The sequence below is a fragment of the Eurosta solidaginis genome, chromosome 3 (genome assembly GCF_040869045.1).
Source record: "Eurosta solidaginis isolate ZX-2024a chromosome 3, ASM4086904v1, whole genome shotgun sequence".
NCBI lineage: Eukaryota > Metazoa > Arthropoda > Insecta > Diptera > Tephritidae > Eurosta > Eurosta solidaginis.
In genome coordinates, this window is record NC_090321.1 from 233,196,654 (window position 1) to 233,320,772 (window position 124,119).

Sequence of the window (124,119 nt, forward strand, 5' to 3'; positions counted from 1 at the left end):
CTTAATATTTTCAATTTCAACTCACATGAGCCAACTCGTTAGGTAGGATTCTAACCAAGGTCAGAACACAGAGTGGAAGCCAATACACTCCAGCTTATATAAGAGGATATGGTGGGAGACTTTATCAAAAGCCTTCGAGAAGTCAGTGTATATAGCATTGAGATCTGTCCTTGAATGCGGAGATACAAAAATCAGAAAAGGAGGCCAAGTTAGTGACGGTAGAGTGTCCAGCAACAAAACCATTTTGATTTGATTCAACGATGATCTTAATTTTAAATATTGTAACGAATTTATTTGCGAATCCTCTTATTTGCAATCCTCTGCTAAGTTCGAATCACTAAACTGTTGAATAAATAACTCCAATATTGAATAATGGAAAAATGGCCTTTAATAAAATACTTCACAATAACACTCAAACTGTGCAACGAATAGCTTAATAACCAAACTGATATCTTAAAGGAAACTGACTTTCAAAATAATAGTGCTATTGCTCGCTAGATATCGTCTTACTCGTAACTGCTTGACAATTCAAATCAAACTGAATTACTTCTTACTCGCCTGCCCCGCTTTTATAGTTTACGCTGCATAATTCTAGGCTCTTCGATTTCCAAAAGTTACTAGTTAGTTCGGCTACAAAATTGCCAGCCACAACTACGTGCACAAATTATTGCTCTCTCTTGTGACAACTCAAATAAGATATATGCATGTGTTTGTGCATTGCCGCTCCGCTGCTCGTATACGTACATATGTGTAGACGCAATTATTTATTCGTTTATGTAGATACATAAAGATTGAATTATTGATGTGAATGTTTGTAGTTTGCAGTCTCTCGCGCGCACATAGGCATATAAGTAAATGCATCTGTGTGTGACTTCTCTCTGGCTTGCCTTATATATGTGTATACTTGATTTAATTATTAACGTAAATACTGCTTGGTATGGCCTTAGCATCGCCTTAGTGATGGGATAATTTAGTGATGCTAATATCCGTGACACTGCCCTCCACCTAAGTCTGATCGTCCCGATCAGACAAATTTCTCGATCTAAACTTTGCTAGCCTTTCCAAATGGACCACTTTCATTTTGGTTCGTTGTTGTTGTTGTTGTTGTTGTAGCAGTGCTTCGCCCCACCTAACAGACGCGACCGATCACAAACTGTCATCAATATCCTCTAACGGGAGTCCAAGGAAACTTGCTGTTTCAACAGGGGTGGACCATAGGGAAAGGGGTGTTAGAGGCGTTGGTTCCACATTACAATTAAAGAGATGGTTGGTGTCATGTGGGGACACATTGCAAGCGGGGCATACATTTTGTATGTCGGGGTTGATTCTGGATAGGTAAGAGTTTAACCTGTTACAGTATCCAGAACGAAGTTGAGCCAGAGTGACACGCGTTTCCCTGGGGAGTATGCGTTCCTCTTCCGCAAGTTTTGGATACTTTACTTTGAGTACTGGGTTCACCGGGCAATTCCCGGCATAAAGGTCCGACGCCTGTTTGTGGAGTTCACCAAGGACCTGCTTATGTTTTTTCGCTTCATACGGCTGTGTTCTCAGATGCCGTATTTCCTCAAAATGCTTACGGAGATGACTCCTTAAGCCCCTAGGCGGTGCTGGCTCGTCAATCAGATGTCTGTTGGGATGCCCAGGTTTCTGGGTATTCAACAGGAACTGTTTGGTCAGCATCTCGTTTCTTTCCCTGATGGGGAGTATTCTCGCCTCATTATGTAGATGGTGTTCTGGGGACATAAGAAGACAGCCCGTGGCAATTCTGAGAGCAGTATTTTGGCAGGCCTGTAGCTTCTTCCAGTGGGTAATTTTTAGGCTTGGCGACCATATGGGTGACGCGTAGCACGTAATCGGCTGGCTAATTGCTTTGTATGTAGTCATGAGCGTTTCTTTATCTTTTCCCCAGGTACTGCCAGCAAGCGATTTGAGGATTTTGTTACGGCTCTGAATTCTCGGAACAATTGCGGCTGCGTGCTCACCAAAATGTAGATCCTGATCAAACGTCACACCCAAGATTTTGGGGTGTAGGACAGTCGGTAGCGTAGAGCCATCGACGTGGATGTTCAAAATGGTCGACATTTGGGACGTCCATGTTGTAAATAAGGTCGCGGAAGATTTAGTCGGTGATAATGCCAGGTTTCGCGAGGCGAAAAAACTGGAGAGATCAGGGAGGTAGCCGTTTATTTTATTGCATAGCTCATCGATCTGTGGGCCTGGGCCTGTGACCATTACTGTGCAGTCATCTGCGTAGGAAACGATTGTGACTCCTTCCGGTGGTGAAGGTAGCTTAGATATGTAGAAATTAAACAAAAGTGGGGATAGGACACCACCCTGTGGCACCCCTTGTTTAATTCTCCTTGGCTTTGATGTTTCGTTTCTAAATAGCACCGATGCCTGCCGACCACCCAGATAATTTGCGGTCCACCTTTTAAGACATGGGGGAAGGGTAGACCCTTCCAGGTCTTGCAGTAACGAGCCATGGTTGACCGTATCAAAAGCTTTTGATAGGTCTAGCGCTACGAGTACTGTTCTATGGTGGGGGTTTTGATTTAAACCGCAATTTATCTGGGTGCTGATGGCATTTAGCGCGGAGGTAGTGCTATGGAGTTTTCTGAAGCCATGCTGATGGGAGGCTAGTTGCAAATTTGCTTGGAAATAAGGGAGCAAAATGGCTTCGAACGTCTTTGCTACTGGCGATAGGAGAGATATCGGAGGATACGACTCTCCTATGTTAGCTGGTTTACCAGGCTTTAGTAGCGGGACCACCTTGGCCATTCTCCATTTCTCGGGTATGACAAAGGTGGAAAGAGACAGGTTGAAGACCTGCGCTAAATATTTGAAATCCTCTTTCCCTAGGCTTTTAAGCATCGGCATGGCTATGCCGTCTGGGCCCACTGCTTTGGATGGTTTAGCGCGACCAATGGCGTCCTCAACCTCTTTAGCGGTGATGGTGATTGGTGACGCGCTGAATTTGTGTTTATGTGCGTGTCTGTTGGCCCTCCGTCTAACTTTGTCGACCGTAGAATGCATTATATATTGTCGGCAGAAAGCGCTCGCGCATTTTTTCGCGTCCGACAGCACTTTGTCGCCAAAGGCGATGGAAACTTTGTCTTTGTGCTTAGTCGGATTCGATAGGGACTTTACGGTGGACCAAAGTTTACCCACACCGGTAGAGAGGTTACAACCTCTTAGGTGCTCCTCCCATTTCGCCCGCTTGTGTTCATCCACAAGCAATCTGATGCGTTGGTTTATATCCCTTATTTGGGGGTCGCCTGGATCAAGCTGCCTTATAAGGTCACGTTCTCTCGCTAAGTTTGCGGCCTCCGCCGGGAAGTGGGGCCGGATTTCGGGAATTCTCCCGGCGGGAATGAAACGTGCCGAGGCGGATTCAATGACCTTGCGGAAGGCACGCTCCCCTTGGCGGGCATCAGTCGGGATAGGGAGGGCAGCAAAGAGATTGTCTGTAAAGGATTTATATTCTTCCCACTTTCCTTTTTTAAAGTTTATGAAAGTGCGTTTTTCGGTGACGATGAAGTCGGCGGTACGCTCGAGCGAAACAAGTATAGGCAGGTGGTCGGATGCCAATGATACCATCGGCTGCCAGTTGACGCAGTTTACGAGTTCTGCGCTCACGATTGAGATATCTGGCGAACTGTGACAGCTTCCTACCATACGTGTGGGGGCGTCTCCGTTTATTGTGCAGAACGTCGTTTCTTCTATTTGATCCGCCAACATCTCGCCCCTACTGTCCGCCCGCAAATTTGAATGCCATAGATCATGATGGGCATTGAAGTCGCCTAAAATAATGCGATTGTTTCCAGTGAGTAAGGCTCTGATATTAGGGCGGTATCCACCGGGGCAACAGGTGGCAGGGGGGATGTAGATGTTGATGATTTCTAGGTTTGCATCGCCTGACCGGACAGATAGGCCTTGACGTTCTAAGACGTTGTCCCTGCGGTCGATGCCAGGATCAAATATGTGATACTGCACAGAGTGGTGTATTATAAACGCGAGGCCGCCTCCATTTCCGCTCTCGCGATCTTTTCTGTGGACATTATACCCAGAGCAGGTCTGCAATGCAGATCGTGCTGTGAGTTTAGTCTCTTGAATCGCAGCAATGCGGATGTTGTGCCGCTTCATAAAATTGACTATCTCCGTAATCTTCCCAGTTAGTCCATTACAGTTTAACTGCAGAATTCTGAAGTGCATGAGGGGAGACGTCGCCACTCTGGGGGTAAGTGACGGGTGACTACGCCTGGGTTGAGGAAGGCCAGGACGCAATTGCTGTTGTGGCCCTGGGACTGGGCGTCCTTGGGCAAGCATTGGGGTACCCGGATGATTTGGGTTTGCGACCTGGCAACATGGCGCGATGAAACCCGTCGAGGGGTTGCCGTCGCGGAGACCAGAACATCTAGGAAAGTGGCACCACCCAAGGCAGGAGCTGCATTGGGCGGATGTCGCAAACATATATATTCTGTGCTGGCAAACGGTGCAAACGGAGGTAGGGACTAAGAGTCTGGTTCCCTGACCTACACGATTGCTGCCGGAAAAGAGGGGGGGGGGGGGGGGGAAGACAGGGGCAGGGGCTGTTGCTCAGCATTGCTTCCGACTCTACTACGAAGATTGTAGTTATGAGTGGTAGCAGCTGTTTGAGTTGTTGGCGCCGTAAGGCGCGAGCAGCAGCGGGTACTTGTTGTGGCTTGCTGAGCAGCGGGGCTGCTGGAAGGTAATGGGGGGGCGCTTAGACGTAGACTGCGAGGCGCCCTTGGGCGTGAACAGCAAGGAGCCACAAAAGATTTATAAAAGTTACGTGGACGTCGAGTTTTGGGATCAAGCCCAGAACAACCTGTCCGATGCAACCATCCCTTACACGAGACACACTGAACAGAGTATGACCGTCCTAAAAAGATTCTTTTCCGGCAGATGCAGCAAAACCATTTCTCAGGACCGGGGTCAGGAGACGGACCCGGATTGGATTCGATACCTTCCCGGAGCAAGAGAATATGGAGCAGTCCTGCTGCAAGGAGCTGCTGGGAGGATGACAATTTATGGGAGGGACGAAACAAATTAAATGGGGTTACACTGAAATGACAGTCCTTGGTCGGGAAAAATCCCGAGTCGCTCCGGTACATAGAACCGACTGCCTTGGGAAGCGATTTTGGTTCGTGGTTTCTCAATGCTTTGTATGCGGTAGATAGTATCACTGATCTTCTTCACAACCTTGTACGGGCCTTCCCCACTGCACCGAAATTTGGATGGAACACATTTCCGCCGGTGAGGGTTGTATAACAGTACCAAATCTCCCGCCAAGAAACCTTTCGAATTATTTTCCTTGTCGTACCTGTGTTTCATCTTACTACTCATTATCCTGAATCGTTCCCTCGCACTCTGTTGCTTGACCAATGAAGAACTACTTCGCAGAGCTTGCGCTGGACGGATTTCCTTTGCATAATCAGTATCGTTCCGACGCTTCACAACAGTAGTGTGCCTTGGCTTGAAACCACCCTTGCATTCTTTCTTCGTTTCAGTACGTCCGTTAGGGCTTTTTAATGCCAGTGTTTCTCTCACAGGTACCTTCGGTTTTGATTTGTTTGGCCCATTTGTTCCATCAACCTTTACCTTTGAATTTCGTGGCCCTCGTCGAGTCTTCTCCACCAGTATCCGATTACTGCTGAACCCTTTTTCCAAAGTAAAGTTAAGTGGCACATCTTGGTTCTCATAACGCATCACCCTTCTCTGCATATCGATCTTGATGTCATGGTCAACCAAGAAATCCACTCCCAATATAACTTCATCAACAATCTCCGCCACAACAAATTTGTGTAGAACCATGACCTTCCCAATCAATACTTCACATATCACTTCTCCCTGAACTTCGTTATACTCGCCAGTGACCGTACGCAACTTTGCTTCAGGTAACGGTTTTACTCTCCTGTTGACCAAGTCAGATCGGATCAAGGAATGAGATGCGCCCGTATCTACAGTCAGTATTCGTTCGTTGCCATCCACATTCCCTCTGACGGTAAGACTGCTCGATTTTCTACCAATTTGCGACACAGATATCACAGGGCATTCAATAGCTGGATCTAGCTCTCTACCTCTTACTCGCTCTTGCTCATCTCCTCCAGCTTTGCGTTTACGGCCACCCACATAGTTGGAACTATTAGGACCAAGATCGCAATGACGTGCAATGTGACCTGGGTTGCCGCACTTGAAACATTTAATAACTCCGGCATTCTTCTGTTGTGATCCCTTCAGTGCTTCCAAAATTGTGTCTACCCATTCTGGCCTTTCTACTTCTACACGATGAGCCTTATATGCTGGTTTACTTAATAGGGAGGCAGTTTCCTGAGTCAATGCATGTGATACCGTTTCAGCAAATGTCAGTTTTGGGTTCGCGTATGTAGCTCGCTTCGTTTCCACGTCTCGTATGCCATTTATAAAACTGGATTTTTACCCTCTCGGTGTATTCCACGGGTGCGTCCGCATTTGCGAGATGAGCCAACCTTTCAACATCTGAAGCAAACTCCTGCAATGTCTCATTTGCTTTTTGGTAGCGGTTTTGCAACTCAATTTGGAATATCTGTTTCCTATGCTCGCTTCCGTAACGTCTCTCTAAAGCGCTCATCAATGTTTCGTAGTGGTTCCGCTCGTACTCTGGGATGGTCTGTAAGATTTCCGCGGCAGGCCCTTTCAGTGCCACGAACAGAGCTGCAACTTTATCTTCAGCATTCCATTGGTTCACTGCTGCGGTCTTCTCAAACTGTAGCTTAAAGACCTGAAAAGGAACAGAACCGTCAAAGGATGGTGTCTTTACCTTTGGATTACTCGCTGAAACAGCTGGGCGGTTTAGTTGTAACTGCTCCATACGACCTTTTAACGCTTCTATTTCGGCATCAATTTTGTCCTCGAGTTGTAAAATTTTTGCATCCTGCTCTTCCAGTTTCACAAAGAGCTGCGCTGATACCTGTTCCGAAATTTGTGCCGACATTTCAGATATACGTGCCTCTTGCGCTTCCAGTTGAGATGCCAAATATGTCTTCTGTTCTTCCAATTGTGCCTCCATCTTTGATGTAATCTGTGTCGACATTTCTGCCATACGCGTTGTGCTTCAATTTTCGATGTTATTCGTGTCTCTTGGGATTCCATCTGTGTTGACATTGTCGATGTTTGAGTGGATATTGCAGCCAAAATCATGTTCAAGTCTGTGCTCGTAACTGTCTGCGATGTTTCGTTTTTCTCTTCAACTTTTGTTACTTCCTCGCCGTCAAGATGAAAGTCATACTTTTCCACATCAATTCCTTCCGCTTCCATTGCCTCTCGTAGCCGTGCCTGAAGTTCAAGTTTAACGCCGCTTGTATTCAATCCACGGCTCTCCAACTCCTTCTTTAGTTGCTGGATCTTCAATTCACTGAACTTTGCCATGTCGTTGTTGTCCTCTGGAATTTATTCAACAATTCCTCTTCTGACACCAATTGTAACGAATTTATTTGCGAATCCTCTTATTTGCAATCCTCTGCTAAGTTCGAATCACTAAACTGTTGAATAAATAACTCCAATATTGAATAATGGAAAAATGGCCTTTAATAAAATACTTCACAATAACACTCAAACTGTGCAACGAATAGCTTAATAACCAAACTGATATCTTAAAGGAAACTGACTTTCAAAATAATAGTGCTATTGCTCGCTAGATATCGTCTTACTCGTAACTGCTTGACAATTCAAATCAAACTGAATTACTTCTTACTCGCCTGCCCCGCTTTTATAGTTTACGCTGCATAATTCTAGGCTCTTCGATTTCCAGAAGTTACTAGTTAGTTCGGCTACAAAATTGCCAGCCACAACTACGTGCACAAATTATTGCTCTCTCTTGTGACAACTCAAATAAGATATATGCATGTGTTTGTGCATTGCCGCTCCGCTGCTCGTATACGTACATATGTGTAGACGCAATTATTTATTCGTTTATGTAGATACATAAAGATTGAATTATTGATGTGAATGTTTGTAGTTTGCAGTCTCTCGCGCGCACATAGGCATATAAGTAAATGCATCTGTGTGTGACTTCTCTCTGGGTTGCCTTATATATGTGTATACTTGATTTAATTATTAACGTAAATACTGCTTGGTATGGCCTTAGCATCGCCTTAGTGATGGGATAATTTAGTGATGCTAATATCCGTGACAATATTTACTTAATTTAACGAAAAAAACCTACTTAGTTTAACGAAGCCCTAAGGCGACTAGGGCCTTACGATGCATGGTTTTTGCAACTAGATCAATGGTATTTCCAAAATCAGTTGCAATCACCGAAACTTCCCTTGACCGTTGAAAGTGTTGTTGTTGACCTCACATGGACTAAATGTATCGTTAATGTTGTGTGTCGGTACTTAGCCGGATATCATTTTTTGGTTCCGGTGCTCAGACCCAAGTGCCCAGGGAATGATCACCATAGCAAGTTCTTTTGGCTGGAATAAATGGGATTTTAGTATTACCTCGATGATGTAAGTGTATAATTTTACAGTAAGGGGCCACAAAGATTTAGGCCTCGATCATCGAAGCTCGCATAAACTTTATTTTTGGGAAAAGAGCTAAGAATGTTGTAACGGTAAGAGGCGACTAAAATTTACAGACTCAAAGGTTCGAGGGATGAAAACATTATTAGTACTAAAAGAAGCTAGCACCAGAATTCAATTCCGGCGGAAGACTGTTCGCAATAAATCTTAGAGGAAGCTTTTTCGACAAAACAAAGTCAAGTTCTCCCTGGCCTGAGCTTTTTCAGCTACACTCACATGAAATCTATTCACACATTCTACCCAACAACTCAAATCTTGTATGTGTAGTGTTTTCCACTTTTTGTTTGTGATGGGCTGTGTTTCGCTTATTATGCCTCATACGGCTGTGTTCTCAGGTGCCTTATTTCCTCATAACGCTTACGGAGATGACCTCTTAAGCCCCTCGGAGGTGTGGCCTCTTTAGTCAGATGGCTGTTGTGATGCCCAGGTTTCTGAGTATTCAACAGAAACTGTTTGTTCAGCATTTCATTTCTCTCCCTAATGGGGAATACTCTCTCCTCATTGTGAAGGTGGTGTTTCTGGGGACATAAGAAGAAAGCCGGTAGCGGTTCTGAGAGCAGTGTTTTGGCAGGCCTGTATTTTCTTCAAGTGAGTAACCTGTGAGAGTAAGGCTTGTATTCATATCGGGGATGCGTAGCATGCAATTGGTCGGCCAATTGCTTTGTAAGTGGTAATGAGCGTATCTTTGTCTTTATCCTAAGTGCTGTCGGCAAGAGATTTCAGGATGTTATTACGGCTCAGGATTTTAGGTACAATTAAATGTAACACCCTATATTTTTGGGTGTAAGACAGTCGCTGCCCAAGGCAGCCGGTTCTATGTACCGGAGCGACTCGAGATTTTTCCCGACCAAGGGGCCTCATTTCAGTGTTACCCCAATTTAATTTGATGTTCTGTATCACGCCCACTGTCATTTAAATTATCAAATGTTAAAATCATGCTAAAAGGCCTTACATTTTTTTTATCTACTATTATTATTGCAGCTTAAAATTGGTGGTGGTATGGGACAGGGTCGCGCTTTGAATGCAGCTGCTCCACCACCATCCAACACATCAAGCTCGAAATCATCAAGTAGTGCTTATGTTCCCCCCAAACGTCAAGAACTAAGCTCTGAAGCGCGTGCAGCAGCCGCAGCAGCTTTAGCACGTTTTGAAAAGAAAGAATCTAAAGATTTCAACACATCATTGGCAGCTATAAAAGCGCAAGCTAAACGTGAATTAGAAGCAGAGCAAAAATTACGATCAGAAGAAAATACTGCGGAGAGTTCCTCAAGCACAACAACGGTAACGAGAAAAAATCTAGCATGCGAAGGAGTATTCTTTCGCTGTCCCTTAATTGGCGAAGAAGTCTTGCCACGTAAGGAATGGAAAGCAAAAATAAAAGAGTTTCTTTATCAACAATTGGAAAGTGAACGTGCATTGACTGCTTGCCTAATAATTTGTAATTGCAATACACGTGAAAAGGTTATAATTTATTTTAGAGATGCTAACATTTCTTTTTCATATTATAATATAAAATACATTTATTTTACAGGCTGATGACTGCATACAAACGCTAACAAAATATCTCGAAAACATTCATAATCATCCGGATGAAGAGAAATACTACAAAATAAGAATGTCCAATAAGTATGTGCATTTCAAATCAAAGTTGTTATAATTCATTAATTTTTGTATTGAATTGCAGAATCTTTAGTGAAAAAGTGCGTTACGTAGAAGGTGCCTTGGACTTTTTGTTGGCTGCTGGTTTTCGTGAAATTGAAATAGATGGCGAACCATTTATGCTTTGGTCTAAGGAAAATGTTGAAAATGATCATGATTTGCCAACATTGATTGATGCATTAAAAAATGCTGAAATTATACAATTGGAATTGGATAGAAATATAAGAGTACTTATGCCATCACAAGCGCGTAATACTGAATTACCTGATGATTTCTATCGTATTTCGCCAGAAGAAATTAAACGTGAACAGCAGCTACGTACTGAAGCTATTGAAAATGCTCAAGTACTACGTACGAAGGCAATGCGTGAACGTGAAGAACAACGCAATTTGCGCTTGTATCGTTTCGCATTAATACGTGTAAAATTTCCAAATGGAATTTATATACAAGTGAGTAAGCGCCTCTGACAAAAAAATTTATTTCGTTACTTTATAGGCTAAGCAGCTGGAATTTATATATAAAACTTTAGCACGACTGCATTTGCTCTTCCTTTTTCTTTACGCCATTTTAAAAGGTCATATAACCCAATTTTTTACTGTAGCCTGTGCTACTCTTGGGGGACACATGATACCATTGTAGCAAGTTGTTTTTGCTAAGACGGTACTTGTTGAGCCAATTGCTGTGGTTGTATTGTAAGAGCTTAAAACCCTGAGTTTTTTGAGTCTATCGTCATGCCAGTAGTCCATATGCACGGGGCAGTATTTTATTAGAATTGTTTTTGAATAATTGATAATCGGATTGATAATATCACTGAAAGTTGCCAGTAGGTTTTTTCCATTTACCACAATGGCTATGTCGGGGTATAGTCTGGATTAGTAAAAGTCTAACTGAATAACCTGCTTTCTTATTCCGACGTTTTGTTCTAATGAGCTTAGGTTGACTAGGTGTGGGTTGGTAAACGGGTTTAGAGGCTATATCAATGCGGATGTACAGGGATAGTTGACGGTCGAAATAAGAAAACAAATCGTTAGGATTTGTTTGGGAGACAAGTTCCTAATAGTGAAGTATTTGCCAAATTCGGTAAGGCAATTAGCTGAAAAAACAAAGAAATTCCAGCGGCTTCTTAGGGAAGTTTTGAATAGTAAAGGTTAAAAATTGTTCTAGATAGATAAAGACTATGCTTTACTGTACTACTAGGATCTCCTAAGTGTTTGCTGTAAGTCAGAAGAAATATAGAGTGAAAAGACTTCTACAACAATAAAAAGAAGACTATCCTTGACTTTAAACTACACAAACTTGAGCATTTGTAATTTCAAATGCTTATGTTATTTAAGGCCCGGTTTTTCAGTACGAGTTCAACTCGGTTTGTCTGTTAAACTACGCTTAAACTTATTATTTGAAAAATAAAGAAATGTGACATGCTAACCTGCGAAGAGATTTTAGGCCGAGATTCTCTTTCAATTTGCGTCGTGCTCCTTTTAATTTTTCCTACAAATTGGCGGGACAGGACCTACTTGTTTTATGCCGACACCGAACGACATCTGCAAGGCAGATGAGTGCGTACCAAACAGTGCCGAGGTGCAACCACTCTTAGAAAAACTTTCTACTGATTGAAAAACCTTAATTATAAAATTTTGATGTTGCTGCTATCAACCAGGTGTTTATTTCTCACAATAAACAGCTGTTGGGTTTGGTGGTACCACCTTGGAGATTTTTTTCAACCCCACCTCAACTCGATATGCAATGTAGGATATCAACTGAAGAAATGTGTTGAATGTTCATTTGAGAACTGTACATTTCTCAAGATCTCTCGAAATAAGGATAATAATTGGAATATATTACTGACGTTGGAGATCAACTCGAAAACTTTTAAGTTTACAAAACTTCTCAAAGGTTGGATAGTGATTGGAGAATGAAGTTGGATATCAACTCGAGAACTATATGGTTTAAGAATAATTAAATAGTGATGCTGGATATCACTTCCGGAACTATATATACAATTTCGCTGGAGAATTGTTTTCCATGTTTGTTAGGTAAACAAAATCCAGCTGTTGCCGTATCTACAATTTTCTAGATAATAAAAAAACCAATGTTGCCGCTAAAAAAGCATACCCCAAAGGCGGCCTTAAACTGTGACTGATAAACTCCTCAGTAGTTTAAATGGAGTTTAAATATGACTAGAGTTTAAGCAAACTTAGTTTAAGTTTAGCTTAACCAACTACTGAAAAATCGGGCCTAAGAATAATTATAATATTTTCTCTTACAGGGTACCTTTAATGTATATGAAAAAATTAGGGATATTTTTGAATTCGTACAGTCGTGTCTTATCGACGAAAATTTGGAATTCAATTTAGTTGTTACCAGTGGTATCAAATTTACCGAAGACGACATGGAAAAGACTTTATATGATTTACGGTAAATGATCATAAATACAATCTTAGTTTTGCTATATACCTTACTTATCCTTTTACAGACTCATTCCAAATATTGTATTGTTTTTTACAATTCCTGGCGCATCCACTTCATATGATACGAACTATTTAAAAGAAGAATTGCTAATGTTGGTGCAAAAGATCTAAAAAAGTTCACCAACTTAAAATTTAATTGAAATAATTTGTTATTGTTTATTAAGTAATATTTAATATTAGTTACAATTTAATTTATATATTTATGTACCTACACATTTGTAACTGTTCAAATAATTTATATTTTGTCACTTTATTAGAATCTGATACATATTCGGGTGTGGTGGTGTTTTAAAATATTTGGTGGTACACATTAGCACATCACATGATTTATCAACATAATTGTAATTTATAATTCAGACTTTGTAGCTTTGATGGTTCCAGAAACACGAGACAATTATTATTGTAATCGAATTTTTGCATAATTATTCTACACTTCGATCGATTGTTAATCATTGCAGAAAAAAAAAAAAATAAAGAAAAAAGATATCCTTGGATAAATCCAGTCCTCAATGCGTATGATTTTTATAATCAGCGTGCTTTGCACACAGAGTATACTAACTTTGATTGGATAACGGTTGGTTGTATAGGTATAAAGGAATCGAGATAGATATAGACTCCCATATATCAAAATCATCAGTATCGAAAAAAAATTTCATTGAGCCATGTCGGTCCGTCCGTCTGTCCGTTAACACGATAACTTGACTAAATTTTGAGGTGTCTTGATGATATTTGGTATGTATGTAGGAAATTTGGTAGCGCACTCATCTCAGATCGCTATTTAAAATGAACGAAATCGCACGCCCACTTTTTCGACATCGAAAATTTCGAAAAACCGAAAAAGTGCGATAATTCATTACCAAAAAACGGATAAAGCGATGAAACTTGGTAACTGAGCTGACCTTATGACGCAGAATAAAAAATTAGTAAAATTTTGGACAATGGGCGTGGCGCCGCCCACTTTTAAAAGAAGGTAATTTAAAAGTTTTCCAAGCTGTAATTTGGCAGTTGTTGAAAATATCATGATGAAATTTGGCAGGAACGTTATTCCTATTACTTATGTGTGCTCAATAAAAATTAGCAAAATCGGATGACGAACACGCCCACTTAAAAAAAGAATTTTTTTAAAGTCAAATTATAACAAACAAGTTAATATCTTTACCATTGTTTACTATATAGTTTGGCAGCTTAAGTAGAGTTTATATTGCGAATAGAGTGGAAGGCAGTAGACTAGGTAGTCGAATGTCATATAATGAAGGAATGGTGTTCGGAGTTTTTTCAAAGTTAAAAAAAAAATGATAAAAGCTTTAATATAAATAAAACTATTTAATAACAACAAAAACGCCATATATATTCTGTATACATAAATTTGTAAGGATAATCTCACTTTAAAATTTGAATTAAATTATCTAAAGTTTTTTTTTTGAAACTGAGTCGAGAACTGTGCGTGTGAATGTGCGAATTTTCACCGATCAGCTGTTAGTTGCGCTACTTGGTAAAATTTACAATGATCTTTACAGTATATAAGTAAATGATGCCAACATTCAACTCCAGTAATGATATGGTGCAACAAAATACAAAAATAAAAGAAAATTTCACAATGGGCGTGGCTCCACCCTTTTTCATTTAATTTGTCTAGAATACTTTTAATGCCATAACTTGAACAAAAATTTACGAATCCTTGTGAAATTTGGTAAGCGCATAGCTTCTATGATGATAACTGTTTGCTGTGAAAATGGGCGAAATCGGTTGAAGCTACGCCCAGTTTTTATACACAGCCGACCGTCTGTCCATCCGCTCGGCCATTAACACGATAACTTGAGCAAAATCGATATATCTTTACTAAACTTAGTTCACGTACTTATCTGAACTCACTTTATCTTGGTATAAAAAATTACCGAAATCCGACTATGACCACGCCCACATTTTCGATATCGAAAATTATGAAAAATGAAAAAAAATGCCATAATTCTATACCAAATATGAAAAAGGGACGAAACATGGTAATTGGATTGGTTTATTGACGCAAAAACTTTGTAAAATGGGTGTGACACCTACCATATTAAGTAGAAGAAAATGAAAAAATCTTGCAGGGCAAAATCAAAAGCCCTTGGAATCTTGGCAGGAACACTGTTCGTGGTATTACATATATAAATATATTAGCGGTACCCGACAGATGATTTTCTGGGTGACCCTGGTCCACATTTTGGTCGATATCTCGAAAACGCCTTCACATATACAACTAAGGGCTCCCTTTTAAAACCCTCACTAATACCTTTAATTTGATACCCATATCGTACCAACACATTCTAGAGTCACCCCTGATCCACCTTTATGGCGATATCTATGAAAGGCGTTCACCTATAGAACTAAGGCCCAGTCCCTTTTAAAATACTCATTAACACCTTTCATTTGATACCCATATCGGACAAACAAATTCTAGAGTCACCCCTGGTCCACCTTTATGGCGATATCTCTAAAAGGCGTTCACCTATAGAACTAAGGCCCACTTCCATTTAAAATATTCATTAACACCTTTCATTTGATACCCATATCGTACAAACAAATACTACAGTTACCCCTGGTCCACCTTTATGGCGATATCTCGAAAAGGCGTCCACCTATAGAACTAAGGATCACTCCATTTTAAAATACTCATTACCACCTTTTATTTGATACCCATGTCATACAAACACATTCCAGGGTTACTCGAGGTTCATTTTCCTACATGGTGATTTTCCCTTATTTTGTCTCCAAAGCCCTCAGCTGAGTATATGTTCGGTTACACCCGAACTTAGCCTTTCTTACTTATCATGTCTGAATTTAACTCACAAAACGGAACTCTTGCAATGACATTAAACTCTTAATAAATTCATATTCCATAAGTCGAAGTTGGTTCCTTTTTGCATTTTGCAGTTCGCTTCGATACTAGCACCATGGCGCTGAAATGATTTGTTTGACCACTTGCATCTTCGGGTATGCGGATTTCAGACCCCTCTTATGACATGTATGCCTTACCACGGAAACATTAGCCCCTTAACCCACCGTCGTTGATAAAAATTTGAGTTCTCCAATGCTTCTCAAACACCATTGATTGGGTTGAATTTGTTGACTTTTTGAGAGTTAATATATACTTAGTACTTGCTGTCATCAAAGACCGAATCGCTGCATTTGCGCCTTGGCAGCCACGTCTTGACGGATATGAATTTCACGTCTGTGAAGGAGTACGTCCTTTTGCAGAATCATTCTGGCCGCAAAGCAATTGAAAGTAAAGAGCTATCTCAACGAACAAAAATCATGCTCTATAGGAATAGGCAAGATGAAATGCCTGTCTTTATGCATTATTGGAAGGTGTCGAGAGGTGATGGGTGGCCCTTGCAATATTCAAAATAGTGATGAGCTGCATGAGTTTTACGCAGATGTAAACAAAGTGGAACAAATAAAAGGAAAGCTTCGTGAAGGCTAGTTCATGTTAAGCGAATAGATGAAAACAGTCCGACAAAAAAGATATTGCTACCTACACCCCGATTTGTGAGGTGAGTAAGAGTAGGCCACTGAGTTTGGAGCGATATGTGAAAGTAGACTTGAAATCCCTTGTTGTTGTTGTATTAACATTACTTCACCCCATTCAATGGGCACGACCACTCAACCACACATTGTCATCAGAGTCCTTTAACGGGAGTCCAAGGCAACTGTTTCAACAGGGGCGGACCATAGGCAGATAGGTGTTAGAGGCGTAGGTTCCAAATTACAATTGAAAACATGGTTGGTGTCATATCGGGACACATCAAATGCAGGACATACATTACGTATGTCGGGGTTGATTCTGGACAAGTAAGAGTTTAACCTGTTACAGTAACCAGAACGAAGTTGGGCCAGCGTGACTCGTGTCTCCCGTGGTAATATGCTTTCTTCTTGCAAGGGTGAGATATTGCATATTAATAACGGGGTTCACCGGGCGCGTCCTGACAAAGGCGTATACCGATTCTGTGTGGATTTAGCTAAGAGCCTGCTTATACTTGCCTGGATCAAACGTCTGTGTTGGCAGGCGCCGGAAATCCCTTCGAGGTGCCAATTGGCGGCATTATGGTGAAACTTGGGTAGCTGGATTGGCTTGTTGCAGGGTGGACACTATCGCTTAGGCGGTTATGTTGCAATTAATGATGTTATGATTTATAGTCAGTGACGATCAAAGTGTGTTTGAGGAACTGACGGAGCATTATATATTTATAAGGAAACCTCGCATAGACTGGTGGGCACTGTAAATTTTACCAAGTAGCGCAACTAACAGCTGATCGGTGAAAATTCGCACATTCACACGCACAGTTCTCGACTCAGTTTCAAAAAAAAAAACTTTAGATAATTTAATTCAAATTCTAAAGTGAGATAATCCTTACAAATTTATGTATACAGAATATATATGGCGTTTTTGTTGTTATTTAAACAATAGTTTTATTTATATTAAAGCTTTTATCATTTTTTTTTTAACTTTGAAAAAACTCCGAACACCATTCCTTCATTATATGACATTCGACTGCCTAGTCCACTGGCTTTCACTCTATTCGCAACATAACCTCTACTTAAGCTGCCAAACTATATAGTAAACAATGCTGGTGGGGTCGTTGATAAAGACTAAAAGCGATAGTTTGATGTCTGCCCATGGTTCAACTATATACAGGTTGGCTCATCTGTAAAGCAACAAAATATGTCTGTTCAAATTGTCAAAATCTGTGTATTGGTGTTGGTGCGAATGGTATGGAATGGAAACATAAAACTTAACAGTTTTTGTATGTGTAAGTAAAATGTTGCCAATGTGTTGGTTTCATTTTGAGTTTGCCATCTCCTTTTGACAATCCCTTCGACCATGCAATGACATAAATAAAATCAGCTGATGAGATGAGCCAACCTGTACTAATTGAACCATGATGTCTGCCGTAACAAATGCGAACACAGGTCAGGATTAATATGGAGAATAACTGATTGACAGGCAGTGTTGGTGAATAATAGTAAGAGGCGACTAAAATACCTAATTGATTCAAGGGATTGTGTAGCGCAACCCTCTCAAGGGGTTGCCAGCGCATTTTAAAGCTTCTCCAACCCAATTTTCAACCTTACAACACCGCATTTTGAAAATTCGCTCGATCGAATTTCGTATCATGATTATTCCAAAGCAAAGCAGCCGCCAAATTCTTAGAGTTAATTCGCCCGTGAACTCGCTCGGCTACCAGGCGAATTCGCTTTTCCACCACCTGGTATAGATTCGCCTTTCTCGGCTATCACCTTTTTGATGCGCCTTAGTACTTGGCATTAGCATTAGAGCTATTTACCTAATTCACAAAATCACATTTTGAGATTTTGAGAATTCGCTTATTCGCTTGACCGATTTTCGTACTATCAAAATTCAGCAGTGCTGGCAACTCAGAACAGGTGTCAAATTCTCTGCGCCGAATAAACAAGAATGATGTGCAATGAACGAAACTGAAAAAATTTACGAACGAATAGTTGCATATTACTTGGTGGTAAATGTTTAGATAAAAGAACAAAGGAAATAGTTAAATAACTAAACTACTAAACTAGCGTCATTCAAAACTATATTAATACAGTTCCGTGCGTAAAGCTCATTGTGGGTATTATAAACCTCAGAAAAGGAGCACCAAAAATTGGATCGGCCTTGAATGCAGGGCAGGTGATTGCTTCAGGCGTTCGCAGAATGAAAACAAATATTTATATACTTTTTGGAACATTGTTGCTGCTAATTAGCCAATGCCATTTAAGTGATGGCTATCGGAATAGTAAACGAATGCTTTTAATTATTACTTGTACAATAATTGTGATTTAATTCCACGTTTTTAACACTTCATTTTAGTTGTGCTGAAAGATTATCTCTGTGCTGATAAGTTCCTGCTAGCAATTCAAACACCTTTTCGTGGTCATCCTGGTTTTACACTGACTGAAAATCGTGATTCAGCCGCTATAATTACACAAATTTGGAATACTACATTACCTGGTTTTTATTCTTCCAATAAACTTAAATATGATTGCCTATTCCGTGTACAAACGCCAGCGCGTCCTCCACGCGGTATATTCACCGTCATAACACGTCTCAAATTTCGGCGTGATCCTGCTACAAACACCTGCTTAGATTATATACAATTTGTTGGTGGCAATCGTTCACCATCAGAAAAGATATGTAATGAAATTGCTATAGATGGACCAGCAGGACGTATGATATTCGATCAACGTGATCGTGAAGTCAGTATACACGTCTTCATAGATCGACGGTATTCGATCAGGGAGCCATTAGAGTTGCGTATGGTTATGACGGCACATTCAGAATGCAAATATACTGGCGATTTTCTATGTGATCCTACAGATCAATTTTCATGTATATCACGACATTTAGTACGTGATAATATAACGAATTGTATGTATCCATGCCGTGATGAGATATCTTGTTTTCATGATGCTAATACCACAGCAGAATATGATACCACAAATGTAGCGCTATCAGCGTTGACATCATTAATATTTACAATGTTGGGAGTGGGTTTTTGTGTATGGGTTTGTTGGAAATATTGGAATTGTATAACAGTGCAACAGCATGCACATGAAGCGTCTGCGGCAGCGCATCGTAGAGGCCAAAGGGTGAGTAATAAATACCTACATATGTGTATGTAGTGATTGTTAATATAGTAATTGGTAACGTGTAGTAGAGTGATGTAATTTTAAACGATTAATAATTTCAATTGAAAATGCTTAGTTGATCGCCTGTGTACAATGGGGACTAATAAAAGTTCGGTTGGTTGACAAAAGCAACATATCCCTTATATTATAAGGGCATGCATGGTGGAACGTTAGACTGGGTCTATGCAATTAACTTTTTAATATCCTCGTGTGCTTGTAAGTGTATTATGTAATTGGGTTATATCTTACCAATATCTAAAACGATGATTACGAAATATTAAAACTAACAAATATCAAAAGCACCAGACAAATTTTAGATTTTCTAAGGTATTATTTAAATCCCAAACGAAAGAAATGTTTTTTATTTTTAAAAATAATCAATTTTTTCATTTTTGTAAACATTTTTAAGCAACCAACTACTACTACCTAAAAACGATTATTTAGAACTAAAGATTACGAATTTTATACTAACATTTTCATTTCTCTTCCAGGAGTCACCTGTAATTGAATTACCCACAGCACCAACCTTTAGCGAGGCTATAGCAGCGGGTATAGCATACGAACAAGAGAATCAACTTCCACAACCTCAAACGCCTAAAGATTTACCACCAAGCTATGAATCACTGTTCCCTAATAGATAAACAGTGCGTATAAGCCGGCTAAATTTAAAGTACAATTACATGGAAGCCAAACTAGTTTTGTCTATATGTTTAAAGGATATCTTTTTATTTATATACATATATGTGACTGAGGAAATATTTTTAATTATTTAGGTAAAAGAAAAGGTAATATTGTGCCCTTCAGCATAAAAGGGTAGTTTAAAAAATTTGCGTGTTGAGCAATTTGTGTATAAGTATATTTGTCAGAAAACAATTTGTCCCATAACTTTCAATTGTTTGTTTTGTACATTTATTTGTACTTGTCTTTGTCTTTTGTAAATATATAAATCCACTTTTTTATGAATTGTTAAGAGTTTTTAAAAATATAAAATTTACTTTGAGTGATTAGATTCAACAAAAGTTAATTGCGGTATCAAAAGTTTTACAGCTCAGCATACATATAATATAGGTATCTATGTATGTATTTAAATCAAACCATTTTGTAGTGATTAGACTTGATGTATGTGAAATTGTAACTGCCTTTAAAATACAAACTATTCAATTATAAAAAACAACATAAATCTACTATAAAAAAAGAAAAATGCTGATTTAAAATAAATATTATTTTAGATAAGTAGTGATTATGTCAATACATACTAACAAAATTTAATTGAAACAATTCGAACAAATTAAAAAAAAAGATATTGCTATGATATATATTGCTGTAGTAATCCAAAATCCGAAGCCGTATCAAATATATAAAAGTAAAATCTATGTATGTATTTCTTGTACCTGGAATAAGGGTCGTTTATTGAAGAAAATACAATCAATTGTTAAAAATGCAACGCACACCAAACACGTAAAAAACAAGAAAAAAGAGATTTACGATAGTTTAAATAAATGTAGATCTAGGAGTATCTACATAATCTTAAAATATTAATGTATATGTTAACTGCAAATGTTAAACAATTAATTCTCACGAGCTAATACAGTGTACTCTCTCTTAAACGGACACCTAAGAGACTGCCAAATTTGTCCGCTTATGAGAAAAGTATTATTGATGAATGTTTAAGCAGTTTTATTTTCAAAACAAGAATATTAATACATACAAATAAGACTGAGTTAGGATGTTCATAAAGCTTTGTTCATAAATTAAAGAATAAAGTTTTGTGCACAAAATATTCAAAATAATTTAAAAAAGTCAGAAATTTTCGCTTGGCGAGTTTTTCCTTTAATTTCAATATCTTGAAGATGTAGTTGAATATCAGTTAGCAGTTCAACTCCCCTAAGGTCGCTGTGATTTAAAGAAAAATCCTTTAGTTTTTTTATAGCTAAGTAAGCCTCTTTATAAGAAGTAATCTTGTCAGCAATATCATTTTCTATTTCATCTTCAGACGAGATGGCCAGCGATTCTTGGAAAACAGGTAGCATTTCAGTATTCATATTTTCCACGTCTTCATCATTAATAGAGATTTCATTATCTAAATTAATATAGTCCTCCACGTCAATTTGGATTTCGCTCTGAACTCGATTAAGAACTCCAAAGAACTGGGCATGTGCTGATAAAGGAAGCTCATCTTCTGCAGTCCACCCGCTTTCATAATTGGGCAAATCGGTTTTCACAAACCCAGCTTTAATAAAACAATTTTGTATTGTCTGTGGACTCACTTGTTCCCACGCCTTGTGTATAAAATAAACAACGTCTAAAAATAATTTGTACATAAATTTAAAGTTTTTTATAACACCTTGGTCAAACGGCTGACAAAATGCTGTTGTATTTGCTGGGAGAAAAATTACTTTAACATTCTTCAGTTTTAGATCACGAGGATGGGAAGCTGCATTATCTAGATATAACACGACGTTTCGTTCTTGAAGTTGCTTCTTTCTATCGAACTGCACGAAAAAATCTGTCATCAAGTCAGGTGTCATCCGAGCCTTTTTGTTTGACCGCCTGCGAAACGCTGTAGGCCTTGCAGATTTTCCAATAACAAAAAAGGCGTTATTTTTCTCCAGCCATATTGACGCAGTATAAAATCGTGAGTCTATCTTTAGCCAGTTTTCCACCCGTGAATTTTTTACCTTTTAATGCAAATGTTTTATCGGGTAATGCTCGGAAGAATAAGCCAGTCTCATCTGCATTATAAATATTTCGTGAATCATATCCTTCAATCAAATATGGTACTTTTGCGCAAAAATTTTTGACGTCATCTTGATTTACACTACCGGCTTTTCCAGAAATTGTACGGAAAGTTATGTTGTGACGTTTTTTGAACCTTTCCAGGCAGCCGGATGATGCACTAAAATCGTCGTAATTGAGTCTCACTGCAATTTCTTTAGCTTTGCTCCTTATAAGTGTGCCTGACAGAGGAATGCTCTTATTTCGAGCCTTCACAAACCATTCGTAGCACAATTTATCATTATTAAGGCCTTTGGGCTTTAGCAGACTCCTTTTTCTCTCCGGGTTGACGTCAGTGTGCCACAAACTTAAAATTTGATCTTTGTTTTTGATAATGCTAGCAGCTTGCGTTTTGCTGATCTTACATTTCTTTGCCAACTCTCGTACACTTAGTTTTTCTTTCTTATGACTTTCAATGACATTAACTTTGTCTTTAATACTCAACACTACTTCAGGTATTGTGATTCACGTACGTACACCAACAAGAAGATACTAACTACGTATATGCAATAGGTACATACATTTTTATGTTTTTTACTGTATTGAAAACAGGTTCTTCGTATATGGGGGATTCCCCTACATCCATGCACGTATTAGTGAATAAGCAACAGCTGTACGAATATGGTAAATAGTAAATGAAAAAAAAGTGTTGTAAGCTGTTCGGTTATGGGAAATTAAAAAGCCCTTTGGGGTTAAAAGCAAGTGTCCGCGTCCTGTTATGGGATGGTTGTCCGCTCAAAAGGGAAAAACTTAAAAAATGCTTAAGGATTTTTTGGTACTGAAAAAATTGTCCGTTTGTGAGAGGTGTCCGCTTAAGAGAGGTGTCCGTTAGGAGAGAGTACACTGTATAGCACTCTACTCAATAAGTAAAATTAAACTAAAAAAACCATTTGTTCTTTGTCAATTTAATATGCTAAAATGCAGAAAAAATACAAATTTTTACAAACACTGCCGTCTTTATTAAATGTTGGTCTAGCTGCCTCTTTCTTTGACCCGATGTGCGAATTTAGAAATAAAATTTCGTATACATTTCGAATTTGGTTCCGAATGCAAATAAATATGGACGGCAGTGCAGTTCAAAACAAAAGTCTGTATCAGAGTTATTACATTTTACTGTACTTTTCTATTTTGTTTTTTAAAAATAATATTTTATTAAAAATGTTTATAACAGGTGTTTTAGAAATGTTCGAGTGTGCAGTTTTAAAGCCCATGGAATGTAAATGTTATTGCTGCGCAAGTTTCGCCGCTGGTCTACAAAACTGCTACTCAATAAACTCATAAAAGGCTTATTAGAATTTTGTAAATTCGGCAACGAATTAGTCGGAGAGCACAAAAATTTTATTATATTATTTTACAAAGGCAAAATAAAATTCAAAAATAACCCGATCTATTACAAGGAAAGCTTATAATTTTGAATTTTTCGAAATAAACTTTTCGCTCTTTGAACTTCTTTTGGTCTTCTTCCTGAAATACATTTGCCTTTATCGGAAAAAGGTTACTCTTTTTAAATTCAGAGCTTTTAAGCTTTACTCATGAGCTCTACTTGTTGCCTATATTTAAGATTTTTTATTGATTTTCATTAAAATACTCGACTATTAGCTTATATGAATTTCTTGTTTATTAACTTTACTTTATATATTTTAATTAAATACTTAACTGTTCTATCTTTTAAAATATTTAATTATTCAATTATTTTGTACGTATTTTATAGTCAGGGTGCGTACATGCGCACAAATCTGCTGCAACAAGTAATAACAACCGAAGTAAATTTTGTGAATTTTCGGAGAGAGTAATATGAAAGCTAAAATTGCTAAATTTAATAAAATTTAATTTAAAATCAACACATTTGAAGCAATATCCATACAAATTTTGGTGATTGCAGATCTGAGTACGGACTATCATGCCAACCTAATAAAACCGCACTGCGTTTTTTTCGCGCACGCAAACAACCGGCGTTTTTTGCCCGAACCCAAATAAGCATGCGTTGCGACAATGTAAAGCATGTCTGCAAACGTCAAATCTAAATGTCACGCAGAACAAAAATTGGAAATCGAGTTAGGTTTTCACGCAGCAAATTCAATTTGGGTTGCTCTCATACAAGTTGTATGTGCATGAGACATTTTTGACAGAAAATGACTTGCGAACGTTTATATTAGGTTGGCATGTATGAAATGCTGTTTTTGCCACAATTTGGTCGTAACAAAACTTTGGCTGTTATAGCTTGGTTGCCAACCAAATAAAGTTTTCGTCTTCAAAGTTGTTAATCCCTTTATAACTAGTATTTGTATGACTCGAATAAATATATTGCTCAATAGCTGCAAAAAATGTGATTAATATTAATATGTGCATGTTGTTGTTGTTGTTGTTGTAGCAATGTTTCGCCCCACCTAATAGCTGCGACCGATCACAAATTGTCATCAATATCCTCTAACGGGAGTCCAAGGAAACTTGCTGTTTCGACAGGGGTGGACCATAATGAAAGGGGTGTTAGAGGCGTTGGTTCCACATTATAATTAAAGAGAAGTTTGGTGTCATGTGGGGACACATTGCAGGCGGGGCGTACATTTTGTATGTCGGGGTTGATTCTGGATATGTAAGAGTTTAACCTGTTACAGTATCCTGAACGAAGTTGAGCCAGAGTGACTCACGTTTCCCTGGGGAGTATGCGTTCATCTTCCGCAAGTTTTGGGTACTGTTCCCCGAGTACTGGATTCACCGGGCAATTCCCGGCATAAAAGTCCGACGCCTGTTTGTGGAGTTCACCAAGTACCTGCTTGTGTTTTTTTGCTTCATGCGGCTGAGTTCTCAGGTGCCGTATTTCCTCAAAATGTTTACGGAGATGACTCTTTAAGTCCCTAGGCGGTGCTGGCTTATCAATCAGATGTCTGTTGGGATGCCCAGGTTTCTGGGTATTCAACAGGGACTGTTTGGTTAGCATCTCATTTCTCTCCTTGATGGGGAGTATTCTCGCCTCATTATGTAGATGGTGTTCTGGGGACATAAGAAGACAGCCCGTGGTGGTTCTGAGCGCAGTATTTTGGCAGGCCTGGGCTTAGGCTTGGCGATCATATAGCGGACGCGTAACACGCAAACGGCTGGAGAATTGCTCTGTATGTGGTAATGGGCGTTTCTTTGTCTTTTCCCCAAGTACTGCCAGCAAGGAATTTGAGGATTTTATTACGGCTCTGGATTTTCGGAACTATTGCGGCTGCGTGCTCACCAAAATGTAGATCCTGATCAAACGTCACATCCAAGATTTTGGGGTGTAGGACAGTAGGTAGCGTAGTGCCATCGACGTGGATGTTCAAACTGGTCGACATTTGGGACGTCGAAGTTGTAAATAGGGTCGCGGATGATTTAGTCGGTGATAATGCCAGGTTTCGCGAGGCGGAAAAACTGGAGAGATCAGGGAGGTAGCCGTTTGTTCTGTTGCAAAGCTCATCGATCTTTGGTCCCGGGTCTGTGGCCATTATTGTGCAGTCATCGGCGTAAGAAACGATAGAAACTCCTTCTGGTGGCGAAGGTAGTTTTGATATGTAAAAATTAAACAAAAGTGGGGATAGGACACCACCCTGACGCACCCCTTGTTTAATTCTTCTTGGCTTTGATATTTCGTTTCTGAATAGCACCGATGCCTGCCGACCACCCAGATAATTTGCGGTCCACCTTTTAAGACATGGGGAAAGGGTAGACCCTTCCAAGTCTTGCAGTAACGTGCCATAGTTGACCGTATCAAAAGCTTTTGATAGGTCTAGCGCTACGAGTATTGTTCTATGGTGGGGCTTCTGATTTAGACCACAATTTGTCTGGGTGCTAATGGCATTTAGCGCGGTGGTGGTGCTATGGAGTTTTCTGAAGCCATGCTGATGACAGCCTAGCTGCAAATTTGCTTTGTAGTGGGGGAGCAAAATGGCGTCTTGGCTCCTGGCGATAGGTGAGATATCGGGCGATATGACTCTCCTATGTTAGCTGGTTTCCCAGGCTTTAGTAGCGGGACCACCTTGGCCATTTCCCATTTTTGGGGTATGACAAAGGTGGAAAGAGACAGGTTGAAGACATGTGATAAATATTTGAAACCCTCTTTCCCTAGGCTTTTAAGCATCGGCATGGCTATGCCGTCTGATCCCACTGCTTTGGATTGTTTAGCATGACTGATGGCATCCTCAACCTGTTGCTTTTGTTGTCCTCAACCTCTTTGGCGGTGATGGTAATTGGTGACGCGCTGAACTTATGTTTACGTGCGCGTCTGTTGGCCCTCCGTCTATTTTTGTCGACCGTAGAATGATGTATTGTCGGCAGAAAGCCTTCGCGCATTTTTCGCATCCGACAGCACTTTGTCGCCAAAGGCGATGGAAACTTTGTCATTGTGTCTAGACGGATTCGATAGGGACTTTACAGTGGACCAAATTTTACCTACACCGGCAGAGATGTTACAACCGCTTAGGTGCTGCTCCCATTTCGCCCGCTTGTGTTCATCCACAAGCAATCTGATGCGTTGGTTTATGTCCCTTATTTGGGGGTCGCCGGGATCGAGCTGTCTTATAAGGTTACGTTCTCTCGCTAAACTTGCGGCCTCTGCCGGGAAGTGGGGCCGAATTTCGGGAATTCTACCGGCGGGAATGAAACGAGCCGAGGCGGATTCAATGACCTTGCGGAAAGCACGCTCCCCTTGGCGGGCATCAGTTGAGGTAGGGATGGCAGCAAAGCGGTTGTCTGTAGAATTTGTATTCGTCCCACTTTCCTTTTTTAAAGTTAATGAAAGTGCGTTTTTCTGCGACGATGAAGTCGGCGGGACGCTCGAACGAAATAAGTATAGGCAGGTGGTCGGATGCCAATGTTACCATCGGCTGCCAGTTGACGCAGTTTACGAGTTCTGCGCTCACGATTGAAATATCTGGCAAACTGTGACAGCTTCCTAGCATACGTGTGGGGCGTCTCGGTTTATAGTGCAGAACGTCGTTTCTTTTATTTGATCCGCTAACATTTCACCCCTACTGTCCACCCGCAAGTTTGAATGCCATAGATCGTGATGGGCATTGACATCGCCTAAGATAATGCGATTGTTTCCAGTGAGTACGCCGCTGATATCAGGGCGGTATCCACTGGTGCAACAGGTGACAGGAGAGATGTAGATGTTGATGATTTCTAGATTTGCATCGCCCGACCGGACAGATAATACTTTACGTTCTAAGACACTGTCCCTGCGGTCGATGTCGGGATCAAATATATGACATTGTACAGTGTGGTGTATGATAAAGGCGAGGCCGCCTCCATTTTCACTCTCGCGATCTTTTCTGTGGACATTATACCCAGAACAGGTCTGCAATGCAGATCTTGCTGTGTGTTTAGTCTCCTGAATCACAGCAATGCGGATGTTGTACCGCTTCATGAAGTCGACTATCTCCGTGATCTTCCCAGTTAATCCATTACAGTTTAACCGCAGAATTCTGAAGTGCATAGGGAGAGACGTCGTCGCTCTGGGAGCAAGTGACGGGTGACTACGCCTGGGTTGTGGAAGGCCAGAACGCGATTGCTGTTGAGGCCCTGGGACTAGACGTCCTTGGGTAGGCATTGGGGTACCCGGTGTATTTGGGTATGCGGCCTGGCAGCATGGCGCAATGAAACCCGTCGCGGATACCAGAACATCTAGGAAAGTGGCACCGTCCATGGCAGGAGCTGCATTGGGCGGATGTCGCAAACGTATATATTCTGTGCTGGCAAACGGTGCAAAGGGAGGTAGGGACAAAGAGTCTGTTTCCCTGACCTACACAATTGCTGCCTGAAAAGAGGGGGAAGAAGACGGGGGCAGGGACTGATACTCGGAATTGCTCCCCACTCTACTACGTAGTTTGTAGGTATGAGTGGGAGCTGCCGTGTGAGTTGGTGGCGCCGTGGGGCGCGAGCATCAGCGGGTACTTGTTGTGGCTTGATGAGCAGCGGGGCTGCTGGAAGGTAGCCGGGGGGGGGGGGCGCTAAGGCGCAGACTACGGGACGTCCTAGGACGTGTGAATAGCAAGGAGCCACAAAAGATTTATAGAAGTTACGTGGAGGTTAATATGTACATATGTGTGTGTAATATGGTAACACTAAATTTTATTTGTATTTGAGTTTGTTATGTTTGCGTCGATACCATTACAAACTTCAAAAAAAAACCTAAAAATCTAATCTAAATAAATGGGAAATGTATAAAAAAAAGTGACTCATATTTAAATTTTTTTTCATTTTTAAGTACATACATATTAACATTTTTTATAAAACAGAACTTGCGAGGTTTAATAACGTTTCTATGGAAAATATGTAAACCGCAAAATAATGCTTAACGAGAAGTAACAACCAAACTTGCTTCAAAGCATCGTCGATGTATGTGATTCAGAATATCGTACCAAGAAATTTTGTACACACAAACTCATGACCCATGCCCATTGTAAACGATGCCCATGCCTCATCAAGTAAATAAATAAGATGAAAAGAACGTACCCTAAACAATGTTATGATGTACGAGGAAAATATAAAATAAATAAAATAGAATGCAATTTGATTTCATGCCAAAGTATGCCTGCTGATAGGTTAGGTTAGGTTGAACTGGGCAGGCCCATCAGGACTTCACATAGACTGAATGAGGCCGTAGTATCAACAGAAGTTTATTTAACGACTAAACTGAAAAACTCTATCAAAAGCCAGGTGGTCCTATGTTATAAAATAACTCCGTCCTCTTGGCAAATACTAGAAGCCTTCTAGGACCTATGCCACTTGCTACTTCTAGATCTGACAGCTGTATCACTCCTAATAGCTGGAGTGTTCGCCTGGCAAGCGCAGGCCACGAGCACATAACGTACTCGATCGTTTCCTCCTCCAACCCGCACTTCATACATCTGCTATCACTGACCAGGCCTAATTTAAAGGCATGCGACGCCAGAAGGCAGTGTTCAATCAGAATACCCGTCATGAGTAAACAGTCCTCTCTTTTTAATGATAGAAGCAATTTTGTTAGTCTAAGGTAAGACCTACACATAATTTTCCACACTTTACAGCCCCGCGCTTGAACCCACGCCTTTCCTGCTTGGTCGATCATATGCACCTCTCAGTTATAGAATACGTAGATACGGCGAAAAACTTAGGTGTAATTTTTAACAAAACATTGACATGGAAAGACCATATTTTTAGAACGGTTGGGAAAGTGTATGGAATGCTTCGTACACTATGGTTAACACAGTATTTCACGCCTTTGCACATAAGACTACTTCTGGCTAAAGCGTACTTAATACCTACGCTACTCCATGGTTGTGTGATTTACTCAAACTGTGACTATCTGTGCAAGAACAAACTAAATGTTGTTTACAACAACATTGCTAGATATGTTTATGGATTGAAAATATTTGACCACGTATCTCAACATGCTGAAAGGTTGCTAAACATTTCTTTCGAAAATCTTTTAAAAGTCAAAACACTGTCCTTCCTCCATAAATTGATACACATGAAGGAACCTGACTATCTATATCGTAAGCTTATTTTTCTGCAATCATCAAGATTGGTGCTTCTTCTTAAGCACATCAGATACCGCTCGCTAACCTCTGAGCGCCAATTCTTTGTTACTGCAATACGTCTTTGGAACTCGCTACCTACAAGTCTTCGACTCTTAAGTAATGCTCTGCACTTCAGAAAAGAGCTAACATCATTTTTTAACGACTCTTAAACTGGATCTCAAATTGTTGTTATTAAAATGTTCATTTCTAAGTACTTTTCCTTTCTCTGTGTCTTCTTTCTTTATTTGTTAAATACTATTCAATCTATAACCAGCCAAAGGTTATCATCACTACTGCTGTCTTTTAATATTTATTAACTACTCTTCTTTAGTTTTAAGATTTACATTTACATACATAAATATTTCACTATTGTCCGTTATATTTAATTTAATTTGATTAATCTAATTTATTATTATTATAAATGTTCAATTTTTATAGCTCATGCTATTCATGACTAGCACTATTAAATAATTTGTCAAAATTGTTGTGCTAGGAACAAATTTTCAAATAAATACATACATACATACATACAATCGACATATCTTTACTGAACTTAGTTCACGTACTTATCTGAACTCACTTTATCTTGGTATAAAAAATGAACGAAATCCGACTATGACCACGCCCACTTATTCGATATCGAAATTTACGAAAAATGAAAAAAATGCCATAATTCTATACCAAATACGAAAAAAGGGATGAAACATGGTAATTGGATTGGTTTATTGACGCGAAATATAACTTTAGAAAAACTCTGTAAAATGGTTGTGACACCTACCATATTAAGTAGAAGAAAATGAAAAAGTTCTGCAGGGCGAAATAAAAAACCCTTGAAATCTTGTCAGGTATTACATACATAAATAAATTAGCGGTATCCAGCAGATGATGTCCTGGGTCACCCTGGTCCACATTTTGGTCGATATCTGAAAAACGCCTTCCCATATACACAGGTTCTAGAGTCACCCCTGGTCCACCATAATGGCGATATATCGAAAAGGCGTCCACCTATAGAACTAAGCCCCACGCTCTTTTAAAATACTCATTAACACCTTTCATTTGATACCCATATCGTACAAACATATTCTAGAGTCACCCCTGGTCCACCTTTATGGCGATATCTCGAAAAGGCGACCACCTATAGAACGAAGGCCCACTCCCTTTTAAAAATACTCATTAACACCTTTCATTTGATACCCATATCGTACAAACACATTCTAGAGTCACCCCTGATCCACTTTTATGGCGATATTTCGAAACGACGTCCACCTATAGAACTAAGGCCCACTCCCTTTTAAAATACTCATTAACACCTTTCGTTTGATACCCATATTGTACAAACGCATACTAGAGTCACCCCTGGTCCACCTTTATGGCGATATCTCTAAAAGGCGACCACCTATACAGCTACCACCACTCCCTTTTAAAACCCTCATTAACACTTTTCATTTGATACCCATATCGTACAAACATATTCTAGAGTCACCCCTGGTCCACCTTTATTTCGATACCTCGAAAAGGCGTCCACCTATAGAACTAAGGCCCACTCCCTTTTAAAATACTCATTAACACCTTTCGTTTGATACCCATATTGTACAAACGCATTCTAGAGTCACCCCTGGTCCACCTTTATGGCAATATCTCGAAAAGGCGTCCACCTATAGAACCTAGGATCACTCCCTCTTAAAAAGGTCACTAACACCTTTCTTTTGATACTCAAATCGTACAAACACATTCTAGAGTCAGCCCTGGTCCACCTTTATGACAATATCTCGAAAAGGCGTCCACCTATAGAACCTAGGATCACTCCCTCTTAAAATGCTCACTAACACCTTTCATTTGATACCCAAATCGTACAAACACATTCTAGAGTCACCCCTGGTCCACTTTTATGGCGATATTTCGAAACGACGTCCACCTATAGAACTAAGGCCCACTCCCTTTTAAAATAATCATTAACACCTTTCGTTTGATACCCATATTGTACAAACGCATACTAGAGTCACCCCTGGTTTACCTTTATGGCGATATCTCTAAAAGACGACCACCTATACAACTACAACCACTCCCTTTTAAAACCCTCATTAACATCTTTCAACCCCTGGTCCACCTTTATGGCGATATCCCGAAATGGCATACACCTATAGACTTAGAACCCACTCCCTCTTAAAATGCTCACTAACACCTTTCATTTGATACCCGTATCGTACAAACACATTATAGAGTCACCCCTGGTCCACTTTTATTTCGATACCTCGAAAAGGCGTCCACCTATAGAACGAAGGCCCACTCCCTTTTAAAAATACTCATTACCACCTTTCATTTGATACCTACATCGTACAAACGCATTCTAGAGTTATCGCTGGCCCACCTTTATGGCGATATCCAGAAATGGCGTACACCTATAGACTTAGGGCTCACTCCCTCTTAAAATGCTCACTAACACCTTTCATTTGATACCCATATCGTACAAACACATTCTAGAGTCACCCCTGGTCCACCTTTATGGCAATATCTCGAAAAGGCGTCCACCTATAGAACCTAGGATCACTCCCTCTTAAAATGGTCACTAACACCTTTCATTTGATACCCAAATCGTACAAACGCATTCCAGAGTCACCCCTGGTCCACCTTTATGGCAATATCTCGAAAAGGCGTCCACCTATAGAACCTAGGATCACTCCCTTTTAAAATGGTCACTAACACCTTTCATTTGATACCCAAATCGTACAAACACATTCTAGAGTAACCCCTGGTCCACCTTTATGGCGATATCCCGAAATGGCGTCCACCTATAGACTTAGGGCCCACTCCCTCTTAAAATGCTCACTAACACCTTTCATTTGATACCCATATCGTACAAAGACATTATAGAGTCACCCCTGGTCCACCTTTATGGCGATATCTCGAAAAGGCGTCCACCTATAGAACCAAGGATCACTCCCTTTTAAACCCATATCGTACAAACACATTCTAGAGTCACCCCTGGTCCATCTTTATGGCGATATCCCGAAATGGCGTACACCTATAGAACTATGGCCCACTTCCTTTTAAAATACTCTTTAATACCTTCCATTTGACACCCATGCCATAGAAACACATTCCAGGGTTACCCTAGGTCATTTCCCTACATGGTGAGTTTCCCTTATTTTGTCTCCAAAGCTCTCAGCTGAGTATGTAATGTTCGGTTACACCCGAACTTAGCCTTCCTTACTTGTTTTATATCTAAGTTGCCGTGGTCTTTAACCGATATCGTCCATTTTTTCTAGAATTATTTCCTGCTATAGGGAAAATTTGTGTACCAAATTTTATTATGATCCGTTAATTTTTCGAGTTATGGCTCCCTAAATATAGAAAATTGCTTAGTCATCAAACGGACGGTGCCACGCCCATTTTTTGAAATTTGAAGTTTTTCCTATTTATTGTTATAAATCCACTTGGGAAATGAAATACCATTGATATAAAGCTCTTTTTTGCAAAGATATAGCTTATTTTATTCGTCCACGACTCTTTTAGAAATCTATATATATAAAAATGAATTGCTGTTCGTTAGTCTCGCTAAAACTCGAGAACGGCTGAACGGATTTATCTTATCTTGGTCTAGAATTATTCGTGGAGGTCTAGGGAAGGTTTAAAAGGTGAGAAAAATTCTAATACTTGCCGGGAAAATACTCAAAACAGCATATTTCCTCGAGATATAGGCCAAAACGTGGACCCGGGTACCCCTAGAGTGTGTTTATAGAATATGGATATCATATGAAAGCTGTTGATGAGTGCTTTAGTAGAGGGTAATTTTCATACCCCTGGGTGACTAGGGTCTCGAGATATAGGCCAAAACGTGGACCCGGGTACCAATAGGGTGTGTTTATAGAATATGGATATCAAATAAAAGCTGTTGATGAGTGCTTTAGTAGAGGGTAATTTTCATACCACTGGGTGACTAGGGTCCCGAGATATAGGCCAAAACGTGGACCCGGGTACCCCTAGAATATGCATATCAAATGAAAGCTATTGATGAGTGCTTTAGTAGAAGGTAATTTTCATACCCCTGTGTGACTCGGGTCTCGAGATATAGGCCAAAACGTGGACCTGGGTACCCCTAGAATGTGTGTATAGAATATGGGTATCAGATGAAAGCTGTGGACGAGTGCTTTAGTAGGGGGTAATTTTCATACCCCTGGGTGACTAGGGTCTCGAGCTATAGGCCAAAAAGTGGACCCGGGTACCCCTAGAACCTGTTTATAGAATATTGATATCAGATTAAAGCTGTTGATGAGTGCTTTAGTAGAGGGTAATTTTCATACCCCTGGGTAACTAGGGTCTCGGGATATAGGCCAAAACGTGGACCCCGGTACCCCTAGAATGTGTTTATAGAATGTGGATATCAAATGAAAGCTGTTGATGAGTGCTTTATTAGAGGGTAATTTTCATATCCCTGGGTGACTAGGGTTTCGAGATATAGGCCAAAAAGTGGACCCGGGTACCCCTAGAATCTGTTTATAGAATATTGATATCAGATTAAAGCTGTTGATGAGTGCTTTAGTAGAGGGTAATTTTCATACCCTTGGGTGACTAGGGTCTCGAGCTATATGCCAAAAAGTGGACCCGGGTACACCTAGAATGTGTTTATAGAATATTGATATCCAATGAAAGCTGTTGATGAGAACTTTAGTAGAGGGTAATTTTCATACCCCTGGGTGACTAGGGTCTCGAGATATAGGCGAAAATGAGGACCCGGGTACCCCTAAAATGTGTTTATAAAATGTGGATATCAAATGTAAGCTGTTGATGAGTGCTTTATTAGAGGGTAATTTTCATACCCCTGGGTGACTATGGTCTCGGGATATAGGCCAAAATGTGGTCAGACGGAAAAAGCTTATTAAAATGTATGCAGATTGGCCAAATTTAGGGCAGGACAACGTCTGCCGGGTCTTCTAGTCTTTTATATAAAAGTTGGAGTGGTCCTTAAGCGATTTCATAAATTTTTCTTCAAAGAATTTCTTATAGTAAAGGCAACCTCTCTGCAGAATTTTGTTACGAGAGGTTTAACGATTTTTGATTTATGATTAATAATATTTGTAAAGTTAATTGTATAACAAGTGGGCGGTCCAACGCTCATTTAAAAAATTCTTTTTAGATTTTTATCAAGAGTCTCAATATCGGTCCACGTGTCAAATTTCAACATTCTAGGTGTATTATTTACTAAATAATTAGGTTTTTTTTTTTTTTTTTTTTTCATTTCATTTTCAATGTATTCTGGATCCAGATAAGCTCAAATGCCAAATTTGGTTAAGATATCTTAATATTTACTCAAGTTATCGTGTTAACGTACAGACGGAAGGACGGACGGACATGGCTCAATCAAATTTTTTTTCGATACTGATGATTTTGATATATGGAAGTCTATATCTATCTCGATTCCTTTATACCTGTACAACCAACCGTTATCCAATCAAAGTTAATATACTCTGTGTGCAAAGCACGCTGGGTATAAAAAGGGTACGGTCACAGCCCTAGGGAAACGAATTTTTTAATTCGATATAGCTCCGAGCCTGTTAGATCCAGATTAATAAACAAATTGTACATATCGCACCTAGATTAAATTAGCGATGAACTTAAAAAATCGTAATGTTCAGAAAACGCGAAAAACTAGGACTCAGTATTCGAAAATTCCATATCCGAAAGCCCAGAAATACGCATAACTTCAAAATTTAGATTTTTGAGTTAGCTCGCTATTGATCTAGGTTTGTTATATGTATATAACTTAGAAAGTTTGAGGGAGAGCGAGCGAAGGCTAATTAGAGTATTTGGTAGAGAACAAAAAGTGGCTATAAGCAGGTTCTAACAAGAAAGAATTTTTTTCAGTAAATTACAACAAAAAAATAGCTGCACAGGTATTTATTTGATCCTCGACAGGAGCAGTTTGTTCGCCTCTTTTCTAATGCTACACATTTTGTTTTATATAGTATGCAATGACTGTTGATTGGAAAATCAATCTCTATTGGCTGCCGTTTTGAACACGGCCTATCCGAAAATTGGTTTCAAAATTGCCCTATTTCTTTGATCTCATATTTGGAGCATAGAGAGGGCTGTTATGAAAACTATTCAGAGATCCCAGTTCTTCAACCAAATTCCAATATATACAAAGCAATTTTTTGAAAATTTTGATATTGATATTGCATTCAGTCGTCGATATGTCTGTGGTCATATGCAATAATCGCAAAGAGCCATGTAAAAGGATAGAACTTAGGCGCTTATTGCTTGTGAAGAGATACACCTACTTTCTGTTTATACGTTCAAGTCGCGATGATGGAAAGATCAAAAGCTTGTCTTGTTGATGATTTAGCGTATATTGTGAAATTGGGTTAAAAAAAAGAAAACAATAAGTAATTATTGGTGGAATTTAGAGTTATTGATCAACATATACATTAACCTGGGCCGATTTGTATGGACGAAAGTTAACAAGGCTGTCTTAAAAAATTTTCCCGATTTTTTTTTGTTTTTATTATTCTTTATTCTGAAGAAATATCAATTTAATACATAACAATTTATAAAATAAAAAAAAAAATAAATGTAAGGCGCGATAACCTCCGAAGAGATCTAAGGCCGAGCTTCTCTTCCAATTTGCGTCGTGCTCCTCTTGATTTTTCCCTACAAATTGGCCGGACGGGACCTACATGTTTTATGCCGACTCCGAACGGCATCTGCAAGGCAGATGAGTTTTCACTGAGAGCTTTTCATGGCAGAAATACAATCGGAGCGCTTGCCAGACAATGCCGAGGGGCGACCCCGCTTAGAAAAATTTTCTTCTAATTGAAAAATCTTATTTCTAAAATTTTGATGTTGCTTTGCCCGGGAGTTGACCCAGGGCATACGTTGTGATAGGCGGAGCACGCTACCATCACACCACGGTGGCCGCCAACGTTTTTACAACAGTTTTTTGAAAAAAAAATATATTTTTTGGGTTTTGGGGAGTGTTTTGGTCGAAAAATTAACCCTTTCGTCATTTTTTTCGCAGGCTCGAAAATTATTTTTTTGGGTATGCGTATTGGAACTTTTTTCCTGAGCCCAAATCCTATCGAAAAATCGATGGCGCGATATCGGCTAATAAATCGACCTAGTCTAATATACATACATAAGCACTAAAACAATAAATAAGTGCATAATTAAAAGCTGTTGCAAATAATTGAATAATTGGTCATATGTACTGACGTATTTCTACACTCTCACGCTCTAATATTGAAATTTCTAGCTCAAAAAATATCTATAAGTGTATTCCCGGGTTAAATCAAAAATATTTATTCACGTAATCTCTATAATAAAATAAATTATCAATAATAAATATTTATAATTACAAAAATATACATTTTCAAGTTTTTATGTTAATCCATGATTATGCCCGGTATTCAGTGCGAGTTTAAACTGCAGTTAATGTTGACTAAAGTAACCTTGCAACTTTGTTCGAAAACATAAAATTTTGCTGCTCATTTCAGCATAAGCGGCCAAAGTGGCAGGGTTAAACTTTAGTCAACTTTAACTGTGGTTTAAACTCACACTGAATACCCGGGCCTTAATATGTACATATGTGTAAACATATTTTTTGCTATCAAATTAGGGTGGTATTTGTTCGGAAGAATAGATTTTTTTGAAGAGTAAATTATTATGTATTAAATTGATATTTCTTCAGAATAAAGAATAATAAAAAAAACAGCAAAAAAATCGGTAAAATTTTTTAAGACAGCCGTGTTTATAGCTTTTGCTGCATTATCACCAGCTTCAAAAAAACAACCTTTAGTTCTGCTTTTCCTGAAAAGACGGCCTTATCACCTTGACCTCAAGTACATTTATAGTAGGAAACTGTAATACCTACTTAGGAAACTGTGATATTTAGATAATGCGCTGAACGTCTTTCCGTTAGCCGCTTTAAAGAAGACCAAGCTTTAATTGCGCAACGCACACTTCTTGATCTTGCAGCAACAATTTCCTTCCACACAAATAAGGCTCACTCTAAAGCAAGCTCGTTGTTCGCTGAAATCGATCTTGTGATAATCAAAAGTTGTGCGTGACTTGAGTCGCCTACTCATCAGCGTCTCGAAATTGAGACATTTATCTAGTAAACTTTTTTTATAAGGGTGATCGATTTTTTAAATTTTAAGAATATGAATTGTATGTATTGGCCCTAGTACCTCGGGGCATAGTGCAGTATTCTAGAATTATAAAGACCGAGTTGACTCAGAATAGTGAAAGGTAAACTGGTAGAGATTACTAGTGGCATTTTCTTTTATGAAAATAATGCCACCTTCTTGTTTCTGCTCAGCTATGTTGTAAATTTGTGTGCTCTTTCACAAAATATTTCTACCTAAGTAAGAAACTGTTTATAAATGCAAAATAATGCTGGGATGTACGTGGTGCCTATAGCTCTCTCTCTCTCATTGGGTATTTATATCGACTGTTAAACCTATCCTATACTTTGGAGCATTTGTTTTGTGGACAGTCACACAGAACAGGACATAACTCAAAAAATTAGAGAGGGTATATAGGCTATCAATGCTGAGCATTACGGGAGCTCTGAACACCGACAGTGCAATCCCTGCAAAGAATAGGGACTGGGAGAATCATACATCTATATTGGGTCTCAGGGCATATGGGAATGGGTGTGCATGAGGAACTGATGAAACAGCTAAAAAGGGCTGCGCCAAAAACTAGCTCAAATTTAAGGGTCTGGGTTCTAAGTCATAGAAGAATGAATGAAATGAGGTGGCTGATGTGCTGATCCAAGATCGTTTCAGAACTATCTTGGAATTGTTTTCGCCACCATTTTCAAGAAATTTCGAGATAATACCTGCACTGTTTCGGGAGCATTTCGTGGCCATGTTTGAAACATTTCAGGATAGCAATAGCTTTTGCTACAATTTCTGGATTGTGTTCAAGATTCTTTCGGAATTATTTCAGGATTTCAGCCTCAGGACTTTTACGTGATTGGTTTAGGGATAGTTTCGAGCACGCTTTCGGAATTAGCTGCAAACTTCGGAATAATTTGGCGATTGTTTTCGGAAACGTTTCAGGAATATTTTGGAATTATTTTAGATAGATTTTGAGATAACAAAAATTTCGGGATTGATCACGGTGTAATTGCGAAGCGATTTCGTGGTAAATTCGGGTTTCAATATTTCTTTAGATTTTTGTGTAAATAATTGTGGAAAATTAGGCAGTAGTATCACTTGAAGACTTTTTGCGGATCGTAACGGATTTTCTCCTAACGCCATAGTCGTAACCATACCCATATCCATAACCATCTCCAATGTGATCGATTAATGGTGCCTTAACCTAAAAATCGTAAAAATTTCATAAAAATGAAGGAAACGCAAAAAATTACAAACATATTCCACAAAAAATAAGTCTCCTAATCATAACTTATCGAAAACAATGAGTAAAATCTACAAAAATTTATTAAATTCACCAACTCAAATATTTTTAGGTTATGGATATGGCGAGAAACCAAAACCCAATTGGTTGGCTATGGTATGGTTATGGCGTTAGCGTTATGGTATGGCACCATTAATCGATTACATTGATTTCCATAAGGTAGGTTCGATCAGCTGTTTTATCTGGTTATGTGGTTATAAGTCACCATTAATTGGTCCTTTAAGAGGATTTTTTTAGAATATATAAAGTCCATATTGCTCTTGTTCGACATTGATTGCGTCACCATGTTTTGACTATTTTAGATTCATTTCTGGACTATTTCGGGATCGCTTTATTTAACATAACTGTGCAATATCGGGACTATTCAGTGTCTTAAAAATATAAAAGCGCTTGAGATATGTATTTACATAAACTTAGCACGTATGTCCTGACTTCAACTATGATACAATTAGTGGGGTATTCTATTGAGAAACTTGCCGATTTGCTTACCTTATACGCTTGGAGCGCATTATATATTCGAATTTACGAATTCTTTGCCGGGCTAAGGTCTGATCTAGAATGTTCCACTCTAACTTATAGACCACATCACTTCCGTTCCCAAGTAAGGCCTCAATACTTTTCTGAATTAAAAACGAGCACAGCACAAAATTACTGTTGGTCTACTCTTTTTACTTGGGGAGTAATTATTGTTAAATGTTCTTTTGAAAACCCGTTGAAAATGCAATATGGCAGCCGCTCAATCTATTGCATGTCGGCTAGCAGCGATCACAAATTTGCCAAACAGCTGAGTGAGCTACTGAGCTTGATTTGTATTCTAGAACGTGACTCCACTTAAAACGGGTGTGTCTGTATTGTACGCAATTCGTAAACGTTTAAATATCGGTAAATTTATTGGTGGGCGCTTACCAAAATTAGACAACAAAATACTTGATAACAACCTAATAAGAAAAACCCCAAAACCACTCATAAAAAAAATATAAAAAAATTTTAAGTGATAATGTTAATGAAACAATTGAAATTTATAATTATATTACTAAGCACTTAAGTAGTTAAAACTTTTTTTAAGTGCTACTACTTTCTTTTTTTCACATATGTATGTAAAATTATATATTATTTATGAAAGTCGCTGTCATATAAGTACAAACTTGTTATTGTTTTGATTGAAGTTTGCTATTAATGTCGCATGATAATGATAAGATTTTCGAGATTGTACCCAATCTTACGATTACTCAAGGATCATAAAACAATTAAAAATTTGGCTTATCGTACGTGAATAACAAACGAGATGTTTATAACGTAGACAATTTTTAACTCATTGTCATCAACTGCTCCAACACTAAACAGAAAACATATACGCAAAGTGAAAAAGAAAAAAATTAAATTGCAGTTAATCTCTTTTATCAGCGGGGCATCCAACCTGTGAAAAATCTGTTTGGTTTGAAAGGTGTTTAACAAACATTATAAGTGTTTTTATACTCAGCTGAGCAGATCTCACAGAGTATATTAACTTTGTTCGCATAACGGTAATCCGTAAGGGCATAAACTAATCGAGATAGATATAATATATCAAAATGATCTGGACGAAAAAAGAAATTCATTTAGCCATGTCCGTCCGTCCGTCCGTCCGTAAACACGATAACTTGAGTAAATTTTGAGGTATCCTGATAAAATTTAGTATGTAAGTTCCTGGGCACTCATCTCAGATCGCTATTTAAAATGAACGAAATTGGACTATAACCACGCCCACTTTTTCGATATCGAAAATTTCGAAAAACCGAAAAAGTGCGATAATTTATTACCAAAGACAGATAAAGCGATGAAACTTGGTAGGTGAGTTAAACTTATGACGCAGAATAGAAAATTAGTAAAATTTTGGACAATGGGCGTGGCACCGCCTACTTAAAAAAAAAAGTCGTTGAAGATATCATGATGAAATTTGCCAGAAACGTTACTCCTATTACTGTATGTGTGCTAAGGAAAAATTAGCAAAATCGGATCACGAACACGCCCACTATTAAAAAAAAAATTTTTTTTGAAATCAAATTTTAACAAAAAATGTTATATTTTTACAGTATATAAGTAAATTATGTCAACATTCAACTCCAGTAATGATATGGTGCAACAAAATACAAAAATAAAAGAAAATTTCAAAACGGGCGTGGCTCCGCCCCTTTTTATTTAATTCGTCTAGAATAGTTTTAATGCCATAAGTCGACAAAAATTTACCAATCCTTGTGAAATTTGGTAGGGTCATAGATTTTATGACGATAACTGTTTTCTGTGAAAATGGGCGAAATCGGTTGAAGCCACTCCCAGTTTTTATAAACAGTCGGCCGTTAACACGATAACTTGAGCAAAAATCGATATATCTTTACTAAACTTAGTTCACGTACTTACATGAACTCACTTTATCTTGGTATAAAAAATGGCCGAAATCCGACTATGACCACGCCCACTTTTTCGATATCGAAAATTACGAAAAATGAAAAAATGCCATAATTCTATACCAAATATGAAAAAAGAGATGAAACATGGTAATTGGATTGGTTTATTGACGCAAAATATAGCTTTAGAAAAAACTTTGTAAAATGGTTGTGACACCTACTATATAAAGAAGAAGAAAATGAAAAAGTTCTGCAGGGCGAAATCAAACGCCTTTAGAATCTTGGCAGGAATACTGTTCGTGGTATTACATATATAAATAAGTTAGTGGTACCCGACAGATGATGTTCTGGGTCACCCTGGTCCACATTTTGGTCGATATCTCGAAAACGCCTTCACATACACAACTAAAGGCCACTGCCTTTTAAAACCCTCATTAATACCTTTAATTTGATATCCATATCGTTCAAACACATTCTATAGTCACCCCTGGTCCACCCTTATGGCGATGTCTTAAAAAGGCGTCCACCTATAGAACTAATGCCCACTACGTTTTAAATAATCATTAACGCCTTTCATTTGATACCCATATCGTACAAACACATTCTAGAGTCATCCCTGGTCCACCTTTATGACGATATCTCGAAAAGGCGTCCACCAATAGCACTAAGGCCCACTCCCTTTTAAAATAATCATTAACACCTTTCATTTGATACCCACATCGTACAAACACATTCTAGAGTTACCCCTGGTCCACCTTTATGGCGATATCTCGAAAAGGCGTCCATCTATAGCACTAAGGCCCACTCTCTTTTAAAATAATCATTAACACCTTTCATTTGATACCCATATCGTACAAACATATTCTAGTGTCACCTCTGGTTCACCTTTATCTCGAAAAGGCGTCCACCTATAGAACTAAGGCCCACTCCCTTTTAAAATACTCATTAACACCTTCCATTTGATTCCCATATCGTACATAACACATTCTAGAGTCACCCCTGGCACACCTAAAATGGCGTCCACGTATAAAACTATGGCCCGCTCCCTTTTAAAATACTCTTTAATACCTTCCATTTGAAACCCATGTCATACAAACACATTCCAGGGTTACCCTAGGTTAATTTTGCTAAATGGTGATTTTCCCTTATTTTGTCTCCAAAGCTCTCAGCTGAGTATGTAATGTTCGGTTACACCCGAACTTAGCCCTCCTTACTTGTTATTTTAACACTCGTCCTGCTTAGCCGATACATTAATACGTGTAACAAGAAAGTACCGGTTCAAATAATGTTATATTTAAATGTCACCTCTTGATTAGGTAAACCCCAGTGTTCACGCTTCGTAGATTGGCTGTAATAGGGTGGGATTTTTTCGAAAGTGCTGGTCGTCTATTGATATATTGAAGTATTCATCGCCAAAGAATAAGTAAAACAGTGCCACTTGAAATATATGCAGGAGTTCTCATGCCAGCAAATACAGTCTCTAACGTTAGTGAATTTTTTTGGAACATTTATAACTAGTGTAATCTCAACTCGAGAAAATTGCTATAAAACTACAGTTGAAGTCTGGTCGAGAATGATTAGATAACTAGTGCAAATGTAATTTACATTGGAATCACATTAGAGAAATACGTTAGAGATCGATTGGAAAATTATGTTCCATTTTGTTTGAGAACGCTATGATTCTCTAGTGTTTCTTAACTCTTCCGCTAATATTAAAGATTAGAAAATTGGCTGGTTATCTAGTATTTTTCTAATCGATGCCTATTTCTGTGCTTGCAGGAATATAGATATTATGTTTTGGAATAACTCACAGAACACGAGTATTGAAAATTTATTAGATAAATGCTAAAGTTTTGTGCTAAATACTTAAGTAAAAAGACGAGGTGATCCAGAAAAACTGTAGCTGCTTCTGTATTCTGCGAGATATTCCAAAACAAAGTTTCTAAGTAAGCAGCGCTGTATATTTTTTTAATAACTTAACTCTTTTGTAGCACAGTGTAATCTAGTTTTAGGTGAAGTGTTTGATCATTTAAAATTGGTACTTGTCGTTTCATCAATTTAATTGCTTTTGCAAGTGTGCTATTGTGTAATAATTTTACATGAGTATATAGATCGTCGCCCACTAGCCAGAAGCATGAATGTGCAATTTTTCCGATTTTGTGTTAGATGCCTCTTTGGATTACCCTTTAGATTATCTAGGTTCTACTTAAATCTAGAGCTTCCTACGTACATGGAAACCCCAATAATTGACAATGCCATTCTCACGAATGTACAATTCAATCACACAAACTTGAGCCAGAAAAATGAATGTGGCACATTGTATGACACATTCGTTGATATGGCTAAACAATTTTTGAAAAAAATAAGAACAGCACATATTCGTATGTTCGATCGTTCGGGTATACGTGCCTGGTATTCTTCAAAAAAAAATTATTCCGATGAAGACTTTTTAATAGCTTAATATCCTAAAAAAATAGTTGTTTAATTGAAGGCAAACCGGTTTATTCGGAGCCGTTGCCTCTTCCCGAATCAAAACTAAGATACTTGGAAAAATTGTGTAAAAACTGGTTATACCAAAACAATATAATTATTTTTATAAAAATCTTGGGTTCGGGAAAAGACCCAACATTTCAGAAGATTCTGATTCTGATAAGAATAAGAACTAGTTCTATGTTTGCAATAATATCTTAAATAAAAACACATTAGAGTATATGAAATTGAATTGAACGTGTAACTTTTTTCATTGACATACATACTTTCGATAAGTCCCAGCCGCGTATGTTTTCCCAAGCACTGTGATGCTTTGAATCCCAATCTGGCAACGGAATTTGCCTAGCAGGTCTTGGATTGGCCCTAACGTTATTTAAAAATCAATATTTATTGATTTTTTACGTCTTTTGAGGTTAAGGCCATACCATGACCAGTCGGGCCAATTCTTATAGCTTATTCGAATTCAGCGCATCAAAATGCATAGAAAGCATGAGCAGATTAACCCCACTCAGCATTTAGGTGATTCAATTTTGAATTTCCCTACATATCAATACAATTTGATTACTCTTTCTGACTGAATAATGAGTTATCGTACAATTGAACAAAAGAAATAATCAAATATGAATACTTTTGATGATGAAAAACTAAAAAGTCCTTTAATGACTAAATTTTAATATTTCATAAAAACAAACAAAAAGAATACTCAAATATGCTTACCTTTGATGATCAAAAACGGAATATAGTTTTTCAATCACATTTTGGAATCATATTTGAATGAAATGTGTTTACTTTAGGTGATCAAACATTTATCATCATCATCATCATCATCCTCCTCAACTCCTATTGGAGCATAGGGCCTCGACCACCGACTTAAATCTTATTCTGTTAGGTGCAGTTCTTGTGATGTCATTCCACGTATATCCTGCGTCTTCGAGTTCTTTATCCACAGTTCTGCGCCAAGTTTTCGCAGGTGCACCAGGTCGTCGGCTTCCTTGTGGATTCCATCGCAATGCTTGTCTGGCTATATTTACTGGAGGTCTTCTGAGAGTGTGACCAATCCACGACCATTTACGCTTGGTTATTTCTGTGGTAGCCTTAGGTTGATTTGTTCTAGACCATAAGTCGTCATTTGAAATTCTTTCCGGCCATCGAATTTTCAGGATTCGGCGCAGACATTTATTAATAAAAACTTGTAGACGTTTCTGAATTGAAGTTGAGCTTTTCCACGTCTCGCAAGCATAAAACAGTACTGATTTAACATTCGAATTAAACAGTCGAAGCTTCGTTTTTAAAGATATTTGGCTGGACCTCCACACGTTTGCCAGTTGCCCAAAAACCATTCTTGCTTTGTTTATGCGAGACTGAACGTCCTCATCTGCACCGCTCTTATTTGAGACAATACTACCAAGATAAACAACGGACTCTACACCTTCGATTTCATTTTCGTCAACCGTAAGCGTCAATGGCCTTGATGAAATACTATAGCCGCATCTTATGACTTTGGTTTTCGCTGTATTGATGCTTAGTCCGGCCTCCTTTGCATGTGTGTTGACAGCTTCTAAATTGTGTTGAAGGTCAGTACTTCTGTGGCTTAGCAGACAGACATCGTCTGCATATTCTAAATCCCCTAGCTGAGTGAAAGGCGTCCACTGTACACCGTGTCCACCATTTTCTGCGTTCCTCATAATCTCGTCTAATGCCAAGATAAACAAGAGCGGGGAGAGTATGCATCCCTGTCGCACCCCGCTTTTAATTTCGAAGGGTTCTGAGAGGCGCCCATCGTGACTGACCCGGCACTTAAATTCGGCATACATTGCCTTTATAATGTTGATTATTTTATTGGGCATCCCTCGTTTTCGTAGTATTTCCCAAATATATTTCCTGTCGAGACTATCAAAAGCCTTTTTAAAGTCGATAAAAAGTAAATAAGCTGATGTTCTGTATTCACAGCATTGTTCAACAATGATTCGGACGGTATTTATTAGATCAACACAGGATCGGTTTTGTCTAAAGCCAAACTGATTTTCTCTTAGAGTTCGATACACCGCCTCTTCAATTCGGGACAGTAAGATCGTGGAGAACACTTTGCTAGGAAATTTATAATCATTTTTAATTCAGCTTTCTGAATCTTTTATGAATATATTTGTTGGCTGAATAATGAATTTTATACTTGTTGAAATTTTACTTTTCATTAAAAATTTTATTTTTTCACATACACATATTTTTTCAATCATGAAGCTAAGAAAAAATATATAAAAAAATTATTATTTATGCAAAAGATATTCTTCAAGACAAAAGTAATGTAATGCTGCTCGTGAACGAAGTTTTCCCCAACCATTTCTCCACTTCAGCTTCCCAGAAAATACATAATGATTGGACAATACATAGGTTGTGAGCTGTTTGAACCCCAGGTAAGTGAAACTATCTTGACACACCTGGATACGGCTTCAACATCCCGTATCGTATCCGTATTTTCACATGCAGACGATAATGCTGATGTTGGATGTTGTAGTCCAGCTGTATATCGGTCAAGTTTGTTTGCGAGTGACCTGTGGTTCAAATAGCTCACTTCCGCATGCTTTCTTCCCCTGATGAAGTAAGATTACTATGCAGTAGCTTATTTTGAAAGAGATATGAAGAATAAATGCATCATAATCGCATTCAAAGACTATTCAAAAATCTCAACCAAAACCATTGAAATATGTTCACGAATATGATCAGAAAATGACTGTGAAAAGCAGTCAAATATTATTCTAAAAATATTAAAGCTCAATTTTACAATGATATCAAATATGAATAAAAAGCATTTCGAAATAGGAATCATAAATTATTATTCAAGAATAATCACATTTATGGTACATTTTGCTCCCGACGATACGTTAATTTTCGAACAGAAAATGCTTTTAAATTTGAAAGTTTTTAATCATCTTGGGGTATGATATTTAAATATTTTTTGGTCAAAAATTTCAAAAAATTCTGGCTGGGATGTATTTGATTATTCGTTTTGTTGGTTTTTATGAAATATTAAAATTTAGTCATTAAAGGACTTCAAAAATGATTCCAAAAAGTGATCGAAAAATGCTTTTTAGTTTTTCATCATCAAAAGTATTCATATTTGATTATTTCTTTTGTTCAATTGTATGATAACTCATTATATAGTCAGAAAGAGTATTCAAATTGTATTGATATGTAGGGAAATTCAAAATTGAATCACCTAAATGCTGAGTGGGACCTGGATACGGCTTCAACATCCCGTATCGTATCCGTATTTTAAGATGCAGACGATAATGCTGATGTTGGATGTTGTAGACGCAGGTGTATATCGGTCAAGTTTGTTTGCGAGTTAGCTGTGGTTCGAATAGCTCACTTTCGCATGCTTCCTTCCCCTGATGAAATAAGATTATTATGTAGTATCCTATTTTGAATGATTTATGAAGAATAAATGGATTATAATGGCATTCAAAAATGATTCAAATATCTCAACCAAAACGATTGAAATATATTCACGAATATGATCAGAAAATGACTGTGAAAAGCAGTCAAATCTTACTCTAAAACTATTAAAGCTCAATTTTACAATGATATCAAACATGAATAAAAAGCGTTTCGAAATAGGAATCATAAATTATTATTCAAGAATAATCACATTTATGGTACATTTTTACCCGACGATACGTTAATTTTCGAACAAAAAAGCTTTTAAATTTGAAAGTTTTTAATCATCTTGGGGTATGATATTTAAATATTTTTTAGTCAAAAATTTCAAAAAATGCTGGCTGGAACCTGATCCGACTACTTTACATTTTTTCATTGATGTGTTAACACAAAATATATCAGTTTTTTAAATTTTTGTTGTGCCAGAAAAATTAATATTGTTACGAATATTAGCAAAACTAAGGAGTGCTGCCAGCTCTAAGCCGATCTAAGCAGTGACGTGAATGCACATCAATAATTCAATCATTATGTATCTACATAAACGAATCAATAATTGCGTCTACACATATGTACACATTCCGACGAGCAACATTTACATACAAGGCAGCGAGAGATGAGATGTCACACACCGATGAATTTACTTATACGCTTATGTGTGTGCGGGAGACTGTAAACTACAAACACATGCATATACCTTATCTGAGTTGTCACAAGAGAGAGCAATAATTTGTGCACGTAGTTGTGGCTGGCGATTTTGTAGCCGAAACAACTAGTAACTTCTGGAAATCGAAGAGCCTAGAAGTATGCAGCGTAAACTATAAAAGCGGCGCCAGCGAGTAAGAAGGAATTCAGTTTGATTTGAATTGTCAAGCAGTTACGAGTAAGACGATATCTAGCGAGCAATAGCACTATTATTTTGAAAGTCAGTTTCCTTTAAGATATCAGTTTGGTTATTAAGCTATTCGTTGCACAGTTTGAGTGTTATTGTGAAGTACTTAATAAAGGCCATTTTTCCATCATTCAATATTGGAGTTATTTATTCAACAGTTTAGTGATTCGAACTTAGCAGAGGATTGCAAATAAGAGGATTTGCAGAAAATTCGTTACAATTGGTGTCAGAAGAGGAATTGTTGAATAAATTCTAGAGGACAACAAGGACATGGCAAAGTTAAGTGAATTGAAGATCCCGCAACTGAAGAAGGAGTTGGAGAGCCGTGGATTGAATACAAGCGGCGTTAAACTCGAACTTCAGGCACGGCTACGAGAAGCAATGGAAGCAGAAGGAATTGATGTGGAAGAGCATGTCTTTCATCTTGATGGCGAGGAGACAACAAAAATTGAAGAGAAGAACGAAACATCGCAGACGGTTACCAGTACAGACTTGAACATGATTTTAGCTGCAATATCTGCTCAAACATCGACAGTGTCATCTCAACTGGCAGAACAGCAGACATATATGGAATCGCAGGAGAACCGTATAACATCCAAGATGGAAGAACAGAAGACATATATGGCATCACAACTAGAATCGCAGGAGACACGTATAACATCCAAGATGGAAGAACAGAAGACATATTTGGCATCTCAACTGGAAGCGCAAGAGGCACGTATATCTGAAATGTCGGCACAAATTTCGGAACAGGTATCAGCGCAGCTCTTTGTGAAACTGGAAGAGCAGGATGCAAAAAATTTTACAACTCGAGGACAAAATTGATGCCGAAATAGAAGCGTTAAAAGGTCGTATGGAGCAGTTACAACTAAACCGCCCAGCTGTTTCAGCGAGTAATCCAAAGGTAAAGACACCATCCTTTGACGGTTCTGTTCCTTTTCAGGTCTTTAAGCTACAGTTTGAGAAGACCGCAGCAGTGAACCAATGGAATGCTGAAGATAAAGTTGCAGCTCTGTTCGTGGCACTGAAAGGGCCTGCCGCGGAAATCTTACAGACCATCCCAGAGTACGAGCGGAACCACTACGAAACATTGATGAGCGCTTTAGAGAGACGTTACGGAAGCGAGCATAGGAAACAGATATTCCAAATTGAGTTGCAAAACCGCTACCAAAAAGCAAATGAAACATTGCAGGAGTTTGCTTCAGATATTGAAAGATTGGCTCATCTTGCAAATGCGGACGCACCCGTGGAATACACTGAAAGGGTAAAAATCCAGAGTTTCATAAATGGCATACGGGACGTGGAAACGAAGCGAGCTACATACGCAAACCCAAAGCTGACATTTTCTGAAACGGTATCACATGCATTGACTCAGGAAACGGCCTCACTATTGAGTAAACCAGCATACAAAGCTCATCGTGTAGAAGTGGAAAGACCAGATTGGGTAGACACTATTTTGGAAGCACTGAAGGGATCACAACAGAAAAATGCCGGAGTTATTAAATGTTTCAAGTGCGGCAACCCAGGTCATATTGCACGACATTGCAGCAGCGGTCCCAATAGCTCCAACAATGTGGGTGGTCGTAAACGCAGAGCAGAAGGTGATGAGCAAATATCCAAGACCACTCAATCGTTAAACTAAATCGAGTCAGCCGCAAGGGGCGACAGCTGGCTCCCGCAATTGAATGCCCCATAATCTCTATCTCGCAGATTGGAAGAAGATCGAGCAACCTTACTGTTGGAGGACATGTGGACGGAGAGGAACGGTTATTGACTGTAGATACGGGTGCATCTCATTCCATCATTCGAGCGGATTTAGTCAACAAAAAGATAAGACCATTGCTTGGAGCAAGATTACGTACAGCCACGGGAGAGGACACCCAGGTAATTGGAGAAGTAGAATGTGAAGTCGCAATTGGGAACGTCATGGTAGTACACAATTTTATAGTGGCAGAAATTGTTGATGAAATCATAATTGGAGTGGACTTCTTAATCGACCAGGGCATCAAGATCGACATGCAAAGCAAGACGATGCGATATAAAAACATGGATGTACCACTTAATTTCGGCTACGAGAGAGGCTACAGCAGTAAACGAGTGCTGGTGGAAGAGAGTCAGCAAATACCACCAAAATCCGAAGCAGTCATCTGGGCAAAGGTTGATGGAGATTGTGGGACAAACAAATTGTGGGTTGTCGAAGCAGCAAACAAATCAGCACTAAACATACTTGTAGGAAAAACCCTGGCTATGACAAAACAAGATGGACGTATTCCGGTAAGAGTACTCAATGAGTTCAAGTCACCACTCAAACTGACTAAAGGAGCTATTTTGGGAAGATGCCAAGAGGCTGAAGTGGTTATTAACTGTGAACAGCTCCAGGAACACGTTTCAGCTAGTAATACTGATCTTTCAAATGACATCACGGCATGGATGCAGGGACTAGAGGAAGCATATCAGAGTAAGGCAAAACAACTGCTCCTAAAGTACGCGAACATATTTGACCAGGATGATTCTAAACCAGGCCGCACCAACATTGTGAAACATCAAATTGACACTGGAGATGCGAGACCGATCCGTCAAGCTCCACGTAGTGTTCCACTGGCGAAGCGGGAAGTTGTGAGTCAAATCATTCAAGAAATGAACGACAGCGGCGTCATCGAACCATCAGCTAGTCCATGGAGCTCACCGGTAGTACTTGTAAAAAAAAAGGATGGAAAAATGAGGTTTTGCGTGGACTACCGGAAGTTGAATGACGTAACGAAAAAGGATAGCTACCCATTGCCAAGAATTGACGACACTCTGGACTCGCTATCTGGTACGAAATGGTTTTCCACGCTGGACTTGAAAAGCGGCTACTGGCAAGTGGAGGTGAAGGAGGAAGATAAAGAGAAAACAGCCTTCAGTGTCGGTGATGGTCTTTGGCAATTTACAGTGATGCCTTTTGGACTTTGTAATGCACCAGCTACTTTTGAGAGACTCATGGACCAGGTACTGAAAGGACTACATTGGAAAACATGCTTGGTGTACCTGGACGACATCATCGTATTGGGCAAGAACTTTGATGAACATCTTAAGAACTTGGAGGAAGTTTTCCAGAGAATAGCTGGCGCTGGTCTGAAGTTAAGTCCCAAAAAGTGTGCGCTGTTTAAAAAGGAAGTCAATTATTTGGGTCACAAGGTAACGACAGAGGGCATCTGCACTGCGAACGAAAAAATAGAGGCTGTACAGGATTGGCCAAGACCACAGAATCTACATGAATTGAGAAGTTTTCTTGGGCTGTGCACATATTACCGCCGATTTGTACCAAATTTTTCCAGCGTAGCCCATAGCCTCCATGAGCTTACAAGAAAAAACAAAGCTTTTGAATGGAAGAAGGAGCAAGAAGTGGCTTTCCAAACATTGAAGGAGCGTTTGTGCACTGCCCCAATGTTAGCATATCCGATTCCAGGAGCAACATTTATTCTAGATACAGATGCAAGTGGATATGCTATAGGAGGCGTTTTATCACAACTGGTCGATGGACAGGAGAAGGTAGTTGCATATTACAGCCGTTCGATTGGAAAACCAGAGAGGAACTACTGTGTTACGCGGAGAGAGCTGTTGGCATTGGTAGAGTGCATTAAACATTTTCACAAATACCTCTACGGCCAGCGATTCCATGTCAGGACAGATCACGCAGCATTGAAATGGCTTCTGCAGTTCCGTAATCCGGAAGGACAATTGGCACGGTGGATCGAGCGACTTCAAAGCTATGACTTTTCCATTGAGCATCGAAAAGGTAGTACCCATGGAAATGCCGATGCAATGTCACGAAGGCCATGTAGTTTGGAATGCAAGCACTGTTCAAAGGCCGAGGCTAAAGAAGACATTATAGATGTCCGGCTAATGACTATAACGTGTACGGATGAATGGGACAAGGAACAACTAAGAAAGTGTCAGCTAGAAGATACAGGTCTGTCACATGTTATGCAAGGGCTCGAACGAAACGAAAGACCAAGCAGAGAGGATATGTCAGCAGAGAGTCCCATTGCGAAGTCATATTGGGCACAGTGGAACAGTTTGGAATTGATATCCGGTTGCTTGCATCGAGTATGGGAGAGTGAGGATGGTCAGTGCAAGAAGAAACTTATAGTTGTTCCCAGAAAGAGGATTCCTGACGTGCTCAGCGAGTTGCACAATGGTCCAAGTGGAGGCCATCTTGGAATCACGAAGACACTCGAGAAAATTAAGCAGAGATTCTATTGGGTTGGTTGCCGTCAGTCGGTCACCGAGTGGATTGCCAATTGCGAGGTATGCAACAGAGCGAAAGGGCCCAAAACCCGAAGTCGTGGCCAGATGAAGCAGTATATTTCAGGTGCACCATTTGAAAGGATCGCCATGGATGTCGCAGGTCCATTTCCTACTAGCAACCGCGGAAACAAATACGTACTGGTGGTTATGGATTATTTCAGTAAATGGCCAGAGGTATACCCAATCCCAAACCAAGAAGCAGAAACAGTAGCAGAAGTGGTTAAAAACGAATGGGTTGCAAGGTATGGTGTACCAATGGAGTTACATTCTGACCAAGGCAGGAATTTTGAATCAGCTGTGTTCCAAGAACTGTGCAAGAAGTTGGGCATTCGAAAAACACGGACAACTGCATTGCATCCTCAGTCCGATGGTATGGTGGAACGTTTCAATAGAACATTGGAGGAGCATTTAAGGAAAGTAGTCGACAAGTACCATAAGGACTGGGATACACACATATCATTATTCTTGATGGCCTACCGATCGGCAGTACATGACACAACGAGCCAAACTCCCGCAAAGGTAATTTTTGGCAATGACCTTCGACTGCCAGCTGATTTGAAGTATGGGATAGATGCCGATGCGGAGAGGAATGTCAAGAAATCCACTGATGTCTTAGAAGAAGAGCTGAGAGAGATACACGATCTGGTAAGGCAACGAGCAAAGATTATGAGTGACAAGATGAAAGCGAGGTACGATAAAGCAATTAATTCGGAAGGGTTTCAGGAAGGAGATTTGGTGCTGCTATACAACCCACAACGAAAAAAAGGGTTGTCCCCGAAATTGCAGTGTAACTGGGAAGGCCCATACAAAGTTGTAAAACGGATCAACGATGTAGTGTACCGCATACAAACCACTACCAAACCACGAACCAAAATGAAAGTGGTTCATTTGGAGAGATTAGCAGCGTTTAGATCGAGAGATTTGTCTGATCGGGACGATCAGACTTAGGTGGAGGGCAGTGTTACGAATATTAGCAAAACTAAGGAGTGCTGCCAGCTCTAAGCCGATCTAAGCAGTGACGTGAATGCACATCAATAATTCAATCATTATGTATCTACATAAACGAATCAATAATTGCGTCTACACATATGTACACATTCCGACGAGCAACATTTACATACAAGGCAGCGAGAGATGAGATGTCACACACCGATGAATTTACTTATACGCTTATGTGTGTGCGGGAGACTGTAAACTACAAACACATGCATATACCTTATCTGAGTTGTCACAAGAGAGAGCAATAATTTGTGCACGTAGTTGTGGCTGGCGATTTTGTAGCCGAAACAACTAGTAACTTCTGGAAATCGAAGAGCCTAGAAGTATGCAGCGTAAACTATAAAAGCGGCGCCAGCGAGTAAGAAGGAATTCAGTTTGATTTGAATTGTCAAGCAGTTACGAGTAAGACGATATCTAGCGAGCAATAGCACTATTATTTTGAAAGTCAGTTTCCTTTAAGATATCAGTTTGGTTATTAAGCTATTCGTTGCACAGTTTGAGTGTTATTGTGAAGTACTTAATAAAGGCCATTTTTCCATCATTCAATATTGGAGTTATTTATTCAACAGTTTAGTGATTCGAACTTAGCAGAGGATTGCAAATAAGAGGATTTGCAGAAAATTCGTTACAATATGCTAAATCTCGGAGAATAGAAGGGATGCGAGTAGAACAATTATCTTAGTTAAAAGAGCATAGTGTGAGTATAATATATTAGTACATTTTTGCACTGGAAACTAATTCCTCTAATTTTGAGAGAGCAATAAACTTTGAAACTCGATTTCCCAACATTTTCATTTTGGCACATTCATGCTTCTGGCAAGCAGGCGACGATATATGGATACTATAACGTTTCCGAAAAGAAAAATTGCTAAGAATTTATTCTTATTCCAATTTTTTAATGCATTATTTTTGAAGAAATCACCAAAATATGAAATCTTTTTTTTAAATTTGCTATCCACCTTCCAAAAAAAAAATTCAAAACGTCTATATAAAAGTGTTCAAAAATGCTTAAGAAAAATTTAACTTATGGATTATTCCAAAGTGACGGGTGGGATATTTTGACTCCACTTTTACTCAAACATTTAGTAATTTCTCCTGAACTAGTGACTACAGAAGTTTGGAAGTTTTCTCGCTTAAAGCCGAATACCCATTTGATATCACTTTCTAATTTCAGACGAACTATAAAAATCGTTTCAAAATTGGCTGTGCCATATGTTTTAAAGAGAAACTAAGATAATTCGTAATTTAATGCAACTTGTATTAATTTACTAAGAAAACATAAAGACTTATTTAAGCATGTGTCGGATGGGACAGGTTACAATAGAAGCAGATAATCTATTTTTTTTTTTTTTAATTTGATGCTGGAGAAAATTATACTAGCTGCATAACTTAACCGCACTGGAACAATATACTATAAAAGCGTGCAATTACTGGCATATGCTGATGACATTGATATAATCGGCCTAAACACCCGCGCTGTTAGTTCTGCTTACTCCAAACTGGAAAAAGAAGCGGTAAAGATGGGTTTGATGGTGAATGGGGAAAAACCGAAGTACCTGCTGTCATCGAGCAAAGAGTCAGCGCATAGGCGCATTGGCAACCACGCTACTGTTGGCAGCTATAATTTCGAAATAGTAAAAGACTTCGTTTATTTGGGAACCAGCATCAACACTAGCAACAACATCAGCACTGAAATCCAGCGAAGAATCAATCTTGCCAATAAATGCTACTTTGGGCTAGGTAAGCAATTGAAAAGTAAATTCCTCTCTCGGCGAACGAAAATCATACTCTACAAGTCACTTATCGTACCCGTCCTGCTATATGGGGCAGAAGCATGGACCATGACAACAGCAGATGAAGCGGCTTTGGGAGTTTTCGAGAGAAAGGTTCTTCGAAAGATTTATGGACCTCTACGCGTTGGCGATGGCGAGTACCGAAGAAGATTTAATGATAAGCTGTACGAGCTATACGCAGACATCAACATAGTCCAGCGAATTAAAACGCAGCGGCTGCGCTGGCTAGGCCATGTTATGCGAATGAAAGATGATGGTCCGGCCAAGAAAGTGTTTCTATCGGAACCCGCCTATGGAAGCAGAGGTAGAGGGCGGCCCCCACTCCGTTGGAAGGACCAGGTGGAAAACGATTTAAACTCTCTTGGTGTGACCAATTGGCGCCGGTTGGCGTAGCGAAGGAGCGACTGGCGCGCCTTGTTGGACGGCCATAACCGTTTAGACGGTTAAGCGCCAATTAAGTAAGTAAGTAAGTAATGTGTAAATAAATTTCAACAGACTGCCGCGCTGTAAATATTTATTTCATGCATTAAAAGACAATTATTTAGTTCTTAATGCTTAACAACCGGTTTTAAGAAAAAATATATTGTTTGCGTAAACAAAGAAAACAAAAAAGGTTTGATATTTTTCAGTTTCGAATACAGTTCAAGTTCAGTACGCCCTATCTCGGATTTTTTGTTTTATAACAGCCCTATCTCCTCTTAAATTTTATAGAGATAGACCGTTCTTCAACAGAGCTTTGAAATTGGGCGTTATTCAATAAACTATTTCGGAATTAAAAAGAAGAAAATCCGACGAATGGATTACTTTAAACAAATTCTAAATTGGGAAGTTCTTTGAAATTTTGCTGAGATATTGTATTTTCGAACGGGCAGCCAATATAGGGTGATTTTTCACTCAGAAGTCGATATACAGACGCTTACCCTTATTCATAAAAAATACAAAAGCTTTATAAAGCTGTTTACAATGACATACCCATACAAATTTCCATTTAGTTTTTGGTGTTTAAAATGTAGTTTATCATAATATTGTTACGAATATTAGCAAAACTAAGGAGTGCTGCCAGCTCTAAGCCGATCTAAGCAGTGACGTGAATGCACATCAATAATTCAATCATTATGTATCTACATAAACGAATAAATAATTGCGTCTACACATATGTACACATTCCGACGAGCAACATTTACATACAAGGCAGCAAGAGATGAGATGTCACACACAGATGAATTTACTTATACGCTTATGTGTGTGAGGGAGACTGTAAACTACAAACACATGCATATACCTTATCTGAGTTGTCACAAGAGAGAGCAATAATTTGTGCACGTAGTTGTGGCTGGCGATTTTGTAGCCGAAACAACTAGTAACTTCTGGAAATCGAAGAGCCTAGAAGTATGCAGCGTAAACTATAAAAGCGGCGCCAGCGAGTAAGAAGAAATTCAGTTTGATTTGAGTTGTCAAGCAGTTTGATTAACACGATATCTAGCGAGCAATAGCAGTATTATTTTGAATAGTGGAGTTTCATTTGAGCTATCAGTTTGGTTATTAAGCTATTCGTTGCACAGTTTGAGTGTTATTGTGAAGCATTTTAATAAAGGCCATTTTTGCATTATTCAATATTGGAGTTATTTATTCAACAGTTTAGCGATACGAACCTAGCAAAAGGGGCAAATAAGAGGATTTGCAAGCAAATTCGTTACAATTGGTGTCAGAAGAGGAATTGTTGAATAAATTCCAGAGGACAACAACGACATGGCAAAGTTCAGTGAATTGAAGATCCAGCAACTAAAGAAGGAGTTGGAGAGCCGTGGATTGAATACAAGCGGCGTTAAACTTGAACTTCAGGCACGGCTACGAGAGGCAATGGAAGCGGAAGGAATTGATGTGGAAGAGTACGACTTTCATCTTGATGGCGAGGAAGTAACAAAAATTGAAGAGAAAAACGAAACATCGCAGACAGTTACGAGCACAGACATGATTTTGGCTGCAATATCTGCTCAAACATAGACAATGTCATCACAGATGGAATCCCAAGAGACACGAATAACATCGAAAATTGAAGCACAAGAAACGCGTATGGCAGAAATGTCGACACAGATTACATCAAAGATGGAGACACAATTGGAAGAACAGAAGACATATATGGCATCCCAACTGGAATCGCAGGAGACACGCATAACATCAAAGATGGAAGAACAAGAGGAGCGCTTATCATTGCAGGTGGCACAAATGTCTTCACAGTTAGAAGCACAGGAAGTAAGGGTAACATCAAAGCTGGAAGCGCAGGATGCAAAAATCGCTCAATTTCAGGCAGAAGTCGATGATTTGAAGGGTCGTATGGAGCAGTTACAATTAAATCGTCCAGCAGTTTCAGCGAGTAATTCAAAGGTAAAAACACTATCCTTTGACGGTTCTGTTCCTTTCCAGGTCTTTAAGCTACAGTTTGAGAAGACCGCAGCAGTGAACAACTGGAATGTGGAAGATAAAGTTGCCGCACTCTTCGTAGCATTGAAAGGACCAGCTGCCGAAATCTTACAGACTATTCCAGAATACGAACGGAACAGTTATGACGCATTGATGGCTGCTGTAGAACGGCGATACGGAAGCGAACACAGGAAACAGATATTTCAAATAGAATTGCAAAACCGCTACCAAAAAGCTAACGAGACCTTGCAGGAGTTTGCTTCTGACATTGAAAGATTGGCTCATCTTGCAAATGCGGATGCACCCGTGGAATACACGGAAAGAGTGAAGATTCAGAGCTTTATAAATGGCATACGAGATGTGGAAACGAAGCGAGCTACATACGCGAACCCAAAACTGACATTTGCTGAAACGGTATCACATGCATTGACTCAGGAAACTGCCTCCCTATTAAGTAAACCAGCATATAAGGCTCATCGTGTAGAAGTAGAAAGGCCAGAATGGGTAGACACAATTTTGGAAGCACTAAGGGGATCTCAACAGAAGAATGCCGGAGTTATTAAATGTTTCAAGTGCGGCAACCCAGGTCACATTGCACGTCATTGCGATCTTGGTCCTAATAGTTCCAACAATGTGGGTGGCCGTAAACGCAAAGCTGGCGGAAATGAGCAAGAGCGTGTCGAAAGTAAAGAACGAAAACTTGCCCCGGCTGTTGAATGTCCTGTGATATCTGTGTCGCAGATTGGAAGGAAATCAAGCAGTCTTACCATCAGAGGGAATGTGGATGGTAAAGAGCGTGTACTGACTGTAGATACGGGGGCATCTCATTTCTTGATTCGATCTGATTTGGTCTACAGGGGAATAAAGTCATTACCTGGAGCGAGATTGCGTACGGTCACAGGCGAATATAACCAAGTTCAGGGAGAAGTAATATGTGAAGTCCTAATTGGGAAGGTCATGGTTCTACACAAATTCGTTGTGGCGGAGATCGTTGATGAAGTCATATTGGGAGTGGACTTCTTGGTTGACCATGACATCAGGATCGATATGCGGAGAAAAATTATGCGCTATAAGAACCAGGAAATACCACTTAACTTTAGTTTGGAAAAAGGGTTCAGCAGTAATCGGGTACTGGTGGAAAAGGCTCGACAGAGACCACGAAAGTCAAAGGCAAAGGTTGATAGATCGAATGGGCCAAATAAATCAAAATCAAAAGTACCTGCGAGAGAAACACTGGCATTGACAAAACCTAAAAGACGCAGGAAAATGAAGCAACGAATTTTCGAGAAGGAATGCGAGGGTAGTTTCAATCCAGAGCGCACTACCGTGGGGAAACGTGGGAACGATACTGATTATGCAAAGCAAATCCGTCCAGCGCAAGCTCTACGAAGTAGTTCATCGGCCAAACAACAGAGTGTAAAGGAACGAACCAGGGTATTGAGTGGTACGATGAAACACAGGTACCATGAGAACAATAATTCGAAAAGTTTCTTGGCGGGAGATTTGGTACTGTTATACAACCCTCACCGGCGGAAAGTTGTTCCATCCAAATTTCGGTGCAGTTGGGAAGGCCCGTACAAGATTGTGAAGAAGCTCAGTGATACCATCTACCGCATACAAAGCATTGAGAAACCACGGAGTAGAAGAGTGGTACATTTGGCGATGCTAGCAGCGTTTAGATCGAGAGATTTGTCTGATCGGGACGATCAGACTTAGGTGGAGGGCAGTGTTACGAATATTAGAAAAACTAAGGAGTGCTGCCAGCTCTAAGCCGATCTAAGCAGTGACGTGAATGCACATCAATAATTCAATCATTATGTATCTACATAAACGAATAAATAATTGCGTCTACACATATGTACACATTCCGACGAGCAACATTTACATACAAGGCAGCAAGAGATGAGATGTCACACACAGATGAATTTACTTATACGCTTATGTGTGTGAGGGAGACTGTAAACTACAAACACATGCATATACCTTATCTGAGTTGTCACAAGAGAGAGCAATAATTTGTGCACGTAGTTGTGGCTGGCGATTTTGTAGCCGAAACAACTAGTAACTTCTGGAAATCGAAGAGCCTAGAAGTATGCAGCGTAAACTATAAAAGCGGCGCCAGCGAGTAAGAAGAAATTCAGTTTGATTTGAGTTGTCAAGCAGTTTGATTAACACGATATCTAGCGAGGAATAGCAGTATTATTTTGAATAGTGGAATTTCATTTGAGCTATCAGTTTGGTTATTAAGCTATTCGTTGCACAGTTTGAGTGTTATTGTGAAGCATTTTAATAAAGGCCATTTTTGCATTATTCAATATTGGAGTTATTTATTCAACAGTTTAGCGATACGAACCTAGCAAAAGGGGCAAATAAGAGGATTTGCAAGCAAATTCGTTACAATATCATTAACGCTCATTTGTAGAACGGCTAAGCTTTTTTGAACACAGAGTTAATTTTATAAGGTTTACTCCTCATAAGGACCTAACTCTGCTTTATCACAAAAATTCTACAACAAAAGCTTTGATTATTTCTGTTTTTACAAGTCATTACACTGAATCACAAAAATAATCAGTGCTGCTCAAAATTTTTTATATGGAAGTGCGAATCACAATACATGGACAAAATTGTATGTACACTGAAACTTTTTTGTATTTAAAAAAATATATTTAAAAAAATTTAATTGTTTGAGGTCGGAAAAAGTTGAATATTTGGTTTCATGTTACAAAATAATTGCTTGAAATAATACGTCAATAGTTATATGACCAACGTACAAGAGCCAATAAATTTAATTCTGAAAGTAGCGAAAAATTACATTAACCTCTAGCTTGAAGGTTTGTGGAAACATATTCTATATACATATTAACCTGGATCGATTTGTATGGACGAAAGTTTTTGAAAAAAAAAAAAATATTTTTTGGGTTTTGGGGAGTGTTTTGGTCGAAAATTTGACCCTTTCGCAATTTTTTTTTCGCAGGCTCGAAAATAATTTTTTTGGGTATGCGTAGTGGAACTTTTTTTCCTGAGCCCAAATCCTATAGAAAAATCGATGGCGTGATATCGGTTAATAAATCGACCCAGTCTAATATATATATCGTAGGAATTTGGGTTTCAATAATCATACTAAAAGTGAATGTAGGATTTTCCGCGAATGTTGCATTGGAAATTGAATTTAAACACTTTTGAAATACATAAATGTTTAAATTATATTAGCAACAGAGATTACTGAGGTGCTGAAATACCATTTGAATTTAATAAAATGTTTAACAAGTAAATGATAGGTATGGTTACTTTACGGTTCCCCTACTTCCAGTCAAAAAATGTCTCATAACCAAGAAAAATAATAAACGGAATTGAAATAAAAGGTCACAGAAACTACCCCGTAAGGAGAGTCTCTCTTTCAAAATGAGTGCATTTCTACTGCATTCTGAACCACTAATAGTTCGCCATCCTATCTTTTTACATGTTTTCAACTGGCGAATTTAACATGGCGATGTCCTAGGCGGTGGAAATTGACCCCGCTGCTTTAACTTCCGCTAGTTCCTAACTATATACAAATTTCTTTTTGGTACTTTTTCGATAGTTACGTACTGGTGGAATAGTGTTGAGAAAGAGGCATACTCTTATGTAGCCACAGCTCGTTAAAGGTGGTAGCAGTTTTTTTGTCGATTTTATCTAGCTATTAACGAACCAATACTTATTTGGCACTCTAGGTCTAATTCTGAACCAGAATTTTGTATCACTAGTCACTGACTTCCCTGGAGGGTAATTAACTAATATCATATGAAGTTAGAATAGACTCCTCTTGTTTTGGTACAGTTTTGCTAATATTCTTTGGTCATATACCCCATATATTTCAGCACCGCGGCCAATTATCCATTTTAATTTTATTTATGAATCAATTTTGATTACAAATTTTTTTCAGTGCTATAATGTTTTGAATAATTTTTAGTTGTCAAATTGTTAGTGTAAATTTTTTTATCATACGCAAGTGCCTGAGCTTCATACGGGAGCATGATTCAATTACTAGAGGTTTGTTCTCCAACGATGACAGATCTTTGACACTCCCAAGTTGAAAAACCTGGACGGGTTGCTTTTACGAAGTAAGGAAAATGGGGAATAATTCAATACCCTTCAGTGAAAATTGTAGTAGAAAAGTATCTTTAGTAGTGATAATAAATTTGTAAATGCCATAGGCCATAGGTTTTTGGGGAAATAATTCATTTTCTACTAAATATTTCGTGAACTGATAAATTTATGTTGGTTTGGTCATTCATTCAGAAATTGTTTGAAGAATGCCGTACGTTAGAATTTTATTCAAAAAAGCACTGTCTCAAAATTTGTTTCAAAACCCCTTTATTTGAGCATAAGTTCAATGCATTTTGTCATAAGAGGGAGTTAATGGAAAGCATTCTTAGAAGAAGCGTTCTTCAATCTAACTCTAATATAATAAATAATAAATCTAATATCCCAATCCTGAATTGGGAAATTTTTGAAAAATATTTTGAGATAGCACGATTTTGAAGAGGCAGCCGACATGGGGTGATATGCTACTCAGCAGCCGCAATGAACCGACAAAAACAAAAATAAAAGAAAATGGTTAAGCTTTTGTGCGGTCCTGCTACACAGGGAGTATTCACCTTTTTATTCTGAAATTTCGGAAAGCTCTTTTCCGTTAAGCATTCATGGAAGCGTTCCGGATAAACCGTTAATTTAGAATATTCGGAATACGTTCATTTGATACTACCTCATGAAGTCCGAATATATCAAATAAGTATATACATAATATTTCGAATATAAACCTATTCCCCAAATTCTTAAATGGAGACGAATGTTCCGAACTTTCGGAATTAATAGAACAGAAGTTCGACTTTTAATACGCGACCAAAAATATCCAGAGAAGTGTCAAAAGACGCGTATTGACCTCGATAACAATAATTCGAAGGCGGAAATAAAAATGTGAGCTCGTTCAAAAGTTATTGACGAAAAACCGAAAAATGACCCCGGGTTGCGTTGGCGGCCTTCAGCTAAGCTTATAAAAAATTACCCCGGTCGGTCCACCAATGAGGGGGGATCAAAATTAAATGCGTGCAAAATCCCTTTGTACACAAAATCTTTTTCCGTGCACAAAAACATTACAACAACCACATGAAAATTGCCAATTTCAACTGAAAATATCTCCGGACAGCGATAGAATTTTTCTTTTCCGCCTTCGGATTATTGTTGTCGAGGTCACATCTCTCGATATTTTTAGACGCGTATTAGCAGTCGACTCCTATTCTAGACTTTTACCTGAATAAATTAACATACCCAATTAGTACATTTCGTTAGGGCATCTCCATTATTTACTAATGAAATTTTTACGTAAATCGATTTAATAGTCGGGGTTTTGACGTTGAACGATGAATTTTGAATTGGTTTAGGTTTCGTATATTCATAGCTTTACGAAAGTAAACGATTTCTTGGTGTCCTCACTTTTCATAAAATTACCTATGTTCGATGTTCAGCCATACTTATTGGTCGAGGCATAGTTAATAAATTCACTATAAAATAAAAAAATGTTCTAAGGAATTATGCAGTTCAGTACTTATCGGGTATTTGTAAACTGATTGCTTCCTATTTCTAATACTAATAATTTTCGAAAATTCGCAAAGAAACAACACAGTTAACGGATGTCAATTCGATTTGGGAGCAAAATGGCTGCAATTGTCAAAAATTGTGTCTGTCGAGCAAACCTCTTGTGATTGAATCATGATACGGGAGTGCTTTTTCTTGACACTTTCATAAGAAATTCAATCATTTTCGTATGATTCGAAAGTATACGTGAGGGCATATGGGAGTGCTATGGAATTTTTTTTTATATTCAAAGTGTGAATTTGAATCTGTGCCTATGATTCAGGGCAAAACAAAAACAAAAGTGCTACAAGTGTATAGGGGTTGAGCAGCTCTGAAAATAATGATTTCTTTAGAAAGATATACAGCAGCGAACAGAAAAAAAGCACTGGCAATATTCGATCTTTCCATTTAGAGTTTTATGAAATTTTTTGAGTATCCCGTTTTTAGCCGAATAAATTTTAGTCTAACGAAGTACAAGTTATAGGTCTCTCAAAATTCGAAAAACCGAAGAGTTTCTCAGATTTTTTACTTCCTTTATATTAGGTCGGTTGAATGTTTGCCCGTTTTTCATACAAATCTTGCAATGGATTTTTAAGTAACTTCTCATTGGGCTAAAAACGTGAAACTTTACGCATAGGTTAGAAACCGTGACAATGCAACAAAAGAAAAAAAAATCGTTAGGTGGCGCACGGATCGAAATAATTAGATAAGAATTTGAAAATTTTCAAAACAGCTTTTAAGTAACTTCTCAATGAGCTAAAATTTCAAACTTAATTTAGAGGTCGATGACACGATACAAAAAGATTCGGTAGAGGGCGCACGAGATTAGATATTTAGAAAAATTGTAAGAAACGGAGGGAATTTTGGGATTGCTTTTTATGTAAGTTCTCATTGAGCTACAACTGTATAACTTCACATATAGGATAATACGCTGAGAAAATTTAAGAAAAGGAGAAAAAAATCGGTTAGGTGGCGCTCGGATCGAAATATTTAGATAAGAATTTTGAAATTTGGTGTTTTGAAATCGATTTTAAAGTAAGTTCTCATTGAGCTACAAACATGAAACCTCAGAGACAGGTTAAGTCGCCGTGACAAAGAACAAAAGTAGAAAAAAATTACGTTAGGTGGCGCACGGATCGAAAAAATTTGATAATAATTTGGAAATTTGAAACCGGGTTTTAAGTAACTTCTCGCTGAGCTAGAGGCTAAAAATTTAGAGCTTAATTCAGAGGTCAATGACGGCCGATGACACAATACAAAAAGTTTCGCTAGGAGGCGCACGGACTGATATATTTAGAAAAATCAAACGGAACGGAGGGAATTTCGGGATTGATTTTTATGTAAGTTCTCATTGAGCTACAAGCGTAAAACTTAACAGATAGGTTAAGACACCGAGAAAATATAAGAAAAGGAGAAAATAAAAATGAAATAAAAATACTTTAAGCACTTCCTTTATATAAATGGACAAAAGTCAGCGAAAAGTGTTTCCTTATATAAAGACATATTCTTGCTAAACTTTGATTTTTAAATTTTGAAATAGAAATTGCAAAAATATTTATGAGAAGTAAAAATATAAAGGTGGAGCGCAATTGATTGACTAATAATATCTCCTTTCCTACCAACTTTCCAATCCAAGTAATGTGCGCTTCACTTTTGTACTTTTACTTCTCATAAATATTTTTGCAATTTCTATGTCAAAATTTAAAAATCAAAGTTTAGCAAGAATATTTCTTTATATAAAGAGATATTTTTCACTGATTTTTGCCCATTTATATAAAGGAAGTGCTTAAAATTTTTTTATTTTATTTTTAAAAAATTTATTATAAAATTTGTGTTTATAGGGTAGATAAATTTTAACGTTCATTTGAGAAAGCGGCCCTTAGAATAATTAGATAAAGTCCACTGACCCAAAGATTCAAGGGGTCAAAAAATATTGTTCACGAGACAGTGCCAGAAAGTTGCTAGCACTGCATCAATGCCTTGTCATATCATACTGCTCCAGAAAAATTATGAACCATTATTATTTCTTTTCGTTTTTAGGCTCTGTTTACGTGATAAGTATTTTTGCGACTTAAAAAAAAAAAAAAATCGAGAGCTTAACAATTTTAATTTCAGCTTTCAATTGTTTTTTAATTTGATATAAAAAAAGGGCAATCGGGCATGATCAGGTTTTCGAAATTGGGAAAACTTAAATAAATAAACATGCACAAAAACAAATATCAAAATAAATTTTGGCGTTTTTTCAAATTTTTCACCAAAGTGGTGCAATGTAAAAAAGTTTAGTGTAATTGTATAGTATTACACATTTCAGAGTTATGACAAAACTAAGTTTGGTGTCACCAGTGTTGTTCGTTACATAAAGTAATGGAAGATTTGAACAGCAAGCGGAAGTCCAATTTTTTATTATTATTATAATTAAAATTTTGTTTTTAGAATAGTTCTTTTTCGGCACTTCCTGCGGATGAAGTGCGGTTTTGCCACCTAAATTGTTTTGTGTGAATAAAAACAAATATGCACCAACACGGAGATTTTGGCCGAGCTTCTCTTCCAATTTCCGACCTGGCACTTTTTAAGTTTTCTTACAAATTTGAGGGACGGGATTCATATGTTTTACACCAATTCCAAGAGGTATCTGAATTTTCGCTGAGAAGCTTGTCATGGCAGAAATACAATAGTAGTGTTTGCCAAACCACTGCGGTGGGGCGACCCAGCTTACAAACACGTTTTCTATGGTACTTGATATCTAAAATCTAGGACCACATCAGGGGGACCAACGTAGGCCTGTATAATTTAGTGAATAATTTTTTGTATAATTCTTTCATAAAATCCACCAAAAAACGACAAATTAAAAACATGACCTGAGTGAGGCAAATTTCACAAATTATAAAAGTTCATATCTATTGAATGGTTTGTTAAGATGACATAAAAGGCCTCATATAGTACATTGATAAAGTAATTTTTGTGCTAAATTGTGATAAATTTCAAGTTAAAGCTTGTTAAATTTTAAAATTTACTTCTTTCAGGTGTCAAGCCCACTTCCTAACTAATTTTCTTTTCCAACCTAGAAAGTCAGTTATTGTAAAATATTTTATATCTTTATCTGCCTTAGTTGATTAATATTCATGTTTTTTCCATGACTCGAAATTTTCGATATCGATATCCTAAGGTTGAACTGACGACCTCACATGGACTGAAATAGTTCATAGAGTGCATTTTAATCCTAAAGTCTTTCATTAGGGACATCATAGGACTTGCATAGTTTTAACTAAAAAAAATGTGTATACTTAGTCATCAAAAAGCATGCAATTTATGGGGTATTCCATCCCATTTCGACCAATTTTGAACCCGACCCCTTTTAGAATTGGCTGAAAGTTTTTCTTCTCTTTCTAGCTTACGAAAGACGTTTTTCAGAATTTTTTAAAATGTTTTCATCCAACTCAAAAAAAGTTATGAATTTTTAAAAAACACCGTTTTTGTTTTCAAAATGCTATAACTTTTTCAAAAATTGACCGTTTGGGATCTTTTTTTTTTAAATTTGTTTTAAAATTTACTTTTCGGAAAAAATACAAAAAAATTTTTAAGGTTTTTTTTTTTAATATTTCAGTTTTTCGAGATTTTTCGAATTTCGCCATTTTTTTTCTCATAAAAAACTTCAATCAATTCTGCAATCAACCCCACTAATCCCGGAGTGGGCCGAATTTTTTTTATATTTTTTTTTATTTAATTGAAAAAAAATGTTTCAAAAAAAAATTTTTTTTTATCAATTTTATTTATATTACAAAAATATGTAAGAAAATGATTTTTAAGTATTCTTTTCTTTATTTATTATGGTAATCTACGATTAAAATAACCAGGATTAATGACTGACACAGAAAGCGAGTAATTTTAATCGTAGATTACCATAATATATAAAGAAAAGGATACTTAAAAATCATTTTCTTACATTTTTTTGTTATATAAATAAAATTTTTTTCAATTAAATAAAAAAAAAAAATATAAAAAAAATCGGCCCACTCCGGGATTAGTGGGGATGATTGCAGAATTGATTGAAGCTTTTATGAGAAAAAAAAAAAAAATGACGAAATTCGAAAAATCTCGAAAAACTGAAAAATTAAAAAAAAACTTTAAAAATTTTTTTGTATTTTTTCCGAAAAGTATATTTAAAAACAAATTTAAAAAAAAAAAAAAAGATCCCAAACGGTCAATTTTTGAAAAAGTTTTGGCATTTTGAAAACAAAAACGGTGTTTTTTAAAAATTCATAACTTTTTTTGAGTTGGATGAAAAAATTTGAAAAAAATCTGAAAAACGTCTTTCGTAAGCTAGAAAAAGAAGAAAAACTTTCAGCCAGTTCTAAAGGGGTCGGGTTCAAAATTGGTCGTAATGGGATGGAATACCCCTTATACATTGTTGTGAGCGGTTTTGATGAAAATGAATCAGCTATTGTGTAATTCCTAAGAGACAATCTTTAAGCAGTTAACAATGATTGTAGGGGCTTCCCCCCTCTCTACGTAAAGAACGCTTCTAAGATAAATACATATGTATGTTACTGTACATATATACATGCATACATAGGTAGGTACGTAAATATGAATTAATTATTAGCGATATGATCGACGGACCGAACAGTTGGTTACCTTGGTTAGTAGCAATTCAGTCGCAAAGTGTTTTCGTAGTGCTTCGCACGCAAATAAAATCGAGTGTGTCTCTTTTTAGTATTTCGCGTTAATAGTTGTCGTACTTAAATAAGAACAAAATAAAAACAAAACCATTGAAACAAAATTAAATTTATATTTAAAAGTGTTTTTCCTCAATTAGTGTTTGTTGGTGTTGTACACTAGAACGGCAGTGATCAACAAGTTGCTGGTCGTCAAGAGAATTGAGGAAGTGAAAATAACACAAAACAAAAGAATAAAATTAATTACAAAACTCAACAGAAATAAAATACAATCAAAAATTTTTCAATTACTGTGCAAACGTACATACGTTGTTTATAAACAAACACACACATTGTACATGTTAAAACCAATAATATAAGTAATCAAGTTTAAAAACAGAATTAGCAACAAACCAAAAAATAATCAAAGATGTCAGTGAACCCGAATCATAAGCAGAAATTGATTTTCAATCTAATCACAGGTGAGCATTTATTAAGAGTGCTTTATAATTAAGAAATAATATTTGGTCTTTAAACCATACAAAATTTAATTACATACCCAGCAGTACTAATAATCTGGTTATAACAATATTTGCCAGAGTTGTAGATCGTACCAGTGTGAAAATATATTAGACTGGGTTGGTTCCCATACGATATAAAAAAGTTGGCAAAGTACGCCCCTAAATTTGAAACTTATGTTGAGAATAACTCAAACAAATTTATACAGTAAAGGGAATAAAAATAGCAGTGAAAAATTTGACCAAATTTCGTTAATTAAATTCATCTATTTTATTTGCAATAATTTAAAAAAAATGTCTATGTATTTTGCAAACCAATCTTAAAAACGTTTTCGAAAAAAATCGTAAGTTCGAAAAAATGTTACGAAAATTTCGAGCTTTTACTTTTATGTGGAGTTAAGTAAATATTTGTGCATTAATAACAAATAATTATTTCAAATACATAATAGCGTAATTCCCTCAGTCTAGAAACTGTAGAATATTTCTCACCTTTTTTAGATTAAGTCTAACGCACCCGTCTGCAGACCTAAAGGCCAAAAACATCGCATTAGCAACGGCAACAAGGCTTAATGCCTCGGGGCAGCTTGAGTGCAGGCCTTATGGCCACAGCAGTATAGCGCCATCTAATATGGGGCAAACGGAATATATGGTCCCGTGCCTGAGCTTCGAAAGAGATATTGCAACCACAACTGAGCCGGAGGGTTGGTGCCGGGGTGCAGAAATACATGCTATACACGTGTACACGGATAGTTCCAAATTAATGGAAGGGGTTGGGTCAGCTGTTTACTGTGTCGACACAGAAATAAGTATATCCTACAAGCTGCCAGATTACTGTAGCGTTTTTCAGGCGGAAATTATAGCAGTGAAGAAAGCAGCAGATATTCTGAAGGAAGCGTGCCTTTGCCGCAATCGGGTCAATATATACCCCAGAAAACACAGTTTCTAACGTTAGAGAAATATTGTAATTTTACATTAGAATTCTAATGTAGTTCTCTAATGCATTTCGAAACGAAAACTAGGTTAGAGAACTAGGTTAGAATTCGACTGTGAAACGATTCGAATAACACTAGAAATGCGATGTTATGATTATTGTCACAGTTATCGATTATTTGCACGACATGATCACTCATTCTTAGTGTTATACAAACAAAATAAAAATAGTGGAAATATTACAAGTTGCGAAATAAGTTTTTTTATTTATAATAATAAATACTAGTAAGCGAAAATGAATCAAAAAAAAAAATTAAAAAAGGAAAGCGAGCAGATTATTGAAGTGCTATTTGAATGGCATGAAGAAAACGCTTCCTCATCCGTACCTCAAACCAACGATGAGCTCAATCTTTAAGTACGGTTTGATTTTTTATTATAATAGAAAAAGCTTTGAAATATGTTCCTTCTTACTACATAAGACTATAACCAAATAAACGTATTTGATATAATGCAACAATGAAAATTTCGCTGGTTTTAAATAATTGAACTTAGATAGATAGATAATTAATTGAGGATCGCACTGCGACCATTGGTCTATTGTGCCCTCAACTGCTTCACAGCACCTCATCCAAGCCGACTTCTCTGATGAACCCTAGCAGTTCACCTGGCTTGAGGGATTTGATGTGAGAGTGCTCTGGCCATGGTGAGCCCAAAAACTTAGCCCTACGTCTTGAGATTGCGTCACATTCCAGGAGTATATGTTCCGCCGTCTCCGCTGATCGATCACAAAATCGGCATGTGTTGTTCGATAGTATGCCCAGCTTCTGCATGGGGCTGTTCAGTCTGCAGTGTCCTGTAAGAATAGCTGTTAGGATCCTCAGGTTATCTTTCGACAGGCCCATTAATGCCGTATATCGAGTTGTGTTGTAGCCCCCCAGCAGTAACTTAGATTGCCTCAAGCCTGGCATATTGCGCCAGTGTTCTTCCCTCTTATCCCTTTCTTCTAATAGTAGATGCCCTCTGATTTCCTGCGGGCCTACTGGCAGGAACGGCTCAGGACCAATAGGTCGTGTCGTTGCTGCCTCCCTTGCCAGGCTGTCCGCTTGCTCATTGCCCTCCACTCCCCGGTGGCCAGGAACCCAGGCCAACAACAGTTTGTTGTGTGCTCCTAGTTGATTTAGCTTTTCAACGCACTCAAGTACTAGTGCTGATTTTATTTCAGACGCCGAGATCGCCTTGAGGGCGGCCTGACTGTCACTGAGTATGGCAATTGTCTCGTTGGAGTATTCGCGCTGAAGGTTCAGGTCAGCACACTGGCTTATAGCGAATACTTCCGCTTGAAAAATGCTCGGGTGTGCTCCCAGAGGCATTGATATCTTGGCTCTGGGTCCAATGACTCCAGATCCAATCCCCTCTGGCGTCTTCGAGCCATCTGTGTACCATACTATTCTATTTAGCCGATGAATGTACACAATTCTGCTTTCCTCCCACGTACCCTTGTCTCCCAATTCTACTTTGTACCTTCTCTCATAGACTATCTGCCTGAGGATATCATCCCTCGGGAGTTGAGAGATTGGGATCTTCTCTCTCAATTCCTCCATGTTTCGGGACGATATAACTTTACCTATGCCTGAGCCCTCCTTAGCAATATTCAGGAGGGTTCGCTTGGCTGACTGCTCTATTGATATATGCAGCGGGGTCAGATCAAGGATAGCCTCCAGCGCTACTGTAGGGCATGTGCGCATAGCTCCCGTGATGCATACACATGCCAGTCGCTGAAGTTTTGACAGCGCTTGCCTCGTCGTCGCCCGAGTTGTTTTCGATGCCCAGGCTATCGAACCGTATGTTATCATGAGTTTTACTACAGCCCCATGATTTGCCTGCTAGACGTTTGCATATCATGATGGACCTCGTGGCCTTAGCTCTCATGGAGTCGAAGTGCTGTTTCCATAGGAGCTTGGTGTCAAAGGTGACCCCCAAGTATTTCACCGCGGTTCCATGTTCTAGTGCCACGCCATTTATTGTAATTGCTCTCAGGGCTGGTAGGGCCCTTCTTCTGGTGAAAGGGATGATGGTCGTTTTAGATGGGTTGATGTTAAGCCCCACACTGGCACACCATCCCTTCGTAATATTCAGTGCTCTCTGTATTATGTCACAGAGCGTACTCTCGAACTTACCCCTTGCAATTATGACGATGTCGTCAGCATATCCCTGGCATCTTATGCCACAGTCCACTGAAGTTAGACTTATTGGTCTGAAGGACTTTGCCTGCGAATAGTCCTTTTTTCCTACTTTTGGTATGAAAACCACTTTTGCTCTTCTCCACATCATGGGTATGTATCCCAGTGCCAGGCTATCTCTCATGATCCTGGCCAGATGTGGGATAATCTGTGTCCCTTGCTGCATTAGTACCGGGTAGATGCCATCCACCCCCGGAGATTTGTATTTCTCAAAGGATTCCACTGCCCATCTGACTCTGGCCTCACTGAAGAGGGAGTTGGCCAGTTGCCAGTCTGATGGGGTTGGTTTCACTCTGGGGAACACAGGTTCCGGTACTTGCGGAGAGGCACCCGGAAAATGCGTGTGTAGCAGGGCCCTCGCTCGCTCCTCCACCGTTCCGGTATAGGTACCGTCTGGAAGCCTAATCGCTAAGTTAATCTCCCTCTGCTATTTGGCTAGGGCCTTGTGGAGCCTTGCCGCTGCAGGTGTGCTAGAAATTCCCTCACAGAAATTTCTGAAACTTTCCCTCTTAGCTTTCCTTATCTCTTTATTGTACTTTGTTAGATTTTGAGTGTATTCCTCCCAGTTGCCGGCTCTTCTTGCCCCGTTAAAGAGTTTCCTGACTTTCTTCCTTAGTAGTGTCAGGTCATGCGACCACCAGGGGGTTGCCTTCTTACCCTTAACTAAGGAGACTCGGCAACTGGGGTTGTAGGCATCTATCATTATCTGATTTGCCCTATCCACTCTGCCCTCTAACTCAGTACAGTTAGTGCTTCTGCTCTTATTTCTGAGACTATCCGCGTTAGCCTCTATGATACTTTTGTAGCTGCCCCAGTCTGTTTTCCTGGGATTTCTTTTAGGGCTGTATTGCCCCGATACAGCACCCAGCTCAAACCTTATGATCCTATGATCCGATAGGGAGGGTTCTTCTGAGACTATCCATTTCGAGATCATATTCTCAGTTAGGTTGTTGCCAAGTGTTATATCTAGGACCTCTGCCCTGACTCTCGTGACAAACGTCGGTTTGCTCCCGACGTTACATATATTCAAATCGTTGCTGAATATATATTCTAGTAAACACTCACCCCTTTGGTTGGTATCATTGCTGCCCCACTCCGTGTTGTGGGAGTTAGCATCGCTTCCTATGATCAACGGAAGTTTCGTTCTTCTGCAGTGCTCCACTAGCTTCTGCACGTTCACTGGAGGGACTGTGCTGTCGTCCCCCGGGAAATAGGCTGCGGCCAGCACAATGCTGGTGTTGTCTCCATTCACCTTTGCCTCGATCTGCACCGCCACCAGATCCCGGCTTAAAAATTCTGTAATGCAAAAATAGTTAATGTTTGACTTAAGCATTACACATGCTCTTGGTCTCTGCTGTGAGAGATCCCAAATAACTTTGTTATTACTTACATTAAGGCCCCTCACCTGTCCCTTGTAAGCCCAAGGTTCTTGTATGAGGGCGATGCCCAGATCATCCGATGCGAACCTCCTCACCAGTACAGCCGAGGCTGCAATGGCGTGATGGAGGTTGATCTGGGCTATTTTTATGCTGGTGCCGGTCATTTTGGCCCGGCCGGCCTCATCGGATCATCTTCATCCGACAATCCGCTCTCGCTTTCGTCCCGCCTATTCAGCTCCAGCTCCTGGAGGTCGAAGCCCTCGATGAGCTCTTGCGTGGTGGGGATTTCTTTTTCATCCCCAGGCTGCACGATTTTGTCCTTGCTTGCTGCGGTGGGAGGGTTTGTGGTCTCGCGAGCTCTGATGGTATCGGTGCTCGCGTCCGTTATGTTCTCGTCCGACAGCTCGCCTCTGTCGGTGCCCTCTGCCTCCGCTTTGTCTTCCGGCTGCTCACTATTTCCTGGTTGCCTCTGCCTCCAGGGTCTCACTAGGACCAGGCCGTACCTATAGTGCAGCTTAAGTCCGTTCCTGCGTATGATTTGATACGATTCCTCGTCTATGCCTACGTCGAGACGTAGGCCTGTTTCCTCTGCGCTACAATTAATAACGCGCCATCTCTGCGTCCTGAGGCCCTCATTTTGGTTGGCGAGGAGCCGTAACGCAAACTCTTTTGGGCGTTCCGCACTTCTGGGGAGGAACATAGTCACATTATGCGTTGGCGGTATTTCATCCCCGCGTCTCGTGCATAATTGTGGCCCTGTCCACCCCTCAAGCGTCTTGACTTAGGGCCTCCGCCGAGTAGTTACTGGGCAGAACAGCTATTCGGATAACCCTAAGGGCTTCCGAATAGCTCTGCTGCCTTGGTGCCATCCCAGCGGGTACCCCAGTCGCCCTGGCTTGAATCTCCCTGCCCGTCGGTGCAGTGTTCCTGGGAGCGTGGGCCCGTTGCCTTTTTGAGCTCGGAGTTTCCTCCGGCGTAATTTGCCCGATCCTGCGCTTTTCAGCGAGAGCGGGCGCATGCTGGTCAGCTGCCGCTGGCTGTGCTCTCCTTCCTTCTCTGCTTCCACTTTGAGCATTGGCTTTTCTCTGCCCGTGGTCTGGTTCATGCCTGCGCTCATCTGCCCTGGCTCTTGCCTCCCTGGGCGACATGCCTTCCTCTAGATATCGGAGGTATCTTTTTACCCCAGCCCCACTTAGTCCAAAGCGTCTCTTGTCATCCAGCGCTCCTGGACTGCCCCGTGGTGGAAGTGCAGGTTGCCTGCCTCTGTTGTGCCTTCTGTTAGGCCGCTTCCACTCCTCCGGGTTCCGCTCTGTATTTTTCCCTTCCTGGGACCTTCCATAGGTGCTCTGTGAGCTGCTACTAGAGTCATGCTCCGACGGTGAACGCCTAGACTTACTCGTCCCTCTAGAGGGACTGCTAGGGTGGTGGTTTTCGTGCTTGGATGCACCGTTGTAGCCTATCTTTGTCAGCTTTTCTCGTTCTCTTGAAGTTAAATCTTTTGTTTTCTCTTTCGGCCCACGCTGCGCAATGGAGGTACTGGGCCCTCCATGGATCGCGGGTTTGTTTCCTGCCGCCGCCTTCTGCTCACCTTGTTTGACTTGCCCGCGCTGCTCACCAGTGGATAGGGGTCCACTGGGGATCGCGGGTTTCCCTGCTTCCTGGTTGGAGTGCTCTTCGGGCCCGCGCTGCTCTCCTTGGGTTTTGATGTTGCCCTTGGGGTTCGCGGTTTTGAGAGCCGGTTCTCTGTATACTCCAGTGCTAGTGGAGGGAGATTCATCCCTCTGATGCTCTAAGAATAGCATTGCCTCCTCTCTCGTGAGGCTTTCCAGGAATTGTCTGGAGTACGTGCGTGGCCTGCTGCTTCTCTGCCCGCTGCTCTTCTTGGAGCCCGTTTTTTTTGTTGTGCTTTTATTGTTATTGTTGTTGTTGGTTTTTTTGTTGTTGTTGTTCATCATTTTTTTCTTACGACAACTTGCTTGACATGGCAAGCGTTATTGTCTCTGCTTTAATTTGGCGAACTGAGTTGGTCCGCCGCGGCAGAGCCCCTTGACGCGGTAAGGCCATGGTTACTCCCCAAGGTGGCCCGGTGTTGGGGAGGCGCCGTTATAATACAGCCGGTGTTGTGGACCTCCTGGCTGCAAACCAGTCCAATGGGCACGGTGACGCATGACACCCTGGATTAGGAGGTGACAGTTCCTGGTTACCGATCGCATTCGACCACATCTGTCAGGTGAGCGCGGTTGCCCCGCTCCCATCTGACCAATTAGTATCATATGCGATCGTCGTAAGCCCCTGCACCGCTACAAGGTGACTGTCTTGAACTTAATTGCGCATCACTTCAAAATTCTCATTAGAAACTCATTGGAATTTGACGATAGAATTCGATTACAATTCTAATCCTTTTCTCGTTATCAAGAACGAAGTCCCCTTTTTGTCGAGAATGCTATAATTCGCGACAGTTTCGCAAATCGTCCTCTAACCTTCTACCTTAGAGAAATACATTAGAATTCGATTTGTCTTCTAATCGTTTTCTAACCTAAATGTTTGTTGGGATATTGATAGTCAGGCGGCGATTAAGGTATAAATATCACACAGTACTTTATGAAGAAGTGTTCTGGAATTCAAAGAGGCATTGAAAAAACTTCGCTCAGGCCGGACTATATATCTATAGCGGGTTCCGGGTCATAAAGGGATAGCAGGCAACAAATCGCCCGATGAGTTGGCAAAGGAGGGTGTAACACTCGCTGAGTCGACGGTAGACGTCCCAATCCGTTTGGGAGAAACCAAATGGAGACAGGAGTTGCATATGATCCATCAAGTAGGAAAGGCGTGGACAAAACGCGGGCTGCAAAATTTCTAAGATCACGTGCAAAGCCTACGATATTAGACTTAGTGGCTTATATCTCTGAAGAGAGAAGACTTATGGTTCACGATGGGCATACTGACTGGACACTGCCTTCTGCCGTCAGATGCTTATAAGTTAGGCCTCGTGAGTAGAAAGTGTGAGCCGCAGGAAGAAACGATTGAGCACGTTATGTGTTCATGTCTTGCGCTTGCCAGGTCAAGGTTCCAGCTATTAGGGGCGGCAGAGTTACTAGATTTTGAGGCAGCAATTAAGCTGGGTCCTAGAAAACTTGGTCGTAGAAGACTGCTTGTATTTTGTCCTGGCACCGGATTGGGATTCTTCCGTTTGGTCGTCAAATAAATTCTGGTAACACTATGGACAGATTCAATCTATGTGAGGTCTATTGATCAATAAGTTCAACCTAACCTAACCTAGCACACCCACAGACAGCACCTTTATACAAGCACTTTCCTTTCGATTTGCCCATGTACATAGCGCAAATCATGAAATATAAAAATCCGATTCGGTCCTGCGTCGATAATCTCCACATAGTACTATACCTATCACTTCACAAAGTCACTGATCCCAATCAAATTATGAAAATAGCATAATTTCTTAGCATAACGACCTAACACTGCTTTCCATTGACAAAAGCACTGTGTACTAAAATTTGTTAAAATCAAAAAAATTATTTGTTAAAAAAGTCAGAAAAAATCTAAACATACATTGCTCGAACTACTCGAAATGCTCGAGCACAAGCTCAAAATTTTTCGCGTAATGAGCACTGTGCGAACAAAATCGAGTGCTGTACTTATGGCCGCGTCAGAATGAGCTTTTTCATATACAACGCACTCTTATGTAAGACAGTAAAATCGCCACAATCACGCAAGATGTTACGTTAATTAATGTAAAATAACTTCAGACTTAGCAGTTGAATCTTATTTCGGCTTACCCATTAACATTAAAAACCTCTCGATAAACATTCTCACTATACCAGAAAAAAATTGCTAACATATTTTCTATATTTTCTTTTGCTAAAATGGAGTTTTTAATTGTGATAAATGTAAGAAAAGTACCAATGAGTGTGAAAAATAATTTCACTTACAAAGTGTGAAAGCACCCTTAACCAAGCAATAGTCGAGTTTCTCTTCTTATGCTTTATTTGCAACAAAAGTTGAGAGTTGTCTACTTTATCATGTTTGATGATGCCAGTGTCGCTCGATCTGGCGTTCTCCATAAAGAGACGTGCAATCAACTCATCATGCATAATATTGCGTTAAACGCATCTATATGTATAAGTTTATTGTGACGTGACCATTATGTGAAAGCACCGTCTCTTAATGGGATAGTTTGGAACTAGTGCGATTCGATGTATGTAGGATTGAACTAAAGGCTAACATTCTCTAGAAATGCTCTTCATTTTTATACTCAGTTGAGCAGAGCTCACAGAGTATATTAAGTTTGATTGGATAACGGTTGGTTGTACATATATAAAGGAATCGAGATAGATATAGACTTCCATATATCAAAATAATCAGGATCGAAAAAAAATTTGATTGAGCCATGTCCGTCCGTCCGTCCGTCCGTTAACACGATAACTTGAGTAAATTTTGAGGTATCTTGATGAAATTTGGTATGTAGGTTCCTGAGCACTCATCTCAGATCGCTATTTAAAATGAACGATATCGGACTATAACCACGCCCACTTTTTCGATATCGAAAATTTCGAAAAACCGAAAAAGTGCGATAACTCATTACAAAAGACAGATAAAGCGACGAAACTTGGTAGATGGGTTGATGTTATGACGCAGAATAGAAAATTAGTAAGATTTTGGACAGTGGGCGTGGCCCCGCCCACTTTTACAAGAAGGTAATTTAAAAGTTTTGCAAGCTGTAATTTGGCAGTCGTTGAAGATATCATGATGAAATTTGGCAGGAACGTTACTACTATTACTCTATATGTGCTAAATAAAAATTAGCAAAATTGGATTAAGAACACGCCCACTTTTTAAAAAAAAATTTTTTTAAATTCAAATTTTAACAAAAAATTTAATATCTTTACTGTATATAAGTAAATTAAGTCAAAATTCAACTCCAGTAATGATATGATGCAACAAAATACAAAAATAAAAGAAAATTTCAAAATGGGCGTGGCTCCGCCCATTTTCATTTAGTTTGTCTAGAATACTTTTATTGCCATAACTCGAACAAAAATTTACCAATCCTTCTCAAATTTGGTAGGAGCATAGATTCTATGACGGTAACTGTTCTCTGTGAAAATGGGCGAAATCGGTGGAAGCCACGCCCAGTTTTTATACACAGTCCACCGTCTGTCCTTCCGCTCGGCCATTAACACAATAACTTGAGCAAAATCCGATATATCTTTACTAAACTTAGCCCACGTACTTACCTGAGCTCACTTTTTCTTGGTATAAAAAATGGGCGAAATCTGACCATAACCACGCCCACTTTATCGATATCGAAAATTACGAAAAATGAAAAAAATGCCATAATTCTATACCAAATACGAAAAAAGGGATGAAACATGGTAACTGGATTGGTTTGTTGACGCAAAATATAACTTTGGAAAAATCTTTGTAAAATGGGTGTGACACCTACCATATTAAGTAGAAGAAAATGAAAAAGTTCTACAAGGCGAAATCAACAGCCCTTGGAATCTTGGCAGGAATACTGTTAGTGGTATTGCATATATAAATAAATTAGCAGTACCCGACAGATGATTTTCTGGATCACCTGGTCCACATTTTGGTGGATATCACGAGAACGCCTTCACATATACATCTAAGGGCCACTCGCTTTTAAAACCCTCATTAATACCTTTAATTTGATATCCATATCGTACAAAAACATACCAGAGTCACCCCTGTCCCACCCTAATGGCGATATCTCGAAAAGGCGTCCACCTATAGAACTAATGCCCCCTCTCTCTTAAAATGCTCAGTAACACCTTTCGTTTGATACCCATATCGTACAAACATTCTAGAGTAACCCCTGGCCCACCCTAATGGCGATATCTCGAAAAGGCGTCCACCTATAGACCTAGTGTCCACTCCCTCTTAAAATGCTCAGTAACACCTTTCGTTTGATACCCATATCGTACAAACATTCTAGAGTCACCCCTGGCCCACCCTAATGGCAATATCTCGAAAAGGCGTCCACCTATAGACCTAATGCCCACTCCCTCTTAAAATGCTCAGTAACAGCTTTCGTTTGATACCCATATCGTACAAACATTCTAGAGTCACACCTGGCCCACCCTAATGGCGATATTTCGAAAAGGCGTCCACCTATAGAACTAAGGATTACTCCCTTTTAAAATACTCATTACCACCTTTCATTTGATACCCATATCGTACAAACACATTCTAGAGTCACCCTGGCCCACCCTAATGGCGATATCTCGAAAAGGCGTCCACCTATAGACCTAATGTCCACTCCCTCTTAAAATGCTCAGTAACACCTTTCGTTTGATACCCATATCGTACAAACATTCTAGAGTCACCCCTGGCCCACCCTAATGGCGATATCTCGAAAAGGCGTCCACCTATAGACCTAATGTACACTCCCTCTTAAAATGCTCAGTAACACCTTTCGTTTGATACCCATATCATACAAACATTCTAGAGTCACCCCTGTCCCACCCTAATGGCGATATCTCGAAAAGGCGTCCACCTATAGACCTTATGCCCACTCCCTCTTAAAATGCTCAGTAACACCTTTCGTTTGATACCCATATCGTACAAACATTCTAGAGTCACACCTGGCCCACCCTAATGGCGATATCTCGAAAAGGCGTCCACCTATAGAGCTAAGGATTACTCCCTTTTAAAATACTCATTACCACCTTTCATTTGATACCCATATCTTACAAACACATTCTAGAGTCACCCTGGCCCACCCTAATGGCGATATCTCGAAAAGGCGTCCACCTATAGACCTAATGCCCACTCCCTCTTAAAATGCTCAGTAACACCTTTCGTTTGATACCCATACCGTACAAACATTCTAGAGTCACCCTTGGTTCAGCTTTATGGCGATATCTCGAAAAGGCGTCCACCTATAGAACTAAGGATTACTCCCTTTTAAAATACTCATTACCACCTTTCATTTGATACCCATATCGTACAAACACATTCTAGAGTCACCCTGGCCCACCCTAATGGCGATATCTCGAAAAGGCGTCCACCTATAGACCTAATGCCCACTCCCTCTTAAAATGCTCAGTAACACCTTTTGTTTGATACCCATATCGTACAAACATTCTAGAGTCACCCTTGGTCCACCTTTATGGCGATATCTCGAAAAGGCGTCCACCTATAGAACTAAGGATTACTCCCTTTTAAAATACTCCTTACCACCTTTCATTTGATACCCATATCGTACAAACACATTCTAGAGTCACCCCTGGCCCACCCTAATGGCGATATCTCGAAAAGGCGTCCACCTATAGACCTAATGCCCACTCCCTCTTAAAATGCTCAGTAACACCTTTCGTTTGATACCCATATCGTACAAACATTCTAGAGTCACCCCTGGCCCACCCTAATGGCGATATCTCGAAAGGGCGTCCACCTATAGACCTAATGCCCACTCCCTCTTAAAATGCTCAGTAACACCTTTCGTTTGATGCACATATCGTACAAACACATTCTAGAGTCACCCCTGGCCCACCCTAATGGCGATATCTCGAAAAGGCGCCCACCTATAGACCTAATGCCCACTCCCTCTTAAAATGCTCAGTAACACCTTTCGTTTGATACCCATACCGTACAAACATTCTAGAGTCACCCCTGGCCCACCCTAATGGCGATATCTCGAAAAGGCGTCCACCTATAGACCTAATGCCCACTCCCTCCTAAAATGCTCAGTAACACCTTTCATTTGATTCCCATATCGTACAAACACATTCTAGAGACACCCCTGGTCCACCTTTATGGCGATATCTCGAAACGGCGTCCACCTATGGAACTAAGGATCACTCCTTTTCAAAATACTCATTAACAGCTTTCATTTGATACCCATATCGTACAAACACATTATAGAATCACCCCTGGTCCACCTTAATGGGGACATCTCGAAAAGGCGTCCACCGATAGACCTAAGGCCCACTGCCTCTTAAAATGCTCAGTAACACCTTTCATTTGATACCCATATCGTACAAACAAATTCTAGAGTCAGCCCTGGTCTACCTTTATGGCGATATCCCTAAATGGCGTTCATCCATAGAACTATGGCCTATTCTCTCTTAAAATACTCTTTAATACCTTTCATTTGATACACATGTTATACAACCACATTCCAGGGTTACCCCAGATTGATTTTCCTTATTTTGTCTCCATAGCTCTCAACTGAGTATGTTATGTTCGGTTACACCCGAACTTAGCCTTCCTTACTTGTTTTATGTGTAGATGACCGAGTGATGAAAATGTAAAGGTTTTGGTGGATTCGCCTATATTTGAACATTGACAATGAAAATACAAAAGAGCTGTTGTAAGTGTTTGTAAATAAGTGCAGAGCAAAATGAGAAAATATTTGCAAAGTTGAAGTGACATTTAGTTGCCAAGTGAATATTAAAAGTGGGCATTGTTGCTTGTTTTGTTGTTTTTGTTTCTACCTTCTACATCACGCCAAATGCACAACATCGTTTCTATTACGATATTTTGTTTAAGCATTTCAAGTTCATATTTAATTGTGCATACGATCTCTTATTTATATATTTTCAAGTATTTAGCAAAATATGACGGCAACTACGAAATATGACTTGTGATTGACGCTTGCGCGGAGCTATCTCCTATTGGTACAGTGTGCAAAGACCAGGGTCCGTTTTACGATCCGTGATCGGAACTCATTTTTTAAATCACAATACCTCTGAAATGGTGGATCGGATAAATGACATATATGAACTAGCGAAGTAGAAGTTTGGCCCGAACCTATTAAACTAGTTAAGATCTAATCTACATATTGTGACGAATATTAGCAACACTAAGGGATGCTATCATCTCTAAGCCGATGCTAATCAGTTACTTATATCTACATAAACAAATCAATCATTATGTCTACACATATGTACACACAGCAGAGGAGAGATACTCACAAAAGTATGCAATCATCAGAAGAGTATAAAAGCAGCACCAGCTGAGGCATGAACAATCAGTTTGATTTAAGCAAGCTATTGGTTGCGAAGTATAAGTGTTATTGTGAAGTACTCTAATAAAGACCATTTTGCATTATTGAATATTGGAATTATTTATTCAACAGTTTAGCGATACGAACGTTAGTAGAAGGTGTGAAATAAGCGGAATTACACTAAATTCGTTACAATTGGTGTCAGAAGAGGAATTGTTGAATAAATTCTGAAGATTGCGAATACAACTTGGACATGGCAAAGTTGAGTGAATTGAGAATCCAGCAACTGAAGAAGGAGTTGGAGAGCCGTGGATTGAATACAACGGGCAATAAACTCGAACTTCAGGCACGACTACCAGACGCTATGGAGTAGGAAGGAATTAATGTGGACGATGATATCTTTCATCCTGATGGTGACGAGAGAACAACAAAAATTTAAGAGAAAAACGAAACAACGCAGACAGTTACGAGCACAGACTTGAACATGATTTTGGCAGCAATATCTGCTCAAACATCGAAAATGGCATCTCAACTGGAATCACAGGAGACACGTATAACATCCAAGATGGAAACACAACTGGAATCACAGGAGACACGTATAACACCCAAGATGGAAGCACAAGAAATGCGTATTTCAGAAATGTCGACACAAATTACATCTAAGATTGAAGCACAAGAGGCACGAATATCGGAAATGTCGGCGCAAATTTCATCACAGATATCATCGCAGATCTCTGCTCAACTGTAAGAGCAATAAGGACGTATTTCCTCGAAGTTGGAGGCGCAAGAAACAAAAATTTTACAACTCGACGACAAAATTGATGCCGAGATTGAAACATTGAGAGGTCGTATACAGGAGTTGCAACTAAATCGCCCAGCAGTTTCAGCGAGTAATCCAAAGGTAATCCTTTGACGGTTCTGTTCCTTTCCAGGTGTCTAAACTGCAGTTTGAGAAGACCGCAACAGTGAACAACTGGAATGCTGAAGATAAAGTTGCAGCTCTATTCGTAGAATTGAAGGGGCCAGCAGCCAAAATCCTACAGACGATTCCCGAAGGAGAGTGGAATAACTATGAAGCATTGATGGTTGCTGTAGAACGACATTACGGAAGCGAACACAGGAAACAAATCTACCGCTACCAAAAATCTAACGAGACTTTGCAAGAGTTTGCGTCGGATGTTGAAAGGCTGGCACATTTAGCGAATGCGGACGCGCCCGTGGAATACACCGAAACGGTAAAAATCCAGAGCTTTATTAATGGAATACGGGATGTCGAAACAAAGCGAGCGACATACGCAAACCCAAAACCTACATTCGCAGAAATGGTATCACATGCTCTGATTCAGGAAACAGCGTCGCTTCTGTGTAAGCCAGTTTTCAAAGCACGCTGTGTGGAAGTGGAAAGGCCAGACTGGGTGCAAAAAATATTGGAGGCGCTGAAGGAATTACAACAAAAAAATGACGGAGCTATGAAGTGTTTCAAGTGCGGTAACCCAGGTCACATTGTTCGTCATTGCAGCACCTGTCCTTGTAGTTCCAACTTGGCTGGTCGTAAACGTAAAGCTGGAGGAGACAAGCAAAAGCGACTCAGATGTAAAGATCGAAAACTTGGCCCAGCTATTGAATGTCGTGAGATATCTATCTCGCAAATTGGAAGAAAATCGAGCAGTCTTACCGTCAAAGGAAATGTGGATGGGAGGGAGCGTTTACTGACTGTAGATACAGGCGCAGCTCATTCCTTAATCCTATCTGATTGGGTCAACAGTAGAGTAAAGCCATTACCTGGAGTAAGGTTGCGTGCGGTCACTGGCGAGTATAACCAAGTCCGGGGAGAAGTGATCTGTGAAGTCTTAATTGGGAAGGTCATGGTTCTACGCAAATTCGTTGTGGCGGAGATTGTCGATGATGTCATATTGGGAGTGGATTTCTTAGTTGACCATGACATCAGGATCGATATGCAGAGAAGGATTATGCGTTATAAGAACAAGGATGTGCCACTTAACTTCAGTTTGGAGGAAGGGTTCAGCAGTAAGCGAGTGCGGGTGGAGGCATTGAATAAAGACCACCAAAGTCAAAGGCAGCAGATCGGGCAAAAGTTGATGGATCGAATGGGCCAAATAAAGCGAAATCAAAGATACCTGCGAGAGAAACACTGGCATTGACAAAACCAAATGGACCAACAAAAACGTAGGAAAGAATTTCCCAGAAAGAATGCGAGGGTAGTTTCAAGCCAGGGCGCACTAATGTTGTGAAACGTGGGAGCGATACTGATTATGCAAAGCCAATCCGTCAAGCGCAAGCTCTACGAAGTAGTTCATTGGCCAAACAACAGAGTGTGAGGGAACGAATCAAGATGAAACACAGGTACGACACAAATAATAATTTGGAAGGTTTCCGGGAGGAAGATTTGGTACTGCTATACAACCCTCACTGGCGGAAAGGTGTTCCATCCAAATTTTGGTGCAGTTGGGAAGGCCCGTACAAAGTTGTGAAGAAGATCAGTGATACCATCCACCGCATACAAACCATTGGGAAACCACGAAATAGAAGGGTGGTTTATTTGGAGATACTAGCAGCGTTTAGATCAAGAAATTTGTCTGATCGGGACGATCAGATTTAGGTGGAGGGCAGTGTGACGAATATTAACAACACTAAGGGATACTATCATCTCTAAGCCGATACTAAACAGTCACTTGTATCTACATAAACAAATCAATCATTATGTCTACACATATATACATACAGCAGCGGAGAGATACTCACAAAAGTATGCATTCATCAGAAGAGTATAAAAGCAGCACCAACTGAGGCATGAGCAATCAGTTTGATTTAAGCAAGCTATTGGTTGCGAAGTATAAGTGTTATTGTGAAGTACTCTAATAAAGACCATTTTGCATTATTGAATATTGGAATTATTTATGCAACAGTTTAGCGATACGAACGTTAGTAGAAGGTGTGAAATAAGCGGAATTGCATTGCAATAAATATATTGTATGGGTTCCAGTAGTGGAAATGACTAACGTTTATTCAAATCGACGTATCATAAATTCAAATTTGGTCGGAAGATTATCCAACCTTGCATGAATTTTCAAAATATCTCACACCATGTCCAACAGAATTGTTTCCACTTCCATTATATTACTTCACAGATTTATGTTTCAAATTTGAAATCTGTAAAGCATGTTCTCCAGCTTAAAACTCATTATCAAAGTCCCGTAATTTTGCATGATTTTTCGTTATACCTTGCACATATTTTATAATTATTTAATCCCTTATATCTCGTTTATAATGAATGTCAAGCTTTCACCTCATCGGAAGGTGAAAATTATTTCTTACTAAAGATATATCATATTGTGTTATGAGATACTATGATGGTGGCCGCCGTGGTGCAGTGACTTGGCGAACACTCCGAGTGTATTTCTGCCTTGAAAAGCTTCTCAGTAGAAATTCATCTGCCTTGCAGATCCCGTTCGGTGTCGGCATAGTTTGTAGGCAAAAAATTAAATAAAATAATTTAAAAAAATTTGTAAGTTCAACGGTTTTATTGAAAACAATACCTAAATTAAGTAATAATAATACTAAAAGCTAGAAAATAATTAGGTATGTAGGTCCTAGGTACTTGTCATCACACTCGTCATCAATCTAGGGCGTTCATCAGACAATTAAATAAAAGCGTTGGACGCGTCATTTCTATTGATAGTCATAAGTAAGACCAACTGAACCTTAATCAGGTTATGCTACGCCTCACATTTTTAGAATTCTATTGATAGTCATAAGTAAGACCAACTGAACCTTAATCACGTTCGCCTCACATTTTTAGAAATTTCACGCGCCCAACGCTTTTATTTAATTGTCTGATGAACGCCCTATATTGATGAGGAGTGTGATGACAAGTATCTAGGACCTACATACCTAAGTATTTTCTAGCTTTTAGTATTATTATTACTTAATGTATGTAAGTATTATTTCCAATAAAACCGTTTATATTAAACATTTTGTTTTAATTATTTTATTTTCAAGTTTTTAGTCTTTATTTAATGCCCTATTATTTCTCATTCTATTTAGTTCATTTAGTGACTTATTATTACAAGGAATATTTCCTGACAATTTGTTACAATCTAAGTCCTCAATACATAATCCTTCCAACTCCAAGGTATTTTGATGTCACACCTACCGGAATATATGTAATATTTGTTCCAAATATGAGCCAAATCGGACCACAAGTGCGAGTATTTTTAATATCTCTATTCTTGCCGCACCTAGCGGATTTTTTTTTTTCATAAGGCGGTTTCTATTTCTGTATGTAATATGTGTTCCAAGTATGAGCCAAATCGGACCAAAAATACGATTTTTTGAAATATTTCGATCCCTGTGCCACCTATCGGATGTTTTTTTATCTTATTATTACATTGTCATCGGGTTCGGAACTATATTCCAAGTTTCAAGCTTGTAGTTTATAGGGAAGTTACTTTAATTTTAATTACAAAATCCGTTCACAACGGCCGCCCTGTTAAGTCAAGCTAAGTAAAACCGTTTAAAAAGGAGTACGATGCAAATTAGAAGAGAAGCTCAGCCTAAATCTCTTCGGAGGTAAAATGCGCCAAGTATTTAGTTTTAGACACTAAGATGTATTTTCTAACCTTACTTCAAAATTGTTGACTACCTTTTTTGATGTTATAGTTTTGGAGGTGGTTTGAAAGCTAACTACTAGCGGTATATGCTGTTTTGTTGGGATTATTAACTCTGTTGTAGTATTAACTCTAGCCACCGATTTTTGCAAATCATGAGCAAATTGAGCTTTATACGCGCTTCTTATATGTTTTGGGTTTGTTCCACAGGTCAGGACCAATAGTTGGCCCTGTGGTGCTCCACATGTGACCGCTGACTCGTTGAGGCTTCATATATAAGGACTGCATGGTATTTGGAATCGCTGCTCTAAGGCGGCCAGCATGTCTGCCCATATTTTGCATTACCTCGCTGTCCTATTTCTACGCTTGTAAGGTCTTCTTGTTGCCTGGTGATATTTCACATTTTTCTACGACGTATGTGTTATACATATCCAGCAGAATGGCTTCTTTTTATTATCTTTTTAGTATTATTTTGTAACCCAGACCCCAAGGATCCATGTTGACATCTTTTTGAAGCTCATTTAATTTCAGCTCTTGCTGTTAGCAATAGTGGCCTTCAGGTGCTTTTTCGCTTTGTCCATCTGTATACGGATTTTTCACAATTTTTTTTGCATTGGCACATATTTTTTGCATGCACTTGATAAGACGAAGTTCTTAAGCGGGTATGTGTCGATGGCAGCAATTAGGGTTTCAGTGTTAAGTTTCGCTGCGCGTGCTTTTAATTGTGTTCGCCCTAGGCACTTATTGTGGTACTTCTAGAAAAGAGATGCGCTGCTAGTGAAGTATTCAAGTACATTCCCCTTCCGCTTTCGAAATTTCAGAATCTTCAATTAACTACCTTTTAATCTAAGTGTGCGATATGTATCTTGTACCTTTCATCGAATTCCGGTTCTGGTAAACTCACTTCCGTAATGTTTTTAACAAAAGGTACTGAATTTCTTTAAATATATTTAACTTTATTTTGCATGCCAAATTGATTGAGTCAATAAGCTCATTCTAACTTTTAAGCAGCTGGTTTTATTGATGTTGTTGCATTTATTGTCCCATTCCAATGGGTAACGACCTTTAAACACATGGGTAAATCTTCCAAACTCGATCGTACACATATGTAAAATATTGAAAAGCATTTGGCCTTTACTTTGATAATCGATCTCGATCTGCACAAGAAAAAAAGTTAACAGAAAACTCTTCGAAAACCTTGAAAAGCTGGGAACCCTGAAATGTACATTTTCTTAAGCAGTACTCTTGAATTTTCTTTAAATTGAGCTATCTTTACCAAATTTGGTATACTTGCTATTCTGTACCCAGAATAGATTTGTATTGCAAACGGGCGATATTAAACACTAACCACGCCCACTTTTTCGATATCGAAAAAAGGAAAAAGTGCGATCATTCATTACATTGGTCTTTTTGTTTATATAAGTCGACCAAGTCTGGATATGAAGATACTTGGAAATTGTCAAAGCGAAACATACGCCGAAACAGCGCAAAGTCTAACGATTATAAAATCAATTGAAAAACGCTTTTTCTAAATTTTTGATGTTGCTTTACCTGGGAGTTGAACCCAGGATTTTCGGTGTGATAGGCGGAGGACGCTACCACTACGTCACGGCGAACGCTAACCGGTCTAATGATTACTTTAGTGAAATTTAAACTCATTGTGTCGTTATACGATCACAATAATTTTAATTTGGTTATCTTAGTTGTTTGGGATTATTGAAACTACTTATAACCGTTTCCTAATTGCTGTCCTCCTTCAGAAAATATTTCTCAATTTATTAACTACCAATGACAAATTTTTATGATGATAATTTTTTAATAATAAATTCTCAGCACGCGTAAATTATGTGAAGAACTACAAAGTACATAATTACTTTTGATAATTACGAGCAGTTTATAAGGTTTTTTTATCTTTGACATTTGAAACAGTTAATGCAAATGGTATGGTAGTAAAGCGGTTTGAATTACACGTGTCAATAAATCACATATGGCGGCAGTTATTTTCGTATATTTTATATTAATATTACAGATTAGAGTGATTGACTTGGGGAACACGTATGCCCGTAAAAAAAAATAAGTAACGGTAACATGTGATCCATTTATATGGTATGGTGAAATATCTATTGTCATTTATCAATTTTCGATCTCTGAGTGGAATCATAATCGTCGGTACAATGCCAAAGTTACGAATGTGCCATTTTTGTTTTAACGAAATATTATATAAGTGAAATTTTGCAAAGCCAAAACAACACATGTGAATTTTTCTTTTTAAATTAAAAAATCATTTCTCAATTAACATTACTTAGTGGTTTACAAAACTAAACTTTTCAATAGCGGTTCAAAAATACAAAATTAAATCTCTATTTTTAACAATGTCTTACGCGTTTTTCTCAAAATATCAAATATGCACATTCGTGACTTTGGCATTGGACCGACGATATATTATTTCTAATTGCTGTTTTTATGTACGGGTCCCTTTTTCGCTCTTATTTGGAATCCTAATCTATAAATAAAGTTTTGGTTGTAAAGATGGATATTCGGGCTATAAGCGAGCTTTGGTCGTAGTGCTTTTGGTTAGCTATATTTTATTAAAATAATTTGTTAAAAAATAAACGATTGTGAGCACACAAAGGAATTTATTTGTACTATGGCACTGTTGAGAATATTTGAACTGCATTACCGGCAGTTGCAGTTTTAATTGATTGATAGAACAGCTGATTTCTGTTAATATTTGATAAGAGACTTTTATATTGGTTGCGCAAGATGCGCACTGGTCCGGCTCGTATCATCTTATATCGGCTCATAATTCGATAACGCTCTATGTTGTTGTTGTTGTAGCAGTGCTTCGCCCCATCCAATGGGTGCGACCGATCACAAATTGTCATCAATATCCTCTAACGGGAGTCCAAGGAAACTTGCTGTTTCAACAAGGGTGGGCCATAATGAGAGGGGTGTTAGAGACGTAAAGCCCTATCTCAGCGTTCGGTTGAAGAACGGCCCATCTCAATATTTTATTAATAAGAACCTTACCTAACTCCCAAACGTATTTAATTTTTACACTGATAGGGTTTTAAAATTAAAAATCTGGGATAGGGCGTTATTCAAACGAATTCCGAAATAGGCTGTTTTGACACAGGCAGCTGAGATAGGGCCAAATTCTACTCAGCAGTCGACATGCACAGCAGCGAACAAAAAATATCTCTGGCAATTTTCTTAAAATTTCGTCAATTTACCCTCCGATTAGCGGTGAATAAATTCAACACATCCTACTTGGGGTTGTCGTCTGGCCAGACGAAATTTGACGCTTTGAACTTTATCCACAAACATTTTAATTTTTATTTAAATTTTGAAGAAAACTCGTCGCACACTGTGATTACCCAGAAATAAGTTTGAGTTTTTATTGATAAATTTTGAAATTAATACGAACTATGATGTCTTATAGGCTTAAAAATATATTCGTCTAGCCAGACGACAACGCTAAAATGTGACATAATCAACTTTGCTAAAAAAAAAATGAAATAAAAATAAACAAGTAAGGAAGGCTAAGTTCGGGTGTAACCGAACATTACATACTCAGCCGAGAGCTATGGAGACAAAATAAGGGAAAATCACCATGAAGGAAAATGAACCTAGGGTAACCCTGGAATGTGTTTGTATGACATGTGTATCAAATGAAAGGTGTTAATGAGTATTTTAAAAGGGAGTGGGCCGTAGTTCTATAGGTGGATGCCTTTTCGAGATATCGCCATAAAGGTTGACCGGGGGTGACTCTAGAATTCGTTTGTAAGATATGGGTATCAAATGAAAGGTGTTAATGGGTATTTTAAAAGTGCGTGGGCCTTAGTTCTATAGGTGGACGCCTTTTCGAGATATAGCCACAAAAGTGGACCAGGGGTGACTCTAGAATTTGTTTGTACGATATGGGTATCAAATGAAAAGTCTTAATGAGTATTTTAAAAGGGAGTGGGCCTTAGTTCTATAGGTGGACGCCTTTTCGAGATATCGCCATAAAGGTGAACCGGGGGGACTCTAGAATTTGTTTGTAAGATATGGGTATCAAATGAAAGTTGTTAATGGGTATTTTAAAAGGGCGTGGGCCTTAGTTCTAGATATAGCCATAATAGTGGACCAGGGGTGACTTTAGAATTTGTTTGTAAGATATGGGTATCAAATGAAAATTGTTAATGGGTATTTTAAAAGGGCGTGGGCCTTAGTTCGAGATATAGCCATAAAAGTGGACATGGGGTGACTCTAGAATTTGTTTGTACGATATGGGTATCAAATGAAAGGTGTTAATGGGTATTTTAAAAGGGCGTATAGGTGGACGCCTTTTCGAGAAAAACTCTAGAATTTGTTTGTACGATATGCGTATCAAATGAAAGGTGTTAATGAGTATTTTAAAAGGGAGTGGGCCTTAGTTCTATAGGTGGACGCTTTTTCGAGATATAGCCACAAAAGTGCACCAGGGGTGACTCTAGAATTTGCGTGTACGATATGGGTATCAAATGAAAGGTGTTAATGGGTATTTTAAAAGGGCGTGGGCCTTAGTTCTATAGGTGGACGCCTTTTCGAGATATAGCCATAAAGGTGAACCGGGGGTGACTCTAGAATTTGTTTGTACGATATGGGTATCAAATGAAAGGTGTTAATGAGTATTTTAAAAGGGAGTGGGCCTTAGTTCTATAGGTGTACGCCTTTTCGAGATATCGCCATAAAGGTGGATCAGGGGTGACTATAGAATTGGTTTGTACGATATGGGTATCAAATGAAAGGTGTTAATGAGTATTTTAAAAGGGAGTGGGCCTTAGTTCTATAGGTGGACGCCTTTTCGAGATATCGCCATAAGGGTGGACCGGGGGTGACTCTATAATTTGTTTGTACGATATGGGTATCAAATGAAAGGTGTTAACGAGTATTTTAAAAGGGAGCGGGCCTTAGTTCTATAGGTAGAAGCCTTTTCCAGATATCGCCACAAAGGTGGACCAGGGGTGACACTAGAATTTGTTTGTACGTGGGCCTTAGTTCTATAGGTTGGCGCCTTTTCGAGATATAGCCATAAAGGTGGACCGGGAGTGACTCTAGTATTTGTTTGTCAGATATGGGTATCAAATGAAAGGTGTTAATGGGTATTTTAAAAGGGCATGGGCCTTAGTTCTATAGGTGGACGCCTTTTCGAGATATCGCCTTAAAGGTGGACCAGTGGTGACTCTAGAATTTGTTTGTACGATATGGGTATAAAATGAAAGGTGTTAATAAGTATTTTAAAAGGGAGCGGGCCTTAGTTCTATAGGTGGACGCCTTTTCGCCACAAAGGTGGACCATACATATAGTATTAGGAGTAACGTTCCTGCTAAATTTCATCATGATATCTTCAACGACTGCCAAATTACAGCTTGCAAAACTTTTAAATTACCTTCCTTTAACAGTGGGCGGTGCCACGCCCATTGTACAAAATTTTACTAATTTTCTATTTTGCGTCACAAGTTTAACTCACCTACCAAGTTTTATCGCTTTATCCGTCTTTGGTAATGAATTATCACAGTTTTTCGGTTTTTCGAAATTTTCGATATCGAAAAAGTGGGCGTGGTTATAGTCCGATATCGTTCATTTTAAACAGCGATCTGAGATGAGTGCCAGGAACCCACATACCAAATTTCATCAATATACCTCAAAATTTACTCAAGTTATCGTGTTAACGGACAGACGGACGGACGGACATGGCTCAATCAAATTTTTTTTCGATGCTGATGATTTTGATATATGGAAGTCTATATCTATCTCGATTCCTTTGTTCCTGTACAACCAACCGTTATTCAATCAAAGTTAATATACTCTGTGAGCTCTGCTCAACTGAGTATAAAAATATCGATTTCCAAATTATTATAAAAACCGACGATAAACTCAAAAAGTTACTAAAGCTTTTCATGATCGAGTGGGTAGCAGCAGAGTTATTCACGAAAATAATGCCTTCTCGTCTGGCCAGACGCCACAATCTATCGGAGGGTTAAATTTGTATCTTTTTCGATATTTAAAAAAAATTTATGAATTTCGTTAATGAAGCTAAGCAAACCAATCTCTAAAACGTTGTTGAGAAATTTCGAGAAAATTACACGAAAATGTAGAACTTTTTATTTGGAGTTCTCTGAATTTTTTTGAGCATGCAATTTTTTAGCACAGCAAATTTTAGTTTAAACAAGTAAGAAAGGCTAAGATCGGGTGTAAGCGAAAATTACATACTCAGCTGAGAGCTTTGGAGACAAAATAAGGGAAAATCACTATGAAGAACCTAGGGTAACCCTGGAATGTGTTTGTATGACATGGGTATGAGATGGAAGGTATTAAAAAGTATTTTAAAAGGGAGTGGGCCATAGTTCTATATGTGGACGCCATTTCGGGAAATCGCCATAAAGGTGGACCAGGGGTGACTCTAGAATGTGTTTGTACGATATGGGTATCAAATTAAAGGTATTAATGAGGGTTTTAATAAGGAGTGGTCCTTAGTTGTATATGTGAAGGCGTTTACGAGATATCGACCAAAATGTGGACCAGGGTGACCCAGAACATCATCTGTCGGGTATCGCTAATTTATTTATATATGTTATGACACGAACAGTATTCCTGCCAAGATTCCAAGGGATTTTGATTTCGCCATGCAGAACTTTTTAATTTTATTCTACACCTTCCATGTAACACCCATTTTACAAAGTTTTTTCTAAAGTTATATTTTGCGTCAATAAACTAATCCATTTACAATGTTTCATCCCTTTTTATACTCAGTTTAGCAGAGCTCACAGAGTATATTCAGTTTGATTGGATAACGGTTGGTTGTACAGGTATAAAGGAATCGAGATAGATATAGACTTCCATATATCGAAATAATCAGGATCGAAAAAAAATTTGATTGAGCCATGTCCGTCCGTCCGTCCGTTATCAAGATAACTTGAGTAAATTTTGAGGTAAATTGATGAAATTTGGTATGTAGGTTTCTGAGCACTCATCTCAGATCGCTGTTTAAAATGAACGAAATAGGACCATAACCACGCCCACTTTTTCGATATCGAAAATTTCGAAAAACCGAAAAAGTGCGATAATTCATTACCAAAGAAAGCTAAAACGATGAAACTTGGAATTTTGACCAAAATGGGCGTGGCACCGCCCACTTTTAAAAGAAGGTAATTTAAAACTTTTGCAAGCTGTAATTTGGCATTCGTTGAAGATATCATGATGAAATTTGGCAGGAACGTTACTCCTATTACTATATGTACGCTTAATAAAAATTAGCAAAATCGGAGAAGGACCACGCCCACTTAAAAAAAAATTTTTTTTAAAGTAAAATTTTAACAAAAAATTTAATATCTTTCAGTATATAAGTAAATTATGTCAACATTCAACTCCAGTAATGATATGGTGCAACAAAATACAAAAATAAAAGAAAATTTCAAAATGGGCGTGGCTCCGCCCTTTTTCATTTAATTTGTCTAGAATACTTTTAATGCCATAAGTCGAACAAAAATTTACCAATCCTTTTGAAATTTGGTAGGGGTATAGATATTATGACGTTAACTGTTTTCTGTGAAAATGGGCGAAATCGGTTGAAGCCACGCCCAGTTTTTATACACAGTCGTCCGTCTGTCCTTCCGCATGGCCGTTAACATGATAACTTGAGCAAAAATCGACATATCTTTACTGAACTTAATTCACGTACTTATCTGAACTCACTTTATCTTGGTATAAAAAATGAACGAAATCCGACTATCACCACGGCCACTTTTTCGATATCGAAAATTACGAAAAATGAAAAAAATGGCATAATTCTATACCAAATACGAAAAAAGGGATGAAACATGGTGAGGTAATTGGATTGGTTTATTGACGCGAAATATAAATTTAGAAAAAACTTTGTAAAATGGGTGTGACACCTACCATATTAAGTAGAAGAAAATGAAAAAGTTCTGCAGAGCGAAATAAAGAACCCTTGAAATCTTGGCAGGTATGACATATATAAATAAATTAGCGGTATCCAACAGATGATGTTCTGTGTCACCCTGGTCCACATTTTGGTCGATATCTGGAAAACGCTTTCACATATACAACTACCACCACTCCCTTTTAAAACTCTCATTAATACCTTATTAATACCTCATTATTATTAACATCACTCTCATTAATACCTTTAATTTGATACCAATATCGTACAAACACATTCTAGAGTCACCCCTGGTCCACCTTTATGGCGATATCTCGAAAAGGCGTCCACCTATAGAACTAAGCCCCACGCCCTTTTAAAATACTCATTAACACCTTTCATTTGATACCCATATCGTACAAACATATTCTAGAGTCACCCCTGGTCCACCTTTATGGCGATATCTCGAAAAGGCGTCCACCTATAGAACTAAGGCCCACTCCCTTTTAAAATACTCATTAACACCTTTCGTTTGATACCCATATTGTACAAACGTATTCTAGAGTCACCCCTGGTCCACCTTTATGGCGATATCTCGAAAAGGCGACCACTATATATATACAACTACCACCACTCCCTTTTAAAACCCTCATTAATACCTGAAATTGATACCCATATCGTACAAACACATCCTAGAGTCACCCCTGGTCCACCTTTATGGCAATATTTCGAAACGGCGTCCACCTATAGAACTAAGGCCCACTGCCTTTTAAAATACTCATTAACACCTTTCGTTTGATACCCATATTGTACAAACGCATTCTAGATTCACCCCTGGTCCACCTCTATGGCGATATCTCGAAAAAGCGACCACCTATACAACTACCACCACTCCCTTTTAAAACTCTCATTGATACCTTTAATTTGATACCCATATCGTACAAACACATCTTAGAGTCACCCCTGGTCCACCTTTATGGCGATATTTCGAAACGACGCCCACCTATAGAACTAAGCCCCACGCCCTTTTAAAATACTCATTAACACCTTTCATTTTATACCCATATCGTACAAACATATTCTAGAGTCACCCCTGGTCCACCTTTATGGCGATATCTCGAAAAGGCGACCACCTATAAAACGAGGGCCCACTCCCTTTTAAAAATACTCATTAACACCTTTCATATGATACCCATATCGTACAAACAAAGTCTAGAGTCACCCCTGGGTCATTCCAGGGTTTCCCTCGGTTCATTTTCCTACATGGTTATTTTCCCTTATGTTGTCACCATAGCTCTCAACTGAGTATGTAATGTTCGGGTACACCCGAACTTAACCTTCCTTACTTGTTTAATTGTCTGATCAACGCCCTAGATTGATAAGGAGTGTGATGACTAGTACCTAGGACCTACCTAATTATTTTCTAGCTTTTCGTATTATTATTATTTCATGTAAGTATTGTTTTCAATAAAACCGTTTTACTTAAACATTTTTTTTTAATTATTTTATTTTCTATTCTACGTCATAAGTTCAATCGCTTTACCCACCTTTGGTAGTGAATTGTCGCACTTTTTGGGTTTTTCGAAATTTTCGATATCGAAAAAGTGGGCGTGGTTATAGTCCGATTTCGTTCATTTTAAATAGCGATCGGAGATGAGTGCCCGTAAACCTACATACCAAATTTCATCAAGATACCCCAAAATTTACTCAAGTTATCGTGTTTACGGACGGACGGACGGACATGGCTAAATAAATTTCTTTTGTCGCCCAGATCATTTTGATATATAGAGGTCTATATCTATATCGATTAGTTTATGCCGTTACGGATTACCGTTACGCGAACAAAGTTAATATACTCTGTGAGCTCTGCACTGCTGAGTATAAAAAAGACTGTTTGTACGGAGGAAAATCTAAAACACACTTGGGAAAAAAAATTGTAACAAGTCTATGCGCATCGTTGGAGACTTAAAATCTGTAATTAACTAAACTAAAATTGATTGGGCTACAAAACTGCATAATCAATAAAATTCAGAGAACTCAAAATAAAAATTTGAAAATTTTCGCGAAATTTCTTTAAATTTTTGATTTGTTTCAAAAATATATTTGTAGGTTTTAATTATTAAATTCATAGGAACTTTACCTAAAAATATCGAAAATTAAAAAAAAAGAGTTTAATTGACAAAATTTGATAAAAATTTATTTTGCTATATTTTTGTTCCCTGCTGTTTTTATTTTTCCGTCTTCTTTTTTAAATAATACTCAAAACTTTAAAAAAATTTGGACAAAAGGTCGCGCCTTGATAATGAAAATCCATAAAACAATTTCAATATAAAGTTGAAAACCTTGAAAGCTATATCTAATTGTGCAGACGTCTCGCCGTTTACATTGTTGGGCTGGGCTTTCTTGTACATTTCAATACTGCACCTATCACCAATTATGTGTGGTGGAATTGTTTTGTTTACGTTTCTTATCACGCGTTTTTCGTTCTGAATATCTTATGAATAACGAACTAAGTATAGGCTTCCGGTATAAACAAAGCATTCTCAGCATGAACCATTCAAAAAGTCGTGATGTGCTGATAATAGCAACTGAGGTGACCACCATCGCATCGCAGGCATCGAAATAAAAGTTGATATGTCTATTGATATAAATAGATACATAAGTACAGTGAAGTGCAGTAATAATACCATTATTTAGGCTAAGTGCTTCCACTGAGGAAATCACCCACTTCTCAAAAGCTATAATTTTACGGAAATATCATTTAACAGCTCCTCGTAGCTGACCTGCTCCATGGTCTCTTTCGCAGAGAAGGGTTCGAACCTAACCCCGGTCGTAACGGTTAGTCATGCTGCGTCTGTCGTTATAATATATTTAAGACGTTCGCAGTCCTGTCAGTCTATACTAGGACTCTTCCTTACAATCGATTATTCGGCTAATCGACTATTCAACTAGTCGAGTAGAAACTTTCGCCTTGATTGAAAATCGATTAGATGGTATTCGATTTCAACATAATCGACTGTCATTATTCGAATACTGAAACTAACACCCATACTATGGCGATCGGTGACGGAAAAGTGTTATAGTTTTGTTTTTATTGAGACATTATTAATTGAATTTTTTTTTTAAGAAAAGATAAATTTGTATTGAAAAATAAAACTAAATGTGCAACAGTCATAGCAGTGAATTTCGAGTCGAGGTTCTCGACTTCACAGTCCATTGCTCTAACCACTGAGCTACATGTGAATTGAATATTGTGAGAAATATTCAATCAAGTACTCTTCGCCTCGATATCTGTGCGTTACTCAATGATGATCGTTTAATACGATTTCGATGTACATCAGACCTCCCATATTCCAATAAATTAATTCGGACTGCCTCTCCGACTGATATTCGCCAATGTGGCGCATAACGAATATCCGGCTGATTCAAGGCTCTTCTCAAATAACCTTATGCATACTAGACTAAACCTTAAACTTTAAAACTTTCGAAGAGATTGAATTTTCACTGGCGAACATCGTAGCTGCTCCTCATCACTGGTTTTAATACTATGTTCACCCTACAAACTTTTGGAGTCACAAAAGATACAGAAAGGAGTACTAAATTGGGTCGTTTACACTCTTTATGAGCTCATTTAGTACTCCGAAATGAGAGTATTTCTCTTCATGCAATGGTCCTCCGATGTGAGCTGAATTTCATATATCATATGTAGCTAAATATGAGTCATATTTGACACCTATTGGCGTCCTAAGTAGAATTTCCAGCACTTATTTTGTGCATGAGGATTGGAAAAGGAAACCGGAACGCAAGTCCTGCGTTAGACTTTTATATACGAAAACACAACAAATATTTCTGAATTGATTAGCAGAAATTACATATACAAAATCCATTTTCATATAAAATATAAACAGCAAAAAATGTTATGCATTTTATATTTGTTTGAAAGAAAAAATTCTAAAGAAAAAATTTGAGTGCATATGTATATCTCCCTAATTTTCTTTGTTAAATCAAAACTCTTCGCATACGCCTTATAATTTTCATCATGTAGGAGTCCTTAAAGACACCTTTATGAACATATTTCTGAGTCTCATATTTCTTACGTATTTAGGACTCATTTCGGAACCTGAATAAAAATATATTGTCGCGAATATTAACATCACTATGCAGCTACTAAATAAATGCACAAAAACAATAAAGCAAGCAGTCACACTAATGTACATGTACACATTAAAGCAAGCAGTCGCACTTATGCACATGTACACATTAAAGCAAGCAGCCACACATATGTACAAGGCAACGAAGAATATTCCACACACATTACCAGCAACTCGAAGCGAAGAGATATTTCACATACAAATATGTAGTCATCAGCTAAGAGCAGAAGTTGTTACTCACACATACACACGCATATAGCTAAATAACCAAGAACGAGATACAACTGTTCCAGAAAGCAATGCCGTGAAAAGTCTAGACCTTAGGAGAAATATGCGAACGAGGCAACCGAGAGTATAAAAGCAGCGCAAGCTGAATAATCAGTAATCAGTTTGATTTAAACACATTAGTTGTGAAGTGAAGTATAATTGTGAAGTACTACTCCCAAAGTAGTCCAAATAAAGAACATTTTACAATACTGAATATTGAGTTATTTATTCGACAGTTCAGCGATTCGAACGTTAGTAGAAGGTGCATAATTATCAGGAACTTCCCAAAATTCGTTACAATATTCACGTAGGCTTATAGCTCCGATAAGAAAAATAGAAGAGGCAGTTATTATCAAATTTCATCAATTTAAAGATTCTCTTTTTGTTTTGTATATTTTAAGAAACATTTTCGATTAATTTCGTTTCTAAAATTATACCAACATCAAAATTTCGAGAAAGTAATATCGAAATTTTAATTTTTTTATTTAAAGCTCTCGTAAATGGTTTGAACATAGAGTTTTGTAGCCCAATACAATTTTATATAACAAATTGCATGCATTAATTGACGAAATGTTTTAGAGATTGGCACTGCTTTTGTTCTGTAAGCTGCTGTAAATATGGTTTTGTATACATTCAGATTATTTTATCGTGGCAACGTAAGCAAGAAAGTTTATTCACCACTTAGCTACTGATAATGTTTTTAATTGTATTTATTTACTTTGATTTCACCTCTCTAGGTACTTAATAAAAATTTTATCATTTTTGTTTCAACGTTTTTAATATTGATTACGCGTAATGCGATTTCATTTCAGTTATAACTGTACTTGTGCAAGGAACGTCGAGTCAATCGTTTTTAATTAGTCTCGGACAAAATCAACGAAACTTGTTTGCGGAAGGAAACTCGCATGAATCGTTTGTGAATACACCTTATGAGGGCGCGAAATTAAATTATACGGATGCAGTTTCAAATATAGAACGTTTGGGGGAACGTGACGAATTTGATGACAACAACACAACAATTATTCTTATTAAAAATAGTAAGTATACTGTTATATTTGTAAAGTTGTGATATGGAAAATTTGTGGTCCTGTTCGCGAAGGAGATATAATGATGAGCTGTGTGAGTTTTATGCAGATATGACTAACAAAAACCTATAGGATTTGCTAGATAGTCATGTTATGCGAATAGACGACGACGTTCCGGCGAGGAAAGTACATATTTCAGTCGATACCGCAGTTTGAAAGGACGAGAAAGATATCTCCACTGAGTTGGGAGAGGCAGCTGGAGGAAGACTTGACCTCCCTCGGTGCTTCCTAATGGCGTCAGTTATCACGAAATAGTGATAGCTGGCGTGACTTGTTACGAAACGCCCAAAATCGCTTAGGCGGTTAAGCGCGAAATATTGACGATGATGAAGTATATTATGATAATAGCTGTGTTTTTTTTACATCTATAGACGTTTACGCTTAAACTTTATATGGACTGCTAAGCGTCAGACTTTAAATACACTTCTGAAATTGCTGCGCATAATATTTGTACTACTAAATTTCAATACGCATTATACTCGGACGTAACTGAAATATTTGTATATGTTTCACCTCTACACTAATTCTATGTATCACCTCTTAAAAAGGTGCGTGTCCACTATTCATCGCAACTGATTCAGCTATATGTTATACATTATGGCCACCAGAGGTTTGTGTCTCCGATTTTAGGTACACCCTGTACTGTAGCTAGTTATTTAACCACTGCCGCTAGATGGGTCTCCTAAGCATTATCTAAGCGAGGATAAGCGTTTTTTTACGCGCAAACGTATACCCTTGTTAAAAAAGCCACGGCTAATAATAATAAAAACTTACCTACCTTTTGTGATAGAGTTTGAACAAATATTCAAAACAATTTTGAAGAGAGTCAGTTTTGTTCCAAATAGTGATACTGGTTCTTATAAAGACATTACGCTTAGTTCCGCTCACAGATTTAAAGTTTTTTTACCTTAAATTGGTTTTCCATTTGATGCAAAATTATGGTGAGGCTTTAAAGTAAAGTGCCACTTAATTGATAAGCTCTGTGTGGGTATAAATAGTTTGTTATCGTTTGAAGTTCGTAGAATAAAAGTATGGGAAATTGTGATTAAGATTGTTGAGGCCTATCAATAGGCCGATAAAACAAAAACAATTGTTAATAAACCATGAGCACTTGTCACTTGAATGTCAAACAAAGTAATTGACAATAAACAAAAATCCAGAATTATCAGTGAATTGCACCAGATGGCGCAACACTGAATAAATATATTTATATTTAAGAATTCATGAGCTTAACCCCGGCTTATAATAATTGAATTTCAATTATTATGTTTTCTAAGAGAAACTGAAAAGAAAGAAACATTTACTGGCAAATTGCGATGGAACCATTTCGAAAACCGCCAACGTAATCATCATCAGGCAATTTTGTAATGTTATCAAAGGTTTCACCGGGATTCGAACCGTGAATCACATGGTGAAACTGCAGTTGCCTTTAACCATTAGGTTATCCTGCTGGTATTTGCTTTCATGCTTAACTCAGTTTTTCTCATTTCGAAGAAGAACTTTACAAAAACAAATCTTAATGGCACACAAATTAATATAGAGACAAAATGTCTCAATTGTGTTGTTAGTATAGAAATGAGAAAAACTGAATTAAGCATGAAAACAAATACCAGCAGGATAGCCTAGTGGTTAAAGACAACTGCAGTTTCACCATGTGATTCACGGATCGAATCCCGGTGAAACCTTTGATTACATTACAAAACTGCCTGTTGATGATTACGTTGGCGGTGTTCGAAATGGTTCCATCGCAATATGCCAGTAAATGTTTCTTTCTTTTCAGTTTCTCTTAGAAAACATAATAATTGAAATTCAATTATTATAAGTCGGTGTTAATCTCATGAATTCTTAAATATAAGTATAAAGAACACACCATTAAACAAACATACATAAATATGTAAAACTGAGCCCCAGTTTACAAAGCTTCTCATTCGCAACGAATAAGAACTTTACAAAAACAAATCTACAGGGCACACAAATTAATATAGAGACAAAATGTCTCAATTTTGTTGTTAGTGTAGAAATGAGAAAAACTGAATTAAGCATGAAAACAAATACCAGCAGGATAACCTAGTGGTTAAAGGCAACTGCAGTTTCACCATGTGATTCACGGATCGAATCCCGGTGAAACCTTTGATTACATTACAAAACTGCCTGTTGATGATTACGTTGGCGGTGTTCGAAATGGTTCCATCGCAATATGCCAGTAAATGTTTCTTTCTTTTCAGTTTCTCTTAGAAAACATAATAATTGAAATTCAATTATTATAAGTCGGTGTTAATCTCATGAATTCTTAAATATAAGTATAAACTGAACACACCATTAAACAAACATACATAAATATGTAAAACTGAGCCCCAGTTTACAAAGCTTCTCATTCGCAACGAAGAAGAACTTTACAAAAACAAATCTACATGGCACACAAATTAATATAGAGAAAAAATGTCTCAATTGTGTTGTTAGTGTAGAAATGAGAAAAACTGAATTAAGCATGAAAACAAATACCAGCAGGATAACCTAGTGGTTAAAGGCAACTGCAGGTTCACCATGTGATTCACGGTTCAAATCCCGGTGAAACCAGGATAACCTAGTGGTTAAAGGCAACTGCAGTTTCACCATGTGATTCACGGATCGAATCCCGGTGAAACCTTTGATTACATTACAAAACTGCCTGTTGATGATTACGTTGGCGGTGTTCGAAATGGTTCCATCGCAATTTGCCAGTAAATGTTTCTTTTCAGTTTCTCTTAGAAAACATAATAATTGAAATTCAATTATTATAAGCCGGTGTTAAGCTCATGAATTCTTAAATATAAGTATAACTGAACACACCATTAAACAAACATACTGAATAAATATAGTTGGTAAAAAGGAATAGAAGTAGCAAATTTGCCAGTCAAACAAACCACCGCTGTATAGCTAAATGGTTAGCGCAGCATGCCTAAAGCGTACTGATGATGAAGGCTGAGCACCCTTCGAAGTGGATCTATCTGCGCAAATGCGCAGCTATGGCAGGTTGTCGGAAAAATTGTCTACTTACTATTCCAAAAACAAAATACAATTATTCAAATTTAGAAAAATTAAAAAAATAACAATAATTATCATTAGAAAAAAATATTGTTCTGGCCTTGAGCTCGAATCGAACCTTGAATCATTTATCAATAGGCCGATAAAAACAAAATTTGATTGTTGAGAATAATAAATAAATAATGCATGGATAGCACAAATTACGTATTGGCGTATTTTGTTGTTGTTATGTGGCTCAACCTTTTGTTGTGGCAGTATTCATCCATGTTCTATGGGAACGTACACTCAAAGAATTGCCACAAAAATTCCTCTACGGAGGCCGAAAACAGCTGGCGGTTGCAGCAGTATGGTGACATAAGATCAACGGGCAAAACGCCAATTAACCACTTCAAACGGCCATAGGGTCAATTACATTTATTTTATGATCACTTTAAAAGTTCGTAAGGTCAACTGACTTTATGATCTTTCTTGATTTGACCTTAAGGCCATTCAGGAAATTTCCGTTTGATCTTTTAACATTTGGTAGAAAAGAACATACATAGATATATACAGCAACTTTCAAAGAACTTCCTCTTAGTTGAATTTGTTATTGGTATTATAAAGAAGTACTCGCTTTAAATACGATTTTGCACTGTAATGAAACCCGTAGTAGAGAAGTAGCGCGGGAGGTGAAAATATGGCATACAAAATCTTGCTATATTTTATTCCAAACTCTCTGTAAACCCCGAAACCTTTGGAGAGTGTCTCTTTCGCTACAACAACAACAACAAGCACAGAATTGGATTTAACCCGATGACAGCCCGATGATTGTCGTCCTGCTCTGTCGCGCCGAACATAATGATCCTGAAAAGAAAATGTGTAAAAATAATTTGATAGATGTCACTTTGTAGTCGCCGTCAATGTAATCAGGCCTATTGCTAATGCATTTGCATTTAATTGAGCGCAGTTCGCAAGTTACTTGTGCGTTATATAAAAAGATTAATATTTGTGAAATTTTACTGGAAATAAATAATATTAAAGTGTTGAAAGATTTGAAAATAATTGTTTCTTTAAATTATCTTGTGATTCAACGTGCTCTATAGAATTTTTTTGTGATTATTTCATTGCAAATTTAACAATGACTCATTACGAGCAGTTAATTAAAAACGTTCCAGTTAAATTTAACATAATCTACTTTACATATACATATTAGAGTGGGTCAATTTGTATGGACGAAAGGTAACCGATATCGCGCCATGGATTTTTCGATAGGATTTGGGCTCAGGAAAAAAAGTTGCACTACGCATACCCAAACAAATTATTTTCGAGCCTGCGAAATTAATTATTATTTTTTTACTTTTTTTCGACTTTGATTTTTAAGGTTTTTTCATGACCTACTAAAAAAATTGCATTTGATTGTAAAATTTTCATGTATAGAGGGTATGCATATGAAATTTTTTTTAGTAGGTCATGAAAAAAACCTTAAAAATCAAAGTCGAAAAAAGTAAAAAAAAATTAAATTTCGGAGGCTCGAAAATTATTTTTTTTGGTATGCGTAGTGAAACTTTTTTTCCTGAGCCCAAATCCTATCGAAAAATCAATGGCACGATATCGGTTAATAAATCGACCCAGTCTAATACATATATAACTTTAAGCTTTTATCAACTAAATATTTATTTTTAAAATTAATAATTTCATTGAATACATTTTTTACTCTTTACAGCTGTGCGTGAACAATCTAACGAATTATCACAAACTGCTATGGATATTATTACGATCGTTTGGTATGTGGCCACATTTCTAGCGCTCGCAGCATTTTTTTTACTTATGGCTTGCTCAGATAGACGTTGTTCCGAGAATCGTGGGAATGCCTTCGAAAATGATACAACAACAGCTGCACCACCTACGCCATCACCATCATATAGTGAATTTGCGCCGCCAAGTTATGAGACAGTTATCAAAATGCAACATGATTCCAAAATGAGTGTTTTTGTTATACCTTTTGTACCATTAGATGCATCGATGGCTAATAAAAATTTTAGCAGCAATATGATGACAACAAATGGACATATTTTACATACACCACAAACACCATCAGCGCCAGCGATAAATTTCTATACAGTAAATGAATTGGAAAAATTTGGATGCTAATTTATGTTATGTACCTATGGCAAATGAGGGTCAAAATGGGAGTCTTTAGATAGGAAAGTATGCAATGGGTGCAATGAAACATTTCAGTTGTTGAATATGAGATTTCACGCATGCGCTCTGATCTCTAATTTAATTGCATTTAGTTGTCTAAGCATCGCGTGCAAATCATATGATCAATCAGCTAAAACTCATTTGTAGCCATTCATTACACGATTATTGTATTTATTATTATTTATTTAATTAAAGCGCTACACCAGTGCTGTAGCTTTACTCTACTTTAATAATTAGTTTTTGCTAAGTATGTAATATATATAAAAATATATGTATATATTTAATACAAATTGTCTCAAATGAACTGTGATATTAGTAACAAGTAGCATCTCTTTGTTAATTGATGCTTAAATATTTATGCAAGATTTGTGATTTGCCAAAAGGGATAAATCCTAGTATATATAATCGTTAAAAAGTCGCCCCAATGATTGTTAATGAATGTCATAAGGCACGCGTAACTACTTTGTTTTAATAAGGCGTTAAATTTATAATTATATTATATATGCATGTGGAAATCTTTTATGTATTGTAACGAATTTACTTGCAAATCCTCTTATTTGCAATCCTCTGCTAAGTTCGAATCACTAAACTGTTGAATAAATAACTCCAATTTGTAGTAATGCAAAATGGCCTTTATTAAAGTACTTCACAATAACACTCCAACTGTACAACGAATAGCTTAATAACCAAACTGATAGCTTAAAGGAAACTGACTTTCAAAATAATAGTGCTATTGCTCGCTAGATATCGTCTTACTCGTAACTGCTTGACAATTCAAATCAAACTGAATTCTTCTTACTCGCTGGCGCCGCTTTTATAGTTTACGCTGCATACTTCTAGGCTCTTCGATTTCCAGAACTTACTAGTTGTTTCGGCTACAAAATCGCCAGCCACAACTACGTGCACAAATTATTGCTCACTCTTGTGACAACTCAGATAAGGTATATGCATGTGTTTGTAGTTTACAGTCTCCCGCACACACATAAGCGTATAAGTAAATTCATCGGTGTGTGACATCTCATCTCTTGCTGCCTTGTATGTAAATGTTGCTCGTCGGAATGTGTACATATGTGTAGACGCAATTATTTATTCGTTTATGTGGATACATAATGATTGAATTATTGATGTGCATTCACGTCACTGCTTAGATCGGCTTAGAGCTGGCAGCACTCCTTAGTTTTGCTAATATTCGTAACAGTATGTATAAGTATAAGTTCTTACTTAGAGATTTACTTATTAACAGCTTTTTGTAGTCACATTAACAAGTGTAAGCTGCAGACTGATTTAATTACGAAAATAGAGAAACACGATATTTTCCAGTGGAATTAAGTCGGTTGTTATTACAGAAAAAAGAAAAAAAGTATAGCTTTCAGTATAACAAATGGCTATGTAAATTGTGCAAATGAATACAATACAATGCTTAAATATCATTCACATATGTGTACTTGTAAATATTATGCAATTAATTGAAGAACGTGCGAAAAAGTATTATCATGAATTAGGTTAAAAAAAAACACGAAGTAAAAATAAATCAAAAGTAAAAAAAATAATGAAAAGTAAAATATTAAAAACTAAAAAAAAAATCTGGTTTTTATATTTAGATCGTTGCATCTTTGACATGAAATGTGAGTATATAAATGAACACTTTACCATGACATGAAGTTAGTCAAGCGCCTAAGGCGGATGGGAAAATTAATAGGTCGATATTTTGTCGCAAATTATGGGCTAATTAGTTGCGAAGAGAAAACATTTGTCGCGTTCTTCCAAATGTTTTTGATGTACTTAGCTCAAGTGAACTTACCAAAGTACCCTCATAAAAACTGACTTAAGGACTCGTACAGAAAGTTCTGCAAATTTGTAACTCCCTAAAAAATTTTCATTAACGACAAAGTTCGCTTTGAATAAATTATATTTGAATTAGTGTTTTGAAAATATATTAGCTTCTGAAGTCAAGCTTCAACGACGAGAAAAACATATCGTTAGCTTAATGTGAAAATGTGCTAAGTCAACTTTCACGAATTTTACAGGAGATGAAAAAAAATGAATAACTTTTGAAATAACCTTCTGTTTTCAAAACTGTGAATGAGGATACCTTAATTGGAATGCTTTTGAGTGTAGAAGTTTTGAAAAAGATAAATAAAAATCATGTATGCCAACCCAGCAGCTATTTTATGACTTAGCACAATTTCCGCACTCATAACAAATTTTTTCTCCTGACAGCACTTTTTACTCAATATGTTTTCCCATCACTCCTCACCTTTAATGATTGAAATAAAACACTAAAACTATATATTTCACAAAAAATACTATTTATTTGTCATACTATTTCTAACGGTTCTGATCTGGACTCTTTTGCTGGATGGTGCGCAGACAATAATTTATATTTAAATTCAAACAAATGCTGTGTTGAGACTTATTCCAAAAAGACAACTGCCACATACTTTATCTGCAAACTAAATACTAAATCCCTTAACCGTTGTCAAGACACTAAAGCCTTGAGTATAATTTTTAACTACTAACATTGACTTCGTTGTTTCAAAATTTGTTGCAATGGTTGGGTTCAGTAGACGTAACACCAGTGACTTTAAGGACCCTATGACGTTGAAGGCACTTTATATATCCTTGGTCAGAAGTGGTGTTGAATATCGCTCAATAATATGGAATCCTTTCTATGAATATAACTCCTATAAAATTGAGAGAGTTTAAAAATTTATTACAAAAATTGCTGTACGTATGCTTCACTGGCCGGACGGCCTCCCATCATGTACCAGCAGGTGAAAATTGCTTGGTCTTCAGGCTTTGTATGACAAAAAAACTTGAATCTCATTCATGCTTGCCTATGATGTAATAAACGTTAGCACGAATTGCTCTGATTTATCTAGTTTGTTCATTCCATATATTCCAATGCGTGATCTTCGGCATAATATATTATTTATCTAAATAACTAATAAAACGAATTATGCTATGAATGAACCTATAACTAGGACTATACATCTAGCAAATCGGTTCAGTAATGTTCTTAATTTTAACAACAGCTTATATAAGTTTAAACTTGAATTGTTTTCTATTTTTAACTAGTCTGTAACAAAGCATGTAGTTATCGACATGTAAGAATTGAAGTAGATTGTGGTCAGCGCAAAGCATTTATCAATTTATTTATTATCATTTATCAATTGGGTGAATCCAATTTCAAGGGGTTGTGTAGGCAACCCTCTCTAGGGGTTCCCAGCGCAATATATAGCTTCTCCAACCCAATTGCCAACCTCACCTACCCGTGGCGAATTCTGTTTCATTGACAGCCGAGGCTCTGGTGACCCCAAGTTCCTCATGCAACTAGGGGTGGGGAGGACGGGATGGCCTAGAAGGTTTAATGTGGTCATATAAACCGTTCCCGAGATAGTCGGACTTGTACCTTAATAGTGCTTTGTTACCGGAACGTAACAGATCTATATGCGGCAAAGGACCATCAACATCGGCCCAAAGCCTTCGGGGAGTGTCTTTATGGTTAATACAACAACAACAACAAAGCATGTACTGTTAGACTGAATGAATTAAACAAGTAAATAAAATGCGCGCACAAAGAAATTACTAGTAATTCAGATTGATATTATTGACTGGTTGACTTAGCACATTTTTTTTGAACAGTTGACGACTTGGCACATTTACACATCATTGCAAACAGCACCTAAAAATTAAAAATTAAAATATTTTTTTCTTGTGATCGATGTATTTTGAATTCAGTTTTAAAAATGTATTAAAATACGATTTTTCAAAAAAAGTGACCTAGCACATTTTCACATTAAGCTAACGATATGTATATTTACGAACAGTTAAGTGAAAAAATTGTGTACATCCCGAACAAACCCAATTTTAGTTACAAAAAGTTCGGAAAAATAACAAGTTCATCCAAGGACACTGCCCGAATAATAAGTTTTGCACTTCAATAAAGATGGCTTAGTGGGGACGAGCAAAGAAGTTGCCACCAAAAGCGATCGCTTTTGCGATAGCCAATGCTACACATATGCAAGTTTCACAAATCAAGCAGAGATATGGTATTAAAATGGACCAAAAAAGAAGATCCAAAACGAAGTGAAAAACAGAAAGCGTCAGAAAGCATTGCCCTTGCACATAAGCTCGTTAAGACCAAAGAGGCAAACACATTTTTTTGTTAAATTATGGACAACGAATAACAACTGCTTGCATTCTGAAGAGGACATTTCCAATCAGAAACAAGTAGGGAAGGCTAAGTTCGTGTGTAACCGAACATTACATACACAGCTGAGAACTTTGGAGACAAAATAAGGGAAAATAACCATGTAGGAAAATGGACCTTGGGTAACACTGGAATTTGTTTGTATGACATTGGTATCAAATGGAAGGTATTAAAGAGTATTTTAAAAAGGATTGGGCCGTAGTTCTATAGGTGGACGCTTTTTCGAGATATCGCCATAAAGGTGGACCAGGGGTGACTCTATAATGTGTTTGTACGATATGGGTATCAAATGAAAGGTGTTAATGAGTACTTTAAAAGGGAGTAACCCTAAGTTGTATATGTGAAGGCGTTTTAGAGATATCGACCAAAATGTGAACCAGGGTGACCCAGAACATCATCTGTCGGCTACCGCAAATTTATTTATATATGTAATAACACGAACAGTATTCATGCCATGATTCCAAGGGCTTTTGATTTCGCCCTGCAGAACTTTTCTAATTTTCTTCTACTTAATATGGTAGGTGTCATACGCGTTTTACAAAGTTTTTTCTAAAGTTATATTTTGCGTCAATAAACCAATTCAATTACCATGTTTCATCCCTTTTCGAAAAAGTGGGCGTGGTCATAGTTGGATTTCGGCCATTTTTTATAGCAAGATAAAATGAGTTCAGATAAGTACGTGAACTAAGTTTAGTAAAGATATATCGATTTTTGCTCAGTTATCGTGTTAACGGACGAGCGGAAGGACAGACGGTCGACTGTGTATAAAAACTGGGCGTGGCTTCAACCGATTTCGCCCATTTTCTCAGAACCCAGTTATCGTCATAGAAGCTATGCCCTTACCAAATTTCACAAGGATTGGTTAATTTTTGTTCGATTTATGGCATTAAAAGTATTCTAGAGAAATTACATGAAAAAGGGCCGAGCCATTTTGAAATTTTGAAATTTTCTTTTATTTTTGTATTTTGTTACACCATATCATTACTGTAGACGAATGTTGGCATATTTAACTTATATAAAAAAAATAAATGTAAGGCGCGATAACCTTCGAAGGGATCTAAGGCCGAGCTTCTCTTCCAATTTGCGTCGGGCTCCTCTTGATTTTCCCTACAAATTGGCCGGGCGGGACCTACATGTTTTATGCCGACTCCGAACGGCATCTGCAAGGCAGATGAGTTTTCACTGAGAGCTTTTCATGGCAGAAATACACCCGGAGCGCTTGCCAAACACTGCCGAGGGGCGATCCCGCTTAGAAAAATTTTCTTCTAATTGAAAAACCTTATTTCTAAAATTTTGATGTCGCTTTGCCCGTGGTGCGAACCCAGGGCATACGGTGTGGTAGGCGGAGCACGCTACCATCACACCACGCTAGATAGATATTCAATTCTTTGTTAAAATTTGACTTAAAAATTTTTTTTCTTTAAAAAGTGGGCGTGTTCGTCATCCGATTTTGCAAATTTTTATTTAGCACACATATAGTTTTAGGAGTAACGTTCCTGCCAAATGTCATCATGATATCCTCAACGGCTACAAATTACAGCTTGCAAAACTTTTAAATTACCTTCTTTTAAAAGTGGGCGGTGCCACGCCCATTGTCCAAAATTTTACTAATTTTCTATTCTGCGTCATAAGGTCAACCCACCTACTAAGTTTCATCGCTTTATTGGTAATGAATTATCGCACTTTTTCTGTTTTTCGAAATTTTCGATATCGAAAAGGTGGGCGTGGTTTAAGTCCGATTTCGTTCATTTTAAATAGCGATCTGAGATGAGTGCCCGGGAACCTACATACCAACTTTCATTAAGATGCCTCAAAATTTACTCAAGTTATCGTGTTTACGGACAGACGGATGAACGGACGGACATGGCTACAAGAATTTCTTTTTTCGCCCAGATCATTTTGATATATAGAAGTCTATATCTATCTCGATTAGTTTATGCTGTTACGGGGTACCGTTATGCGAAAAAAGTTAATATACTCTGTGAGCTCTGCTCAGCTGAGTTTTAAAAACATCCAGAGGGCAAAGTATTGCAAAAAGATTCAAATTTGGCGAAAAGGTTATTTTGTAAAAAAAGAGTAATCAATCAATCAATCGCCAAAAGTGGACGAAACCGTTGTACAAAACTTGATGTCGGGTCTCTCCAGAAAAGTTTGATAAAATTTCTATACCTGTCACTCGTCTAAATATATATTTTCCTACTAATTAAAAGAAAAGTAAAGTCAAAGTAGCTGTCAGCACTTTATGGCATTTTTAAATTTGCAGAATTTTTTGTACTTCTTCTTATACTGCAGTGAGGAAAGCACCTGGAAAACCCGACTTAGATGAAAAAAACGCGAACGAAAAAAAGCCAATTTTCGACATTCCTCATGCCATCCGATCATGTATCAATTACAATTTTTGCACACATAATGTATCCTACATCATCAACTTTTGTGGATTTTTGAGATATCAAATTTTTCGAGTGGGAACACTTGACGTGAAAAGCTCCGTAGTTCAAGCTTCATTTAGATTTTCGTGCATACAATTTTGGAAAAACAGGAATTTTGAGAGTAATTTCCGAATGATTTCGGGAATATCTCTTGATCATTTCAGAACTTTCTTTCGACTATTTATCTCTGTAGCTATCGGCTCATTTTCGACACCCTTTATCATTGCACTAGTTTCATTTTAGTGGTGGGACTATTTTGGAATAATATGCGAATGAACGTTATTGGAACAAACGAGTAAAATAATCCGTTTTAAATAATTCGAATATTATTTATTCTAATTTTTTATTCTTCTATTCATAATAAAAGACCAAACTGATTTAAAGGGTAGATTTATAGCTTCTCCAACCCAATTGTCAACCTCACATACCGGTGGCGAATCCTGTTAGCAGCCGAAGTTTTAGCGACTCCAAGTTCCTCATAAATATAGGGGATGGGAGGGCGAAATGGCATATAAGGATCCATGAGGTTATACTAAATCGTTCCCGAGATGGTCCGGCTAGTACCTTAATGGTGCTTGTGACCGGAACGTACCGGATCTACATATGTATATCCGGCAAAGGACCATCAACATCGATAACGCTCCCAAAAACCTTGGGGGGGGGGGGGGGGGGGGGGGGGTGGGGGGTATCCTTATCGCTCCAACAACAACCACCACTGGCCATATATTTTTTAAAAAAGGGTCGACAAAGACCCGATGTTCACTACTCCAAATTTCCAGAACCGCGCCTTTCTTCTAGATTGCTTAGTCACAAAGGCGAACATCTGGATATCCGAACATCCAAAGATATACAGTCTTTCCCATTTAGTATATCTATTATTAAGGCGCAAGTAATATATGTTTATCCCGATTGTTCTGATGTTAAGTGTTTACAATTCCAAATTCTTCGTGCTTTTGTCGATATGAAGACTTACGTTCTCTGATCAACTTATAAGTTAAAAATCCAATTAAGTAATATTTCAAGTAGATTTATTTTGAAAAGATTACTGTTAGATGATAAGGGTTGCTTTTTTTGATATCAATCGTATTCTGCTTCACTATAATTCGAAATTTCTCAAGTGGGCCACTTTAAAATCGATTGACTCAGTTTTCATTGATTAATGCGGGTTTTAATCGGTTTGGAGGTTAAAACAATCTCCCCAAAATATTTTTGCAAACAAATTATTTTTACATTAGTTATTAACAGTTAGTTAGTTAGTTACAGTTTTTGCTCATGTTATTTTAAAAAATTAATAATTCTTTAACGGTTTGTCGAAACTCAATGTTTCCTACATCAAAATTTTCGTCAATTAATATACCATGCCATAAAAAAATCGCTTTTAATAACAAATTATAATTTTGCTTCTGCGACATCCAGCGCTAGATGAGTACGTTTTGACGCTCGCGCGCTGAGTTATCGTGTGACCGAAATTTTGTGGATGATTTATACTAACGAGATCGTTTTTACCTCCAAACCGATTAAAAACCGTATTAATCAATGAAATCTGAAACAATCGATTTTAAAGTAGCTCACTTGAGAAATTTCGACCCTACTGCATATCAGTACTTAATGTGTATTCATATCTAACCAAATTTTTAGATAATTCTTTTATACTGTTTTCACACAGACGGCTTATTGAATAATAAAGGCAGTTTTCTACATTAAGACGCTTATTGAGCTCAATCTTCCCTACAAAATTCGAATATATTATTATTTCATTAGTAGCTAATCGAATGCCTAATGAAGTCAAAAGCACAACACAACTCTGTTGGCAGCGTTCCGCTTCGTTTCCGCTTCTTAGTTTTTGGTGTGTTCAGAGCTTAAAAATGTCATTTGTCAAAGCAAATGTCATTGTCTGCATGGCGGAACGATACAAGGTGGCCGCATCGAACAGCTGATTATAACCTTTTTTATTTGATTTGATACATCAACTACCGGCGCAGTACGATTTTGACATTTGTCCATCGAATTTACAAGTACATGGATTTTTTTTGTTTGTAGGTATGTCACCATGCTCCCACCTTGTACCGTTCCGCCATGATTGTCTGTCTCATCCTTCATACTAATCGAGCAGTTACTTCTGTGTGAAAGCAAACAATTTACGATTTCATTAACATGAGATCATTAAGTTTCTGTGTGAAAACAGTATTAACCAATTCTGATGAACATCTAGCATTTATGTCTTTCTCCCCCCACAATATCAACGATATTGGAAGAGTACCAAAAGCCAGGTAAATTCATTATCGCAAAACAAATTTTTTAAGTTAATTGTTTAATTAGGCGACCGAAGGTCCCAAGTTTAAATATTAGACAACTTAGATAAACATATTTCAAAAGTGCGTTTGCAAGCGCTCCGAGTATATATCTTGCAGTGAGTTAATGACTACCTCCGAACTAGTACTAATAGATGCGAAACCATATACGACTGAAGCAGTTAGGAACGCGTTACTGGAAAGACAAAATAAGAACTGGTATACTTTCCTAATGCTTTAGTTTCGCGCTAGTCCGGGACTAGTGCGATTCGTTGCAGGGTTTATGCCGTCAAAGAATTCTCAGAAGAAAAATTGATACCCTGTTGTAGATGCCATTCGGAATCGGCAAACAAAATATTTGTTTATGCCGTTTTTCGGAGAATTTAAATTGGAAGAAAAGCACCACCTAAATCTCTTCGGAGACATACCTTGAAGAATCAATAACTTAGTATATAAAAGTGACGTGTCACTATGTTTGGCGCCAATGGACTCCTAAACTCCTGAACCGATTTTGAATTTGTTTTGCACCCCGTATGTAGTTTGATCTAACTTGAAATATAGGATAGGTTATATCTCAGTTTATAGTCGCAATATTATTTTATTGCAATTTATTTTATTTGTTTATACGTAATAATAAAACGATACGAGTCTCGAGATATAGGCCGAAACGTGATCCCGAGTACCCCTAGAATGTGTTTATAGAATATGGATAACAAATGAAAGCAGAAAAATGAAAGAAATTCAGAGAAGAGAAAAGAGAGAAGGAGATTGAGAAAGAGATAGAATGAGACGAAAATGGAGATAGATGAAGCGAAAACGTCGGAGGGAGGAGTGAATAAAAGGATTAGGAGAAAGTGAAAAGGGGGGAGGGGCAGAGTCAGACGGACAAAGCTTATTAAAATGTATGCAGATAGGCCAAATTTAGGGAAGGACAACGTCTGCCGGGTTCTAATTTATATTATAATTATTTAATGACTGTAACCTGCTTATCAGCGCATGTACATGCGTGAGAAAAAAGCAAACAGTGTTGTCACATTATTTAGTTTTATTTGCATTACACGCCAGACTAATATTTGGCTATATATTAAGAAAACAATTACCGGCATGTTGCTTGGTGATAAGTTTTTGATTTTAGTCGAAAACAATCGGTAGCTACAAAATATATACGTGAAATGTATGTATGTGTATGTAGAGTAAAGGGGCATATTGCTTTTGATGTTAGATTGACAATTGATAAATTACGCTCTAGATACATGTGTGGAGAATTTTTTTTTTTTTTGCCTGGAACAGTTATTCCTATGTTTAGCTTTATTTTGAAAATTTTGCTTGATAGATTTGAGGAAGGTTAGGTTAGGTTAGTTTACGTTAAAAGGGCGTGCATGGAAATTTCCCATACGTTCGCTCTGAGAGATTTTTGTCCCTTCTGAGTGCCTCCAGTGAGTGCCGGGTGGCGGTACATTCATCCAACCAGATTACTTCCTACTGGTCGTCAAGAAACCACCTGCTACCTCTGATGCACTTTAGTAAGAATGAAAGATCTACCTTCCCAACATCTGCCTGACTGTCGAAAAACCGTGCGACCAGTCGCCTAGTTTGCGATTCTGAACATCGGCAGAGTAAGTGATGAATCGACTCATTTTGCTCTTCATTCTAACAGCTTCTGTAGAGAAATCTTGTTGGTATGCGTGATGACATCCGCAGGTACTCTACTCTACTGCAGCTTTGTTTTGTTTGAGTAGGAAGTTCTTTTTATACTCAGCGTGCTTTGCACACAGAACATATTAACTTTGATTGGATAACGATATAGATATAGACCTCCACATGTCAAAATCATCAGTTTCGAAAAAAAATTGATTAAGTCATGTCCGTCCGTCCGTTAACACTATAACTTGAGCTAATATTGAGATATCTTCACCAAATTCGGTATATGGGCTTATCTGGATTAGTATTGAGTGAAATCGGATGATAACCACGTCCGCTTTTTACATATATAACATTTTGGAAAACACAAAAAACCTGATTATTAAGTAAATAATACACCTAGAATGTTGAAATTAGGTGATTGAACTGATATTGAGCCTCTTAATAAAAATTTGAAAAACCTTTTGAAAATGGGCGAATAAATTTTACAAATATTATTAATCATAAATAGAGACTATTAAACTTGTCATAACAAAATTCGACAGAATCAAAAGAATGCTTCGAAGAAAAATTAACGAAGTCGGTTAAGAACCACGCCCACTTTTATATAAAAGATTTTTGAAAGGGTCGAATAAATAAGCTATATCTTTGCAAAAAAGAGCTTTATATCAATGGTGTTTCATTTCGTAATTGGAATTATAACAAGAAAAAGCAAAAAATTCAAATTTTTGATAATGGGCGTGGTACTGCACCTTTTTTGACAAAGCAATATTCTATGTTTCGGGAGGCATAACTTTAAGAAAAATTAACGGATCATAATAAGATTGGGTGCACATATTTTCCTTATAGCAGGAAATAATTCTAGTAAAAATGGACGGCATCGGATGACTTAAATTATTTATTAAAAAAAGGTGCGTCGAATATTCTATATTTATTCTCATGTAATGAAAATGTAACACCCTTTATAAATATACAACACTGCATGAATGAAAAGGTAAAATTTGCATTCATAATTTGTTTTTAATTATCAGCAATTCATGCAAGGTGTAATTTTGAAAAAGAAAATAATCAACTTGTTAAACTTGAAACCAGGTGCAATTCAATGAGATTTTAATAAGTTTCTCTTTGTTATTGTTGTTTGACTAAGTGTGAACTCTATTTATGCTTTACAATTTAGATTGATGTGATTTAAGATAATACAGTGTGAGAATACACACATACATGCATACATACATATGTATTAATATATAGTACTGTTCATAATTTTGTGTAGCAAAAAATGTGATAATATTTATAATTACAAAAATAATCATTAAATGCGATCAGTTAATTAACATCTAGAAAATCTGGTCTTATGAAGAGTTTCATCATTAGCAGTCATGTGACGTTATATTTTGTAATTTATCTTTAAATTAGAAAGTTATTTAGTATACAATAAACGAAACTTCCTGACAATATGATCCACTAAATGCTTCCTAATTCCAACGATGACGATTGGAGTCTAATGAGTCTAATTTAGAAAAAACACTTGCCTTTTGTTACCATTATATTGATCACATCCACATAGAATTCCGAATACACTCTCAAATTTGGGAATTAGGAGCCAAAAACCCCTTTTCCTTAGTTTGAAGAATGCCGCGATAAACTGCTTAGATCGTATCAGTGTAGCTTGAGATTTGGGAAATTGACTACCAAATAGATTTTTATGATACGATAAATTGTAGAGAAGACCCACCAAAAGTAACTGCATACTTGTTTGTATGTTTGTGTGTATGACAGCGCGAAAAGGAGTTACTGCTATGACTAAATTTGAGTTCCCCGAAAAGTTTATATTACTTTTCCAAATGATGTCTAGCAATACTACCAACTTCGTAAGGATTAGGTTGGACCTCTCTGAGTCATGCGATACGCAACAAGAGCTCAGACAAGACGACTCCCTATCGTGCGTGCCAGAGACGATAATTCTAGCAGAAGTTATAAGTCGTACAACAGGACCGTGTAATTGCTGGAACCACAGTTAAGATTTTTATATAGATGCGTTCAACGCAATGTTATACATGCCAGTAACATCGCCACAATCGCGCAAGATGTTGCGTTTGTAAATATTAAGGATCTTAAGACTTACTTGGCAATTGAAGTTTATTTGGCCTTGCCCATTCTCATACAAAATTTCACGAAGCATTGTTATAAACACTCGATGAGCTTTGTAACAAAATAAACAGCTATATTCCTGATCTCTCTAGTTTATTCGCCTCGTGGAACCTGATACTGTCACCGAAGAAATTATCGGCGACCTTATTTACAAAATGGACGCACCAAATGTCGACCATATTGAACATCCACGTCGATGGCATCACGCTACCGACTGTCTTATACCCTAAAATCTTGGGTGTGACTTTCGATCAGGATCTACATTTTGGAGAGAATGCAGGCGCAATTGTACCGAAAATCCTGAGCCGTAATAAAATCCTCAAGTTTCTAAAGAAACGCACATCACTACGTACAAAGCAACTAGCCGGCCGATTGCATGCTACGCGTCCCCGATATGGTCGACAAGCTTGATTGGTGAGGCTACACCACCCAGGAGCTTAACTGGTCATCTCCGTAAGCATTATGAGGAAATACGAGAACACAGCCGTATGAAGCAAAAAGCACAAGCAGGTCCTCAGTGATATCCACAAACAGGCGTCGTACCTCTATGCCGGGAATTGCCCCGTGAATCCTGTACTCAAAGAAAAATACCCAAAATTAGCAGAGGAGGAACGCACTCTCCCTAGGGAAACGCGCGTCACTCTAGCTCAACTTCGATCTGGGTACTGTAACAGTTTAAACTCTCCTATCCAGAATCAACCCCGACACACAAAATGTATGTCCTGCTTGCAATGTCTCCCCACATGACACCAACCATCTCTTCAATTGTAAGGTGGAACCAACGCCTCTAACACCGCTCTCATTATGAACCTCCTCCCCCACCACACACAATTTGGCTTTATCAAAAATTCATGTACATGAAAATGAACACAACTACGTCATTGTCCAGCAGTGGTGTTAGAAATTGATATACGTATCACCCTCCAATGCCCCCTGGCAGTGACACTTTTTTTCAATAGTCGCGATATTTCTAGAATCAACATATACAAACGCTGGCTCATCTAAAAATCGCTGTTTGGAAATGTCGCTTCAATGATACAATGTTTAATCTCACTCAAAAATATTGACTCAATATTTCCGCCTCAATTGAGTACAAAAACGTTAAATGATTAAAGTTGTGTAGTTTTGCTTGGTTGGCAGCTCTGTTTCGAAAGCTTTTTTTGCGTTGTAGAAAATACGCAGACACAAACCGGAAGTATGCTAGACTTGCTACTCACATGAGTATAAGTAGAAATTTACGCTTTATGAGTATTTCCTATGCTACTTTATCAACAATACCGCAAAGGCTGGAGTTAAGGATGAGAAAAAATATTGGAAAATACTGAAAGATAGTAGTATGAAGATAAAGACAATTGCTAAGGGTACGTTTTGTTTTGTTAGTTTATTTCTATTTAAATCATTGATTAAAAAAAAATAATAATAATACTAAAGATGAGTATGTATTAGTAAATTGCATTAACCCTTCTGTTACGTTAAGAAAAACTCACACACGTGTTGTTATGGTCACGAAATGATCAGCCCTATGTTTTCTAACTATGTATATCGGCTTAAATGTTTATAATCTCAGATGCAGTTTTCAACATTTTAAATTTTATTTATTATATTCATAGGTTTATAGACAAAGTTTAGGTTTATATACGTATATATGAACTCCTACAATATATGCTAAATTGTTATGCTCAAGATAGTATACGTATTTCTTGCTGGTATTTGTAACGGTTATCGGCAAAAAAATTGAGAATTTCTAATTCGGTTGGTAAGATTTATTGTTTTAAGATTTATTGTTTTATTTGGTTATATGTCGGTATTCTTGCGATATGGTGGACGTGGTATATACGCAGGGTGCCGGCCTTAGTTCAGTTAATGGAAGAATTAACATCAAAACACTTTCAAAAACGTTTTTTTAAGCGAAGTCGCCTATTGGAAGTGATCTGGCATACCATCCGAGTGTATTCTGCAATGAAAAACTTTCCATAATATAATACCACTCCTTAAGCAGTTATAACTTGAAATTGGCATAGAAAACATTGGTCAACCTAATTCTTTATTAAAAACAAACTCGTATCACTAATTGGAAAAAAAAACTTCGCCTAAATGTTCCAAAAGATCTATGCTATCGAATTTCTATCACTTTTATTATTTTTATTACTTCCTTTATATTAAGTCGGTTGAATGTTTGTCCGCTTGTCATACAAATCTTGCAATCGATTTTTAAGTAACTTCTCATTGAGCTACAAACGTGTAACTTTAAACATAGGTTAGAACACCGTGACAATGCAACAAAAGGGGGGGGGGAATCCGTTAGATGGCGCACGGATCGTAATAATTAGATAAGAGTTTGAAAATTTTCAAACAAGTTTTTAAGTAACTTCTCGATGAGCTAGAGACTTGAAATTTCAAACTTAATTCAGAATTCGATGACAGCCGATGGCACGATAGATTCGCTAGGGGGCGCACGGGATGTAATATTTAGAAAAATCATACGAAACGGAGGGAATTTTGGGATTGTTTTTTATGTAAGTTCTCATTGAGTTACAACTGTAAAACTTCACAGATAGGATAAGACACCGAGAAAATTTAGGAAAAGAAGAAAAAATTCCTTTAGGTGGCGCACGGATCGAAATATTTAGATAAGAATTTGGAAATTTGGAGTTTTGAGATCGATTTTTAAGTAACTTCTCATTGAGCTACAAACTTCACAAATAGGTTAAGACGCCGTGATAAACGAACAAAAGGAGAAAATAAAAATAAAATAAAAAAGTTTTAAGCACTTCCTTTATATTACTTACTTACTTAATTGACGCTTAACCGTCTAAACGGTTATCGCCGTCCAACAAGGCGCGCCAGTCGCTCCTTCGCTCCGCCAACCGGCGCCAATTGGTCACACCAAGGGAGTTTAAATCGTTTTCCACCTGGTCCTTCCAACGGAGTGGGGGCCGCCCTCTACCTCTGCTTCCATAGGCGGGTTCCGATAGAAACACTTTCTTGGCCGGAGCATCATCTTTCATTCGCATAACATGGCCTAGCCAGCGCAGCCGCTGCGTTTTAATTCGCTGGACTATGTTGATGTCTGCGTATAGCTCGTACAGCTCATCATTAAATCTTCTTCGGTCCTCGCCATAGCCAACGCGTAGAGGTCCATAAATCTTTCGAAGAACTTTTCTCTCGAACACGCCCAAAGCCGCTTCATCTGCTGTTGTCATGGTCCATGCTTCTGCCCCATATAGCAGGACGGGTACGATGATTTTCGTTCGCCGAGAGAGGACTTTACTTTACAATTGCCTACCTAGTCCGAAGTAGCATTTATTGGCAAGATTGATTCTTCGCTGGATTTCAGTGCTGATGTTGTTGCTAGTGTTGATGCTGGTTCCCAAATAAACGAAGTCTTTTACTATTTCGAAATTATGGCTGCCAACAGTAGCGTGGTTGCCAAGGCGCATATGCGCTGACTCTTTGCTCGATGACAGCAGGTATTTCGTTTTGTCCTCATTCACCATCAAACCCATCTTTACCGCTTCTTTTTCCAGTTTGGAGTAAGCAGAACTAACAGCCCGGGTGTTTAGGCCGATGATATCAATGTCATCAGCATATGCCAGTAATTGCACGCTTTTATAGTATATTGTTCCAGTGCGGTTAAGTTCTGCAGCTAGTATAATTTTCTCCAGCATCAAATTAAAGAAATCGCACGATTTCGAACGGCTCGGAGAGGTCCTTCCCAATTCTGACTGAGCTGATGGTGTTGCTCAACGTCATTTTGCACAGCCGTACAAGTTTTGCGGGGAAACCACATTCAGACATAGCGGCATATAGGCAGCTCCTTTTCGTGCTGTCGAAGGCGGCTTTAAGGTCGACGAAGAGGTGATGTGTGTCGATTCTCTTTTCACGGGTTTTTTCCAAGATTTGGCGCATTGTGAAAATTTGTTCGATGGTAGATTTACCAGGTCTGAAGCCGCACTGATACGGTCCAATCAGCCGGCTCACGGTGGGCTTCAATCTTTCGCACAATACACTTGAAAGGACCTTATAGGCGATATTAAGAAGGCTGACTCCACGATAGTTGGTGCATTTTGCAGTATCCCCCTTCTTGTGGACTGGGCAAAGAACACTTAGATTCCAACCGTCGGGCATGCTTTCGTCCGCCCATATTTTGCTAAGAAGCTGCTGCCTTACCAACTCCTCGCCGCCGAACTTGAATAGCTCCGCAGGCAATCCATCAGCGCCCACGGCCTTGTTGTTTTTCAATCTGGTTATTGCTATTCTAACTTCGTCATAATCGGGCGGGGGGACATATACTCCATCATCATCGATTGCGGGATCGGGTTCTTCATCTCTGCGCGGTGAATTGCTGCCCCCATTTAGGAGAGCAGAGAAGTATTCCCTCCATAATCTAAGCACTCTCTGGACATCAGTTACAAGGTCTATCTCTTGATAGAAGAAATATTTTGGAATTTCACGGCTTTGTGTATTTAGCGAAACTGCCAAAAAGCCTGAAAAACAAGTTAAGCCTATTCCAATAACTGATAATAAACAAACTTACGTGGGCATACCACAAGGTCATTCCCTGAGCTGTTGTTGTTCTGAGCATAAAAAGAAATTATCGTATAAATAAAAATAAAGTAAGCAATTTTAAGCACTTTCTTTATATAAATGGACAAAAATCAGGGAAAAATTCTTCCTTATATAAAGACAGATTCTTGCTAAACTTTGATTTTTAAATTTTGAAATAGAAATTGCAAAAATATTTATGAGAAGTAAAAATATGAAGGTGGAGCGCAATTGATTGACTAATAATATCTCCTTTCCTACCAACTTTCCAATCCAAGTAATGTGCGCTCCACCTTTATATTTTTACAATTGTTTTTGCTGTATAGCTAAATGGTTAGCGCAGCATGCCTAAAGCGTACTGATGATGAAGGCTTAGCACCCTTCGAAATGGATCTATCTGCGCAGCTATGGCAGGTTGTCTGAAAAATGTTCTACTTACTATTCCAAAAACAAAATACAATTTTTCAAATTTAGAAAAATTAAAAAATAACAATAATTATCATTAGAAAAAAATTATTGTTCTGGCCTTGAGCTCGAATCGCACCTGAATCATTTATATTTTTACTTCTCATAAATATTTTTGCAATTTCTATGTCAAAATTTAAAAATCAAAGTTTAGCAAGAATCTGTCTTTATATAAGGAAGAATTTTTCCCTGATTTTATTTTTATTTATACGATAATTTCTTTTTATGCTCAGAACAACAACAGGTCAGGGAATGACCTTGTGGTATGCCCACGTAAGTTTGTTTATTATCAGTTATTGGAATAGGCTTAACTTGTTTTTCAGGCTTTTTGGCAGTTTCGCTAAATACACAAAGCCGTGAAATTCCAAAATATTTCTTCTATCAAGAGATATCAGAAACCAAACCAGAAGAGGTCACCAAATGACCTTAACGTAACAGAAGGATTAAAAATTAGTATATTTTGATGTTTTACATAACAATTAAAATTATGGTGGATGTTAAACGAAAGATTTTTATTCTCTCTTTCTTTCATTGACTTTTTCTGTGCGCATCTAATTCTCAACAGCTTTGCAAAATATGAAAAAAAAACAGACCTTAAGATTAAGATTAACGCAAATCTGGGTATTTTCACAGTATAAGTATTTTGCGGTCCACACTTTTTGGCTGTGTGAAATACATGGTCCCTATACCTCTTGGAGTAATTGCCATGTGCTAGTTTTTATACTCAGCTGAGCAGAGCTCACATAGTATATTAACTTTGTTCGCATAACGGTTATACGTAACGGCATAAACTAATCGAGATAGATATAGACTTCTATATATCAAAATGATCTGGGCGAAAAAAGAAATTCATTTAGCCATGCCCGTCCGTCCGTCCGTAAACACGATAACTTGAGTAAATTTTGAAGTATCTTGATGAAATTTGGTAAGTAGATTCCTGGGCGCTCATTTCAGATCGCTATTTACAATGAACGAAATCGGACTACAACCACGCTCACTTTTC

The 124,119-nt window shown here is 38.1% G+C and overlaps 3 protein-coding genes across 4 annotated transcripts in view; all 3 read left to right on the forward strand.

Annotated features, from left to right (window-relative positions):
- Gint3 (GDI interacting protein 3) overlaps positions 1 to 13,214 on the forward strand; it is a 16,509-nt gene extending 3,295 nt beyond the window's left edge. The window contains exons 2-6 of the mRNA XM_067775580.1: positions 9,564 to 10,043; positions 10,114 to 10,208; positions 10,267 to 10,690; positions 12,508 to 12,656; positions 12,715 to 13,214. Coding sequence (XP_067631681.1) covers positions 9,564 to 10,043; positions 10,114 to 10,208; positions 10,267 to 10,690; positions 12,508 to 12,656; positions 12,715 to 12,820 — 1,254 coding nt within the window. The 3' untranslated portion in view covers positions 12,821 to 13,214. The remainder of the gene's footprint in view (positions 1 to 9,563; positions 10,044 to 10,113; positions 10,209 to 10,266; positions 10,691 to 12,507; positions 12,657 to 12,714) is intronic.
- A 4,951-nt stretch (positions 13,215 to 18,165) lies between these two features.
- On the forward strand, positions 18,166 to 24,501 carry LOC137245242 (uncharacterized). Its single transcript, XM_067775582.1, has 3 exons — positions 18,166 to 18,498; positions 18,573 to 19,351; positions 19,882 to 24,501. The coding sequence occupies exons 1-3, from the start codon at positions 18,417 to 18,419 to the stop codon at positions 20,029 to 20,031; spliced, it is 1,011 nt and encodes a 336-aa protein (XP_067631683.1). The 5' UTR covers positions 18,166 to 18,416; the 3' UTR covers positions 20,032 to 24,501.
- A 15,370-nt stretch (positions 24,502 to 39,871) lies between these two features.
- Positions 39,872 to 106,964, forward strand: LOC137245243 (uncharacterized). Of its 2 annotated transcripts, none has more exons than XM_067775583.1 (4): positions 39,872 to 39,993; positions 68,242 to 68,562; positions 99,904 to 100,128; positions 104,903 to 106,964. In XM_067775583.1, exons 2-4 carry the CDS (start codon positions 68,511 to 68,513, stop codon positions 105,328 to 105,330), a joined length of 705 nt encoding a protein of 234 aa, XP_067631684.1. In that variant the 5' UTR covers positions 39,872 to 39,993; positions 68,242 to 68,510; the 3' UTR covers positions 105,331 to 106,964. The 2 variants fall into 2 exon arrangements, with proteins under 2 accessions (XP_067631684.1, XP_067631685.1); XM_067775584.1 differs by having other exon boundaries at positions 39,957 to 40,005.
- Positions 106,965 to 124,119: the final 17,155 nt, after the last annotated feature.

Bases quoted from the DNA above. Each gene is read 5' to 3' on its own strand.
- LOC137245242 (XM_067775582.1), top strand. From the start codon at position 18,417: ATGAAAACAAATATTTATATACTTTTTGGAACATTGTTGCTGCTAATT. The intron at 18,499-18,572 runs GTAAACGAATGC...ACTTCATTTTAG, and splicing joins AAGTGATGGCTATCGGAATA to TTGTGCTGAAAGATTATCTC. The intron at 19,352-19,881 runs GTGAGTAATAAA...TTTCTCTTCCAG, and splicing joins CGCATCGTAGAGGCCAAAGG to GAGTCACCTGTAATTGAATT.
- LOC137245243 (XM_067775583.1), top strand. From the start codon at position 68,511: ATGTCAGTGAACCCGAATCATAAGCAGAAATTGATTTTCAATCTAATC. The intron at 68,563-99,903 runs GTGAGCATTTAT...ATTTCATTTCAG, and splicing joins GATTTTCAATCTAATCACAG to TTATAACTGTACTTGTGCAA. The intron at 100,129-104,902 runs GTAAGTATACTG...TACTCTTTACAG, and splicing joins AATTATTCTTATTAAAAATA to CTGTGCGTGAACAATCTAAC.